The sequence below is a fragment of the Bos indicus genome, chromosome 16 (assembly GCF_029378745.1).
Source record: "Bos indicus isolate NIAB-ARS_2022 breed Sahiwal x Tharparkar chromosome 16, NIAB-ARS_B.indTharparkar_mat_pri_1.0, whole genome shotgun sequence".
NCBI lineage: Eukaryota > Metazoa > Chordata > Mammalia > Artiodactyla > Bovidae > Bos > Bos indicus.
This window is the reverse complement of record NC_091775.1, coordinates 79,130,264-79,274,442: the sequence shown is the minus strand read 5'-3', so window position 1 is coordinate 79,274,442 and position 144,179 is coordinate 79,130,264. Positions and strand designations below refer to the sequence as shown.

At 43.2% G+C, this 144,179-nt stretch overlaps 2 long non-coding RNA genes across 2 annotated transcripts; one reads left to right on the top strand and one right to left on the bottom strand.

Moving 5' to 3' along the window:
- Nucleotides 1-47,987: 47,987 nt before the first annotated feature.
- LOC109570776 (uncharacterized) lies at nt 47,988-136,446 on the bottom strand. Its single transcript, XR_011560970.1, has 5 exons — nt 135,950-136,446; nt 66,201-66,326; nt 60,381-60,533; nt 53,342-53,565; nt 47,988-49,908 (listed from the first exon to the last, which is right to left on the bottom strand). It is a non-coding gene; the product is annotated as an uncharacterized lncRNA (long non-coding RNA).
- On the top strand, nt 87,340-94,098 carry LOC139176459 (uncharacterized). The gene is made up of 3 exons (XR_011560969.1): nt 87,340-90,219; nt 90,393-90,520; nt 90,622-94,098. It is a non-coding gene; the product is annotated as an uncharacterized lncRNA (long non-coding RNA).
- Nucleotides 136,447-144,179: the final 7,733 nt, after the last annotated feature.

The window sequence follows — 144,179 nt, the reverse complement described above, 5'->3', positions numbered from 1 at the left end:
TCCACCCTTCTTGACATGTCCATGAACACATCTAAACAATGAAAATGCTTCAGCATCAAGATGAAGAGGGCAGTCACCCTGAGTCTTACCGACTAGATGACAGACATCTGGCCCTAGGCTGAACCCTCAGAGAAATTATAAAATGAATGAAGTTTGTCTTCTGCATCTCCTGCCTTGTTCCGTGTTTCTTTTCCTGACACAGGCAGATCTCGGCTCTGGGCAAATGCAGGGCTTTCGCTGGGCCCCTGATTGCCTAGAGTTCTCCCTGCAGAGGAGGGGGGCCTCCCCCAGGCAGCTTGCTTTGCACTGAGTGACTTTCTCTCCTACTCAGTCAGTGTAGAGGGCAAACTTTTCTCTCCTTAATCCCCTCTTGGCGCATGGCCCGTTGCAGTGAACTCTCTAAGGGGATGTTCATCTTGGATAGAGATCCAGAGATGATGTCTTAACACAAAGACATACACCAGTCCTGGTAGAACTGCAGATGCAGTGGTCAGTAGGACTCAGTCCGCAGATCCTGGCAGGTGGGCGGCTGTAAGTGCAGCCACTAGGCGGAGCCCTTCCTGGAAGGCGCGGCACCGAGAAAACAGCAGCATGGGGGGTCAGGGCTCAGTACCGTATAGACGGATATTATATGCCTGTTATCATTTCTACCTGAATAATAAGCTCCTAAGATACACTCTGTCCACCTCACAGCTCACTGTCATTGGCAAACAAGGGTTGGAAAGGTGCTTTGGAAGGTGCTCATGAGATGTGTTGAAATACTGAGTCTTTCTAGTCAGGAAGGTTAAGTTGCCGAATTTAGAGACAAAAATGCATTTACATTGGGACTTTTCTGGTGGTCAAGTGGTTAAGACTCTACTCTTCCACTGCAGAGTCCGTGGGTTCAATCCCTGGTTGAGGAACTAAGATCCTGCATGCTGTGAGCTGCCCCTCCTCCGCCAAATGTTTTTCCACTGATAGTCCCTTCTCAGAATAAAATAAAAAAATATTTTACATTGCTTAAATTTATCAGTCTATCCTAAAGGAGATCAGTCCTGGGTGTTCATTGGACAGACTGATGTTGAAGCTGAAACTCCAATACTTTGGCCACCTGATGCAAAGAGCTGACTCATTGGAAAAGACCCTGATGCTGGGAAAGATTGAAGGTGGGAGAAGGGGACGACAGAGGATGAGATGGTTGGATGGCATCACCAACTCAATGGTCATGAGTTGGGTAAACTCTGGGAGTTGGTGATGGACAGAGAGGCCTGGCGTGCTGCGATTCATGGGGTCGCAAAAAGTCGGACACGACTGAGCAACTGAACTGAACTGAAATTAAGTGAGGGAACACACAGACCTCCTGGTCCAAATTCTCTCACCTGATCAAGGAGGAGACTAACGCAGGAAGCTGCCAGGTCCCTTGCAGGGGAGACCCGGCCATGGGACAGGAGCCGGGCACCCCTGCTCCTTATTCAGACCTCCTGCCCATCATCAACCGCGACCGTGGCTGTGATGAGGGACAGACCACCTCCCCCAGGCCTGCTCGCTACGCCCTGGCGCTAGATGGTCCAAACCCACCGTAAGCTCTCGTCTGCACCACCTCTGCGCTCTCTTCTTGAGCCACTGCAGTTCAGTTTCCTTCCTTCTGCTCTTTGCGTGCAGTTTGGTCTGAAGTTGGTGTCCTGTGTACCCCCACCTTCTCATCCTAAAGGTAAAACAGAGCCCTTTGCACATAGAGGAGCTTAATGAACACTTTTATATAAATGTTTAAATCTAGCCTTTAGATATCCCTGGGTCAGAGACCATACTTTATGCTGCTGCTACTGCCCGATATTTTATCCTTGCTGTTATTTAGTTGGTAAATTGTGTCCAACTCTTTGTGATCCCATGGACTGTAGCCCAGCAGGCTCCTCTGTCCATGGGACTTTCCAGTCAAGAATATTGGAGTGGGCTGTCATTTCCTTCTTCAGGGTATCTTCCTGACCCAGGGATTGAACCCCGTCTCCCACTTGGCAGGTTTACCCCTGAGCCACCAGGGAAGCTATGTTATCCTTAGGTCCTAGTGTTTAATAAACTATTTGTGGGATGAATGAATAAATAAGTAGATGAATAAAACAAGATATACAGGTATATACACACACACACTCTTTACTTACACTGTGTATCAAATAGATAACTGATGAGAACCTGTTGTACAGCACAGGGAGCTCTACTCAGCGCTCCGCGGTGACCTAAATGGGAAGGAAATCCAAAAAAAGAATATATGTGTATGTATGGCTGATTCACTTTACTGTACAGCAGAGACTAACACAACATTGTAAAGCAACTACACTCCGATAAAAATTTAAAATTTTTTAAAAGGCAAAAAAAAAAAAAACCCACAAGAGATGTAAACTATCCCCAATGTCCTAATAATTTGGAACCCCTCCAAAGTGACATTTACAAAATATTGTTCATCCTTCATCAAGTGGTGTTTGGTAGAAACTAATTTTGTATTGATTAAAAATACCTAATTTTATATTGAAAACAAGTATTTTACATGCACTGAAGGTCATGTCACAGCTGATTTCATTTCAAATTGCCTTTTATGTCTTTCTTTCCCTGTTCACATAATTAGGCAGCAGAAGTCACTCGCATTCACTAAAGAGAGATGCAATTTACTTGGACAGAATTGAAAGTTATTTTTCAAAATAGATTTAAATGTTCTTCTCTCTGGTTTTCATGTCAACACGACATTTCAGACTTTTCTTTTGTTATTGCTCTTTTTCTGGTTTTTGTTTCTACCTCGGCAACTTCTGGGAGGCATGTTAACGGGCTTAAAAGAGACGGCAGTATAAATCTCCCATTCTGGGGAAAGCTCTATTCGATCGTGCATCATTACTGTTCGGGACCTGGCTGACTGCTGCCGCCAGCTTTAGAGGTCTGTCATCCGACTGACCGCAGGCTGACTTAACAGTTTTCACTACTCTAGGTGGGTGCAGGGTCGGGGACAGGCCTCTTGCCACGAGGCTTCGGACAAGCATCTTCACCCACAAAGTTTGGAGAACATGACCAGTCGTGATGTGCTGTTACAAGGAAGGGTTTGGGAGAGTAACTCAGCGTTTGATCCTAAATTCTCAATATACCGTCGTCCTCATGGTCATTGCTGTAGTTGGAGGGAAGAAGGCTCATGATCTGTTTAGCAGTAACTTCTGGAGTCTGATGAACTGGTTGGTCTTCCTGGTTCAGGGGCCACTGTGGCATGTGCTTCTGTGGACTGGCCTGTCTCAGGGACAATTCCTTATGGCAGCATTTCATTTTTGCAGTGTTTATAGGAGGGCGGCCAACCAGGAAGCCAGATCAGGGCAGATTCCAGGCCCAGGCTGTATAGGAAACATGCATAAAATTATTACCACAAGCTGCCTTCAAAGAACTGTTCTGATTGTCTAAAAATACACAAATAGAATTGACTCTAATGATTTCATTCTTTTGAGGATTTCCTCCCTGTTTCTGTCTGTGTTTAAAAAATCACCGACAATGAAGTGAAAACTGTTGCCAAACTCTTTATGTATATTTAACTGGTCAAATGTGGTGGAAAATTACATCTAGGATTTTGAGAATTGGCCCATCAATCTTGTGGAGAGTGCTAGCATGGCCACAGTTTACATAGAGCAAAACCCACTGCTTTTTGTTTCTTTGATCAACATACATAGATTTTATTTTACTTTTTAAATTAATTTTTATTGGAGTAGAGTTGCTTTACAATGTTGTGTGAGCTTCTGCTGTGCAGCAAAGTGAATCAGCCACATATATATGTGTACATATATACACACACTGCCTCCCTTTCTGGATTTCCGTCCCATTCAGGTCACCACAGGGCACTGAGTGGAGTTCCTTGTGGGATACAGTAGGTTCTCATTAGTTATTTTGTACATGGTATCAATAGTGTAAAATTTTAAAATACAGAAGGTTATATGAACATTCTGGAAAACCTCTTTTGGTTTGGGCTCACACGAAAGCTCATTTTCAACAGCAGGCACCGAAGGCTGGTGCTCAAGTGACTTCTGTCCTGCTTTTCTTGGCTGCTATTACTTGGGAGTTATCTGTCACCTCCAGACCAATTACTTCTCACCTGCTATTGCGGTGGGTCATCTCAGGATAGAGGCAGAGCTGACAGAGTGCTCCAGGGAGGTGTTTGGCCTGGTGGCACATATCCTGTGACTTGTCCTTTCAGACAACCGACTTCATTAAATGTCTCCGTGGTAGGTACTGCAATGACAGCGGTGGGATGTCCGATGGGACTTCTCACTGAGTGGGAGGATGAGTTATGTGCAGTGGCCGCGTTCCCCCTCACCTCGAAGAGTCTCGTCAGAACGTTAGATGAAATGAGTGGCCCCAAGATCCTTCCTTAACATTCATCTCACTGCTTTGAAGAAAACGCTATTAGCAACATTCACAAATTCTACCTCCACAGATCTTCTGCTTTAAGGAAAACAATTACGCACTAGTATATACACAACAGATAAAGAGCAAGGACCTGCTCTATAGCACAGGGAATTATACTCGATATTTTGTAATAACCTAATTGGGAAAAGAATCTGAAAAAGATTCTTTTACTCTCTTCTCTCTATCCAACTGGATCTCTGTGCTGTGTGCCTGAAACTAAGACAATGCTGTGAGCCAGCTGGACTCAGGAGAAAAAGAAACAGCTGGGACTTCCTGGCGCTCCAGTGGCTAGGACTTGAGGCTCTTAATGCAGGGCTCCCAGGTTCAATCCCTGGTCGGAGAACTATTGATAGATCCACTGTGCTGCAGCGAAAACTCAGAGCAGCCAAATAAATAATAATAATAAAGAAAGGCACTAATAGAATAGATGGATGAGGGTTTGGGCGCTTTTTTCATGATGAGTATAGCCTCACATTAAGAAGTCAGGAGGGATGAAAGAAAATGTAGTGTAGGAGCTTGAAAATGAAAGCCTAGAGACTAAGTTATGGTTTTCTCAGTATAGTTCAGTCGCTCAGGCATGTCCACTCTTTGTGACCCCATGGACTGCAGCACGCCAGGCCTCCCTGTCTGTTACCAACTCCTGGAGCTTGCTCAAACTCACGCCATGATAAGCTTTGCTGCTGCTGCTAAGTCACTTCAGTCGTGTCCGACTCTGTGCGACCCCATAGACGACAGCCCATCAGGCTCCAGTCCCTGGGATTCTCCAGGCAAGAACACTGGAGTGGGTTGCCATTTCCTTCTCCAATGCATGAAAGTGAAAAGGGAAAGTGAAGTTGCTCAGTCGTGTCCGACTCTGTGTGACCCCATAGACGGCAGCCCACCAGGCTCCCCCGTCCCTGGGATTCTCCAGGCAAAAGTACTGGAGTGGGGTGCCATTGCCTTCTCCGATAAGCTTTGCTACCACTCATCTAATAGCCTAAAGCAGCATGCAGCTTTGTGATTTTTTTTTCTAGTCCATTTGCAGAAGTCTGTCCATCTCATGAGGCATGGTATAAAGAAATAATCTCTAAGAAACAGGGAGATAAACTCTCATCTCTATGGAGATAAACTAGACTGCTAGTAGGACCTCAAACAAGCACCTCTCCTTCTTTGAATATCAACTTCCTTCATAAAACTTACATGACACCAATTCTTACACTGTCTTTAGGAAAAATAATCAGCTTTTGTTTAAGAATACAAGCTGACATGATCAGTAGGCATAAAAGCATGAGATTATTACACAGAAAATTACTTGTTTTTTAGGCTGTTTCCTATTTGGGAACATAGGTTAGAACTTCTCTACGGAAGTTTTACTCTCATCCCTACATTGGAAGCAGGTAAAGAACACTCACTTTATTGCCATCATGCTTTTTCGAATTTGAGGTATTATATTTGTTGCTTTCTGGATTTGTAAGAAATTTTAACTTTGAGATTAAAATGAAAGTTCAAATTTAGACAGTACAGGAAATGCAGGTGATTTTAAATATGTTGTTTATATAATGTTGGCTTCAACTTAGTGTTTCAAAAACAGTTTGCAATGAAATTGTTTGATTCATTTTTTAAATTTGGAGTTGGCTTTAACCTATTAGTTACTTATATGATTTTCTCATTCAACAAATATTAATTGGGAACTACTGTTAAATATTTTCTGTGCCTAGTCACTCAGTCCTGTCTGACTCTTTGTGACCCCATGGACTGAAGCCTGCCAGGCTCCTCTGTCCATGGGATTCTCCAGGTTAGAATACTGCCATTCCTTCTCCAGGGGATCTTCTGGACTCAGGGATCAAACCCGGGTCTCCTGCATTGTAGGCAGATTCTTTACCATCTGAGCCACCAGAGAAGGAGCTTCTATTCTATTTTATATTTTCTCCTGTTTACTTCTCTGTTTTTCCACATAAAAACAAAATCATCTGATGACTTCTGTGTACATTTGATCTCTTTAACCTACAAAACAGCAATTTCACATTGTTCAAAAATGAGGTGGATGAAACTGGAGCCTATTATACAGAGTGAAGTAAGCCAGAAGGAAAAACACCAATACAGTATACTAACACATATATATGGAATTTAGAAAGATGGGAACAATAACCCTGTGTATGAGACAGCAAAAGAGACACTGATGTATAGAACAGTCTTATGGACTCTGTGGGAGAGGGAGAGGGTGGGAAGACTTGGGAGAATGGCATTGAAACATGTAAAATATCATGTATGAAACGAGATGCCAGTCCAGGTTCGAGGCACGATACTGGATGCTTGGGGCTAGTGCACTGGGACGACCCAGAGGGATGGTATGGGGAGGGAGGAGGGAGGAGGGTTCAGGATGGGGAACACATGTATACCTGTGGCGGATTCATTTTGATATTTGGCAAAACTAATACAATTATGTAAAGTTTAAAAATAAAATAAAACTTAAAAAAATACATATTAGGTATACTTATTCACGACTGTCACAGAATAGATGTATAGAAAAAAGCAACAGATAAAAGGGGGCCGCTGATAAGAGTTTCTTTCTCAAACATGATTCATCCTTAGGTATAAACAAGAGCCTAAAAAATGACAACTACTTGAATTAACATAAGCATAAATAGAACAGAATACATCTGTAGTGATGAGAGACATATTGAATCTAAATCCCTTGATCTTATTTTTTTCCAAAAGGCATATATAACCTTCTGCTCTCTAAAGGTTTTTATTAGAGCAGCTATCAAGTAGCAAAATAGCCCACCTTTCCCCTACTCTTTTTTTAGGATAACATCTCCTGACATACCAAAACAAGGAGAGGAAGGGGAAAATGAGGCTAGGAATCCACCACTGTCTGACAGTTAGGCTGGGAACAACTTAGAACAGACACGGCAGTTTCCCTTCTGTAAGGGAAATATATTCCCGTTTATTTTTCCATATGATTTATCACAATTAAAAAAGTGTCCCAGGAATAGCTTAAGCTGTTTATTTCTTCTCAAAGTGAAAAGCAACGTATGTCTATTCTAACCTGTTACCGTCACAAAGGACTATATATTTTCCACATACACTGCTAGTTATATAAATCACTTAATTTCCCCCTTATTACATGAATGGCATGGAGAGCTAAATATTGAAGTCTTTGACTATTAGCAATATGCTTAACAAAAAAATTATTCTTTAAGCAGAAGAGAGAGAGGTTATTTTAAGAGTTCTGAAAGGCTGCTGCTGCTGCTTTGGGAATGAAAGCTTACTATTGAAAGAGCATGTGGATATTAAATGATTTAACACATTTTGCTTTATGTTTTTCTGATATATGTGTAAAATGTAAGCAAACTGGCTTGACAGCATAGCATACACTAAGTAGAAACATTCAGAAAAAGTAATGTGTGGGGAGACTTTTAATTTTCTTTTTTTTTAAATTTATTTTATTTAACTTTTTATTTTGTCTTGGAGTATAGCTGATTAACAATGTGATAGGTTCAGGTTGACAGCAAAGGGACTCAGCCACACACATACATGTATAATCTTAATTCCTTCCTCTCATCCCTCCTATCATTGATGCTCTTTATTCCACTTACATACAAGTTTAGAAATACACACACACATGTATTGTATAACGCACGCTTACACATAAGTAGGGCTTCCCGGTTAGCTCAAATCGTAAAGAATCTGTCTGCAATGTGGGAGATCTGGTTCAGTCCCTGGGTCAGGAAGATTCCCTGGAGAATGGCATGGCAATCCACTCCAGTATTCCTGGCTGGAGAATCCCGTGAACAGAAGAGCCTGGTGGGCTACAGTCCATGGGGTCGAAAAGAGTGGGACACGACCGAGCGACTAAGACTTTGACTTTTCATGCAAAAGTGTACACAACATGCACAGACACGTACATAGGCATATACAACCGAACACACTGTTGCTATTGTTATTCTGTACAGATTGTTCTGTTGGATAAACTAAGAATAAGAAAAATGTTTTTGTTCTACCTTCACTTCTTCCTTGATGTTCTTCTTTTATTTATGAAGATCCAACTTTCTGATCTATATTATTTTTCTCTCTCTCTTCAAAATTTCTTTTAACATTTCCTAAGGGCAGTTCTTGGAGAAGGCAATGGCACCCCACTCCAGTACTTTGCCTGGAAAATCCCATGGATGGAGGAGCCTGGTAGGCTGCAGTCCGTGGGGTCGCTAAGAGTCGGACACGACTGAGCGACTTCCCTTTCACTTTTCACTTTCATGCATCGGAGAAAGAAATGGCAACCCACTCCAGTGTTCTTGCCTGGAGAATCCCAGGGATGGGGGAGCCTGGTGGCTGCCGTCTGTGGGATCACATGGAGTCGGACACGACTGAAGTGACTTAGCAGCAGTAGCAGCAAGGGCAGTTCTACTTGTAATAATTGCCCAGTTTTTGCCTGAGAAAGTATTTATTTCTCCTTTACTTTTGATGGATAGTTTCACAGAGTGCTGAGTTCCAGGTCAGTGCTTGTTTTCGTTTCTTTTCCTCAACACTAAATGTTTCACTCTGCTTTCTTCTAGCTTGCATGGTTTCTGAGAAGTCAGATATAATTTTTATCTTTGTTCCTCTATAGGTAGGGTTTTTCTCTGCTTTCAGAGTTTTTTTATCTTGGATTCCCTGTAGTTTCAAGATGATATTCTTAGGTGCATTTTTGTCTTTTTTAGTTTTCATGCTTCTTGGTATTTTCTGAGCAGCCTGGATCCATGGCTTGGTGTCTGACATTAACTTGGAGAAATTCTGTCTCTGTCGTTTGGAATATTTATTCTGTTCCTTTCACTCTTTTCCTTTTGAAGTTGTTCTGCAGCCCTGGATATTCTTTATTTTTTTTAGGCTTTATTTTCTTTGCTTCTCAGTTTTTAAGGATTCTTTTGCTATATCCTCTGGGCTTCCCCTCTGGTTCAGATGGTGAAGAATCTGCCTGCAATGCAGGAGACCTGGGTTCGGATCCTGGGTTGGGAAGATCCCCTGGTGAAGGGAAAAGCTACCCACTCCAGTGTTCGGTCTGGAGAATCCCATAGATTGTATAGTCCATGGGGTCGCAAGGAGTGGGACACGACTGAGCAACTTTCACTTTCACTATATCCTCTAGCTCAAAGATTCTTTCCTCAGCCATGTCTAGTCTACTTAACAAGCCATCAGAGGCAGTCTTCGTTTCTTTTTCAGTGTTTTTACGTCCAGCACTTCTTTTGTTTCTTTCGGTAGCCCTCCAGGCGCCTGTGTCCGTGGGGGTTGGGGTGGGGCTTCAGCCGGTTTTCCCTTCTCCCACCGCAAGGGTAGAGCTTGCTGGAGCTGGTGTTTCGCTTCCCTCAGCAGTCAGGCTCGGGTTAATTGGTTTCTCCTGCAGGCAGCCTTGTTAACCGCAGAGCACTCTGGGAAGTTTCAAAATGGCTCCTTCCCCCTCCCCGGCCAGAGCCAGAGGAGCTTTGTCTTTGAGGCTGTGAGTCAGGTCGCCTCCTAGAGGTAAACCTCACAGTCTCTCAGGGACCCCTCCACCCACCTACGACTGGGTCCCCCTGGAGTTTCTAACTCTCAGGCTTGTCCTCCTGAGCCCCCCGCATCTCCTCGGTTACATCTCGGCTGTTCCGCCCAGGCCCTGGACCCCACAGAATTACCCACGCCGGAGCCTCTGCTCAGGTAAGCTGTTGGCCTTGTTTTTGCGTTTCTACCTCTCCTGAGTTTCTCTGTCTTCACCTCACCTCTAGATCCAAGAGTTGTTGATTTTCAGTCTGTTTAGCTTTCTGTTGCGTTAAGGATGGAATGGTGTCTTCTAAGCTCCTTACCTGTTGAACCAGAAAGCCTGTTTCCCCTACGTTTTTGTTTTGTTTTCTTGATTTATGGTATTATATATTTCATGTGTGCAATATTGTTTTGACTTCTGTATGCACTCCAGTGTACCCACCACCAAAGGTTTAGTTTCTATCCGTCCATATCGTTAAGCACCTTTACCGCCCTGCCTTTTAACACGTTGTTTTCTCAGTTTTGAGAAGTACTTTATGTATGGAGGATATAAACCCTTTGTGATAAAATTACAGTTTCTCTTCCAGTTTATCATAGGTAATTTAACTTTTGCCTTTATTTAATGGCATTTGTTTTATATGGCCAAATTAACTATCTCTTCAATGGTTGTTGGATTTTAAAGCATGGTTAGAAAATGTTTTTCCAATCAATTTTAAATTGTTTTCTTCTACAATTTGTGTGGGTGATATTATTTTGCATTCATACCTGCGGTCCAGTTGGAGTTTATTCTGTTGTAGTGTATGAAGATCAGATCCAGTTGTGAGTTGGTTGGTAGTTTGTGACTTCTGATATTTTTAATGGTTTCTACTTTACTAATCTCTTGTTTTGAAAATTTGTCCCTTTGGCCCTTTCTGGTTTATTTTGTTTTGTTTTTTTTTTTTTACCATTGTTTTGAGCTGTTTTTTCTTAATAATTATTATAAATATAAGTATTTCATTCTTTTTTCTGAGCACTGCTTTAGCAGTGTTCCACTGGATTCAGAAAACTGTTTCATTGTCATTATTTTCGAGAAACTGTCTTCATTTTGTGTTTTTCCCTTTGATTCAAGAGTTCTTTAATATCACATAAAAAATTGTAAGTAGATGAGACTTTAAAATTTTGTTATTCGTTTATGGTTTATTGTATATGGTCAAAGTATGTTGTTTGTACATTTATTTTAACATTTTAAAACTAACTATGGATTTATTAATTTTTGTGTGTGGGATTCTATGTAGTCAATTTTTATGAGTGCTACATGTTCACATGAAAAAACATATTCTCCACTGTCAAAGTCCTAGGTTGCAGTATTTATGTTTAATATATGCCCTGTTGAGTTTGATTTTTAGTCTTCTGTGTTTTTACTGACTTTTCCTCTAAATCTGTCTTGGACTGAGAGAGGTATTAATATTAAAACCACTTATAACTAGCACTGGACTCCATTTCTCCCTTCCCTGCAATTGCTTCTGTGCCTCAGTCGCTGTTACGTTTGCAGTATTTGCATATTGACTCATTTATTCTTTATTGTGAGTTGTAGTCTTCAGTCTTATAATGTGTTATTTAAAACCTTTGCGTGTGTTCTTTCCATCTAATAATAGAACCATCCCTGCATTTTTATAAAGTGCATTTCCATGTTACGTCTTTGTCCTCCTGAGATGGCAGATCCATTACACTGAAAGGAAACTCAGGCTGCCTTGAGACAAGACGAAGTCAGGCTCCAGAGCAGACCATGAGGAGAGAGGTGTGGCGAACCCGTGCCTTGTACCCGTTTGGGGTGTACAGAGCAGACCATGAGAAGTGAGGTGTGGCGAACCCATGCCTTGTGCCCGTTTGGGGTGTACATATGAGAGGCCCCCCCGATGTGGCATTTGTTCTGGTTCAGCCAGTGTAGGTACGGGTTGCATTATTTTCACCTCTAATGATAATGTTTGATTTCATGTTCTAACCAGACTACACAATTTCAGGACAGAAAGCCTCATTTTCTCACAGAAGAGAAAAACATTGGAAAGGTGAAGGGGAGAGAAAAATACTAGAACTGAAACTAGCAGTCAGTTTTTTTAAATTTAATACATAAGGTCTTTGGAGGACACTGTTTGATTATTTTCTCTGCATTTGGAAGGGAGATATAAATGAACTGTTGTAAATAGTAGTGATGCATTTGCCCACTAGTCAGCAAGAGAGTCTGTTTTTGCCCCTGGAGTTTCTCTTTGCAGTGATGAATCTAGGATTATTTTCATTAAAAAATATTTCTGCCTGTTCTTGTCCTTCAGCATTTTGAATGAGCATCATAATGAAAGCAAGTGTCCAGTGGTTTGTTGATTACTTGATTTTAATGGACCTTTACTTAGAATATAATATGTTGGCACCTCTAAGGAGCAACTGATAAATGAGAATTTCGTGTTTATGTTTCATGAAAAACTCTGACCAAGTTCTTACTCTGAATCTTGTGGGGAGGGGGGGACAAGGGAGGGATTTAGTATTTTTGCAAAAATATTTGAAAACATCTGTCAGATTTTATGTTAATCAGTTATAGTAAACTTATTTTTAAAGTAAAAAATCTTTTTATCCACCAGTTTTATATATTTGCTTGCAACCAGTTAGATTGAGACCAAATATACTATCATGGTGGTTAGCGTAGACAAATTATTCAAAAATATATATTTTTCTCTTTTTAGTGGAAGTGAAGTACAATGACGAAAATCATAGATTGGGCAATATTGATGAAGCGCATGGAAGGACTTCTCTCTTTCACTGTGAGGGACCTTGGGAACTGGATTGGGTCAAAAGAGCAGAAGGCATATCCCTCATTGACTTGATTATTTTTATTTTTTAATTTTAATATATATATTTTTTGTGATGTAATCAACTAGCATTTTCATTAGTTTGCTAGGGCTGCCATAATATCACAGACTGTGTTGCTTAAACAGTAGCTACTTTCTCCAAGTTCTGGGAGCTGAAACTCCAAGGTCAGGGTATTTATTGGCAGGTCTGGTCTCTCTTGAGCCCCTGTCACTGGTCTGCAGAGGGTGTAGGCTTGCTGCGTCCTCAAATGCTGTTTCCTTTGTGTGCAGTTGGCCTGGTATCTCCCCCTTTCTTCTTAACAGGACACTCCTTAAACTGGGTTTTGACTTGCTTGTCTCTGGAAGGTGTACTTACTCATTTCTGTGGAAAATTCAGTGCAGTAAGAGACTCTAAGCTGCCTCTCAGTGCAGAGCTGAGGCACCCCTGGAGCAGCACGTTGATTTACGGAAGCAGAGGAAAGTTGTTAAAAACCTCCAAGGTTCTATGAATAGCTCATTTACCTACTTTGCTTAAACACTGGTCTAGAATTAGTTCTTGACTAGAGAGCTGCTTATTTTGCAATTAGCAAAGAGGTCAGATTTTTCTGGTAATTTTGCTAATGCATTCATCCATTAACTCAATGTCAGTAGTCTACTTAAATGTGGTGTGATGTCTGGTACCCACAACAACTAATTTTTCCCCATGACACAACTGACAAGGTGTTAAAGGCACCAGAAGCTTTATGGAAACACGTGCGTACCCTCTTGAGAAAACTCTGAATGCGCTACAGTATACACATGACTCCATAATAATGAGGCTCAAGAGACAACTCCCCAGGGATGAAATACATCCCCCACTTACTGAGTGATTTCTCTATCTGGCATTATGCTAAGTGCTTCTCGTATGTTAACAATAGCGCACTAATTCTCACATAACTCTGCAAGTCAGATATTATTGTAACTGTATTTATATCAGGTCATGAGGCTCAGACAAGTTGATTAACTGGTTCAAAGTAATATGGTAATGATGAGGCTAGAATTCACACATTGATTCTAGATTATGTGCTGTTTTTTAATTGAAGTTTAGTTGATTTGCAATGTTGTATTTAGGTGTACGGCAAAGTGATTCAGATGTGATTCAGATACACACACATACACACATGTTCTTTTTATTTTTGTTTTTAATGAAAAATTTAGGTATGAAAGATGACAAAATTAACGCTTGTGTAATCGCAAAGTAGCTTAAGACACCATTGGAGCTCTCTTTGTCCTTGTTCCATTGCTAATCACATTGTTCCTTTTTTTGTCTAGAGGTAGCCACTGTCTGAATTTTTTGATAACTTTTCCCATATATTTATTTTCTTAAATGCATACTGATATGTTTCTAAACAATATATCCTGTTGCTTTAAAGTAAATATGTAAGAGCATTATTTCAGTTAGAAATATAAATATAAACGCTGTATCTGTGCCAAGTTGCTTTGGTCATGTCTAACTCTCCTCTGTCCATGGCATTCTCCAGGCAAGAATACTGGAGTGGGTTGTCATAGCCTCCTCCAGGGGATCTTCCCGACCCAGGGATTGTACTCACATCTCTGAGTCTCCTGCATGGGCAGGTGGGTTCTTTATCACTAGTCTTTACCACTAGTCCCACCTAGGAAGCCCAAATACTGTATCTGTCCATCTGGAGCTTGCTCCATTATTTTTGTGAGGTTTCTCCCTGTTCATACAGGAATTGCTTTTCATTATTTAAAATTATATATTACGGTCTGCTGCCAGATTGTGGTATAAACTATCTTCTGTTGCGTAGGCATTGTTACTGAGCCCATTTGTGAGATCTTATTGGAAGCATCTATGTGCTAGTTTTCTTTGTACATATCTTAAAGTTTCCCAGGAGTAGAATGATAAGTGGTAAGGTGTGCGTCTTCACGTTCAAGAGACAGTCACCCCTCAGTGTTGAAGAGGATTAGTTCTGGAACCCCCTGTGGATACCAAAGTCTGTGGATGCTCAAGTCCAGTGTTGAAAACGGCACAGTACAGTCAGCCCTCTGTATCTGCGGGTTCCCCGTCTGTGGACAGGAAGGGCGGTTAGGTCCAGATGAACTTTCAAAGCATTTCGGTTGATGTGTATTCACACGAGTTAGTATTCCTATTGTTCTGTAATGTACCTTTGTGTGGTCAAACTTCTCTTTACATTGCTTTTTGTAAATCTGACTGTGTGAAGTGATTCCTCAGTGCGATATTTCTTCACGCTTCTCCTGGTCGCCGGTTGGGCGTGTTTTCACATGTATTTGCCCTTTGTCTCCTTCCTCTGTGAACTGCCCAGTCATACGCTCTGTTCATGTTCTGAATGAGAGCTTATTTTAAGTTATTTATCCTTTTTTCCTATTGATTTGTAGAAGTTTTTACTTGTCCTGACTATTAATTATATGTATTCAAAATGTGGTTTTCAAGATGGGCTTATTTCTTCAATTGGAGTTTGATGTTTTTTGATAATCAGACTTTTAAAATATCAATGCCTGCCAAATTAATCTTTTTCTCTATGAATCATTTTTGTTTTTTAAAAATAATTTCCTTTCTTTAGAATCAAAAGGTAATTTTTTAACTTTACTTTTAAAAAATTAACTTTCCTTTTCACATCTAGTTCTTTTAATATTTTTGAAATTTATCTGTACGTAAGGTAAGACACGGAGGTCTAATTTTTTATGCAACAGCAGTTGTCCTGGCACTACTTATTGATTATTTCATCCTTTTCTACATCGATTTGCAGTGTCAGAGCTATTGAGCGTCAACATGCATATGTACATGAATATATTTCTGAACTTTTCTTCTGTTTATTTCATCATTCATGAGCCATTACCACTGTAATAGCATCTTAATTGTTCTAGTTTTATAATGAAATGTGTTACCTGCAAGGGCTAAACCCCTAACATTTTCTTTTTCAGGAATATCTTGACTGTTGACGCTCATTCTTACGTGTATATTTTATTTTTAAAAAGCCACTGGAGTGTAACTGATTTGCAGTGTGGTTTGTTTAGGTGTACAGCAAAGTGATTCAGGTGTACACATACCTGTGTTCATTCTTTTCAGAGTCTCTTATGATAAAGGTTGTTGCAGAGATTGAGTGGCGTTCCTTGTGCTGTAGGTCGGTCCTTGTTGATTACTTTGTATATGGTAGCACGTGTGTGTTATTCCCAAGCTCCTAATTTGTCCCTCCCCTTCCTTTCCTCTTTGGTAACCGTAAGCTTGTTTTTGAAGTCTGTGAGTCTGTTTCTGTTCTCTGTTTTCTGTTTCTGTAAATATGTTCATTTACATTATTTTTAAAACTAGATTCCATACATGAGTGATATCGTAATGATATTTGTCTTTCTCTGTTGGACTGACTTAGTATGAGAATCTCTAGGCCCATCCCTGTTGCTGCAAATGGCATTATTTCATTCTTTTTTTTTATGGCTGAGAAATATTGCAAAATACCACATTTTCTTTATCCGGTCCTCTGTCACTGGACGCTGAGGTTGGCGACTGTAAGTAGTGCTGCTGTGAGTTGGTGTATCTCTTCTGAACCTTTTCATTTTGTATTGGAGCATAGCCGGTCAGTTCACAGTGTTGTAATGGTTTCAGGGGGACAGTGAAGGCACTCAGTCGTCCATACACATGGGCTGTGTGTCTCTTTTTGAAGTACGGTTTTCCCTGGGTACGTGCCCAGGAGTGGGAGTACTGAGCCCCGTGGTTGTTCTAGTTTTTAAGGAAACTCCATACTGTTCTCTGTGGTGGGGGTGTCACTTTACTTCCCTCCAACAGCGTAGGAGTCTTCCCTTTTCTCCACACCGTTCCCAGCAGGTATCATTTGCGGACTTTTTGATGAATGCCACTCTGGCTGGTGTGGGTGACACCTCACTGTAGTTTTGACTTCATTTCTCAGATGATGTTGGGCAACTTTTCACGTGTTTTTTTTTTTTTTTGCTGTCTGTTTGTCTTTGGGGAAATGTCTAGGCCTTTTGCTCATTTTTTGATTTTTTTTTTTTTTTTTGGTATTGAGCTGCATGAGCTCTTTGTATATTTTGGGGATTAATTCCTTGTCAGTTGCTTCATTTGCAAGTATTTTCTCCCTTTCTGAGGGCTGTTTTTTCGTTTTGTTTATGATTTCGTTTTATTGCCGTGTGGTTGATTTATAATGTCTTAGTTTCAGGCATACAGCAAAGTGATTCGGTTTTACACACACCCACATATATACACATATTCATTCTTTTTCAGATTCTTTTCCAACACATGTTGTTACAGAATACTGAGTAGAGTTTTCTGTGCTCTACAGCAGGTCCTTGTTGGTTATCTTCTACGTGAAAGTGAAAGTCGCTCAGTCATGTCTAAGTCTTCGTGTCCAGTTCCTTGTGACCCTGTGGACGGTAGCCTGCCAGGTTCCTCTTTCTTTGAATTCTCCAGGCAAGAATACTGGAGTGGGTAGCCATTCCCTTCTTCAACGGATCTTCCTGACCCAGGGATCGAACCTTGGTCTCCTGCATTGGAGGCAGATTCTTTACCATCTGAGCCACCAGGGAAGCTTTGTGTTTTTTTTTTTTTTAAGACTTTTTTCTTTTCTGACTTATCTTGTTTTTACTGAGTATTGTATGTGATTCCATTTTATCTCCTTATACAATATCAATTACACTTCTTTTAAAATTACTTAGGGGTTGTGTCCAGAAGTTTACAATATACATTCTTAAGAGGTCTGTGTCCACCTTCAAGCAGCACTCTATCACTTCATGTTTAGTTCAGCTAACTTGAAATATCCCCAGTTGCTCCTTCTATCTCTTGTGCTATTGCTCTTTTATTTCATTACCTAATACTATAATGACGCATTATATTATCACTATCAAACACATATAGATCAATCTAGAATAGAAACTTATTAGAATCAGCTTTACCTATATTTATTCCTCCTCTGAAGCTCTTCCTTTCTTTATGTAGATGGAAGTTTCTAACCTATATTATTCTTTTGATTTGCATTTCTGTGATAATTAGTGATGTCGAGCATCTTTTCATGTTCTTTTTGGCCATCTGTTTGTCGTCTTTGGAGAAATGTCTATTTAGCTCTTCTGCCCATTTTTTGATTAGATGTTTTGTTTTTTTTGACAGTATGCTGCATGAGCTGTTTGTATATTTTGGAGATTAATCCCTTGTTTGTGGCTTCATTTGCAAATTATATATTTTAAAGTCAACTTGCAGAATTTCACAAAACCTCATTGAGATTCTGTTTTATAATTTTAACTAATTTTGAGGTAAATTATATTTAAATATATTGCATTTTCCTATCTATTAATATGAACATACTATATCACTCATTTTACTTGTGTTCTTTAATGAAGTGTTTAAATGAAGATTTATAGTTACTCTTTAAGCTGTAACACATCATAGATGTTTCCTACATTCCATATAATTGTATATTGTATTAGTATTGAATTTATTTGAATTATAGATAGCTTGTGAGCAATTTAACAATATTGTATATTCCAGTCCATGAACATGATATATCTTGCCACTTGTTTAGGGTATATTAAAAGAAAGTTTTGTTGTATAGGAATGTAACTTATTTTTATATAAAATAAATTTTATTGTATAATTTGCATATGAACAAAGCTTCTGTAAACATTTGCATGCAGATTATTGTGTGAACCTAAGGTTTCGAATTAGTTGGGTAAATTGTTTGGTGTGAGAGCTGGATTGTGTAAGACCATGATTAGTTATATTTAATAGTGCATATTTCCCCCTAACCACTGATTCACTGCTTTCAATACAAATTTAATTTAGCTTGTATTTTCATTTAGTTCAAATGTCTTTAAGTTCTTTTGCATTTTTCTTAGTGTTATTTAAAAATGTATTGTATAATCTGTAAATATTTGGGAATTTTAGAGTATCTTCCTGTTCTTGATTATTAGTTTAATTTTATTCTGATCTGAGAACATATTTTGTATGATTTTTATTCTTTTAAATCTGTTATGCTTTATTGACAAAGATTATGGTCTATCATGGAATGTTCTATGTAAGCTTGAAAAATGTATACTCTGCTGTTCTTGGGCTGAAGATTCTGTAAAGGAAATTTAGATCAACTTGATTAATAGTACTGATCAGGTTTTTGTGTATCTGCACTGATCTCTGACTGCCTGAGCTGTCAGTACTGGTAGGTGTTGAAGTTGCCAGCTATGTCAGTGGATTAGTTTATTTTTCTCCTTTCAGGTTTCTCTAATGTATTTGGACACTGTGTTTTTAGGGATGTGTTTAGCATTTTGATTTCTTGAAGGATTAACTCCTGTATCACGATGTAATGACCCTCTTTGTTATAAATAATGTTCCCTGTTCTAAATCTTGTCTTAGGTAGAGTGGCTCCTGGTTTCTTTGATTAGTATTGGTTCAGAGGATCTTTCTCCATCCCTTTAACTTGCTGCAGTTATATTTAAATGGTTTTTTGTAGACAAAACTTAGTTGTCTTTTAAAGTTTATTTTTAATTAAAGGATAATTGCTCTACAGTATTACTGGTTTCTGCCATATATCAACGTGCCATACGTCATAGAAGCATGCATATGTCCCCTCCCTGAGTCATATAGAAAACTGCCACTGGGTCTTCTTCTAAATCCATTCTGAAAGTCTGTCTTTGATTATTCACATTTAAGGTAATTATTGACATAGTTGAGTTAATACCCACCATGCTTGTAACTGTTTCTGTTCATTGCCCTTATTCTTTGTTTTGGACAGTCATGTCCGACTCCCTGTGACCCCATGGACTGTAGCCTGCCAGGTTCCTCTGTCCTTGGAATTCTCCAGGCAAGAATACTGGAGTGGGTAGCCATTCCCTTCTTCAAGGGATCTTCCTGACCCAGGATTGAACCTTGGTCTCCCACATTGCAGGCAGATTCTTTACCATCTGAGCCACCAGGGAAGCTTTGTGTGTGTGTTTTTTTTTAAAGACTATTTTCTTTTCTGACTTCTCTTGTTTTATACTGAAAATTTTATATGATTCTATTTTATATCTTTATACAATATCAATTACACTTCTTTTAAAATTATTTAGGGGTTGTCCAAAAGTTTACAGTATTCTTAAGTAGTCTATGTCCACCTTCAAACAGCATTCTATCACTTCATGTATAGTTCAGCTAACAGAATATTCCCAATTTCTCTTTTTATTTCTTGTGCTATTGCTCTTTTATTTCATTGCCTAATACTATAATGACCCATTATATTATCACTATTAGTTTAAACAAATATCTATCAGATCAATTAGAATAGAAACTTATTAGAATCAATTTTACCTTTCTTTATTGCTCTTCTGAAGCTCTTCCTTTATGTATATGGAAGTTTCTAATCTATATTATTCTTGGACCTAATGAGCTTCTTGTAATATTTCTTGAAGAGAATATCTGATGGCAGTGAATTCACCTAGATTTTGTTTGTCTGAGAAAGTCTCTGTTTCTCCTTCATACTTGAAGACAGTTTATAGGTTGAGGAAATTTAGAAGTAATTTATAGATATAGAATTCTAGACTTATGTTTGTTCTCTTTCAACTTTTAAAAATTTATTTTGCTTTATTCTTGCTTGAGTGGTTCTAGCAAGAAATCTGCTGTAATTCTTATCCGTGCTCTACTACAGATTGATTTTTTTTTCTCTCCTTTGTTTTCTTTAGAACATTCTTTTTTTTTTTTTTTTTGACTTTCTGAACATTTAATATGATATATCTAGGTGTAATGTTTTTGGTATTTATCCTGCTCATTGTTCTCTAAACTTCTTAGATCTGTGGCTTTTGTATCTATTATTAATTTTAGAAGCTTCTTGATCACTATTATGTCAAGTATTTCTTCTACCGCTTTCTCTCATTTTCTTCCATTTTCTTTATTTTCAATTTGTTGTTCAGTTGCCAAGTCATGTCTGATTCTTTGTGACCCCATGGGCTGCAGCCTGCCAGACTCCTCTGTCCTCCACCATCTCCCAGAATTTGCTCAAATTCATGTCTATTGCGGAGAAGGCAATGGCAACCCACTCCAGTACTCTTGCCTGGAAAATCCCATGGACAGAGGAGCCTGGTAGGCTGCAGTCCGTGGGGTCTCGAAGAGTCAGACAGGACTGAGCGACTTCCCTTTCACTTTTCACTTTCACACATTGGAGAAGGAAATGGCAACCCACTCAGTGTTCTTGCCTGGAGAATCCCAGGGATGGGGGAGCCTGGTGGGCTGCCGTCTCTGAGGTCACACAGAGTTGGACATGACTGAAGCGACTTAGCAGCAGTAGCAACAGCATGTCTATTGAGTCGGTGATGCCATACAACCATCTCATCCTCTTCCGCCCCCTTCTCCTTTTGGTTTCAGACTTTCCCAGCATCAGGATCTTTTCCAATGAGTGGGCTCTTCACATCAGGTGGCCAAAGTATTGGAGTTTCAGTATCAGTCCTTCCATTGAATATTTAGGGTTAATTTCCTTTAGGATTGACTGGTTTAATCTCCTTGCAGTCCAAGCAACTCTCAAACGTCATCTCCAGCACCAGAGTTCAAAAGCATCAATTCTTTAGCGCTTAGCTTTCTGTGTGTTCCAACTGTCACATCTGTACATGACTACTAGAAAAACCATAGCTTTCAATTACATGCACATTTGTAACTTTTGATATTATTTTACATTAATATATTTTGAAAAATCCCTTCTTTATATTAGTTTGGGATTCTCTCTCTCTCTTTTTTTTTTTTTTTTGATGGTTGCATCAGCTAGCTTTTACTGCATAACAAACTATCCTAAATCTTAGTGAATTAAAACAACACAGATTTATTATTTTTCATGATTCTACAAGTCAGCTGAGTAGTTTGCTGACTTGAGCTAGTCTCAACTAAGCCTGGCTTGCTCACACTGCTACAGTCAGCTGGTAAGTTGCTTGGATGGGAGGAGAGAGGCTGGCTGATCTGGGATAGTTGTATCTGGCGTGAATTGATTTTTTTCCTTGAAGTTCTTAACTTCTCTCCAGCGGGCTGCTGCTGCTGTTAAGGCACTTCAGTCATGTCCAACTCTGTGTGACCCCATAGATGGCAGCCTACCAGGCTCCCCCGTCCCTGGGATTCTCCAGGCAAGAACACTGGAGTGGATTGCCATTTCCTTCTCCAACTCCAGCGGGCTAGTGTGAGCATATTTTCATGTTAGCTCACGCATGTACTTAAGGCAACTGCAGAGGAGTTGGAGAGGGAGAGGGCAGTAGGGGCCAGGACATGAGGAGGAGAGCAACAACAAGTGGAAACACTTGCGTCCTTTTAAAGGCTCTGCTTTCAGCACATTTATTATTGTCTCACGACCTAAGAAAGTTACAGGCAAATCCAAAATAGGTGTGGGAGGGCACTACTAAACTATGCATTTAGGGAGGTGTGAAAAGTTAGAGGCCATCAGTCAGTCTGCCATCCAATCAATCTACCAAAGTGCTCATCCTTAAATTTTATTACTTGTGACACATGTATGTATATGTTGACAGTGAAGCTAATAAATTTCCCTGCTATCCTAATGAACAAGGTTAAGATTTTTAATCTCTTCCCGTTTCTTGTGTGCATTTTTGTTTCACGTTTTAGTATCTTTATTTAGATCCCATATTAGTTGTTATTTTATATAGTCAACATTTTCTTCATTTTAGCTACTTTTATTTGTTCTTTTGTTCCATTTCTCCTTATTTCTTATTTATTTTTTCTTGAATTTTCAATTTTCTGAAGCACTTCTTTACAACTTATTGTAGGGGAGCTCCGTTGGAGGCAGATCTTCAGAAATGTTAGTTGAATAAGTGGTGTTTATTTTGTTTGTTCCTGAAGATGTTCTGATGGTCCTCTAGATTATATTTTATTTTTAAAATTGTGCTGTTGATTTAATTATCATGCCTTTCTAGTGATACGTCTTTTCTCTCTGACTGCTGTAAAAATCTTTTTTTTTTTTTGTTTTCTTTGGAATTCTGCAGTGTCACTCTGATCGTCTTGAGGTGGATTTTTTCTTTTTCCTGCTTGTGTTTTATAGTGATTTCTTGAATCTGAATTCTCAGCTGTGTGCTTTTTTAATATAGTCTGTCTCCCAGTTTATTCTACTCTATACCTCTGTTATTGCAGTTAGACATAACAATTTTTCCTCTATGTTTTTAGTTTCTTATTTATATTTTACACATTTTTGTCTCTGCAGTTTCTGGGTTAGATTGACTGGCATTCATTACTTCTCAGCTGTATGCAATCTGCTGTGTAATCTCTCACTAAATTTTTGATTTCAGTGATTATATTCTTTTTCCTTTAGGGTTTTCCCCCCTGAACCTGGATGGGGTTCTAAATAGTAGCTTAAGGCTTTTGTGTTTTTGAATTGATCTTTGTTTTAAAAAAATGCTTAAAATATATCTATTTTATTTTTTGCAGCTGATTATCCATGATCTAAAATCTTTGGAAGTAAAAATCTGTGGTTTTCTTCTTATGTTGATTTAAAGTTTTATTTTTCATAAGACTTCAATTTATTGCTTTTGCAATTTCATAAACATTAAATATAATTTTATACAGTATTTCAAGTTATCTTAATAAATTTTCCCTTAAATATATCTTTTTGTTAATGGATAATTTTATCAATCTTGTTTTACAGATATTTGAGCCAGACATGTGAGCTTTGGCTTTTTCTAGTTAGAAAAATTTCTTTTTCAAATCCAGTTGAGTATTTTCTGACCTTTTCACCATTTTGTGGCAAACAGTGTTGAAAGATAAAGACTCCTTTGGGCCAGACATCATGTGGTTGGAAAGTTCTATCTGGCGTAGATACCATTTACATCGCACCCTGCTCAGTGTGATGATACTGATTGTATTTTGAGTTTTAATCATTAGAGGCAGAAAAACAGCAAGAAAGCACCAAAATGAATTAATTATAACGCAAATGAATCTATTTATGGAGCACATACCCGTGAGCACAAATGCATTTATAACCGGATACGTATACATCGTGTGTGTGCAGAGCAGACATACCTGCATAGACGTCTTGTTTAACCAAGTACAGGAAAATCCTGTAATTCTAATTTTTGAAAGTTGTAGGTTAAAATGCCAGGAAGTAATCTTATCTCTTTGTACACCAAACCCACCTCTTCATATCTCCAAAACGAAATGCGTTACCTGTGGACTTTTCCTTCAATTACACTTGCTGTACAATATTCAAGAATCCATAGTACTTCATTACTGGTATATGTATATATCTGTGTATATGAAATATCTCATATGCTGAATTGCTAACAGAGTGTAGAATAAACTCTGTTGGGTCGTTTCAACTAGGGAGAACATGGATTAAATTTTGAGGTAAATATTGGGTTGGCCAGAAATTTTATTTGTTTTCCTTACGATGTTACGGAGAAACCCTAATGAACTTTTTGGCCAACACAATATAATGCGAGACAGGCTGTGGAATTAAGGAATGAGATATCCTTTAAAAAATTGCTCCAAGGAAATGACAGTAAGGAAGATAAGGAACATAACAAATTCCTGTGCTTTTCATGCGGACCCGTATTTTCAGTATGTGATAAACATTCGTTACAGTTTTCTTTGGGCTATTGCTCAGGCTATATTCTATTTAAATCATTTGTCTAGAGTAAGTTTTCAGGAAATTTGATGTTGATTACTGGTTTTCTTTTTCTTTGCTGCACAAACAATAATAAATCAGGAATAATAGAAATCTAAAAATAAGAAGGTAAACACAATTTTTCTCCTCTTGTTCGTATGCATGTACAATTTTGCATAATTACAGTGCTTTCTGATTTTTCCTTTTGAATTTCTGTGTCTCTGCATTTCTCTTATTGTTCAATGATGTCCTCATTTTTAGTGGCTTCATCATATTTTACCTTTGTGATGTGGACTCGTTTGCTTTGTCAGTGGTGAACATTTACGTTGCTAGGCTTCATTTGTAAGAAGCACTTCTGTTTGTCTACAGGGCATCTGTTCCCCTCTTTTTCCTAACAGGACTCAGTTTTGTAATGATTCTCACACATCTCCTGTGGGACTCACGGGAGGTCGTGTCCTTCCCTAAGCTCAGGGTGAGACAGGTTTAACGAAGCTAGTTGGCACCTGGCATTCCTTTGGTGAATGCTGCTGCTGCTAAGTCACTTCAGTCGTGTCCGACTCTGTGCAACCCCATAGATGGCAGCCCACCAGGCTCCACTGTCCCTGGGATTCTCCAGGCAAGAACACTGGAGTGGAGTGCCATTGCCTTCTCCGTTGGTGAATGCTAAGGGAGACCAAATGTCACTGGTCTCGGGTGGCCCAGGGCAGTGCCACCAGACAGAGGGACTTGCATCCCCCGTGTCTCTTATGGATTGTGTGACTCGAGGAGTGATATTTCATCACTCCAGGTCTCATTTCCCTCATCTGTAAGTTAATAATTATGATAGCACCGACAGCAATGGTTATTTGAAGTATAAATGAGTGAGTATGCCTTAAGCTCTAAATGTATTTGTAAATGCTTAGCATAGCATGGGCACATAGCAAGTATTCTGTGTCACTTATATTTTTCAGAGTTCTATCACTTGTAAAGTCTATCGCTATCAGAAAGTGGCTCAAGATAGGATTCCTTCTATACCGAGCACACGTGTGTGTGTGTGTGTGTGTGTGTGTGTGTGTGTGTGTGCACGCTTGTGTATGTGTTTAGGTGCAGAAATTGGAGACCTTCATCTGTTACAGTTTTATAACTAGGGTCCTTATTTAGTCCATATGACGAATAAGATCCAAAGAAGTGAAGAAAATGTTCTCAAGTCTGGCTTTGAATGAATGCTTTTCGTCTACTCCCCCAGTCAGATGCTCTCTTAACATTCGCACAGATAACGTCACGTACTTTCTTGTCTGTCCATCTAACCATCAAAACCTCATTTTGCGAACTCCGACTCTGGGCCAGGAATAGTTCTAGCTTCTGGGGAATTCAGGGGAAAAAAGCAGACTGAAATTTGCTCTAAATACGATGAGAAGCCATCAGCTAGCTTTGTTCAGGGGAAGGCAGGATGCAAGTCGTATTTAAGAAGGATCAGTGTCTGCTCTGTAAGCCTGGACTCAGAGAGTGAGTGGAGGGAGACGAAGCTCCCAGGGAGGGCAGGTGGGCGATCCGATGAGCGGTGGTGGTAGCCTGGCACAGAACGGTGGATGCGGAGGAGGTGAGAGGGCAGGGGTCCAGGGTCCAGTCTGTTTGTTAACATTTTGAACGGCATCTCTAGTAAGGGAGGAGCGAAAATACCCCCACCACACGCTTGTCTCCAGTACCAGTCTTGTCAGAGACAATCACTGTCACCAGTTCAGTGGGTGTGCATCACCAAACCGTTTTCTACAGATCTACAAATTTTAATGTACATATAAAATTTGTCATTTACACGTAATTATTTGTCATTGACAAAGTAATTTGCAAATTATTGTCCTTTACCAAAAACTTGTCTTTTATAAATAATTATTTGTCCTTTACAAATGATTTCTGTATACATAAAACAAAGATTTTTTTGGAACTTATTTTCATTTTTTTCCTTATTTTATGCTGCTGACGTCTTTCCTGGAACTGAATTATGAATTAATAATGATTTAAAACTCCTCAGAAACAACCTGCCTGGTAATCAGTCTGTGGTATAAATAGTTTATTGAGACGACAAACCAGTGAACTGATAACCTCGGCACAGGTGAGTCTTCTTTTCTCCCCTTCGTGTTGGGAGAGTGCAGGTTCCCAGGGTTTGATGCCCGTTCCATTCTTCTCATTTCATTCCCTTCCCTTCTTTTCCTCAGTTTTAAACTTGGGGCTGGAAACCAGTAGAGGGCAGTGATAACCCTGTAGATGCAAGAAGTCTCATGCTGCTGCTGCTGCTGCTGCTGCTGCTAAGTCACTTCAGTCGTGTCCGACTCTGTGCAACCCCATAGACGGCAGCCCACCAGGCTCCCCCGTCCCTGGGATTCTCCAGGCAAGAACACTGGAGTGGGTTGCCATTTCCTTCTCCAATGCATGAAAATGAAAAGTGAAAGTGAAGTCGCTCAGTCGTGTCCGACTCTAGTGACCCCATGGACTTCAGCCTACCAGGCTCCTCTGTCCATGGGATTTTCCAGGCAAGAGTACTGGAGTGGGGTGCCATTGCCTTCTCCGAGGCTTGGTTGAGAGTTATTATATTTTTACTTGATTTATTCTTTCAGGTTGTGTGTATATGTGTATTCAGTGTTTTAAAAAGTATTCATAAGGCTATATCTGTACTTGTCGTGGGTGTGTAAAATGTCTGTGAATAGCAAATATAATTTGCAGTCATTATTTGTTCCTGTTGGGAAGAACCCAAACTGATGCAAGTTTTGAATTTGCGTTTCTAACAAAATGTAAACAAGCAGAAATATTCTAGAATTAGTGCGTACATTTATTCATTTATTGACAGAGGGAATTCAGCCTATCAAACAACTGCGGAAACCAACCCTGAAACAGTCAAACAGGAATGTCGAATGATCTGGTCCTGGGGGAACAGCACACAGCTTTCTCTGAGTCAGAGCCTGTGTAGTAAGGAACTCAGTGTAATCTCAGCACTTTTCAGCTGTGCAGAGTCTTTGAGGATTTTACTCGTTAACTGTGCTAAAATTATTTACCATCTACATGGCAAGTATTTTTGGAAGCTCATATTCAAAGGCTGAGCACCGGTCTGTGTGATGGATATCCGCGTGTGTCTGTTTCATGGCCAGGACACAGTCTGTTCTGCCCCGGAAGGATGAGGGCTGCCTTCAGAAGCGTCAGTCTCAGGGTCTCCACTGAAGTATCGTGTGGCTTCAAGACAAGAAAAATAGAGGTTTTCGAAGAAATGTAAAAGAGTTCATTTTCAGGATATTTTATGCTTTTGCACATCGAGGAGTCTGCCGAAATGGTTGGCCTTATATCACAGAGAGCTGTGTCCCCTTTCCCTGTGAGTAGCTTTGAGGAATCCAGGTTACGTTTTCCCGTCCACGACGACAGTGGGACCTCAGGTCCCATGACGCCTGATTCTGGGTCTCAGTTTCCCATTCTCTGATGATTTAATGAGCCAGACTGCAACAATGCACTCGTTTTTCTTGGCTTCTTTTATAGTAAAATTGGAATAGGCTATGGCAGCTCGTGGCTTCCCGCCTCTGGATGGCAGTAACTCCTGCCTGAATGTTCCCAACCCTTAACTGCAATATCCTGAAGTCAGGATTTCCCGTCCTTTGTTGGTTTTCTATCCAAAGAAAACACTCATTTTACTTAGTCTGAAATTATATATGTACATGCATGCATATATATCTTTTAAATTTGTATGTATTTGAAAACTGAGTATAAGGTAGAATCTGTTTAGTGTTAATAGTTGATAGCATAAACCCCAGGTTAGAAGGAAAATGAGGACACAACAAGCTAACCTAAAAAAAAAAAATTGGCATCTGGACATTTCCATATGTTTCTATGTGATTCATTTTCCTTCTTACATAAATTAACAAATGCTGCTGAGCCAACTGTATTTCTTACCTCGAGACCACGGGGCACGGCTAAGGCTCTCGGGATGCAGCCGAGCCCTGGGAGTGGGCACAGCTACCACTAAAATGATGTGCTCTGATTAATATTGTCCATTGGGTTTTCTGTGACTTTTCATAGACACAAAGGATTCGAGGGCTTAAACATTAAATACAGTGAAATGCACACGTGTTAAATGTAAGCTCCCTGAACTCTCCACGCAGCGGCCACTGCAGGGCTGGGTGCTGACATCTGGGCTGTGCTGTGGGCTGTCCTTTTCCGCCTGTATTATTTTTCTGGCCCCCCTCTTGTGCTTCTAGACGTACCGTTCCTTTCCTTTGAGTACCTAGTTCTCCTCAGCCCTGGACACGCTGGCAGGAGCGCCCTCTGGGATCTCTGTGCTCGAAAGCCCGCCCAGGCCTGTGAGGTGCCGCCCTCCCTGCTGAGGAGCCACGGCTGGGCTTGAGGGGAGCGGCTGCTGTCTGCCCAGCGCTGCCAGTCCTGTGGCCGCTGCGGCACCTGCACGGGAGGTTCTCCGTGCTGGAAAAGGAGGCCGGAGCGCTATGGAAGGATGCTGTTAGGAGATTTCCTACACCAGGCATGCCTCTTTCTTCTTCTTTTTTAAATCCCTCTGAGAATTTAAGGTGTTTTGAAAGGGACACATTAAAACCAAAGTGTACTGCATTGGTTACAGTCTTGGGTCTGTCAACTTTTGACATCTAATTCAAGTGACCTCAACTGCTGAGGACTTCACGTAACTACCTTCAAACCATTGTGGATTTAGTAGACCTTCCTGTATACCCGTACACGTAATTCTTTTTCACTCAGAAAAGTGAATGTAATTTTTATGGCTTCTAGATGATAAAATTTTCAAGTAAATATTGTTACTATGATAATTTTCTTTGTCTCAAAGGAAATAGTCTATTTGTGAGGACAAGGGCTGGGTTTCCTTTGGGAAAGAATGGAGAATCTTCTTGCAGAAATAGCGAGAACAGAAAAAGCCCCACACCAAGGAGAGCATGAACCTTGGTAGAAAAGTCAATTTTCAAAGGAAGGAATTCAGAGTCATGGAATCCAATAGTGTTGGAAGCAGGTATGGAATCTGGGATCAAGCTAACAGGGATAAGAGTGGGAGTCCAGCAAATCAGAAGGTGAAACGAGAGAAGATCCTGAGGCTCAGCTTCGGGGGTGCTTCCTTCTTTTTCTTTTCGAAGTTTCAAGTGTAAATCCCTGCTGCCATCACCTGCTTATGCACAGAGTGACTCTCATACTGGTCAAAAGAGAGCAGTGACCCTTGGCACTTCTTGTACATGGTCACCATCTGGCTGGGGTCATTTCCAGCGTGTAAAGACTGCACCAGTCCCCAGCTCAGTAAGAACTGATCGATCGTGTTGCCACGTTGTCATGGATGGAATCCAACATTCTGAAGATTTGTGTTGAGCTAGGTCAGGGCCCTTGACCAGACCACCTGACCTGCCTCTTGAGAAACCTGTATGCAGGTCAGTAAGCAACAGTTAGAACTGGACATGGAACCACAGACTGGTTCCAAACAGGAAAAGAAGTATGTCAAGGCTGTATATTGTCACCCTGCTTATTTAACTTATATGCAGAGTACATCGTGAGAAACGCTGGACTGGATGAAGCACAAGCTGGAATCAAGATTGCTGGGAGAAATATCAATAACCTCAGATATGCAGATGACACCACCCTTATGGCAGAAAGTGAAGAGGAACTAAAAAGCCTCCTGATGAAAGTGAAAGAGGAGAGTGAAAAAGTTGGCTTAAAGCTCAGCATTTAGAAAACAATGATCATGGCATCCAGTCCCATCACTTCATGGCAAGTAGATGGGGAAACAGTGGAAACAGTGGCTGACTTTATTTTGAGGGGCTCCAAAATCACTACAGATGGTGATTGCAGCCATGAAATTAAAAGACGCTTACTCCTTGGAAAGAAAGTTGTGACCAACCTAGATAGCATATTCAAAAGCAGAGATATTACTTTGCCAACAAAGGTCCGTCTAGTCAAGGCTATGGTTTTTCCAGTGGTCATGTATGGATGTGAGAGTTGGAGTGTGAGGAAAGCTGAGCACTGAAGAATTGATGCTTTGAAGTGTGGTGTTGGAGAAGACTCTTGAGAGTCCCTTAGACTGCAAGGAGATCCAACCAGTCCATCCTAAAGGAGATCAGTCCTGAGTGTTCATTGGAAGGACTGATGTTGAAGCTGAAACTCCAATCCTTTGGCCACCTCATGTGGAGAGCTGACTCATTGGAAAAGACTCTGATGCTGGGAGGGATTGGGGGCAGGAGGAGAAGGGGACGACAGAGGATGAGATGGTTGGATGGCATCACCAACTCAATGGACATGGGTTTGGGTGGACTCTGGGGGTTGGTGATGGACAGGGAGGTGCTGCAGTTCATGGGGTTGCAGGGAGTTGGACACGATGGAGTGACTGAACTGAACTGAGGTCAGGGCCCTTAGTTTCTGCCCACTCTGCCCACTTCTGAAATTACAGGATACCTTTCTTTTCTCTTGTCCTGTTTTAGTGAGATATAGTTGTTGTACAGCATTTTAAAAGATGTATAGCATAATGACTTGACTTACGTACATCATGAAGTGATTATCACAGTAAGTTTAGTGACCATCCATCTCATAAAGATACAAAATGAAAAAAAACATTTTCTTATGATGAGGATCCTTAGATTTACTCTCTTAACAACTTTCGTATATAACATACCACAGTATTAACTGTATTTATCATATTGTATATTATATCCCCTGGAGGAGGAAATGGCAACCCACTCAGGTATTCTTGCCTGGAAAATTCCATGGACATAGGAGCCTGGCAGGCTGCAGTCCATGGGGTCGCAGAGAGTCGGACATGACTGAGTGAGTGAGTGCATGCACACACGTTTATTTATCTTTTAACTGGATTTGTAGCTTTTGGTTGTCTTTATCCAATCCCCCAATTATGATCTCTTTTCCTGTGAATTTGTTTTTGAAGTAGAACTGACCTATAGCACTAGGTCACTTCCTGGTACGTGACAGTGATTTGATGTTTCTCAGCGTTATAGAATGATCACCTTGATAAGTCCAGTTACCCCACGTCACCAGTACCTCGCATTACAATACAGAGACCTGACATATTAGTGACTGTATTCCGCACACTGTACATTTCGTACCCGTGACTTCCACTTTTGTAACTGGAAGTTTATACCTCTTCATATCCCACCCGTTTCTTTCCTTTCCACTCCCCCTGACAACCGCGTATTTGCTCCTGGTATCTATGAGTCTCAGCTTTGTTCATTCGTTTGTTTTGTCTTTTAGATTCCGCGTGAAATGAACTTACACAGCACTTGTTTCTCTGACCTAGTCCACTTAGCACAATACCCTCTAGGTCCATCCACCTTGTTACATTTGGCAAGATTTCATTCTTTTTTATGGCTGAGCAACGTTTCACTGGGTATATGTCCCATGTCTTCTTTACCCGTCTGCTCATGGACACTGAGGTTGCTCCCGTGTCTTGGCTGCGCTGCGGTGAGCGTGGGGGCGCATGTGTCTGTTTGAATTAGTGTTTCTGTTTTCATCTACTGTATCCACTGGCAGTGGAATTGCTGGTTCATATGTAGTTCTGTTCTTTAGTTTTTGAGGAACCTCTACTGTTTTCCGAAGCAGCTGTACCAGTTTACAGTGCCACCCACAGTGACCTTTTAATCTCTGTGTGTCTTTAGCTCTGAAATGAGTCTCTGTAGGCAGCATATATACAGGTCGTATTTTTGTATCCATTCAGCCATTCTGTGTCTTTTGATTGGAGCATTTAGTCCATTTACATTTGATGTAATTATTAATAGGAATGTACTTACTGCCACTTTGTAAGCTGTTTTCAGTGTGTTTTTGTAATTCTTTTTTTGTCCCTTCTTTTTTTCTCTTCCCTTGTGATTTGGTGCCTATCTTTAGTGTTATGTTTGGATTTCTTTCTCGTGTGTGTGTGTGTGTGTGTGTGTGTGTGTATCTATTATATATTTTTGGCTTGTAGTTAACATGAAGTTTACGTATAGCAATATGTGTGGGTGTGTGTACTTTCTACTCTCCCCACATTTAACGTTTTGCCACCGTATTTTACATGTTTTTGGTTTTGTGTACCCCTTAGCTGATTATTGTGGGTGCAGATGATTTTGCTGCTGTGTTATCTGACCTTCCTACCAGCTTTGCAGATGGTTGACCTATCACTTTTATTGCCTTTACCAGAGGTTTTTTTTTGTAATTTTTATATTTCTAGTTGTGTTTTTTCTTTTCCACCTAAAGAAGTTTCTTTAACGTTTCTTGTAGTGTTGGGTTAGTAGCGATGAACTCCTTTGCTTGTCTGTAAAAGTCTTTATCTCTCCATCAAGTCTGAACAATAGTTTTACCAGGTGGAATAGGTTTTTTCCTTTCATCACTTTAAATTTATCATGCCACTTCCTTTCCTGTAGAGTTTCCACTCAGTTTACAGTCTCATGGGAGTTCGTTTGTACATAACTGACAGTTTTTCCCTTGCTGCTTTGAATATTCTCTGTTCTCTATCTATTCTTCCCTCCCCAGTTTGCTGAGCATCTTTGTGATCATTACCTCAAACTCTTTATCAGGTAAATTGCTTATCTCCACTTCACTTAGCTCTTCTTCTGGTGTTTTTTCTTGTTCCTTCGCTTCAAAAATACCACTGCATTGTCTCATTTTGCCTGTTTTCTCTGTTTTTGTATCTGTATTGGGTAGGTCAGTTACATTTCTTGATTTTGGAGAAGTGACCTTATAGGAGGTGTTTTATCCAGCACTGCAGCAGCGCACTGCCCTCGGTGACCAGAGCTGACTTCTCTAGGCGTGCCCGCGCTGTGGGCTGCATGGGCACCTGTGGTGGTGGGCTGACTCTGTGGGCCCACCAGTAGGCATGGCTGGCTCCTGGCCTGGTTGCCTACCAGCGTCCATCTAGTGCAGAGACTGTTAACCGTTGATATTGCCAGCAAAATTGGGTCCTGGGATGGCTGGCTGTGGGCCAGAGTCCCAGAGCTGGTGTTAGCCTGCTGGTTGATGGGCCCGGGTCAGGAGGGGTCTTAGGCTTGTGCTGGCCTGCTGCAGGGTAGGGTGGTTGCCTGTGGGCGCAGGATCCTGGGGCTGGTGCTGGCTGGCTGGTGAATACAGCCAGCTCCCAGGGCTGCTGGCTGAGGGGCCCACAGAGTCTTAGAGCTGATGTCCCTGCTCTGGTGTGCAGGGCAGGGGGTCTGCTCCCTGGTGGTTGCGGTCTGTCTTGGGGCTGGTGCTGGCCTGCTGGTGGGCAGGGCCAGGTCCCAGTGACTCTAATGGATCGGGCTGGGTCCCAGGGGGCTGAGGGGTGTGAGGGGCTCGTGGAGGTGTGTGACTGCTGCCAGCCCCCGGTGGGAGGAGCTGTGTCCCCAGGTGGCTGGCTGCTTGTCGTGGGGGCCCAAGACTGGTGCTGGCTGGCTGGTGAGCCGGGTTGTGTCCTGGTGCTGGTAAGCTGGAGGAGGGACTCCACAATGTCACTGGCCAGCCCCAGTGTCCTCATGGTAGGATGTACTCCCAGAGAGTTGCCACGAGCATCCATGTCCCCAGAGGGAGTCCCAGGGGCCTCCTGCTCTCCAGGAGGCCCTCCGAGACCAGCTGGTAGCTCTGACATGGCTGCTTTCAGACTGCTGCTTCTGCCTGAGTCTCAAAAGGCGTGAGATTTTGTGTGTGCCCTTTAAGAATGGAGTCTGTTTCTTGCAGCCCTCTGGGACTCCTTAACGGAAGCCTGGCTGGCCTTCGAAGCCAAAATGTTCTGGGGGCTCATCTTCCTGGTGCTGGATCCCCTGGCCGGGGGTGTCTGATGTGAGGTGTGATCTCCTTGCTCCCTGGGGAGACCCTCTGCAGTTGTGATTATCCTTCCATTTCTGGGTCACCCCCTGAAAGTGTGACCAAGACATGCTGGACATGTCGACTGTACTACGTCTCTGTCCTTCCTACCCATCTCACTGTCGTTCCTTCTTTACATCTTTAGCTGTGGAAGATCCTTTCTGCTTGTCTTCATGTCATTCTCATCAATAATGGCTCTAAGTAGTAATAGTTTTGGTCTTCCATGGGAGGAGGCAAGCCCAGGTCTCTGTATTCTGCCACGTTTTACATGGTACCTTTTAAAAATGTCTGAAGTGTGTTTTAATTCAGTGGAATTCTAGTAAGTCCTGTCCGGGCCCTTCCTCCCTGGATCATGCCTTGGCCGGTTTCTGTGGTTTTCACTCTCTCGCTTTGTGTCTGGATGTCATGTACAAATACTTATGGCGTCCCTGTGTACTGCAAAGTGCTGTGACGGATGCCGGGTGCTGAGTGGTGGAGGGCTAGACACACACCCTGTCATCATGACACTTAGAGTTTGAGGAGGGATGTAGACACACACGCACGCACACACACACACACACACACACACACTTCCAATCAGAGGGATGAGGGCTGGATGGGAGTGTACATAGTGCTGTGGGACCCCAGCAGTGGTGGAGAGCCCAGGGAAAGTTTACTGAAGGAAGTGATACCTACTCAGATATCTGTTGTCTGTAGTCAGAGTGGTCAGAGTCAAAGCCAGCCAGAAAAGATTACCCCCCAAAAGTAAAAGCCTTCCGGAAAAAAATCCACCCCTCCAAAACAAAAGCCAAAGCCAGCCAGGTCAGGGGAGGATAGCTATTTGGGCGGGAAAACAGCACACTGGAAGACCCAGAAGAGAAAAGCAGATGAAAGGGACTGTGCTTGTTGAGCCCTCCAGAAGGCAGATGCCAACATGGGAAGGAGTAGGCACACAAGGGGTTTATTGAGAGAAACTCTTGTGAAGGAGCAAGAGGAGGGGAAGCAGGAGTCACGAGGAAGAGTCTCGGAGCTGGATGCAAGCCTGATGCTTGTGAGAGCAGGAAAGGACCGAGAGGAGGCGGGAGGCGGAGAAGCTCCCACTGCAGGGCAGCCTGGGGACCTCCTTGGCCAGGTCTGTGGGGCTTCAGGGCACGAGGGCGGTTGGAAGGGTCCCAGGAGGGGCAGGCATGGTCGGGATCTGGCACCCTCTGTGCTCGGTTGTCGGCTGGGAGCGGCCCTGGAGAGCAGGCTTTAGTGGAGGCTGGGTGGACTCCTCAGGGCAGCCCTGCAGCTGTGACCTCACTGCGGCTCTCCTCGGAGAAAAGCCCCCTTGAGGCGAGGGCTAGCTGCCTGCCCCAGGCTGCCTCGGTCCACCCTGCCTGTGGCAGCATGTCCACAGCCGTGTTCAGGAGAAGCACCTCCATGGTGCCCCTGGGCCTCTCCTCTGGAGGGGTCCTGGAGAGGCAGGTTAGCGTGAGGAAACGCAGCCTGCACTGCACGCTTGGTCTCAGGGCTGTGACGGGGGTTCATCGTCTCCCCTGCATCAGCCGTCCCAAATTCTCCCCGAATCAGCCATCACCTCCACAGGTCCTGGTGCTTTAGTTTATGCTGTAATCCTCACCTTCATTCTCGAGGGGCAGAACCCCTGGTCATCATAACCTCTCATAACCTGCTTCAGTTCAGTTCAGTTCAGTCACTCAGTTGTGTCTGACTCTTTGCGACCCCATGAATTGCAGCATGCCAGGCCTCCCTGTCCATCACCAACTCCCGGCGTTCACCCAAACTCACGTCCATCGAGTTGGTGATGCCATCCAGCCATCTCATCCTCTGTCGTCCCCTTCTCCTCCTGCCCCCAATCCCTCCCAGCATCAGAGTCTTTTCCAGTGAGTCAACTCCAGGTGGCCAAAGTACTAGAGTTTCAGCTTTAGCGTCAGTCCTTCCAGTGAACACCCAGGACTGATTTCCTTTAGAATGGATTGGTTGGATCTCCTTGCAGTCCAAGGGACTCTCAAAGGTCTTCTCCAACAGGTCGGCGCTGTTGATGTTCAAGTTCTGACTTGGCAAAGAGTGGATCATCCGAAGTGAATCAGGTGGGCCACCTGGGCGCCTCTGTGCTCTTCCCTTCGCGCACTGTGCGAAAGAAGCAGTATTCTGATGCAGATCAAAAGCAAATGTCGCCCCACAGTGGTGACTCCCCTCCTTGCCTGCTGGTCTCTGCAGGCAAGTCCGGAGCACACAAGGGGCAGCCGTGACTCGTAGGTCAGGGGACCCACGGCAAGGGTGTGTTCCTCTGGGAACCAGGGCTTCTGTCCTGGAGCTCTGGTTGTGAGGAGCATGAAGTCCCTCAGTGGGTCATTAGGAGTGGTGATGACTGAGGCCACTCCTGTTCTTCTCCTTGGTCCCCTGACTCACGTGTCCTTCCTGTTAGAGACAGTACCATAGTGAGGTTCTCTAATGTAGTGTGTATTCCTGCAGAGCATTGCTTCTAATGGAGGAGGAAATGGCAACCACTCCAGTGTTCTTGCCTGGGAAATCCCGTGGACAGAGGAGCCTGGCGGGCTGCAGTGTGTGGGGCTGCAGAATTAGACGTGACTTATTGACTAGACCGTCATCACCACCGTGGCTTCTAAGTCATCGCTTCTGTCCCATTTTCAAGGCAGTCCCAGTTCCTCTGTGAGGGTGGCTGCTTCTGGATAGTGCAGGAAGTGATCTGGGAAGTCGACTTCCTGCTCTTGAGTCGTCTTGTGCGTTTTCTTCACTGTGCAGTGAATTCCCTGTTAGGTGCTGTGTTGTACGGGATCTCGTGACTGGGGATCAGGGACTCTGTAAACATTCACATAATGGTGCTGGTGGAGGTTCTCTGAGCAGAAAGGGCAAAACCATACCCAGAAGAGGTATCTGTCCCTATGAGGACTAACCAGTAGCCCTTTCAGGATGGAAGGGACCCAGTGTGGTCAGCCGGCCACCAACAGAAGAGCTGGTCATGTTAGGTACGCCTGTCTTATTGGGGCTGCGTTCTGGTATCATCTGATCAGCAGTTAGGTCATCTTAGGAGCTGGAAGTCCCTGCTGTTGGGCCCAGGCACGGCCCACACCCCTCCCAGCATGGCTGTACCAGTCTCCTGCCCTTGTTAGTTCTGGGGTTGCCAGTGATGATGACAGACTGGTATCAATGGGGTGAACTGTATTCTTGGTTCTTCAGCGCCTCTCCTTGGTGTGTGATTTCTGGTGGACGTTGGTGTAACGCAAAAACCCTCACACTGCGTTTGCATGTGTCAGTGCCACGCCTTCCTTCTGTGTCCCTGATCGGACAGCCAGACCAGTGGCCACTGCCCAGAATCTGCATATGTACTAACACTAGCCCATTTTCCTTCCACACAGCGTGGATGACCAGATACAATGCCTTCTATTCCACCCACTAAGAAGATTTCCCCTCTCCACTCTCCTTTAAGACCACTCACGAGTGTGGCTAGAAGGAAGTCATCATCTGGTTTTGGTTTTTACTCACACATTGGGTTGGCCAAAAAGTTCATTCGAGTGTTTCCATCAGACGCTGTGGGAAAACCCTAGCAAACCTTTAGGCCCAGCACCATGTGAACAAGGACTGTTTTTTCTCCTCCTCCTTGGCTCATCCTCTGCGGCCCCCACGTGGTCTTTGGTGTGAGCTGGGGGAGGGGCACTGCTGCAACTCCGGGGTGTGACTTGGTGATCGGACTGAGTGCCCTCCGGCCCTAGTTGGCCTCGATTTCAGATGCCTCATTTCCGTCTCACAATGCACTGATTCTGGCTCCCCCAGAGTTTAAGACTAGTTGTGCCCAACAGCTTCAGGCCAGCATGACTGGGCTTTTATGCCCTGCCCAGCCCGGGCTTCCCAGGTGGTGCTAGTGTGAAGAACCTGCTTAGCCACTGCAGGCAGACATAAGCGGCGTGGGTTCAGTCCCTGGGCTGGGAAGATCCTCTGGAGGAGGAAATGGCACTCCACCCCAGTATTCTTGCCTGGAGAATCCCTTGGACAGAGGAGCCTGGTGGGCTGCAGTCCCTGGGGTCGCACGGAGTCGGACACAACTGAGCACACACGCATGAGAGGTGGTTGATGCGCTGGGAGTAATGTTCCCAGAGATAAAAAGCAGTGGCGACCCTCTCCAGTGCTCGTGCCTGGAAAATCCCATGGGCGGCGGAGCCTGGTGGGCTGCAGTCCATGGGGTCGCTAAGAGATGGACACGACTGAGCGACTTCACTTTCACTTTTCACTTTCATGCATTGGAGAAGGAAATGGCACCCCACTCCAGTGTTCTTGCCTGGAGAATCCCAGGGACGGGGGAGCCTGGTGGGCTGCCGTCTATGGGGTCGCACAGAGTCGGACACGACTGAAGCGATTTAGCAGCAGCAGCAGTACCATCCTGAGCCTGGGCACGGGAGGTCAGTTACTTAAGGGAAGTTGTGACCTCAGGTGAGATGACTCTTTGCTGACTGCTCTCCCAGGAAGAAAGGCCATCACGAGCTAAGCTATTAGAACAGGCAAAGCTGTTGTGGGACAGCATGGCATTTTCCGGTGGCACAGATGTTTATACGTTTTTAGAGCACAGACCGCAGGGCTGAGAGAAGCTGCAGGACTTCTGCATGCAGAGTTAGAGAGCTCGAGATAGTGACTGTGACTGAGATTTCTATGGAGTGCGTTTATTGAGTGATTGTTACATGCCTTGTGTTTTATTTATAGTATTCTCATTTATTCCTGAGGTTGCCAAGAGATTGTTATTGACAGTTTACTCATCAGGAGTAAGGCTCAAAGAGAATAACTAATGCCCAAGATCACACATTTAATGCATAGAGAATCTAGGATTTCTTTGTGCCACTAAACCTCATTTATATCAAAAAGACATTTGTTGACTGAAAGCGTGAGAATTACATGGTCAGATTTTCAACTTAGGTAAATTCATGGGGAAAAGTGTGGGAATGGGTCGTATGTTAGAGATAGGAAGGTCAGATGAGAGGCTGTTCGAAAAGTCCAGGTGAGAGATGACCCTGGCTTGAAGGGTGGTGAGCATGCGGATGGAGAGGAGAAGTTGGACCTGAGAACATTCATGAAGTAAAACATGTTGACTTGAGAGTGACTGAAAGCAGAGGCTTCAGAGGGCAAGGAGTCACTCCAGTTTCTGCTTTGGGGCCATCGTGAATGGAGGTGATGTCAACAGAAGCCGTGCTCGCGCTGTAACCCTCTGTGTGGGTGTGTGTCTCCTCCACGAGAATGTGCTCAGAGACTCTAATGGCTTGCGTAGTCCAGCACTTAGCGTAGCAGCCGACTCCGTCCGCAGGCACTGTGTGGACAGGCATGGCCTTTGCTGATAGCAGTTTAATCACTACCATCACAGCATGAAGTTTTTAATTCAAGGACAGTGAGCTGATTGAGGAACACAAAAAACATTTATAATACGTTGTCACAATTTTTATTTTGTGGAAGTGTAATTTCTCTAGTCTGGATTTCTGTAGCTAACTGTTTCTAGCATATCCAGTTGCTTCTTAATGTTTTATTTTGTCCTGGGGTACAGCCGATCAACAACGTTGTGATAGTTTCGGGTGAGCACTGGGGAAGCTCAGCCGTGCATATACATGAATCTGTTCGCCCCCAGACTCCCTCCTGTCCAGGCTGCCACGTAACATTGAACGGAGTTCCACTGCTGTACAGGAGGTCCTTGTTACCCATTTTAAATACAGCAGTGTGTCCATGTCCGTCCCCAGTTCCCTAACTCTCCCTCCCCCCACCCTTCCCCCGTGGCAACCAAACGTTCATTCTCTAAGTCTGTGTTTCTTTCTGTTTTGTAAGTTCCTTTGTAACATTCCTTTTTAGGTTCAACATACAAGGGGTGTCATATGATATTTCTCCTCCTCTGACTTACTTCACTCGGTACGACAATCTCTCGGTCTATCCATGTTTGTGTATCTACTTTTAACATCATTTTAAGAGAAAGGTTTATTTCTAGAAAATAATTATTTACAAAATTAGAAGACACGATTCAAACTTGATGAGAGTTTTTTATTTAGAACTCGACCAGACAGTGGATAAAGCTCACGTAGCAAGATTATGGCACCTTTGTACACCAGGCTCTTGGTGTAACGGGCCTTTCTCTGCTTTTACTGCCGGTTGCCTTCCAAATAAAGCCACCTTTAACTAGGTTCTTTCACAATTTCAGTAACTAAACCATTAAGTTTCATCTGTCATACAATAAATTCTGCTCTTTATAGAGATATTAGTACATTTTTTTTTACCACTCAGAGATCTAGGTTTGAAAGAGATTTAAGCAGCACACGAACCAGGCACTTGTAACAGGAGAATTTAAAAGCGATCAGTAAACATTGTCAACTCCTGTTATCCAGACAACCTTGTGAAGAAGCCTAAGTGTGGAGTCAGGTCCAATGTGAACCTCACCTTGGTTGGTTACAGTTGAGGTAACAAAGTCAGTCACATAACCTCTCCAGGCCTGAGTTTCTTGTCTATAAAATGAAGATAGTACCACCTTGCAGGATTGTTACCAAGATGATCGCTGCTGCAGGTAACGTGGCTGGCGTGTAACAGGTGCTCCCTAACAGGAGCTGCTGCTGCTCTGATTAGTTACTTGTGGCCCAGGTGTGGGTTACAGGCTCTAGGACCTGCAGCCGGGAGCCCTCTGAGCTCCTCCCGTTCATTCCGCAGTCTGCTCAAGGGTGTAAATTACATTTTAATTCCAGTATAAGCACAGTTGTGATGTTCAGTCCAGTGGGTCCTAGAAACATGTCCGTATTACTTCCAGACAAGCCAAAAGTCAACCCCTCACTTGATTGGGAATTTTCTCGAAGAACTGTGTGAGAAAAACTTTGAAGGACAATGTCTGTTGGGTTTTTACTTCCTGCAACCTCATGGAAGACTTGGCATTTGGTGATTGCCTGCATCAGCGCGTGCTTCCATCAGCAAGGAGAGGTGAAAGTTGATGGTAATTAGCTGTAATTAGCTACTGATCTTTTTGGACAACCAGAAAGTCTGGTTTCTCCTCCAGACATGAAAGGGGCGCTCAGGGAGGAGAGGACTTCTGCAGTGGGTAATTCTGAAGCAGAGGATACTGAATCTTTCAAAAGCAGCACTCTTTACCATTGTTGGTTCTGTATCTATTTTTAGGGTATTTATTAAGATGTGTCATAGTCTATGGGGGAAAAAAAAGAATCAAACTCGAAAGAATTTTCCAAGTGGACGCAGGGCGCCATATGTAAGACACTGAGGCTAATTGAACTGAATGGTTCTGAGCCCCTGGAAGTCACAAAGTGACAAGGTTTGCTTGACAGCCAGTGAGCTATTTTTTTCCCATCCCACTGATTAATTTGGTCAATTAATGGCGAGTAGGAATGTCACAAGTGGGAAGGGTAATGAGAGTCACTGTCGATGTAGAAGTAAAGTCGAGAGCAGCCTTGTCACAAAAGGGATCTGCATTGGCTGGCTCAGGCGCTGATGGGACTCCTTCCTGGGAGACTGACTGTTACTCCAACTAGAGCTTCCAGAAAATGAAATGGACCCACAGAAGCATTGTCTTCTGATGTACGTGGAGAAAACTGTTTTTCAGAGGTGATGTTTAAAAAGTTTGCCTGTTCTTTTAACCTTTCAGTGATGTCTTCACGTTAAAATCCGCAGTTGCAGTTGAGGTTAAGTCAGGTAGAACCGAGTCTAAACAATGTTGAGCAGAACTGTGGCTTATCAGTTGGGGAGCGCCAGCAGAACAAGCCTGCTGTGTTCATCTTCTGTGGATACTGTAAAAAAAAAAAAAGTGCTCTAAAGGGGGTGACTTAACAGAAACGTGTTCTTTCTCAGTTCTGGAGAAGCCCAAGTCAAGGTGTCTGCAGGGGTGGTCCCTTGCCGAGGCTCCGAGGAAGAGTGTGTTCCCTGTCTGCCTCTCAGCTTCTGTGCCTTTGCAGAGCTCGGTGTTCCCAGGCTTGCAGATGGGGCCTTCCATCTCTGCGTCCATCTTGACAGAGTCTCCCTGTGTCTCCTTTCCTTCTCTTCCACGGTCAGCTGTCTGTGGATTTAGTGCCCACCTTAATCCAGGGTGAGCTTATCCTGAGGTCCTCCATTCCATCTGCAGAGACCCTTTCTCCAAGTAAGGCCCACATTTAAAGGGTGCAGGGAGACATATCTTTGAGGGACCACCCTTCACCCTGCCACATGCATCTCTACAGTGACCGCCTTCCAGTCTGATCACACCCAGGAGTGAAAGAGAAAGGCTCTGGAAAGCAGGCACATGCTGTGTGTGTGAAGGGAGGAATTCATACTGTGACTTCAGCTGCTTGTGGCTCTGGGGCTGCCCATGCCATCCAGACCCAGGACATCAGCTCTGCTTCTGTTGGCTGCTCCTTCATCCCCTGTTTGCGTGGTCTTTCCTGCTTTGACCCACTAGCCTGATCGTCATTAACCGCCTCTGGTCACGGGGTACACGTCTGATGTTTTTCCTCCTCCTCGTTTGTTGTCTGAGGTCTGCTCTGATCTTGCCGTGACCCCTCTGATCTTGCTGTGACCCCAGGAGACTACGTCCTCGAGCTCAGCCTCAAGGAGCCCTCAGCATGAGAGCCTTGCTGTGCACCCGTGTCCCCAGATTGGTCACTAAGCATTTTGGAAACAGGGCATGTTATCAGAGCCCCCTCCCTGGTTTTCCCACGTTGCTGTGGGGTGTCTGATGTGCACAGCACATCCCATCACTCCATCAGCTTGACACTCTCACCTAGAATCTCCTCACATTCCATTTCTCTAATGAGCCTCTCTTCCCCAGTCTGCTCCAGCCAGGTGCTACGCTGTCACAGAGTCTTCATTTGGAAGAATGAAGTCACGTTTTTGGGAAAGGAGCTTCTCTCCCGTCTGAGTCCGGCTCTTGTGTTCAGGGCCTGCACTGAGTGTGTCTGGCCAGGGCAGCTCTTGTGCTTGTCTCCCTGTGTGCATGGCTTCCTGCTGTTACCGTGTGATGCTTCCACTTTGGACTGTCTGCTGCTGCCAGCTGCTTTCCCCCAAACCACAGGGCACACTCGCTTAAACTCTTAAGCTTTCTGGTGGTCTTGTGATGACCATAAGATAAACCATATTTCGCATGGAATAAGGTCTGACTCTGGCCTGGCCCTGGGCTCTGTTTCCTCTGTGGTTGGAGCAGAGACAGAGAGGTGCCCCCACGGGCCCCCAGAATGTCACCCCCGCAGGTGTCGGTGTCCTTCTCAGGCTGGCCGCCTGCGTGTGAAGCGTGTTCCGTGCATCTCCTCCCGTCGGCGCGTTATTATTCCTTCCAGCCCCATCGCGTGGCTCACCCCTGCTCGCTCTCTCGGGCCGGGCTCCTCCCGCCTCAGCACCGTATTTGTGCCTATTATTATAGCAGGCATGCAGCTGCAGTAGTGAACTTCGGGTGGGCATTCATTGAAAGACACACTTGAGTGCGTTCACCACAGCAAAGTGTGCCGAGACTTCCTGCACATTCACATGCCCTTCACCAGTCAGTGGCCCCCTGGCGAAGATGACAGCGGCTGACCCTGGGGTCGCGGGCAGGGGTTGTGGATTCTGTCTGAGTAAATGCTTGGTGAAGAGGTGAGCGAATAAACGCCTAGACGGAGGGGAGAGTGACTGTTGCTAAAGGCGATGATGCTGATTGATTCAGACACATTCTTAAGCAGTAGGTTTCCAGGTCAACTTTCATAGGACTCTTTACATTCAGCCCTTATCATTTGCTTAATATTGTAAAATAAACTAAGCTGGTATTCCAAGGGAAACTACCTATTTCAAGCGTAATTGACTACTTGAGGAAAAAAGGGAGCCGTGTTGGCTTTTCTTCAGAAGTGGTATCAGTTCTTCTGCCTTCAGACCATTTGGAGAGCCATCTCTTTCTGCACATAAATCCCTTCTAAAAAGCCCTCTGTAGTAGAAGCAGCGTCGGCGCGGCCCTGCAGCGTCTCCCGGGGTGTGCGTGTGACACGCGCACGTTCCATCCGCCCGCGCGGGGCAGCCTGGGCTTTGTCTGCTCTGTCCTTGTGCTTCGGCGCGGCGGAGACGCAGCAGCGTCTGCGAGTGCGTTCATGGCGTCTGCTGACGCCGCGAGGGCGTCGCCGACGCCCTGGGTGACTCAGAACACCTGGTGCAGAGTTGCAGTAGCGTCGGCGCCGGCGTGGAGGCGAGGGGCGGGGAGGGGAAGGTAAGTCACAGCCCGGGGCGCGTCGGGCTTTCGCGGTCTCCGTGTGTGCCTCGGCCAGCGCGCCTCCCTGCGACACTCCTGATGGGACCCCACGCCCTGACGGGGGTGTGGCGAGAGCCATCAGCGCGCTGTTCCTCTTCCGTCCGTGTGGCTGCAACAAACAGCAAGTTGTCCATTTTCCTGTCTCACACTTTATTAAGTGTACCTCTGCTGATGTCCATCTGCAGAGCAAATTAGCTGAAATGAATAAGAAAAGAATAGGACTTTCCTCATGCAAAGGCATGAAATGCTTGTGCGTTATTCTCGAGAGTCCTTCAGTTATGTATCTGGAGCTAATTACTACCTGCTGCTGCTGCTGCGAAGTCACTTCAGTCGTGTCCGACTCTGTGCGACCCCATAGACGGCAGCCCACCAGGCTCCCCGTTCCTGGGGTTCTCCAGGCAAGAATTACTACCTAGACTGTGGTATATGTTCAGGTGGACAGAGTTGGTTCTCATATAGTGTGCAGTTTAAAAAAAATTTTGTTAAATATTTACCTTTAATGAATGGAAACCATTTTATGTGTTAAAAGACAGGCTATAAAAGGAAAGATGATGCATTTGTGGAAATAGTTGGGTTAGGGGTTGGCAGATGTTTACACACTAGATTTATGATGTCGGGCAAGTAACGTAACCTCTTTTTGCCAAGTGTCCTCATCTGTAAAATGAAAGGCTTGGATAAAATCAGAACACACCCCCACCCCCTGCCCCCGCCCGTATGTAGCCTTTAATCTTATCCTGGCACTGTTCTAAGTGCTTTTCGTGTAGCTTGTTGAATGCTCACAGCACTCCTATGGAGTAGGATCTACGATCATTTCTCCTTTTTCATAGCTGGAGAGAGGGAGAGGGACAAGGGGTTTGCTCAGAGTCACACAGTTCAGAAGGACAGAATTGAAGTTTTCATGGAGGGATCCTGGCCTTGGGACCCATGTTCTTGACCCCTATCTTATGTTGCTTCGAGCACTTTAGTGACTCTGTTTTTACTGTTGTGTAGGAAGGGAAAGGGTTATCTGAAAACTAGTACCTAATTTTGTATAGAATTAACATTCTTGCCCAGAATTAGTAGGAGGTATGAATTCATACCAGAGAAGGCAATGGCACCCCACTCCAGTACTCTTGCCTGGAAAATCCCTTGGGCGGAGGAGCCTGGTAGGCTGCAGTCCATGGGGTTGCTAAGAGTCGGACACGACTGAGCGACTTCACTTTCACTTTTCACTTTTATGCATTGGAGAAGGAAATGGCAACCCACTCCAGTGTTCTTGCCTGGAGAATCCCAGGGATGGCAGAGTCTGCTGGGCTGCCATCTCTGGGGTCGCACAGAGTCGGACACGACTAAAGTGACTTAGCAGCATGCATTCATACACTGAGCCAGAATGAATCTGTGTTTAAGTCTCTCACAGAGCACTTTCTTGAAACTACGATGAATCATGGCGACACAGAGGATGAAAATAGGATGTTGTGGCCAAACAGCGTCATCTCCAGTGACTCTGGAAAAGAATTCCCATTTCTTAATGATGTTGGGCTGGTTCAGTCACAGGAGATGAAAGTCTAGATGCTCATTGCGAAGATGGAAGGGAAAGCACAGCACGGCGCTGCATTTCTCGCATGCTGGTGTCTCCTGGATGGATTCTGTGGAAGAAATAAAAGCACGTATCTGGCTATGTTAACAAGAGCTGGACTCGGTCTGGTGTGGAGAGGATTCCAGCCTTACATACTCATGATGATGGTTGCTGCATAAGAACGTGGCCACCGTGAAAACTTTAAAGTGAGAAAAAAATGTCATTTGCTAGAAAAATTTTTCTGAGCAGGCTGTGCTGCATACAGTAAGAAGTTTGTAACACATGAACTCAAGAGGCCAGATACTTCTAACTATTTTTATTTGGCTACGCCAGCTCTTAGTTGTGGCGTGCAGGATCTTTCCTCGTGGGGGTGGCCTTCTCTAGCTGGGGTGCTTGGGCTGGACAGCACACGCAGGAGCTGCAGCACGTGGGTTTAGTTGCCTCACAGAGGTGGGATCTTAGGTCCCCCACCGGGGACTGAACCCATGTCCCCTGCATTGGAAGGCAGATTCTTAACCACTAGACCCCCAGAGATATCCTCAAAGGACCTGTCTTGAATCCAGGACCCATCATTTCATTGTTTCATGGTCCTGGGACAAGAAACATTGTCTCCCTAGATTGGTCGTCCATAAAAATGTGGTGAATAGTAACTTACCTTGTGAGTCTTTGCAGTCAGCAGGCACAGTACTCTGTGCACAGTAAGCCGCTGTTGTGGTTGTCAGGTGCCGCCTGTGAACCTGTGAGGCCTCTTCTCTAGTGTTGGGCTTCACACCTTTTTCCTACATCTTAAGGTTCATGTGATATGTTCCAGGTTTTTAATATTCTGATTTTTAGAAACATGGTTTTCACAAACAACCATATGCCCGACTAGAAGAGGGAACAAAATGAAATTAGGAAAAGGCTAATAGAAAAGAAAAAGTTCAGAGGAATGGGACAGTGGAGTGGCCATTTGATATGCCAGCCCATTTGACCCCGTGACGTTCTGTTGCATGTAGGTGATAACGCTTGGTCTGCATCTGGTTCCTGTGAAGCTGTCAGTCACAGGTCCTCACCCCCAGGAGGGTGGCCTTGTGACCACACATGGCCATTGTTTTGTCCACTGACCAAATGAATCAGAGTCCCTGGAATGCTATCGATTCCTAAAGAAAAAAGCTCTCCACTTTGGGATCAATAGATGGGACAAGATAAACATGGAGCTCTCTGTGGCTATGTCCCCACTCCAGCCCCTCACCATGCCGCAAAAGAAATTTACCTGCGGTAGGAGGGGACGAGGGGAAGGCACAAAAGACACTGGATGCCGAAAGCCTTCACAGACAGCAGGCTTCTGCTGTGGGACCCCGCTGTCCACCTCCAATCTCCCCCTTCATCCCCCAGTAGGTCAAGTGCCAAGACTGTTCAGGCTTTTGGGATTCAAAACAGTTAAAAGCACTCGCCTTGTGGGATTTATATTCTAGTTGGGAGAGGCCGTCAATAAACATAATTTGCTAAGTTACTTCATATGTTAGAGGGTGATAAATCCTGTGGGATGGGGAGACGAGAGAATGGTAAAGAAGTAAGTAGCAAGACTGGGAGAGGGAAGTTGGAGCTTTCAGTTTAAACGAGAGTCAAGGTAGGTATCTGAGCAAATGCTTGAACGGGGGGATGGGCTGAACCATGCAGGCGTCCGGGGAAGGCTGGTCCCAGTGCTGAGACGGTGCGGCGGCCCCCAGTGAGCGCGCCTGGTGGGGACCGCGCCCAGGCAGCCGGTGTGGCTGGAGATGAGGGGAGGACTTAGAGCTCAGAGAGGAAAGGGGCCCAGCTGACGTGGGACCGGGTAGCCTTTGGAGAGTTTTGCTTTTATCTTTGTGAGATTTGAAGCCACTGCGAAGTTTTGAGTGGCAGAGTGAAATGGTCTGGCTTAGTTAGACACTTAAAGGATTTCCTGAGGAGGACTCTGATGGTGAACCACAGTGGAAGTATCTATTAAAAAAAAAAAACAACTAATAAGGAGACTATTGCAGTAATACCGATGACCTGGACATGGTTGCGGGAAATGCAGGATTTGAAGACAGGGCCAGGAGGGTTTCCTGAGGGGTTGGATGGACAAGGAAGGAAGGAAAGGGAAGGACCGATGTTGGCCTTGTTTTTCCCTCTAAGCAGCCGGCAAAAGGTACTGCTGTCTGCTGAGGTGGGGACGGCGGTGGGCGGAGCGGGAGTTTGGTTTGGACTTGCGTCTGCTGGACAGTGGAGTGGCTAGGACAGGGGACTGGACATCCGAGTCTGCAGTTAGGAGGATGAGCCTGCGACAGGTATGAATGTGCATCTGATGACATGGAAGTGAACGAGACTGCCAGAGCAACGTGTGCAGGGAGAGAGGGCGGGGGAGCAGAGGCCTGAGGTCTGGCAGCTGCAGGTCTCCTCTGAGAAGGAGGGCTCTGTGAGGTAGGCGGCCATCGAGCAGAATGTGTCGGCGAGGTAGGAGCCGTCAGCTGTGCAGCGGGGGCCAACACAGAAGCCATCGATGACCTTGACCGGAGGCTCTTCCTGGAAACAGTTTCGATACCTTACCTGGAGCAAAAGTTTGACTACAGCGCGCCCAGAGACGATGGGACGAGAAAGGGTGGCAGAGAGTGAGGAAAGACCCTTTTGTTGAAGACTTTTGCTGCAAATAAGTCATCATTCAGCTGGAATGAGCCATTTTTAAAAATTATTTTTTAAGGCAAATCATAGAATATTTTTAGATCCATTGGGGATGATCTCGAAGAAAGAGAAACATCGGTGATGCACAAGAAAGAGGGAAGCATGGCTGGATTCGGTTCCTTACGGAGGCGGGGATGCGGGGATGAAGGCCCAGGCACAGAAGGGCTTTGAGAGAAACTGGTTCGTCTCCAGTGCCAGCAGGGAGTGGTCCTCGGGGGCAGGCGCTGTCGTGGGGCAGAGGTAGCGGGCTGTGCCCGCCGTGGGCAAGTCTTCTCCCGTTTCTTGAGCCAACGAATGCAAGCAACGCCAGTTCTGCTTAGTTTCCGATATAACGGAGTCTCTTTAAAAACAGTTTTATTTTATCGGCGTTCAGTTGCTTTACAGTGTTGTTAGTTCCTGCTGTACAGCAAAGTGAATCCGCTCAGGGTGAACGTGCGTCCTCTCCCGTTTGGATTTCTTCCCACTTAAGGGCACCACGCAGCACGGAGTCGGGCTCTCTGTGCTCTACTGTGCGTCTCGTCAGCCACCTCTTTTGTGCATAGCGGTGTGTACACGTCAGGCCCAGCCGCGCAGTCCAGCCCGCCCCTCCTCCCCCTTGGGTGTCCATGTTTGACCTTTATGTCTGTGTGTCTTTCTGTCTAATGTCCATCAACAGAGGAATGGATAAAGAGGTGTGGTACATATATACAATGGACTATATCACTCAGCCATAAAAGGGGCTGGGTTGGGTCATTAGTAGAGATGGGGATGGCCCCAGAGACTCATACAGAGTGAAGTAAGTCAGAAAAACAGTTATTGTATATTAACACATACATGTGGAGTCAAGAAAAATGGTATAGATGACTTCATTTGTAAAGCAGAAACCAAGCATCTCTTTGAGAGAACAAGCAAGACAAGTTAAATAGTTTCTCCAGGGCCGCAGGGCTCGCAAGACAGCACGCTGTTAATAATCGAGCAACGCTGGATTTAGCGGAAGCTGCTTTGCAACCCCTGTCTAACCTGACTCAAGCCTGCAAAGAGCTTCCTACTCATCGTCTTTACATTGTTCAGTGAGTGTCTAACAGGCACCTCGAGACAGCATCCGTGAAGGGGAGCTGCGCGGTGCACTGCTGGGCTACAGGAGGAGTCCTCCAGGTCAGAGGTGTCCGGGGAGGCATCTGCAGAGTGGTGCCTAAGCTGAGGGCGGGAGAATGGGAGGGCCAGAGGGAGGGGGAGAGCGTTAGAGGCACCGGGACCAAGGCACAGTGCTGGCCCGCGTGAGGGGGAGCGGAGGCCAGAGAGTCCAGGAGGAGCGCGATGCGTGCTGAGCGTGGAGCTCTCACGGAGCCGGTCACGGGCTTCCGATGCGGTGTTTAAATACAGGCAGTTCCCAGGACCTGCTGTATGGCACGGGGAGCTATTCTCGATAGTCTGTAGTAACCTAGAAGGGCAAAGAACCTGAAAAATATTTGTAACAATCACTTTGCTGTACACATGGAACTAACACAGCCTTGTGCATCAACTACTTCAGTCAGTCAGTCAGTCAGTCAATGCAAGTGGTTGGCGTCATGAAGCATGAATCCTGGGTGGGATGAGTGCATATTTAAAACAGCGGTGGCAGTGAAAACACACGTCAGTTAAAATGCTTCCACATAGGCAAGCTCATTTAGTTCTCAGACACTAGATGATTTTTATTGCTTCAAAGGTGACTGTTTCTCATGGCAATAAATATTTTAATTTTTGTTTCATTTTTATGCTGCCAGTTTTCAAGTTTATTTCCTTTTTTAAATACAAAGCTAAACCACAGGCACAGTCAGGATGGTTTAGCTCACATTTTCACACTCCCATTGGATGCTCCTCCAATTCGCTAACCAATGACTGGGCAATTGCACCTCCCTCCCTGCCCCGGCGTGCGTGGGGGGGCTTCTTTAGGTAGGTTGCATTGTCTTGAATGGCTGGAGGGCATTTAAATTGAGGCCAGGCTCTCATACCTATCTCCGTTCATCCTATCTCATACCTATCTCCACTCATACCTATCTTTCTGTTAACTGCAGGTTAACTGAAGGTTGACAGAAATTGGGAATCATAAAAGGTGACATTTTAATTTATGTTACAGATTAGGAAACAATTCAAAGGCATTTGCATGCCAAGGTGGTACACCCAGTAAGTGGAAGAGCTGCAGTGTAAACCCCAGCGTGTTTGCAAAACCCCTCTTCTTTCCACCAGGGTTTAGGACACACCTTCTCAAGTGTGCAAACGTGACAAATGAATCTGATCTTTACACTGTGACATAGAAAAGTATAATAATATGAAGATTAACGATAAATGGTAAAGGAAAAGACAGTCATAGTTTAAAATATTAGACACATACTTTGGGCAATTTTTATGACAAATATAATTTTATCCTTTTTTACTGTTTCCAAGATTTTTCCAACATATGGGACCTCGAAGGTAATCATAGTTTGAGATAAATGTGTATGTACTTTTGAAAATCAGCGGAAAGACCTACAGTTGAAAAGATAAAGCTGAAAGATAATTTGGATTAGTTAGTAAACGCCTTACCCCAAATTAAAAACTTCCCTTCTTAAGTTATATATATTTTGAAAGATGGAACTGGCTTGCTTTGTACAGTACGTTTTACCTATTCAAGTGTGCTTCTGAGAAAGCATTCTAGACCCAGCTGTATCGATCATTTCCTGCAGTTCCTGGTTGGAGACGGAGTCCTGGGGGCCACTGCGCCTGCCCCCGGGTGTGCGCCCTTCCTGTGCCTCACGTGGCTGCTGATGTGACCCATGTAAACTGGGAGGATTTCTCAAGTATTCCTTAACTGCCTAGTCTTTATTTTGTGGGTTTAATTGGAGACTTGCTCTTAACCAACTTTTTGCATGGTGCTGTAGGGAATAGGATAATTCCCATCCTCACTGGGATTATAATTGAGTAACATAGATATAAAAATCAAATATAACAATGGGAGGCAGAATATGACAGTGAGAAGAGCTATTAATTGAGTAACCATAGTGTTCTATAGATATGTCCAATTTCCATGTGCTGTCTCTAAAGCTCTAGGCCAGTAGGTAACTAGGCTATGTTTATGTGGCAAAAAATGGCAAAGTCAGGGTTAAACTGTCAGTCTGGGAAGTAGATATATATATATACACACACACACACACAAAGTATTAATAATTCTTCACTGATGCCCTTGTGTTCTATCTAGCCAGCTAGCTGTTTCCCTGGTTGGAAACAGGCACAGATAAGGTCACAGCGCACATTATTATTATTTTGTTTTAGCTCTTCATTGTAGTTTGTTATTTTGAATGTTTCCTTTTTATTTATAAAACTATAGAAAATTAGGAAATATATAAAAATGAAAGAGAAGCAGATACAAATTATCCAAGATCTTGTTGGAGATAGTCATATTCATATTTTAGAATAATTTATTTCTATGCATATGTTTGTATGCATATAATTATGTTTTATATGCATGTAAGTTTTGTGGTATAAAATTATGTTCAGGTTATCTATACAACCGGCATTATATATATTAATATATGTACACGCAATGGCACCCCACTCCAGTACTCCTGCCTGGAAAATCCTATGGACGGAGGAGCCTGGAAGGCTGCAGTCCATGGGGTCGCTGAGGGTCGGACACGACTGAGCGACTTCACTTTCACTTTTCACTTTCCTGCATTGGAGAAGGAAATGGCATCCACTCCAGTGTTCTTGCCTGGAGAGTCCCGGGGACGGGGAACCTGGTGGCCGCTGTCTGTGGGGTCGCAGAGAGTCAGACGCGACTGAAGCGACTTAGCACGCAGACACACAGGTGCTGTTTCACTCGCTAGTTTTTCATAACTATTTTTCAGTTATCAAACACACTTGGAAAACATTATTAAAATGTTGACAGTATCCCACACTAAGTGCATGTGTGCTGAGTCACTTCAGTCGTGTCCGACTCTCTGCGTCCTCGTGGACTGCAGCCTGCTAGGCTCCTCTGTCCACGGGATGTTCAGGCAAGAATACTGGAGTGGGTTACCATGCCCTCCTCCAGGGAATCTTCCCACCCAGGGATCGAAGCCATGTGTCTTACGTCTCCTGAGTTGGCAGGCGGGTTCTTTACCATTAGTGGCGCCTGGGAATCCCCCTACATTAAGGTTCTCCCACAATTTAGGTAGCTCTTTTCCTTTTGTTGCATTTTATGTTTTCAGTTTTATGCTGTTAAGTAATTCTGCATGAAATAGAAATCTGTGCAAATTTGGTTCACACCTGATTCTGAGTGTGTCCGGGCAGAGACATTGTTCCGGTAAATAATAACACGTAATAGAAGACTAGAGTCTCACTGCAGATCGCCCACTGTATGTGTGTAGGCGTGTTTCGCCCCATCCGGGCGATGCAGGGAAGTGCTCCTTCCAGGAGTGTGAACAGGACGCATAGCCCTGTTACCGTAGCCCGTAGTAGGTACCAAGGGCTCTCTTTGGCTCTGGGGAGTTTGTTCCAATCACGTGTGCTCAGGAGAGGTGCTGATTCTGCTCACTGCAAGGTGACCACTCATACTCAGGGTCCTTCAGCTCCCAACCCAACCCCCAGTATGATATGTCTTTCCCAAGGAGGTATTGCTCCATTTTGGTTATTCCTTCTGCTTCTGGAGTCACCAGACATGGGTTGGATCTTAATTCTTTCCTGCGTATTCGTGAATAGGCTCACATTTAAAGCTTTTGCCTCTGTAACACAAGGATGATAATATCACTGACATCACATGGGTTTTGTTAGGATTAAGCGACGTAGCACATGTAAAGCAGTATCGCATCTTATGCATAACAGGCTTGCAATAAATGTCAACTGTCATTACCCTGGTTCTGGGTGATGCGGATTGAAGTGTCAGCCCAATACTTACTCAGGCCTGGAGCAGCTCTGGACCTTAATCCTCCATGACGGCTGAAGATCCAGAGCAACGGCGGTGAGGAAAGGGGCATCAGGCTGGCTGTGTCACGGCTGGGCGGGATGGAGAGGAACAGTGCTCCTGAAGCGCCTCCTGTTTAGTTCTTTGGGGACTGGCCATTGTTTCAGCTGCTTTGCATGGATCAATTTTACCTTGCAAGCCACGTGCTGATATTGTTCCTATTTTGCAGATGAGAAAATCGGACAAAGAGAAAGTAATCTGGTTAATGATTGTCCAAGAGGAGTTGAATAATGGCAGTTCTCTGCTTGACAGTTACAAACGAGATCTTTGTCAATTCCTTGAGCACTTCAGAGGAGTTACTGAAGTAAATATCCTCATCCTCACTCCACAGATGGGGAAAGTAGGACTCGGGTATCAGGAAAGCGCCCCTGGCCCCACAGCTAGAAGGGCAGCTGCCACTGGACTTGTGTGGGTCTTACTTTCAGCAGTAAACACGGAATCGTCTCAAGAGTTACTTGTACGTCGGTTTGTAACAGTTACCATGAGTGCATATATGTATGTTGGGGTACAGCTGATTTACAAAGTTGTTAGTTCCAGGTGTGCAGCAGAGGGATTTAGGTGTCTAGTGGTAGTGCTAGTCGCTCAGTTGTGTCCCACTCGTTGCAACCCTGTGGACTGTAGCCAGCCAGGCTCCTCTGCCCATGAGATTTCCCAAGCGAGAATACTGGAGTGGGTAGCCATTCCCTCACATATTCATGTATATCCAGGTGGTGCTAGTGGTAAAGAATCTGCCTGCCAGTGCTGGAGATCGAGAGATGTGGGTTCGATCCCTAGGGTGGGGAGATCCCCTGGGGTAGAAAATGGCAACTGACTCCAGGTTTCTTACCTGGAAAACTGCATGGGCAGAGGAGCCCGCAGGCTACAGTCCACGGGCTGCTAAAAGTCAGACAGGAGCACACACACACCTCTGTTCTTTTCAGATTCATTCCCACACACGTTACTGCAGTGTGTTGAGTAGAGTTCCCTGTGCTACACAGTAGGTCCTTGTTGGTTGGCTGTTTTATATCAAGAGTGAATATCTGTCATTCCCATCCCAATTTATCCCTCCCCCTTCCCTTTTGTGGTTTTTGTTTGTTTTCTACCACTCACCCAGTAGGTTTCAATCTAAATAAGGACAAGAATTTCATAAAGTAAACAAGGGTTTTTTTCTCAATGACCTTTAAGGAACACGTCACACAATTTGAAGATTTAATCTTATTCCAAGTTTGCATTTTCTTTAGACTAGAAGCATGCAGAGATACAAGCATTTTGATTTTGACAGTTGTGAGAGATACTCCTCGCTTTCCCCTCTCCTCAAAGCCAGCATTGAAGAGAGGACAGCAAGGTCTGGTTTAGAAGTCTTCTCCTTCCCCAGAGAATCCTGATTGCAGCCACCTTCCCTGCCAACTAGAGGAGCTTTCCCACTGGAGCCGTGTGTTTCTTCTGCAGTACGGAGCCTGACCCAGAAAGCACGGTCGAGGCCGAGCACCGCTGTGTTGTGACTGGCATGTAGAAGCCCCATGGGCCACAGGAGAAGGCACAGCGGGCACCCCCATCTGTGGACCCCTCAGTAATGAGCGTGAACAAGTCAAGGTCATCGCTGGTTCACTCCCCCAGCAGTAGGAAAGTTGACCACTGTGATCTGGAGTGCAGGACAGGTGGTGGCTGGAATGGGCCTTTTCTTGCAGGTGTTGATGTTCACTGTGAGGTTTGAGGGAGTCAGGTGTACTTCGAGGCTTTAAGTGCTAAACCACCTTCTCTGTCTCTGAAGTTTGCCAAGCAGTTTACCAAACCCCACCACATAAGGTCGGTCTGTGGGAAGTCGTCACTAAGTCTGGAAACCCCAGGCCAGCTCTGTGAAACCCCAGTTCTTAGCAGCAGAATTCCTCTCTGCTGCAGAGTATACTTAACTTCTTCCATCAGAGACAAGGATTGTCAGGAAAATAAGTATTTAATACAGATCCAGAGTCCTTTGCCTGCAGTTCCAAACGCTGAAATCAGAGTTTAAAAAACTCATAGGGTCTGTGTTCAGTTAGCATACACCTTGTGTAACTTCCCACGCTTCCAAAACAAGATATAAACCATGGCCCGTGAAGTTTCCTCACCCTGCAAGCTGTTCCCTCTCCCTCACAAACCTCCCAGCAGCCGTCTTCCGACTTCTGTCAGCACAGGTTAGTTCTGCCTGTTCTCGGACTTAACACGATAGAGCATGTTCTCTTCTGCGTGTGAATGTTGTCACTCAAAGTTCTGAGATCCATCCTTATTGTATCACAAATGCGTCCCTTTATCCCTGGGTTGTGCTCCATCCTGTGCATACAGCAGGCTTTGTAGGGCCTTGCTGGTGGGCATCTGTGCTGTTTCCATTGTTGCCTGTTGTGAATAATGTTGATACGACCATCTTCATACAAGACTCTTTTGTGGAGATGTGTTTTTATTTTTCTTGGATCAGTGGGTAGAAATGGAATTGCTGGGTCTAAGGTGGTTTTGTAACTTAATAAGAAAGTGCAGAATCTTCCTCTAAAGTAGTTTACCTGCTCTGTCCTCCCACCAGCAGAGTGGGAGGGTCCCGGCTGCTCCTCGTGTCTGATCCTTGCCTTGCCTGGTCTTGGGCTTCTGCACTTTGGGGAGCCTAGTGGATGTGGAATGGTGTCACACTGTATGTTTAATTTCTATTTCCTGATGATTAATATTGAGCACTTTTATAGGCCCTTACTTGACCTTTGTTTACCCTATTTCTGAAGTGGCTTATGTTATTTTTGCCCATTTTTTATAAAATTTCAAAGTTAAGCATTAAAGATATATAAAGATACATATTTTAGAAATTTTAGTTGTTAAGAATTCTTTATATATTTTAAGCTCTCTGCCAGATACATGTATAGCAAATACTGCTTTCCCACAGTTTGTGGCTTGCTTGTTAATTGAAAACTAAACGTTTTAAAGTAATGTGAATCAAGTTGTGTGTGTGTGAGAAGTTGCTTCAGTTGTGTTTGACTCTTTTGTGACCCCTGGACTGTAGCCCACCAGGCTCCTCTGTCCATGGGGTACTCCAGGCAAGAGTACTAGAGCGGGTTGCCATGCCCTCCTCCAGGGGATCTTCCACATCCCTTATGTCTCCTGCATTGCCAGGCAGATTTAAATCCTGATCTGAAATAACATGGCTATTTAGTCATTACAGATGCCACTTAACATCAGTATTCATGTTTCACTGCAAAAATGTTGGTTTGCTTAATTACAAGACATTGAACCCACTGAATGTTTTAAATCATACATGGTATATATGCTGTTTTCCTTTTCTGCAGTCAGGAATATTTTAAACTTCAGAAGCATTTGGTCTTAAGAGTTAGGGGTTCCAAACACTCATCTCAGCAGGAACCCAGATGGAGGTGTGGTTCCTGGAGCGCTGAGTGGACGCTCGGGATGAGCATTGGTGCTTTATGTTAAGCAGCTTCGTTAGTTGTTATAATAAAACATCTTTATGGGTTGTAGGTATTTTAATCACAAGCTTTTAGAGTTGTCAACCATGCTCTTTCTATACTTTGGAAGGCACATCAAGACGAGAGAATTATAATACATTAAATTATAGAAATTACACTAATAAAGTCTAATAAAGTTGGTTTTTTGTTTTGGATTATTCAGAGTTGATTATGAAGGCTTTCCAGGTGGTGCTATTGGTAAAGAACCCACCTGCCAATACAGGAGATGTAAGAGTTGCAGGTTTGATCTCTGGGTCAGGAAGATCCCCTGGAGGAGGGCATGGCAACCCACTCCAGTATTCTTGCCTGAAGAATCCCATGGACAGAGGAGCCTGGTGGGCTACAGTCCATGGGGTCACAAAGGGTCAGACATGACTGAAGCGACTTCACGCATGCACCCTTTCGTCATGACTTAATAGTTCTTCGTAACCACTTCTTTCCCTTATTTTTCTTGGATCAGTGGGTAGAAATGGAAGTGCTGGGTCCTAAGGTGGAAGGTGCAGAATCTTTCTCTAAGGTAGTTTACCTGCTCTGTCCTCGCACCGGCAGAGTGGGAGGGCCCGGCTGCTCCTCGTCTTTTCCTTGCTCGCCCGGTCTTGGGCTTCTGGCCTTTGGGGAGCCTAGTGGATGTGGAATGGTGTCACGCTGTATTTTGCCTTAGAAGTCTGTTCCTCAAAAGAACAGTGTAAACCAAAGTTTCAACTGTAATAACTGCAAGAATATAAGTGACTTCCAATTTTAGATTAGTGTTTGAATGCTGATGACATGGAGAGCTATGCAAAACCAAGAGCAATAGTTAGAAAAATGTGTCCCTGACTTAACTAGATGAGTGCTCAGGACAGGGGACTGGGCCACGTTGAGAACTCCCAGCTCTGCTCTGCTGATGTGTGCAAATGCTGCTGGTTACGTTGATTATCAGAAGTGGTTTCAGTAGAAAGGTTATGAACGTAATTTAACCTGAAATTGTAAAAGAAAAAATATAGAAACCATTTTCTCAGTCAAAAGACCTCTATTGTGACAGCAGTTTCTTGTGGGTCATCTGTTTTAAATATAGCAGTGTGTACATGTGAGTCTTGAATTCTCAATCTGCCCTGCCTTCCGGAAACCATAAGTTCATGCTCTACGTGAGTCTGTTTCTGTTTGGCAAGTAAGTTCATTTGTATCAGTTTTTTTTATATATATGTATTCTACATATAAGCAATAGCATATGCTATTTCTTTGTCTGACTTAATTCGCTTAGTAAGATCATCTCTGGGTTTATCCAAATTATCACAAATGGCATTATTTCATTCTTTTATAGCTGAGTAATAATCCATTGTGTGTATATATGTGTATATTCCATATAGGATATTCTGATATATATACCCTACATCATTTTCAATGTTTAATATGGTTAAAAGTCACCTAATATAAAACGTACTGTTTTAACCATATTTAGCTGTACAGTTCCGGAGAAGGCAATGGCACCCCACTCCAGTACTCTTGGCTGGAAAATCCCATGGATGGAGGAGCCTGTTGGGCTGCAGTCCATGGGGTTGCTAAGAGTTGGACACGACTGAGTGACTTCACTTTCACTTTTCTCTTTCATGCATTGGAGAAGGAAGTGGCAACCCATTCCAGTATTCTTGCCTGGAGAATCCCAGGGACAAAGAAGCATAGTGGGCTGCCGTCTATGGGGTCGTACAGAGTCGGACATGACTGAAGTGACTTAGCAGCAGCAGCAGCTGTACAGTTCAGTGGCACCAAGTACATCTGTACTGTCGTGTGCCCATCACCGCCGTCCATCTCTAGAATGGGTCACCTTCCTAAACTGACACTGCCCCAGTGAGCCCTGACGCCCCATCCCCACCCCCGGCCTCTACCAGTGCACCTGCTGACTGGGATTTTCACTGTTCTGGGAACTTGATATAAGTGGAATCGAACAGTATTTGTCTGCACCTACTCTGTACTGGAGTACATTTTTAAGGTTAATACATGTTCTAGGAAAAGTTGTACCCTTTTCTCTCCCCCTGTGCTATACACTAGGTTCATACGTCATTTATCTCCCCCTTCCTGTCCATACATTTGTTCTCTACATCTGTGTCTCTCTCTGCTTTGCGACTTTGCAGGCAGGATCATCTGTACTATTTTTATATATGTTTATTTTTTACCTTATGTGACTTTTACCACAATTAAAAACATTAAAAAAAAGATGTAGGGTGTATATATATATACACACACACACATATCTTAGGATATATACATGTATACACACACATATCTTAGGATATATATGTGTATACACAATAGGATACTTTTTGTTGTTGTTCAGTTGCTAAGTCATGTCGGATTCTTTGTGACCTCATACACTGCAGCACGCTAGGCTTCACCATTTCCCGGAGTTCGCTCAAACTCATGTCCATTGGGCTTCCCAGGTGGCTCAGATGGTAAAGTGTCTGCCTGCAACGTGGGAGACCTGGGTTTGATCCCTGGGTTGGGAAGATCCCCTGGAGAAGGAAATGGCAACCCACGCCAGTATTCTTGCCTGGGAAATTCCATGGACAGAGCAGCCTGGTGGGCTATAGTCCATGGGGTTGCAAAGAGTTAGACACGACTGAGCAACTTCACTTTCACTTTCTTTCTTTTCAGCCATAAAAAAGAATGGCATCTGTGGCAATATGGATGAACCTACGGATTATCATATCGAGTGAACTAAGTCAGACAGGGATGTATCATGATATCACTTACTTGCAGAATTTAAAAGAAAAGGATAGAAATGAACTTATTTACAAAGTAGAAACAGACTCACAGGCTTAGAGAAGGAACTTGCAGTTACCAGGGGAGAGGGCAGAGGGGAGGGGAGAGGTAAATTAGTCGTCTGGGATGAACAGATACACACCACTACTGTAACATACAACAAGGGCCTCCTGTGCATAATACAGAGAACTATATTCAATATCTTACAATAACTTATAATGGAAAAGAATCTGAAAAAGAAATATGTACATACACACACGTGTATGTTTGTGTAAATCCTTGTAAATCAAGTATACTTCGATAAAAAAATTAGATAATTCTCATCTGCCTGTGGGCCGTTATAATTCACAGAGAATGCAGATAGTTCCTGTACTCTGCTGGTAAGGGGCGGTGCTGGATGTCAGTAATCCTGTCTTGCCAGCGCACCATAAACTCCTTTGCTCTCTGCTGCAGTTTTGAGGGCGGTAGCAGTGCCTCGCCGGTGAAGTCAAGTTTGGGCCGGCAGGATGGGCTGGAGCTCCCCCAGGCTCTTTGTGACAGGGTTCCCAGTGTTGAAGCCTCTCCCAGTGCGAGGCTGCCCGTCGAGCCCGCCCGTCGAGCCCTCTCACTGCTCACCGGCGGAGTGATGACGGCCACGTGGATTTTTCTGTTGCCCACGTTACCTCATCAGGCAGGGATCTGCCCGCACTCAGATGAGTCAAGCTGGAAAGCATAGACTTGTGTAAAGCCTTGTTTTCCCCTGAAATACACTTCTTTGATAGGGTTAAAACCAAAGTCAGAAGTACCTGCGCTTCATCTGAGATGTTGGAGTTGCCCTGGAGAAACAAGAAGGGACCGTTTCCTCTCAGTGTCAGTTGAAACCCCCTCCACCGCGCACTCCTGTTCCGGCGCACAGCGAGGCACAATCGCAGGAGCAGAGAACAGCTGTACTGATGAGTCTAAAAGCGGATGGAACGGACGGCGGTGTTACGTCATCACGTCTCCCAGCCCTAGGAGCAAGTGATAAGACGTGCTCTTTTCCCCATTTGCAGGTGCACTCATTTACAGCTCAATAGCAGGAATGTCTCTCACACAAGCAGTTAATGCGGACTAGAATTTTCCCAGTAACCAGATGGCGTGCGTTTCATACCACTCTTGTTGAATTAAGAACTAAAATCTGCCAATAAGTTGCATGGAAGTTTTCCACAGTCTCCTTAGGTGACCTCATTTAAGATTTTGAATTTTTTTGAGGTCAGAAAGCTTATAAATATTCAGTCTTTGGTGACTCATTTTCAGGGCTATGGTGGAGTAATTATAGAATAACTCTAGTTAGCCATCATTGAAAGTGTTCTTTTGCTTATGTTGGGTTATGCTTTTTTTTTTTTTTTCTTATTACCTTCTGCTTGTCTATTGACTGGTTCAATACGATCTTTCTTCAAAGAGCCACCTTAAAAAAGATGAGTCTAAAAAGCCATCGACAGTGTTATTCCCTTTGATTAGCAACATCACCATAAGTCTGAAATTTTGCAGAACAGATAAAAGTATTGAGATTATTTATACTTAAAATTTTTTTCAGTGTAGTAAAGCATTATTTTGACTTTACACAGCATCTGCTACTTCATTGTCTACTACTGACACTCTGATTTTCCTTAGGACCACATCCCTGCCCTCTGCTCACCCCAAACTGGAGGCGGGGCATGCTATCTGGACCTTCCTAAGAAGGCTGCATCACAGGCTGCACCCAGACGGGCTTGTGTCCCGAGTCAGCCAGTCAGAGCCAGCGGAGCACAACTGTGGCACCTCTGTTGACGTCGTTAGGAGGAAATGTCTTTAAGGTTACAGCTGGTGGACATCTTGATACCATGTAAGGGAGCTTGTTTGAGAATGAAGCCCAAAGAGTAGAAGGCTTCAGAGGTGAAGAAAGAGGCAGAGAGAGAGAGAAGAGGAGGAACCCCTATTTGCAGCGGGAGCTTTGTTCTACCCTCAGGATATGTGTGTATATATATATATATATATTTTTTTTTTTTTTTTTTTAAGACACAAAACATTCTCTGCCGAAGTCAGTGTAAACCCGGTTTTCTGCTACTTGGAACTAGGTCTTGAATAGTATATATAGCAAATCATATTTATGCTTTGACTCTGGAAAAACAACAGTATGTTCCCAGGCATAGATTAAACTATTCAGTGGGAATTATCTGCTCAAATTTAAAACAGAATGGGAATTTGACTCATATTTCTAAGAGGAATTCTGTCTAAGTAAACCAGCATACAGAATGCTTGCTTGTCCAGTCCTACGTGAAGAGATGGCCCAGAGGAGTAGTCTGGTACACGTGAGGTGGTCTCCTTTGGAACATTTATACACACGGATAGAATATCATGAGTTGCAGGGTTGTGGCTGTTTCCATATGAAGGAAACCATATAACTTTAAAATGCCTTTCTTCCTAAGGCTTCTTCCTAAGCCCTAAAGGGCTTCTCTGATAGCTTAGCTGGTTAAAGAATCTGCCTGTAAAGCAGGAGACCTGGGTTCGCTCCCTGGGTTGGGAAGATCCCCTGGAGAAGGGAAAGGCTACCCACTCCAGTGTTCTTGCCTGGAGAATCCCATGGACAGAGAAGCCTGGTGGGCCACAGTCCATGGGTTGCAAAAAGTCAGACACGACTGAGCGCCTTTCACTTCCATTTGCTCACCAGCAGCATCGCGGTAAGGATTAGCACTGTAATGAGTATACAACGCCTAGCTCACAGTCAGAACTAAATAATGACAGTTTTTATGCATTCAGATGCCCCTAGTCACTTCAGTCTCCAGAGGGTAGTATTTTTCTTTACACGGTGTGGGGCTGGCATTATGCGTCCCAGAGGGCACCACTCGCATTGCACTCTGAATACTCGCTCTTTCTGAAGCACCAGGCTTGTCTGAACTCGGCCTCTAGAGCTGTACTGTCGTGGCCAACCATTTTAGAAGTCTAAAATGGCAGGAGACCCAGGCCTCTCTTACTTTCCTTTCTCACACAACGTGTGAGAATTCTTGCTGTCTCAGTGTTTATAGTGTTACACAACTTTAGGACGGCTCGTGCTTTTATGGCCTAAACAGTTTCAGCCAGAGTCCTGCAGAGCCTTCTGCACCGTCTCAGCTGGTTACTCCGGCTGATGTGGCCTGGCTACACCTGTATACCCCCCAGGGAGAGGCGGGACCCGCTGCAGGGTTTAACCTGCTCCTTCAGGAGGGAGAGGGGATGACTGAGTGCAGAGTAGCCATAGATATGGCTACGAAAAGGCCAGTCCTGGGGACACTGCTCTGAGCCAGGCACTCGGGCTTTCAGGCAGCTCAGAGTCTGTACCAGGAAAGCCTCAGCTTGACCCCTGAGTCCTGGATCTCTTAGGACTCAGAAAAGTCTGTCCGTCCCTACTCTAGGCCATGGCCCCTCTGCTGGGGAAGAACGGTTAACAGAGCACGATGAAACACTGAGCTGCAGCCGGGTTTGAATCCCAGGCCCACAGTGTGTGTGTGCTAAGTCGCCTCAGTCGGGTTGGACTCTGTGACCCCGTGGGCTGTAGCCCACCAGGCTCCTCTGTCCGTGGGATTCTCCAGACAAGAATACTGTTGTGAGTTGCCCTTTCCTTCTGGAGGGGATCTTCCCCACCCAGGGATCAAACTCATCTCTTAGGTCTCCTGCATTGGCAGGCAGGTTCTTGACCACTAGCGCCACCTATATGATCATTTCTATTACTAGAGAGAGGAAGCTAAGTGCTTTTGGCAAGATCAGAGTTGAGGCTGGAAAACAAAGCCCTCTCTCTGTTTAGACCCTTCCTCCTTGTCCGGAGAATGCAATCACAAAATCCAGGAGTCCATCTCAAAGTTCAGTATAGTTTTTCACAACCAGTGTATTTGGGGCACAAGCAAACTCCCCAGGTGAATACTCCGTGCTGGTCCAGCCTCTTGCTATCAGAATAAGGAGCAAGTCCATTCTCCATTCTTTCCAGCGGGACTATAAGCCCAATTTCCTACAGCCTCCTGCTCAGAAAACACCCTCCCTCCACCACCTCTTCCTAAACTTCACTTTTCAGACACAGAAATACAAGTTCATATTTAAGAAGAAAAGTGTCTCCAACATATGTTACCAAGCGGCGGACTTGAATTGCTAAGTTTGAAGGAAACCTTCCAAACCACTATGTACTTAACTTACAGTCATCTGAGTGAAACGACTCTAGAGGGACCTCTCCCAGAAAAGGAAAAAACACCAACTTGTGTCCTAAACTGTGGAAACCTCCTGCAACCCCTAAAAAGGCAGTGCTTAAGATATTTTCAGATCCAGTGTCCACTGACCTGTTTCTCCCACTTACTTGAAAGTACAGTCTGCACTTTCAGCATCAAGCATCACCACTGTGTTGCTGACACTAAAGAGGAAAATCCCATCCAAGCCCTTCAGCAGATACTCCGCTTCTCCCAGGATGCCTCTGTCTGGATGCTCAGCCATCACCCGAGAACCGCGCGTGTGGGGAAGACAGTGTCAGACACAGACTCAGTGCGGTTCGAGAGCCAGCAAGCCTATTTTGAATCCCAGGCTTACCCTGTATAGCTCTGTGACCTTGGGCAACTTACAGAGTTGGCCAAAAGGTTCATTCAGGGTTTTCTGTAACATCTAATGGAAAACCCTGAACGAAGGTCTTGGCCAACCCAGTAGATAGCCTCCAACACTCCGTTTCCTCAAGGGAAGAATGGGACCAGTCAGTCCATCTCAGCAGACCGTGAGAAGGCGATAACGTCACAGAGAGTGACGGGTCCATTGCACGTGTCTGATAAAAGTGTTTCTATCTTCTTACATTATTACTCTGCACAAATTAAATTTCTCTGTCTTCATTCACATGTAAACTTCTGTTCAGCACAGTGGTACTTTTTTTCCCCAGAATCAAAACCTTGAGGCTTTAACTTATTTTATGTTATTCTTATGCCACATTGTTTATTGAATGATATGGCATATTAATAAATACATTGGACAGTTAGGAGGAAATGGATGAAATCACCAAGTGCTATTTCATTTGAAAATTTCTCTTACTCCCTTTGTTCCTGCTCAGGATCCTGGTTTGAACTTCACCTTCTAGTGCTTTATCACCTCCCCGAAGCCCCTAAACCGAACACTCGCCCTCTGCGCCTTCGTCCCTATGATTCACTGTCTAATCAAGTTTTCTCAGATACTTTTTCAGTTTGTCGCTATACAATGGCTTTTAATTTCCATAGGCGATTTTCCTCTAAACTGCTCACTTTGGCATCGAAAGAGCAGCATTGACAGGAACCATGCCCCCGCACCCCCCCCCGGATCCCTGTCTGCTCCGCGCCCCGGTCCTCTGTTCCTGAGCCTGGGTCCTCCCCCCAGCACACAGCAGGGGCGCTGGACGAGCCCCTCAAGCTTTGTGACACTGAATCCAATGGTGCTGCTCCTCTGTGCTCTATAAGAAGAAGACAGTGTCTTCATCAGTGTGGTTATAGAGCCAGCCACGGTTCCTGTGCTGTGCTGGGCAGAGGGGCTCCCAGACCTACAGCAAGCGTCCTGTGAGCTTGGCCCTGCCTGCCTCTGGCTCATCTGCAGCTCTGCCTGAAGCCTGGTCTTCAGCCTTGTTTGTGACTGCGGCTCTCCAGCTGCTCCCTCACCTTCGTGGGGAGACTTCCCAATGCCCCAGCCCCTGCCTGGCTTGGGGGTTCCCATTCTGTGTCCCCTCGGCATCCATCATGGCTTCTTCCCCAGCATCACCAGGCTGTGTGGGGGCCTCCCCATCCACATGGCCGGCAGGAACTGGGCCAGTTATGCACCATGAAATGATGGCATGCCACTCTGTTCTGATTGCTGGGATTGATGCAATGACAGTCTGATTCTCTCCTTCGGGAAGAAAGCAGTGCATGTGTTTGAGAGCTGGTCTGAGGCTCTCCTCTGTTGGGGGTTCACCTTCCCCAGAGCTGTGCGCCCACCCCTGCTGGTCTTCACTGCTCTCCTTTGCTCCTCCTTCCTAGTCGTTTATGCATCTCCCCCATTTAGGATTTTTCAGCCTGGATCAAGTTTTCTGGGCACAATAATTAGATGACAATTACACTAGCTCAGGGGTCAGACAAATGTAGTTTCAAATTCTTACTCTGCCATGGTGAAGCGTGGAAGGCTATGAACCCTTCTCAGCCTCGGAGTTTTCGTCTATAAACTGGGTAGCAAAAGACGGTGTTACAGAATTGTTGTGAGTATTAAAAATACTCCTTGGAAAACACTGCAGGAGCCAGGACTTGTCAGGGAATCTAAACCCACTTATCTGTCATCTATCTACCCATCCATCCAATAATACGTTGTGACTCAACTCCCAGTTTTTATCACAGTCACTGTTATAAAGATCACAGAGCTTTAAAAAAAAATTCCTTACTCTTGGAGACAGACGGCACCAACAGAACTGGCCACCACAAGACTCGTGCTCAGAGACTTTCCAATCACTGAGCACATGAATAAATTATCAGAGCGTTCAGCGTCCTCCTTTGCTCCCAGCACCAACCTCGCCTCCTGCTTCCCTGAGGAAACGTCACCGTGAGACAGGCGCCCGCTCAGCCCCGCTCCGCAACCCCCAGGCTGGCCGAGAGGTGGCGCCTCCGACTTACCCTCCTTGGCCTCCTCTGAAACGTCCGCTTCCATCGGCCTGCAGACCTCGACTTTAACCATCACTCTCCTCGGTCCGCCGTCAGTAGGCCCCACCATTTCCTCTGTGCTGAGTCCTCATCCTGTGGCTGGTAGAAACCAAAAGCGCCTGGGTAGGTGGTGCAGTCATCACATCGTGTCCAACTCTGCGACCCCACGGACTGTAGGCTTCCAGGCTCCTCTGTCCATGGGATTCTCCAGGCAAGAATACTGGAGTGGGTTGCCATTTCCTTCTCCAGGGGATCCTTCCGACCAAGGGACGAACCAAGGTCTCCTGCAATGCAGGCAGATTCTTTACCAACTGAGCCACCAGGGAAGGCCTGGGTAGGTGGTAAGAAGAAATAAATCTGAATCCCCCTTCACTGGAGATTGATCTCCACAAAGATGGTCAGCTTCTGCTGACTTCCTGTGTCTGTGAGGTTCTGCTACATCTGTGTGACCACATCATCCTGAACTGTGGCTAAGTCATTCAGTCGTGTCCAACTCTTTGCAACCCTACGGACCACATCCCACCAGGCTCCCCTGTCCATGGGATTCTCCAGGCAAGAATACTGGCGTGGGTTGCCATTTCCTTCTCCAGTGCATCTTCCTGACCCAGGGATTGAACCGGTGTCTCTTATGTCTCCTGCATCGGCAAGTGGGTTCTTGACCACTGGCGCCACCTGGGAAGCCCCAACCTCAACCAGCATTTCCCAGAAGCCCCCTGTTTCTTTCAGAGTAAACACCAACACCCTCACGGTGGCCTAGGAAGCCGTCCAAAGATGCTCCCACCTCAGAGTGCCTGTGCTTGCTTCTCCTCCTTCCTGGGACGATCTATCCCCACACACCTGCTCAGGTGCGCCCTCCGCTCCTGTCCATTCTTGCTCTGCTGTGACGTCATCATCGCAGTGAGGTCCGCCACACGAGCAGCAGCCTCATCCTTTTCCTGCTTTATTTTCATCATCGTGTTTACTGATCACCAGTAGATCTTTTATTGATTTACTGATTTACTGTCTGTCACACAAATGCACAAGCATAAGGTTTATAGATAGTTCTTTTTGCCCATTTTATTCCTCACTTTATCTCCAGCATTTAGGATAGTGCCTGACACACAGTTGGTGCTCAGTATACATTTGTGAAAGGTACAGCCTTGCCATTGACGGTCTTACCTTATTGACTCATTTCACAAATATTTATTGAGAACTTGTGTGTGCAAAGCCCACTTCTAGGAATCAAGGAAAGTAAGGAACACAAAGGGCGACGGCTCTGACTTTAAAGCTTACCTAATTTTTAGTTATTATGTATCATTTTTCTCTTTGTACAAATTCTAAGGTTTCTGACAGAAACCATGACTCCACTTTCTTTTGTATGGCCACAAAGCACCTTCATGAAAGCAAGACGCTCAGAATTGTCACACTAATTGCACATCAGTTTGTATGTCTGGAAGAAAGTCAGAAATTTCGTGACTATGCAAGATCTTTTGGTCCTAAAATCCTCGACTGTAGAACGTGAGCATATCAGTGAACAGATTTGGGGGCTGGAGGAGAACATGGAGATTGGCTGGGAGGCTACCGCATTGCTCCGCTTGGAAAGACTATTGTTTGAACTAAAAGAGGCCACTGAGAGCAGATCTCATGACAGGATTAAACAAGCAAGGACTTCATGAGGGGCATGCTATGTATGACATGTAAGAGAAGACGGGGGAGTCTGCACTGCAAGTCTGACCCCAGCGGAAGGAGAGATTGGTGATGGTGCCCTAGATAGCCACGCAGTTCAGCCAAAGCCGTCGCAGAGTTCTCAAGCTTAAAGTCAGCCCTCAGAGGAGTTTCACTCTCGGGAATGGACCTCAGTGTATACGCAGCCCTTATCCTTTGCTGGGAGCAGTGTGCAGAAAGCATGGACTCAGAGAACCCTGCAGAGACATTGAAGATTTATGAGTACACTTACGCCTCTCTTTGGAGATAATTGTTTTGCCTTTTTAAAGATCCAGTTTCAGACTTGCTACTGGGTCCTACTGACGACTGAACACTTAATCCCAGGCCACTGAGCAGTCATGCCATGTGAGCTGCCCATCATAAATGCCACGATGGCGGGCCTGCATCACCGAGCTTCGTACGAAGAAGTGGCACCTATGAAATCACGTATGAGCAGATCCTGAAGGCACAGGCAAGTTACTGGAAGGTAGCCCGCATTTTCACATCTTGGACTCTTGTTAGATTTTCTCTTTCTCAGCTGACACCTATGACCTCCAGGGGAATTTGCTCTAACCAGCTGACCGAGAATAAAAGTGTCAGATTTTGTTTATAGATAGTTCGCATGGCTGACTCTACCCAAAGTGAACGGCTGGGGCACTGCAGCTCCATCCATGAGTAACCCTTGCAAACGATTGTGAAGAGCCATCCTCTCATTGGGCAGGACTTCAGACACTGCAGATATTTGTTCACTTTCATGTAAGCAGAGGTGGCCAGAGGTTCAGATCTCTGCTGAGTTGTGGCCAGTGGCTAAAGTTTTGTCTGCATGGTCAAGAATTTGGAAACAGCATGAATGGAAAATAGGTTGCAGTGATGTCAGACATCTCCATGCAATTGAATGCTTCCCAGAAACACAGAAAGGACCAGACTGACCCATGCTTCAGCATGAATGATTCCCAGAATCATCATGCTGAGGAATCATGCAGAATCAAGAAGAGATATCCTGTAAGATTCCAGGTGTGGGACATTATGGAAAAGGCAAATTCTAGGGACAGAAACTGGCCAGTTGTCGCAGGAGCTGTTGGAAGGAAAGAAGTGGCTATAAAGGCCCTGGAGACATTTTGGCAGGTGAGGGAACTATTCTAGACTCTGATTATGATGGAAATGACCTAGCTATTTGTGCTTGTCAGAAATTATGGAGCTGTACAAGAAAATGTGTGAATTTTACTGTAGAATGAATTTTAATGAATGGGAGAAAAGACAATGGAGTGACAAAGTCTATTTTGAAAAGATTAAAGGGGGATATTTTATAAGAGAAGTATCAATTCATCAAGAAGATATAGCTATCTTTATGTAGATGAAGCTAGTAACAGAGCTTCAACACACATGAAAACTGGTAAAACTAAGAAAGAAAATTTAAAACCCACAATTATAGTAGAACTTCGGTATTCCTCTATAGTGATAGTTATGAGAAGTTGGCAAACAGAAAATCTATTAAGTATATGTAAAAGAATTGACAAAGCACTATCAACCAAACTTATCAAGATTTACATGTTCTACCACCCAAACAAGATACAGATCCTTTTGAAATATATATGGAATAGTCACAAAATAGATCAAATTCTGGACCATCAATTTTTTCCAGTAAGTTAAAAAATTGAAAGCAGGCAGAGTTTACCCTGAGACCACAATGAAACTAAACTAGACATTAATGATAAAATGTTACTTAGAAAATCTCTATATAATTGAAAATTAAGGAACTGTTATCTAAGTAAATGACAGATCACAATGAAAATTAGAAAATATTTTGGACTTAGTGAAATAAACAACACAAAGAGGAAACTTTGTAAGCTTGAATGCCTAAAATCAATGATATAAGTTTCTACCTCTTTAGAAAAGTAGGATCCAATAAACTCAACAGAAGAAGAAAAGAAAAGAGAAAAAATTAAAGAAATAGGAAAAAGAAAAAAAATAACTGAAAATCAATGAAAACAAAAACTGGTTCTTTCAGATCAGTAATGATAACGAACCTCTCGTCAGACTGGTCAGGTGAAAAAGAGGAGACACAATTAACTGCTATCAGTATTCAATGAGGTGGCATCACCACAGACGCCCCAAGTGTGAGGAGATAATAAGGGAGTTGTAAATAATTTTATACCAATAAATTCGACAACTTAAATAACTGGCACATTTCTTTAACAAAACACAAACTACCAAAGTTCAGTCAGGAAGAACTGTATCATCTGAATAGCTGTGTATCTGTTAGGAAATTCGAAGTCATAGTTAAAACTCTTCCAACAAAGAAAACTCTAAGCTTTATCAGTAAACTTATGATGTTTCTAAAAGATGAAATGATGCCATTTTTACACAGATGCTACCATAAAATCAAAGAAGGCCAGGACATCATGCGAAATGCCAGGCTGAATGAAGCACAAGCTGGAATCAAAATTGCTGGGAGAAATATCAATAACCTCAGATATGCAGGTTATTACCACCCTAATGGCAGAAAGAGAAGAGGAACTAAAGAGACTCTTGATGAGAGCAAAAGAGAAGAATGAAAATGCTGGCTTAACATCCAAGAAACTGAGATCATGGCATCCGGTCGCATCACTTCCTAGCAAACAGATGGGGAAACAATGGAAACTGTGAGAGACTTTATTTTTTTGGGTTCCAAAATCACTGGAGATGGTGACTGCAGCCATGAAATTAAAAGAGACTTGCTCCTTGGAAGAAGAGTTATGACCAACCTAGACAGCATGTTAAAAAGCAGAGACATTACTTTGCTGACAAAGGTCTGTCTGGTCAAAGCTATGGTTTTCCAGTAGTCATATATGGATGTGAGAGTTGGACCATAAAGAAGGTTGAGCACGGAAAAATGAATGCTTTCGAACTGTGGTGTTGGAGGAGACTCTTGAGAGTCCCTTGGACTGAAAGGATATCTAACCAGTCAATTCTAAAGGAAATCAGTCCTTAATATCCATTGGAAGGACTGATGCTGAAGCTGAAGCTCCAGTCCTTTGGCCACCCGATGTGAAGGGCCAGCTCATTGGGAAAGACTGAAGGCAGGAGGAGAAGGGCATGTCAGACGATGACTGGATGGCATCATTGACTCAATGGACATGAATTTTAACAGACTTAGGGAGATAGTGAAGGACAGGGAAGCCTGGAGTGCTGCAGTCCATGGGGGTCACAAAGAGTCAGAAATGACTGAGCAACTGAACAACAACAACAATTATCTTACTATAAAATCTAGACATTACAGGAAAGGAAATGACAACTAATTTCTCAGGAATGCAAATATCTTAACTGAAATTTTACCAATCACATCCAACAATGTCTAAAATACCTAAAATTATAATACTTAATGACGTGATGCTTACTGCGATGTGTCAGGTGGGCCAGGAGGTGCTCATGTTTCAGGTTAACTATTATTTCTGGGTGTACTTACTAGGTGTTTTCAGAAGAGATTAGCGTTTGAACTTCACTGAGCAGAGCGACCCCCCGCCCCGGTCTGCGGGAACGTCACCCATGCACTAAGAGCGCAGTCAGAACAAAGATGTTGAGGAGACGTGGAGGGATGGATTCTCTCTCTGGCTGAGCTGAAACATCGTCTGCTCCTGCCCTTGACTGAACCTTCCTCATCAGCCCTCGGATTCTCAGAACAACTACCACCAGCTCTCCTGGGTCTCTGGAAGGTAGATCATGAGATTTCTCAGACTACAGAACTGTGTAGCTAATTTCTTATGTGTATACGTATAATATATAAATAATATGTTATATAATATATATTATATGTTATATATCATAAGTATATATTATATATAAATACATAATTTCATATATATGTGTGAAAGTGAAAGTCGCTCAGTTGTGTCTGATTCTCTGCGACCCCATGGACTAAACAGTCCGTGGAGTTCTCCAGGCCAGAATACTGGAGTGGGTAACCGTTCCCTTCTCCAGGGGATCTTCCCAACCCAGGAATCAAACCAGGGTCTCCTTCATTGCGGGTGGATTCTTTACTAGCTGAGCTACCAGGGAAGCCCTATATATACATTTTATATTTTTATGTACATATATGTGCTGTGCTGTGCTTAGTGGCTCAGTCATGTCCTACTCTTTGCTCCCCATGGACTGCAGCCCACCAGGGCCCCCGTCCATGGGATTCTCCAGGCAAGAATACTGGAGTGGGTTGCCATGCCCTCCTCTGGGGGATCCTCCCAATCCAGGGAATAAACCCAGGTCTGTTGCATTGCAGGTGGATTCCTTACCAGCTGAGCTAGAAGCCCATATTTATATACATATATATAACTATATGCATACATGTCTATATACATTTATATGTCTTTATTATCCCGTTCTGTTTCTATGGAGAATCCTAATAAAATTGGTAAATTTCAGTCCAGCAATGTGGGTTTAACATTTAAAAATGTATGCAATCATCATATTAAAAGTATTTTTAAAATTAAATATGATAAGCTAGAAGATGAGCAAAATTTACATACATTCATGATTTATATACACTCACACACGAGATTAGGGACAGAATTAAACTTTCTAAAATGGCCATCTATGAAAAACCTACAGCTAATACCACATGTAATGTTGAAATGCTGATTGCTTTCTCTCTCATATCAGGAGCAAAACAATATGTTCTCATCACTTCTATTCAACAGTGTGTTGGAAAAGCCAGCTAGTGTTTTTTGAGGCAAAACATAAAGTAAAATGGACTTTATTCATAGACTTAGGGAATCTTGATAATTCTGTAGAAAGCTAGTGTATCTAATAAGTGCATTTAGCAAGGTCTCAGAACACAAGACCAATATTCAAAAATCGTGTTTTTAGGTAGTAACAATGGGTAAATGGAAATGAAACTTAAAAACTAATAACACAATTACCTCAAAATATCAAATACTTTAAGTATAACACAGATTTATAAGAACTCTACCTTGGAAATAATTAAACATTATAAGAAAATGAAAAACCTCAATAAATGGTAGTTTATTACTGTGTGTGTGAATTAGAAGACAAAACCGTTAAGATGGTTCTCTTCACATTGCTCTGTGCAGTACAATCTGTGAAAGTCACAAGTGGTTTTCTGTGGTTTATTTGTGTGTGTGTGTGTAAATTTACAAGCTATTTCTAAAACTTTATAGAAAGGCAGAGAACCCAGAGCAGCAAAATTAGCATGAAAGTAGGTAAGAGCAGGAGAATTTACATGAGAACACAGCAAGACTCACATCTGCACTGATGAAAATAGCAGGGATTGTTCCAAGTGTAGACTAATGGAGCAGTGGGCAGGGTGGGGAGAAACACACACCTGCACACAGTTACCTGAATTGCAACAAAGACTCCACTGAAGTTCACCGGGGGAGAGCCTGCTGCTGCTAAGTCACGGCAGTCGTGTCCGACTCTGTGCGACCCCATAGACGGCAGCCCACCAGGCTCCTCCATCCATGGGATTTTCCAGGCAAGAGTACTGGAGTGGGGTGCCATCGCCTTCTCCCTCTTTTTAGCCTGCTGCTGCTGCTAAGTCACTTCGGTCGTGTCTGACTCTTAGCGACCCCACCGACTGTAGCCCACCAGGCTCCTCCGTCCATGGGAGTTTGAGCCTGCTAGTTATAGTCAACAGTGCTGTGCCGATTATACATCATGTGGAAAATAATGCGCCTTGGTCACTAGCTGCACCAACTCCCCTCTGCAAACAGACCGTATCTGACAGCTTTTAAAATAAAACACGGGACAATATTTTTATAACCTTGGAATGTGCAAAGATTTTTTAAACAGGACAAGGAAAGAATCAAGATGGCAGAGTAAGAGGACACAGAAATCACGTCCCTCATGAACATATCAGAATTACATCTACAAGAAGAAAAGCATATCTATCTGTGGAACAGTTCTCATCGTAAACTAACTGGTGCCTGGCAGGAAGACTCCTGTACCATCAAAGCTGCAAGAGAGACGTGCATGGCCAGCGCGGAAGGGAAGAGAAGTGACCAGCTGGAGACCCGTGACCCTGAGAGAGGAATCGGGGGGACGTGGGGATCCTCCCTAGGGAGCCAGCAGTCAAGTCACAGATCGGTCCCCACAGCCCTGGGGTCCAGCAAGGGAAAGACGAGTCCCCTGGGCTGGTTGCGGGGCTGCTGGGACTAACAGGAGGGCTTCCACATGGGGAGCAGAGATTCCACTTCAGAAGAGTTTGCCCCTGAGGCAGAGCAGAGAGGGCAGAAAGGGTGGATTTAAGCCACGTGGCTGGCTGACGGGTTTCCCACAACCACCCCACTCATACCCCAGCCTGAGCCGCGTAATCCTCCAGCAGCGTTGGCCTCTCATTTCAGCTCCACACTGGAGCCAGGAGGATTGCCGACAATGAGGAAAAAGCCTAGCCGTGAGATGCTGTGGAAGCTCAAACCCTCAGCAGCACCTGAGCAGGGAGCGGGCCGCCACTACCGGAATGCATCAGAGGTAGCACCAGATTGCTAACGGCAGATAGATCACCACACCCAGTGCCCCGGCTCTTGCTGAATCCACAGCAGACCCTCCTGCTGCAGCCCTGCTCCTCTCTGGAGCTGAGGGTGCTGCTGAAATGGGAAGGGCACACACTTAAAGGGAACAGAGTTAGCTAGACCAGACCTTCAGCGTTTCTTCTGCTCTAGGAACTTAAGACTTGCCACTCAGCAGAGGAGGAGCCCTAGCTCAAATCTGGCTCCAGCCCTCATCTCTCCTGCTCCAGCCTCACCTTCTCACCAAGCTGCCAGCACTCCCTGAGCAAAGATGTGACTTGTGTTCATGTCAAATCCAGCTTTCCCACCAAAGGCACTGGGCATAAAGAGTCTGTATAGGGATGCTCCCACATAATAACATCCTCAAAGACCACTGTAGGTAACAGTTGCACCTAATTTTATAGAGACAGAGAGAGAAAAGCAAAATGAGAAAACAGAGGAATTTGTCTCTATTGAAAGAGAAAGAGAAAACACCTTAAATAATAGAAAAATAGAAACATACAGTCTACTGGAGACTTCAAAGCATTATTAATAGGGATGCTGACTGACTTAGGAAAAGAATAGATGAACACAGAATTTTAACATGGAACTAGAAAATATAAAACAGAGTCAGTCATACCTGAAAAATAAAATGTTTGTGTGTGGGTGTGTTCAGTCGTGTCCAATTCCTTGGGACCCCAGGGACTGTAGCCCTCCAGGCTCCTCTGTCCATGGAATTTTCCAGGCAAGAATACTGGAGTGGGTTGCCATTTTCTACTCCAGGGGATCTTCCTGACCCAGGGCTTCCTAGGTGGTGCAGTATTACAGAATTCGCCTGCCAGTGAAGAATACGATAACCAAAAATAAAAACACAGTAGAAGGAATTAGCAGACTAGATCACACAGAAGAACAACGAAGTGACCTGAAAGAATGACAGAAAACAATGAGAAAAGCAAAAAGAAAAACCAATTAAAAAAAACGAAAACGGTTTAAGGGATCTTTGGTATAACTTTAAGTGTACAAACATTTACATTACAGGGGTCCCAGAAGGAAAAGGGAGAGAATGTGGGTGAAAATATATTTAATAACATTCAGGCTGAAACTATCTGTGCATGAAGAAGGAAACAGATATCTAAGAAAGCAGAGGACTATATTCAATACTCTGTAATAAACCATAATGGAAAAGATTATGGAAATATATCCACACACACACATACTTTAATAAATGCTATCTTGTGTCTCGCATTGGGAGGCAGATTCTTTACCAGTGTGCCACTTGGGAAGCCCTATAGATGATAGATATGTATACTATATAAACTGACTCATTTTGCTGTAGATAACATTGTAAATCAACCATACTTAAATAAGAAAAAAGTGTGAAGGGAGTAGAGAAAATGTAGATCTTTTAGAATATTTGAACTTAAAGGTCTACCTGTTTAAAACAAATGATTATATGTCAAATATGAAATATTTTAAATATATGAAAATACCTTTAGACAATGAAAATGGAAATGTAACTTTCCAAAATCTGTGGGATATAGCAAAAGCAGTTCTAAGAGCTAAGTTTATAGTGTTGCAGGCAGACCTCAGGAATCAAGGCAAATATTAAATAAGCAACCTAATTTTCCATCATAAAGAATTTAAAAAAGAACTAACAAAGCCCAGTTAGCATTAGGAAGGAAATAATAAAGATCAGAGAGGAAATAGATGCAAAAATAGAAAATATCAGTAAAACAAGAGCTAGGTCTTTAAAAAGACAATAAAGTTGATAAACCTTTAGCCAGGCTCATCAAGAAGAGAGAGAACTCAACAAAATAAGAAATGAAAGAAGAAAAACAGCAACCAATTCCACAGAGATGCAAAGAATTTTAAGACAATATTGTGAACAGTTATATGCCAACAAATTGGACAACCTAGAAGAAATGGACAAATTTACAGAAATATACACCCTTCTGAGACTGAATCAGAAATAGACAACCTATTTCCCGAATAGTGAAATTGAATATGTAATTTTAAAAGTTCACAGCAAACAGAAGTCCAGGACCAGACAGTTTTACAGGAAAAATTCTATCAAGCATGTAAAGAAAAGCTCTCCTTCCCACGAGGTTCCAAAAAGTTGAAGAGAATGTAACAATCTCAAACTTACAAGTCCGCCATTACTGTGATACCAAAATCAGAGAAAGACATTACAAAGAAAGAAAATCGTAGGCTAATATCTCTGATGAAAATAGATACAAATATCCTTAACAAAGCCAAATTTGACAATAGATAAAAAGGATCATACATCCATTCATGATAAAAAGCTCTCAACAAAGCAGGTCTAAAGGGAAGACACTTCAACATAGCAAAGGCCATACATGACAAACCCACAGCTAACATCATACTCAGTGGTGAAAGCTTGAAAGCATTTCCTCTAAGATCAGAAACAACAGAAAAGATGTCCGCTCGTACCACTTCTATGTAACGTAGTACTGGGAGTTTTAACCACAGCAACCAGATAATGAAAGGAAATAAAAGGAATCTAAATTGAAGGGGAAGAAGGAAAACTGCCACTGTTTGCAGACTGCATGATCGCTACACAGAACACACTAAAGCTCCACCAAAAAAACCAAAACCCTACTGGAATAAATGAATTTAGTAAAGTTGCAGGACACAAGATTCGTATCTGTTGCTTTTCTGTGCATTTATAATAAGCTACCAGCAAGAGAAATTAAGGAAACAGTTCCTTTACAATTTCATCAAAAAGAATAAAATATCTAGAAATAAACTTAACCAATGAGGTGAAAGAACTATACTCTGAAACTTATAAAACGTTGCTGAAGAAATTTGAAAATCGTACAGAGAAATGGAAAGATATCTTGTGTTTTTGGATCAGAAGAATTAATATTGTTATAAGGTCTTACTATCCAAAACAATCTATAGATTTAATGCAGTCTCTATCAAAATACCCATGAAATTCTTCACAGGAGTAGAACAAAAAACCCCAATTTATATAGAACCACAAAACTCCAAACAGCTAAACCAATGCTGAGAAAACAGAACAAAGTTGGAGGTATCATGCTCTCTGATATCAGACTATACTGTAAATGAACAGTAATTAAAACAGCACAGTACTGGTACAAAAACAGATCAGTGGAACAGACTAGAGAGTCCAGAAATAAGCCCGTACATGGTCAATTAATCTATGAGAAATGAGGGAACAAAATGCAATGGAGAAAAGACAGCCTCTTCTAATAAGTGATGCTGGGGAAACTGGACAGCTACAAGGAAAAAATGAGAATATTTTCTCACATCATATGCAACAATAAATTTAAAATGTATTAAAGTCCTAAATGTGAGATCTGAAACCATAACACTCAAAAAAAAAAATAGGCAGAACACCCTATGACATAAGTTGTAGCAATATTTTTTGGATCCTTCTCCAAAGACAAGAGAAATAAAGGGAAAAATAAACAAATGGGACCTAAAGTCAAAAGCGTTTGCACAGCAGAATAAAGCAACCAACTGAAAAAGCCACCAACTGAATGGAAAAAATATTTGCAAATGATATGACTGGTAAGTCATCAATATCCAAAATTTATAGACAGCTCACATAACTCAATATTGAAAAAAAGAACCCAATTAAAAAGTGGGCAAAAGAGCCAAATAGACATTTTTCCAAAGAAGATACAAAGATGGCCAACAGACACATTTTAAAAATGCTCAACATTGCTAAATTTTACAGAAATGCAAATGAAAACCACAATGAAATATCACCTCACACCTGTCAAAGTGGCTATCATCCAAAGTTTACAAATAACAAATGTTGGTGCTAACATGCAGAGGAGGGGGCCGTCATACGCCATTGGTGGGACTGTAGACTGGCGCAGCCACTGTGGAAAACAGTGTGAAGTTCCCTTTAAAAGCTAAAAATAGAAATATTATAAGATCCGGTAATTTTCTTGTTAGGTATATAACCAAGTAAAATGAAAACGTGTTCAGAAATGTACATGCACCTCACTGTTCATGCTGCTGCTAAGTCGATTCAGTCGTGTCCGACTCTGTGCCACCCCATAGATGGCAGCCCACCAGGCCCCGCCGTCCCTGGGATTCTCCAGGCAAGAACACTGGAGTGGGTTGCCATTTCCTTCTCCAGTGCATGAAAGTGAAAAGTGAAAGTGAAGTTTCTCAGTCGTGTCTGACTCTCAGCGACCCCATGGACTGCAGCCTACCAGGCTCCTCCATCCGTGGGATTTTCCAGGCAAGAGTACTGGAGTCGGGTGCCATTGCCTTCTCCATCACTGTTCATAGGAGCATCATTTATAATTGCCAAGATATGGAAGCAATGTAAGTGCCCATTAACAAATGAATAAAGAAAGAGCATGTGGTGTGTATATATATATATATATAATGGAATATTATTCAATTGTAAAAAAGAATAAAATTCTGGCATTTGCAAGAGTATGGATGGACCTAGAATTATTATCAGTGAAATAAGTCAGAGAAAGGCAAATATTCTGGGCTGTCATTTACATGTGAAATCTAAGAAATAAAGCAAATGTATATGACAAAACAGAAACAGACTGACCAATATAGACAGCAAACTAGTGATTACCGGTAGGGAGGAGATGGGTGGGTAGGGAAGCAAGAAGGGTATGGGAGTAAGAGGCACAAACTATTGATACTGTGTATGAAATAAACACCAAGAATACACTGTACAGCACGGGAAAATACACCTGTTATTTTATAATAACTTTAAATGGATAATAATTATAAAATATTGAATTGCTATATTGTACTTTTTGAAACTAATATTACTAATCAACTATACTTCAATTAAGAAACCCAAAATAAGAAAATGGTAATAAAAATATACATATCAATAACTATCTTAGGTGTAACAGAATGAAATACTCAACCAAAAGACACAGAGTAGTTGAAGGGATACACAAATAAGACCCATAGATCTGCTGTCTACAAGAGATCCACTTCAGATCTAGGGACACTTTCAGCCTGTATAACTGAAAGTGAGGAGATGGAAAAATATGTTCCATGCAAATGGAAATCAAAAGTGGGGTAGCAATACTCATATCAAGTAAAACAGACCTTAAAATAAAGTCAATACATAATAAGGGATCAATTCAAGAAGATAAAACAACTATACTTGTTTATGTGCCCAGCACAGGAGCATCTCAAAACACAAGGCAAATGCTAACAGCCGTAAAAGGGGAAATCGACAGTAACACCCTGCTTACATCAATGGACAGATCATCCATATTGAAAATGAATAAGGACCCACAAGCTTTAAATGACACACTAGACCACATAGACTTAATTGATATGTATAGGACATTCCACCTTAAAGCTGCTGAATACACTTTCTTCTCAAATGCACATGGAACATTCTCTAGGAAAGATCACATTTTGGATCACAAATCAAACCTTGGTAAATTTTAGAAAACTGTAATTATATAAAGCATCTTTTCTAACCACAATGCTATTATGAGAACAGAAATCAACTATTGGGAAAAAACTATAAAAAAAACACACACACAAGGAAGCTAAATAATACATTACTAAATAACCAAGATATCACCGAAGAAACCAAGGAAGAAACTAAAAAATACATATGAAACAAATGACAGTGAGAATAAGATGACGCAAATCCTATGGGATGCTGCAAAAGCAATTTTAAGAGGGAAATTTATAGCAATTCAGTCTTTCCTCAAGAAAGAAGGAAATCTCAAACAATCTAATCTTACAGCTAAAGCAACTAGAGAAAGAACAAAAAAATCCCCAAAGTTAGTAGAAGGAACACAATCATAAAGATCAGAGCAGGAATAAATGAAATAGAAATGAATTTTAAAAATTGCTATTTTTTATTAATAAAACTAGAAGTTTTATAAAGATCAATAAAACTAAAAGTTGGTTCTTTGAGAAGATAAAATTGATAAACCTTTAGCCAGACTCATCAAAAAAGAGGATTCAAATCAATAAAGTTAGAAATGAAAAAGGAGAATTACAACCGACCCTGCAGAAATACAAAGGATCATAAGAGACAACTACATGCAACTATATGTCAATAAAAAGGACAGCCTGGAAGCAATGGACACATTCTTAGGTAAAACCTTTCAAGAATGAATCATGAAGAAATGAAAAATATAACAATCACACGTAATGACAAAAAACTAATTCAAAAGGCTTCCCAGGTGGCACTTGTGGTGAAGAATCTGCCTGCCGGCGCAGGAGACGCAAGAGATGCACGTTCAGTCCCTGGGTTGGGAAGATCTCCTGGAGAAGGAAATGGAAACCCATTCCAGTATTCTTGAAAATTCTATGTACAGAGAAGCCTGGCAGGCTACAGTCAATGGGTCCCAAAGAGTCAGACACAACTGAGTGTCTGCTAGTTTAGTGGTTAAAATCTTTCAACAAATGAAAGTCCGATAGCATATGACTTTACAGGTGAATTCTGTCAAATACTTAGAGAAAGGCTGCCACCATTCTTACTGAAACTTCAAAAAAATGCAGAGGGTGGAACACTCCCAAATTCATTCTATGAAGCCACCATCATCCTGATACCAAAACCAGTAAAAGATATCACAAAAAAGATAATAAGAGCAATACCATTGACGAACATAAACACAAAAATCTTCAACTAAATATTAGCAAATAGAATCCAACAATACAAGGCTCAGACACCATGATCAAATGAGATTTATCTGAGGGATGCAAGGATTCTTCAATATATGCAAATCTATGTGATATACCATAAAGTGAAAAGTGAAGTTGCTCAGTCGTGTCCGACTTTGTGGCCCCATGGACTGTAGCCCACCAGGCTCCTTCATCCATGGAATTTTCCAGGCAAGAATACTGGAGTGGGTTGCCATTTTCTTCTCCAGGAGATCTAACAAAGAATAAACACCATACAATCATCTCAATAGATGCAGAAAAAGCTTTTGACAAAATTCAACACTGATTTATGATAAAAACTCTCCAGGAAGTGGGCATAGAGGGAACCTACTTCAACATAATAAAGGCCATATATGACAAACCCATGGCAAGCATCATTCTCAATAGTGAGAAACTGAAAGCATTTTATCAAAGATCAGGAACAAGATAAGGACGTCCATTCTCACCACTCAATCAACACAGATTTGGAGGTCCTAGCCATGACAATCAGGGAAGAAAAAGAAAAAGAATGCAACCTGGAAAAGAAGTAAAACTGTCACACTTTTCAGATCACATGATACCACACATAGAAAATTCTAAAAATGCCACCAGAAAACTGCTGGAGCTCATCAATGAATTTGGTAAAGTTGCAGGATAGAAAGTTAGTGCACAGAAATCTCTTGCATTCCTCTACACTAACAATGAAAGATCAGAAAGAGAAATTAATGAAACAGTCCCATTTACCACTGCAACAAAAATAAAATACCTAGGAATAAACCTACCTAAGGAGGCAAAAGACCTGTAGTAGGAAAACTATAAAATACTGATGGAAGAGGTCAAAGATGACAGAAAGATGTACCATGTTCTTGGATGGGAAGAATTGATATTGTGAAAATGTCTATACTAACCAAAGCAATTTCCAGATTCAATGGAATCCCTATCAAACAGCCAATAGAATTTTTCACAGAAATAGAACAAAAATTTTGTCCAACAGTTTTTTTGGAAACACAAAAGACCCCAAACAGCCAAGACAATCATGAGAAAGAAAATTGGAGATGGAGGAATTAGGCTCTCTCTCTGACTTCAGACTATGTTACAGAGTTACAGTCGTCAGGACAGTATGGTACTGGCATGAAAGCAGAAAGATAGCTCAACTTCTGTACAGGACAGAAAGCCCAGGGGTAAACTCATGCACCCATGGCCACCTAATCAAATATACAAGGATGTTTGTATATACAAATATACAAATAAACAAAGGAGGCAAGAATATATAATGGAGAAAGGACAGTCTCTTAGATAAGTGGTGCTGGGAAGAAACAGCTACATGTAAAAGAATGAAATGAAATGTTCTCTAACACTATATGTGTGTACACACACACACACACACACACACACACACACACACACACACACCCCCCATCAGGAAGCTTCCATACGCCTCTTACCCTTCTCTATCAGAGGGAAGACAGACTGAAAACCACAATCACAGGAAACTAACCAATCTGATCTCATGGGCCACAGCCTTGTCTAACTCAATCAAACTATGAGCCATGCTGTGTAGGGCCACCCAAGATGGATGGGTCATGGTGGAGAGTTCTGACAAAACATGGTCTGCGGAGAACGGAATGGCAAGCTGGAGTCAAGATTGCCAGGAGAAATACCAGTAACCTCAGATATGCAGATGACACCACCCTTATGGCAGAACATGAAGAAGAACTGGAGAGCCTCTTGATGAAAGTGAAAGAGGAGAGTGAAAAAGTTGGCTTAAAGCTCAACATTCATAAAAAGAAGATCATGGCATCTGGTCCCATCACTTCATGGAAAATAGATGGGGAAACAGTGGAAACAGTGACAAACTTTATTTTTTGGGGCTCCAAAGTCACTGCAGATGGTGACTGCAGCCATGAAATTAAAAGACACCTGCTCCTTGGAAGAAAGATTATGACCAACCTAGACAGCATATTAAAAATCAGAGACATTATTTTGCCAACAAAGGTCTGTCTAGTCAAGGCTATGGTTTTTCCAATAGTCATGTATGGATGTGAGAGTTGGACTATAAAGCTGAGCACCGAAGAATTGATGCTTTTGAGCTGAGATGTTGGAGAAGACTTTTGAGAGTCCCTTGGACAGCAAGGAGATCCAACCAGTCCATTCTAAAGGAGATCAGTCCTGAATATTCATTGGAAGGACTGATGGTGAAGCTGAAACTCTAATACTTTGGCCACCTCATGCAAAGAGTTGACTCATTGGAAAAGACCCTGATGCTGGGAAAGTTTGAAGGCAGGAGGAGAAGGGGATGACAGAGGATGAGATGGTTGGATGGTATCACCAACTCAATGGACATGAGTTGAAGTAAATTCCAGGAGTTGGCAATGGACAGGGAAGCCTGGTGTGCTGCAGTCCATGGGGTTGCAAAGAGTTGGGCACGACTGAGTGACTGGACTGAACTGAACACTATACACAAAAATAAACTAAAAATGGATTAAAGACCTAAATGTAAGACTGGGTACTATAAAACTCTTAGAGGAAAACACAGAGCACTCTTTTATATAAGTCACAGCAAGATATTTTTTGACCCACCTCCTACAGTAATTAAAATAAAATCCAAACAAATGGGACCTACTTAAACTTCAAAGCTTCTGCACAGCAAAGGGAACTATAAACAAGATGAAAAAATAAAAATGGGAGAAAATATTTGCAAATGAATCAACTGAGAAGAGTTAATGTCCAAAATATACAAATAGCTCAATATCAAACAAACAACCCAATAAAAAAAATAGGTGGAAAACCTAAATATACATTTCCCCAAAGAGCACATACGATGACTAACAGGCACATGAAAGGATGCTCAGCATCACTAATTATTTTGTGGTGGTTGTTCGATTGCTGAGGTGTGTCCAACTCTTTGTGACCTCATGGACTGCAGCATACCACTAATTATTAGATAAATGCAAATCAGAACTGGAATGAGGTATCACCTCACAGAGGTCAGAATGGCCATCATCAAAAATCTACAAAGAGTAAATGTTGAAGATGTGGAGAAAAGGGGACGCTCTTACACTGTTGATGGGAATTTAAATGGATACAACCACTGTGGAGAACAGTATGGAGGTTCCTTAAAAAACTAAAAATAGGACTACCATATGACCCAGGAGCAATCCCCCTCCTGGGCATTTACCATGAGAAAACCGTAATGCAAAAAACAGGTACCACAATGATCACTGCAGCACTATTTACAGTAATCAGGAAGCCGTCCAAATGTCCAACGGCAGAGGACTGGATAAAGAAGCTGTGGTACGTGTATACAGTGGGGTGTTGCTTAGCCATAAAAGGAACAAAATTAGGTCATTTATAGAGGTGTGGATGGGCCTAGAATGTGTCACAGAGAGTGAGGTAACTCAGAAAGGCAGAAACAAACACCGTACATTAACATGTATACGTGGGATCTAGAGAGATGGTACAGATGAAGCTCCTTGCAGGGCAGGAATGGGAATATAGGTGTGGAGAATGGACGTGAGCATGGGCGGAGGGGAGGGGGGATGCATTGAGAGAATACCATTGACACATATACACTGCCATGTGTAAAATATACAGCTAGTGGAAACGTGCTTCTTAGCACATGGAGATCAGCTTGGAGCTCTGTGACGACCTAGATGGGTGGGCTGCAGTGTGGGAGGGAGGTCCGGGGAGGCGGGGGGATATATGTATACATGTAGCTGATCTGCATTATTGTAGAGCAGACACTTGACAACATCATAAAGCAATTATACTCCAATAAAAATTTAAAAAATAAAACAGGATAACAAATCACTAATGATAAAAGAAATCAACAGTACATTGGACTTCTTTAAACTTAAAATTTCTACTCATCAAAACCACTATTAAAAAAGTAAAAGGTAAGCAAAGCACAGACCAGTGAAAGATTCTAAATGCAGAAAATGCATAAAGCCATTTAGTGTTTCTAAAAAGTAATTTTCAAATTGATAATACACAGATCATTCAAGAGAAATATAAGCAAAGACTTCAAAAGACACTTCATGAAGGAAGATATAAAAATAGACACTAAAATATATGAAAAGATTCTCAGTATCATTCAGCATTAGGAAAAAAATACAAAGTAAAATCATGAGCTACCATTATATACCCACTATAGCTAAAATAGTGTTTTAAACTGTGGTGTTGGAGAAGACTCTTGAGAGTCCTTTGGACTGCAAGGAGATCCAACCAGTCCATTCTGAAGGAGATCAGCCCTGGGATTTCTTTGGAGGGAATGATGCTGAAGCTGAAACTCCAGTCCTTTGGCCACCTCATGCGAAGAGTTGACTCATTGGAAAAGACTCTGATGCTGGGAGGGATTGGGGGCAGGAGGAGAAGGGGACGACAGAGGATGAGATGGCTGGATGGCATCACTGACTCGATGGACGTGAGTCTCAGTGAACTCCGGGAGTTGGTGATGGACAGGGAGGCCTGGCGTGCTGCGATTCATGGGGTCGCAAAGAGTCGGACACGGCTGAGCGACTGATCTGATCTGATAGCTAAAATTAACAGTTGGTATCAAGCTTGGTGTAAATTTGAATTAAATGGAGCTCTCTTACATTGACTATAGGTCTGTAACTTGATATAAATGTTTTATGAAACTCTTTGGTAGTACTAACTAACATAAATATGCTTATACCTGTATCCTGATCCTGGGAAAGACTGAGGGCAGGAGGAGAATGGGGCAACAGAGGATGAGATGGTTGGATAGCATCATCAACTTAATGGTATGTGCTATGCTGTGCTTATTCGCTCAGTCATGTCCGACACTTTGTGACTCCGTGGACTGTAGCCTGCCTCGCTCCTTTGTCCATGGGGATTCTTTAGGCAAGAACACGAGTGGGTTGCCATGCCCTCCTCCAGGGGATCCTCCCAACCCAGGGATCAAACCTAGGTGTCCTACGTTGCAGGTGGATCCTTTACTGTCTGAGCTGCCCGGGAAGCATTGGAGCAAACTCTGGGAAACAGTGAAGGACAGGGAGGCCTGGCACGCTGCACTCCACGGGGTTGCAAAGAGCTAGACACAACTCAGTGACTGAACAGCAACAACGACAGCAAATACCTATATCTAAGAATGGAATTGGGCATTTCCTTCCTTGAACACATTCCCAGCCAAAACAAGTGCTTGCTGCTGCTGCTGCTGCTAAGTCGCTTCAGTCGTGTCCGACTCTGTGCGACCCCATAGACAGCAGCCCACCAGGCTCCCCTGTCCCTGGGATTCTCCAGGCAAGAACACTGGAACGGGTTGCCATGTCCTTCTCCAATGCATGAAAGTGAAAAGTGAAAGTGAAGTCGCTCAGTCATGTCCAGCTCTTCACAACCCCATGGACTGCAGCCCACCAGGCTCCTCCATCCATGGGATTTTCCAGGCAAGAGTACTGGAGTGGGGTGCCATCGCCTTATGTCCAATCAAACATATGCTCATGAGTGTTTATAGCATCTTGACTCATAATATCCCCACATAATAAACAACCCATAGTTGATAGAGGAAATAAATGTGGAATATTCATACAATGGAATGCTGTGTGACAGTGTAAAAGAACGAACTGCTGATGATGCAGCAGAAGCAACAGTGACTCCCAGCACTGTGATGACAAGTCAGAGAAAGCGAGCAAATCTAGTCCTAAGGTTCGGGTGACAGCTGTCAGAATAGGAGTGTCCTTAGGTGGGAGGGATAAAAGGAAGGACACGGTTGAATAAAACCACCTGTGAAGCCAGAGTAGATACAGAAAAGCTCCCCTAAAAGCATATTGACATGAAGTGTTTGGTGAAGTCAGAGTACTTGCTTATGCAGGACGTGTGCTGGCAGGCTTGTCATAAAGGAGTGATCCACTCCAGCAGATGCTGCTTAGGGCATATAATGATGGCAGCAGAGAGTTAGACATTCAGTTGGAGGACATGGATATTGTTGGTGACCTTGCGCTCCACAGAACGGTTTTAGTGCTGCTGTGACTGGTGGGTTAAAGAGGCTGTGCATGAAGAGAGCTGGACTGGGGGAACAGGGCCAGTATTTGCTATGAGTTTCATAAAGGGGGGCAGAGAAATTGGGCAGAAGTTGGATGGGGGATGGCAGGTCAAGGGCCTTTCTCATGATTTGAAAGTATTGTAAGGTTATATGCTGATTCAGCTAAAATGGAAATTTAAAGGTCCATGCAGGTGGGGGATGGGGGCACGGTCGCGTGCAAAGTCCCCGGTGAAACTTGGTTACGGTTAGAAATACATATGATTCCTGTTGCAGTGACTTGGTGTAGAAATGTCAGTCACACCGATTCTGTGTCTTGGTTTATGTTTCTTAGCTTTCTAAGCAGTGTGTTAACTGCTGGGCTTTTGCAAGCATTGGTCCAAAGGTTCACGTTGTTGTTGTTTGACACGTAAGTCTTGTCCGACTGTTTGCGACCCCATGGACTGCAGCACGCCAGGCCTCCTGTCCACCACCAACTCCCGGAGTTTACTCAACTCATGTCCGTGGAGTCGGGGATGCCATCCAGCCATCTCCTCCTCTGTCGCCCCTGTCCTCTTGCCCTCCGTCTTTTAGAAGGTGCACGCCTGTCTTACAAGCAGGAGTGGCGAGCACTGTGTCTGCTCCATGAAGGATGGAGGCGCAGGAGTGCCCTCTCACGGATCCCAGGGAGCCTGGAAACTTGTTGAATTACCAAGTGGGGAAAATACATCGTTCCTTTGGAAATGGAAATTTCTCATAGGAAAATGCAGTGAGTTTTCTCTCTTGTTTTATGCAGAATAAATAAATGTAACTGTTTATAATGTTTTTATAATCCAAAATTTAGCATCATAGATTTATTAACTTTAAAAAATTCCTGGGTATTTTTAGATCTATGGGGAAACATGAACTCTGAACATTACTATTAAAATGCAAAACAGGTACAATTTTTGCTCACTTTTCTCTGTAAGGATAAAGTAAATAATGGATCCCTTATGGCTGTTCTTTCTCTACTGGGTTTTCTTTTCTTGTTAGTGGAGTGTTAATTTTTATCACACCCCACTTACACAGTGTGCTGTCATAATTTTTATACTATTAAACAATCCCGTGAAAAGGCAGTGAGCAGCATTCTCAGTTTAACGTCACTAAGAACCACCTTAACATTGATATCTCCTGAATATGGTATTTGAACGTACAATCTGTACTTTGTTTAAAACATTTCTGCTCATATTTTCCATGATTTTATTCACACGTGTATGGAAAGATGAAAAGCCATCACTCAGGTCGGTGTACTAACAACGGGGATCACTGGACCATTAGCCCCAAGGCTCCTTCTCAGAGGTGATTAGACTTCAAGCGGCCGCCTCTGTGTGAATGTCCATTGAGGCCTCTGTGTGAATGTCATTTCTCTACTTAGTATCCAGTTTGCTGAAAACCAGAATGCACTCCTGATTGTAGTGTGGCAAATATATTCAGACTTAATTTGAAAATAGATATAATTCATTAAATTGTATTCAACACCCATATTTTTTGTTAACCACGCATACAGGTGACAGAATTTGCATGAAGGGATCTGCCAGGATTCTTATCTTTCTCATTTTTTTTAACCTCAAAATAGAGAACTTGAATCCCAAGAGATGGTGTTACTCGGAATTAAATTTTAAATGGTATATAGTTAGGTTTGTATTTGTCTCGTAAATTAAAGTTATATTCTTGGCAACAGGAACCAGAGACTTGGCTGGTGGAAAGAAATAAACAAATTCTTCCTTCCCTTGTTTTGTCCGAATTCCTTCCTTCCTCTGTCAGAAATCACAATGCACTCTTCAAAAAGAGCACGCCGTGAGTCAGAGAGCTCCTGACCCTCTTGCTCTTGTTCTGAGTAAACCAGCATCGCCTGTGACACAGCTCAACACCGGGGCCCCCTGCCTGTTACCCTAATTGACAGCGCCCTTGACACGTGTAGCCATGCCTCCTCTCTGAGCGGCTCGCAGATTTGAGCAAATTGGGGGGGGGTGGGGGGAAGAAACCAGTCACTCCTGCTCCTTCATCTCCAGGAGAATAAAGCGCCAGCTTGACTGTTTGGGATCAAGTCAGAAACTCAGGACGACATTATTTGCAAGAAACATACATGCAAGGAGAGGCACTTCCCGAGACGGACAATAAGAATTGTGAGAGCAGGAGTCCTAGGGCCTCCGACGTGGCCCCTGGACCAGGATACAGCTGTGTGACTGATCCACAAAGGGAGTTTCAAAGGGTTCCTGGACAGGGATGAATAAAATTACTCATCTAAAGGCAGGTGCAGTAGAAAGGAGGAACGCTCTTAACTCCTAACGTGGAGAATACTTGGAAGGGTCCAAGATGAGGAGAGCAAGAAAATTACAGAAGGCAGCTCAGATGTGCATGGTGACACTGATAAATTAGTAATACAGCCTTAGGCTTTTGGCCAAGGAAGCTGCCAACACCATGGCTCAAACTGTCATGAGACATGTTTAGTGCTAAGTCAAGAAAAGTCGAATTTCACTCTCCTTATCTAGTGGAGAGCAAGAAATATATATATTTAAAGGGCCCAGGAGGCTCAGGAGGGAGGGGATGTACGTATAGCTGATTCACATTGTCGTACGGCATTGTAAAGAAATGGTTGTTCCGTTGCTAGGTCATGTCCAACTCTTTGCAACCCCCTGGACTGCATGCAGCACGCCAGGTGTCTCTGTCCTCCACTGTGGTTGGAGCATGGTTAAATTCATGTCCCCTGAGTCGGTGATGCCATCCAATCATCTCATTCTGTCATCCCCTTCTCCCGCCTTCAATCTTCCCCAGCATCAGGGTCTTTTCCAAAGAGTCAGTTCTTTGCATCAGGTGGCCCAAGTATTGGAGCTTCAGCATAAGTCCTTCCCATGAATATTCAGGACTGATTTCCTTTAGGATTACAATTTATGTAATTATAAAGCAATTACTCTCCAAGTAAAAATAAAATGTCCCATTACAATTCAGTTTACTACTAAGCTTTTCTTTGCTTATCAAGACGGAGGATTTCACTAAGAAAAAAAAAATCTGCTAATCAGTCCTTCTTTGACAGGGATCACGGAATGTTCCCAAATTCAAGAGAGAGGACTCCAGCTAAGCCGGTGGTCACTTGTGGATCGTTTCCCACAAATTTTCAGACAGCAAGACCAACTTTGCCACACACGAGGCAGTCTAGCCAGGAGTTCTGGTGAGAAAGACTGTCAGGAACACTGCAGATATGAGTGGCTCCTGTCCGCGTAAGCTCTGCAAAACCGGTGCCTGTTCCTTAGCGATAAGGGTTGGATTCCTCTGCTTGTTGACAAAACTGTTCAATCGTTAACTTATCCAACTAATAGTTACTGAGTGTTTATTATGTTCCAGAGCCTCGAAGAGAGCTAACTTACTACGTGGTAGCAGTTTCGGAAGAATGTGCACTACATGTGAACCTAAGCTTTTGCAGTTTTTTGAATATGTTGAATTGATACCACCATCAAGATAAAACTCCTAAGGTGATTATTGTTTTCTTTTTTAAAATGTGTTTCTTCTGTTTTAAATTATAAGCCTCTGGGAGCAAGGACTGAATCCAGGCTGTTTTCATTTTTCCTCATAGACACTGTCGAAGGCCCTCAATATTTTCTGCAGATACTAACTGAGATACAAATATGTAAGTGTACAAATATAATAGTCATTTATTAGCACGGAAGGCAAAATGTTGATTGAACAAGTGTAATTAAGCAGAAAATTCCTATTGTTTATAATCAGTTATTCCATACATCCAGGCTTCTCTGATGGCTCAGTGGTAAAGAATCCACCTGAGAGGCAGGAGATGAGCGTTCAATCCCTGGATCAGGAAGATCCCCTGCGGGAGGAAACGGCAACCCATCCCAGTATTCTTGCCTGGAAAATTCCGTGGACAGAGGAGCCTGGTGTGCTACAGTCGAAAGGGTTGCAAAGAGTCGGACATGACTGAAGGACGGAATATGCACACCTTCCATCCATCCATCCATCCTCTGTCCACCCCTCCATTCATTCACCCATTGATTTATTTATTCACCATGTTTTTGTTGATACCCTATCATTTGTCAAGAATAATGCAGACGATAAGGATAAAAAGGTAAATATGTCAGACATTGGGCTTCCCAGGTGGCACAGTGGTAAAGAATCTGCCTGTCAGTGCAGTAGATGCAAGAGACACAGGTTTGACCCCTGGGTTGGGAAGATCTCCGAAGAAGGAAATGGCAACCCATTCCAGTTTTGTTGCCTGGAGAATCCCAGGGACAGAGGAGCCTGGCGGCTACAGTCCACGGGGTCGCAAAGAGTGGATGCAACTAAACAGTTAACAGCAGTGGGCTCTGCAGTTTCAGGGAGATTGTGCTTTTCTGAGGGAGAATGTAAACCAACAGTTACATGTTCTGATAAATGAGAAGAAAGAAGCTGAACAGATACACCCTAGAGAACAATGAGAAGACGTTACCTTAGATTATACTCCTCCTGAAGGAGGTGACATTTAATAGGCATTGACAGAGAATTTTGTTATTTGCAGGAGCAAAGGCTCCAGCAGAGGAAGAGCTTGGTGACACCTTCTGTCCTGGGTTGACGATGTCCCCACCAAAATCCACACCTGCCCAGACACCTCAGGATGTGACCTGATGTGGGTCTCTACAGATATTATCATGTTAGAATGAGGTCATCCTGGCCTGGGGCCCTCATCCAAAGACTAGTATCCTTGTAAGGGGAGAGGGCCCTGGACACAGACACGGGAAAGAAGGCCATCCCACACGAGAGGCAGAGGTGCCAGGCGTGCTGCCATGAGCAGAACAGCAGGGGTCACCAGCAGCCAGCAGAGGCCAGGGGGGGTCATTCCTGCACCCTGCAGGGGGGGCCTGGCCCTGCCAACACCTTGACCTTGGACTTCTAGCCTCCTAAGCTATGGGAAAAAAGTTCTCTTGCTTAAAGCCATTCAGCTTGTGATAATTTGTTACAACTGCCATAGAGAAATGATGTGCCTAGGAACTGTCAGAAGACCTCTTCTGAGCCCACTTTTCTAGTTCATTATTTGTTATAAAGTTATTTCTCTCCCATTTATAGTCCCTCTCATTTAGGTGGGACCTGCCTCATCAGATGGAGAAGGAAATGGCAACCCACTCCAGTGTTCTTGCCTGGAGAATCCCAGGGACCGGGGAGCCTGGTGGGCTGCCGTCTATGGGGTCACACAGAGTCGGACACGACTGAAGTGACTTAGCCTCATCAGAGGGACCGAACAACCATCAGCACATAAGTCTGACTCAGGCCTGGAGAACACTGTGACCATTCAAAGATAGCCTGAGACTCTAGGGGAACCACTGCAGTCTGATGCGCCTGAGCACCGAGGTTGCTGTAACGTTCTCCTGGCTTAGTGATCCCCTGTGTGGTTTTAGTGTCCTGGAAAACTCCTAAGTTTTCAAAATCAAATTTAAGTGTTCCATTGTCTGTAAAACCTTCTCTGCTGCTTTCTCACTGTGTGATCAATACCTTTTGCTTAATTTCCGTACCTGCCACCCTCATTTATTCTGGTGTATTGGACACCCACCCACAGTGTTTGAGGCCCTGTGCTCCACAGTAGAGATTTAGGGAAAAAGTGATGGCGGCCGCTCTCGGAGAATTTATAAACAATCCGGCAAGAATGAAAATATAAGCCAGCACTAGCGATATGGCATAAACATCATATGACAGAGATGCATTCAAAACACGTCATTCGACTGATTCAAACTGGTAATTGACAGCAGGAACTTAATTTTTGATGAAAGGGTGTTTCATATGATGAATAGATGTGTCATGAGAAAGAGGTCATACTTGCATGAACCAGTGAGTCAGAAAGGCTGAGTGGAGAAACGTCTTTGGAGATGAGCCATCGGAAACCAGGAGAAAAACGGGGATCGGACACGTGAAGGCCACGTCAATGTTAGCACAAAGGAGAAAAGAAGAGATACTGCCCCAAGCCAGGGAGACGTGAGAGATTTTAAAAAGAAGAGGAAATGAACAAGAAATTTAAAAGGAATGGAGAAAATAAGGTGAAAAATATATAGAGGTGATTCAATGTATGTAAAATTGATATTCCTAAGAAAGAAAAGTACTGAGACAGAAAACAAAACTAAAATCAAATACTGAATTATGGACACAGATAGATGTCTAATACATTGATTAGATGCCAAAGACATAGGAGGGAAAACAGAGAAGGGGTGAGAGAGCCAATTACTGTAATGACTAAGGATAAATTGGAATATTCTTTACCATCTGATTCTTGTTTGTGTCCATTCTAATTGTTCCTCAATAGTGGAGACAGTGAAGGGGGTCACTGAAGCAGTTATGGTGGAGCATTTTGCAAACGCCAGCCACATGGTGGGGCTGCCTGATGAAAACCGCTCGCTCCCACCACCCCTGGGAGAAATGCTGTCCCCAGGAATTCTTCCTGCAGGAAGCTCCAGGGCCTCTGTCATGGGCAGAAAGAGACACCAGCCTTGTGACCCCGTGAAGACTGCTCAGCAGGGCTCTGGGCAGGCTCAGAGGCAGTGAAGAATAACACGGACAAGCAGAGAGTTTTGCTTAAGAGCCGTAGAAGTAGGACGTTATTGAAGCAAAAACAATAATAAGCAAAACAAAACAGTTCATTTCTCCCCTTCTAGATCCGTCTTCCAATCTCAAAAAATAAAATCTAGCAAAACTCAGATTCATCCAAAATACTTTTACTCTGAGGAGATGTAAATATAAGTTCATTTAAGCAAGTGGTCCTTATGATTTCTGTCCTGTGGGTCACTGGAGAAAATAATTAATTGTGAGCAATAAAAGCCAAGTTCTGACTTTTAAAACTAAATTCCCAGGGAAGGCAGCACTGCATTCCTACTGGACTATTTACTGAATGAATGTGGCTGGCTAATATTTTCACGAGTACGGAGAAATTCAGCACGGAAAAGGCTCCCTGGGGTCTTTCATTGGCACGAAGTAGGCAGAGAAGATGAAAATCCATGGGAACATAGAGGAGGCTTTCCACGTCAGCTTAAGACTTTCAGAAAGTGTTCAGAACGAGAACACTGATGAACCGAGTTCTTTAAGACAGAGTAACACAATATTGGGTGGCGGGTGGGGCGGGGAGGAGAAACTATTTCAAATAAAAAAAGATAAAAAATAGCAAGGAATGGTTGCATAAATAACCCAGCATTTTTGCAAAACCACAAGTTATTTGGACTCATGATACCCACAGGATGAGTAAGACTTAGCTGGGGAAGACGTGAAGGGACGGGTATTTTCAGCAGAGAAAACTGTGTGGGAAGACCCTGGGGAGAGGGGCAGGCGCCTCTGCAGAGCTGAAGGGGAGCATTGTGGAGGGCCCCCGGGGGGGTCTGGGGGTGGGAGGCTGGGCGGGCCCGCCTCCATTGGTGACTGGCAGGCAAGTTAAAGGTGGTATTTTGTCCTTAGCTCACAGAGAAGCTATTAAGGGCTTTACAGAGGGATGGACACCCTGCGGAGGACGGATTAGGAGGAGGCAAGCGTAAGCACAGGGAAAGCAAAGCAAGGCTGTACTTAGCCAGGCAAGATACGACAGAGGTGTGGGCCGGGCTTGTGGTCCTAGGGTTGAAGAAAGACAGGTCAACGAATAGGAATGACAAAACCTAAGAGAATTTGGGTGGCAAGGTCCATTTATTTTACAGCTGTGGGGACGTGTGGAATTTTCAGATTTTTAAGTTGGGATGTGACTTGACCTGACCATTGTATGATGGATCAAAAGAGCAAAGGCAACCTGGGTTTTCTGAACAAGTCAGCGAGAAAGAGAAAAAGGGGACATAGTGACAGAAAACACATTAAGAAGACAGAGTACCCAGCTCCTGATGAGTGACGAGTAGGAATGATGGAGGATGGAACGTCAGATGAGCGGATCTGTGGTGGAGGTACCAAGTGCAGGGCTGTGACTGAGGGGAAAACTGTAGGAGACAGGAGATTTGGATGTGCTCAGCTTGTGGGACATCTCAGAGTGTGTCTTCCCTGGATCGGGAAGACCCCTGGTAGAAGGGCACGGCAACCCACTCCAGTATTCCTGCCTGGAGCATCCCATGGACAGAGGAGCCTGGAGAGCTGCAGTCCATGGGGTTGCAAAGGAGTGTGACGTGACTGAGCAACTAACACAGTAACTTTCCACTTTGAGAGTGTGTAGGAACAGGTAAGAGGCTTGGGAGGAAGGCCTGGACGCATCAGAGAGAATCAGTCATCAAGGCAGAGGTGACGTTTGAAGGCACAACTTCGCATGATTGTTCTAGAAGGATATTTGAGACAATTAGGATGCTAAACCTCTCGTTGCTGTTTTACCCAGCGACTGGATGCTTAAGGCACATGCCCCTCACACCCAGCCCTTTCCTCATGCAGAGGTTTTGAGCACGGCCGCAAGTTCACCCCAAGGTGAGAGGGCCACAACCACCACCAAAACAAAACAGACCCATTTTCAGAGTTTCCGTGTCACGTCTAAGTGGCTGAAAGCCACTGATACAGACTCATCAGCACAGGCGTCGCTGAGGAGCAGCAGAAGTGCCTGAGATAGTGGCCCGCACACAGTGGGCTCTCAGAACACACGCTGAATGTTGGCCACAGCGAGAGAACACTGAGCTTGAGATAGTGGCCCGCACACAGTGGGCTCTCAGAACACGCGCTGAATGTTGACCACAGCGAGAGAACACTGAGCCTGAGATAGTGGCCCTCACACAGTGGGCTCTCAGAACACGCGCTGAATGTTGGCCACAGCGAGAGAACACTGAGCAAGACGAAAGCAGAAAGCAGTTGAAGAGGACACAGGAAAACTAGGAAAGATGGTGCCAAAGAAGTGATAAAACCCAGATAAAAACTGTCAAAAGTACGTGGGTGGGTTTATCACACTCTATTTTTAGGGGATTTCAAGTTTTTTTAAATCCTGAAGTATATCTGATTTAGTGTTGTGTTAATTTCAGGTGTACAGCAAAGAAATTCAGTTATATGTGTGTGTGTGTGTAATAAATATTCTTTTTCACATTCTTTTCCCTTAGGAGTTCTTAGAAAATATTGAGTATGGTTCCCTGTGCTATACCATAGATCCTGTTGTTTACCTATTATATATATACACACACACACACACACACATTTTACATATATATATATATAAAAATAATAGTGTGTGTGTCCGGGGCTTCCCCGGTGACAGTAGTGAGGAAGAATCCACCTGGCAGTGCAGGAGACCCAAGAGACCCAGGTTTGACCCCTGGGTTAGGAAGATCCCTGGAGTAGTGAATGGCCACTCACTCCAGTATTCCTGCCTGGAAAATGCCATGGAAGAGGAGCCTGGTGGGCTACAGCCCATAGGGCCTCAAAGCGTCGGCCATGACTGAGCCGCTGAGCACGCGCAGCCCACGCTCATCTCAGACTCCCAGCTTGGCCCTCTCCCACCCTTTCCTCTCTAGTAACCGTAAGTTTACTCTGTCTGTGAGTCTGCTTCTCTTTTGTAAATAACTTCATCTGTGTCGTTTTAGGTTTCACAGACGAGTGGCGTATGATAAAGTGTGTCTCTTCTGGCTCCCTTCACTTCGTATGATGACCCAGGTCCATCCGTGTCACTGCAAGTGGTGGTGCCTCATTCTTTCCTGCGGCCGAGCAGTACTCCATTTTATACATGCACCACGTCTTCATCCGTTCCTCTGTCCATCAGTGGACATTTAGGTTGCTTCCATGTCTTGGCTGTTGGAAACAGTGCTGTTACGAAGCCTGGGGTGCATGTACCTTTTTGAATTCTGGTTTTCTTGGAGATGCATACACATATCTCTCTCTCCGGGAGTGGGACTGCTGGATCATGTGGTGACTCTGTTATTTGCTTTTCAAGGTACCTCTGTACTGTTCTCCACAGTGGCTGCGCCAGTCGACATCCCCACCAGCAGTGCAGGAAGGCTCCTTTTGCTTCACACCCTCTCCAGCATTTATTGTTTGTAGACTTTATGGTGGCTATTCTGATGGGTGTGAAGTGATACCTCGATGTAGTTTTAACTCGCATCTCTCTAATAATTAGCAACGTTGAGCATTTTCTCGTGTGCCTGTGGGCTGTCTGTCATCTCTGGAGAAATGTCTGCTTAGATCTTCTGTCCACGCTCCATTTTAATTAAGTTTTCATGGATGTACAGTTGATTTCCAGTGTTGCGTTAGTTTCGGATGTATAGCAAAGCGATTCAGTTATGTATATTCTTTTTCAGGTTTTTTACAGGATATTGGGTGTTGTTTCCTGTGCTGTATAGTAGTCCATCCTGTTTATCTCTTTTGTATGTAGTAGTTTATATCTGTTAACTGCAAATGCCTGATTTTTCTCTCCCCTTCTCCACCGCCTTTGGTAACCATAAGCTTCGTTTCTATGTCTGTGAGTCTGTTTCAGGTTTATCACACTATTTTAATTGTTTCTTTCCTCTGATTTAAATAGATTTCAGGCTTCTGTCCACCAAAGCTAATAATAGCCACGTGGGCAACCATCTCTGAGCTGCATCCTAAACAAGGCGAATTCGGGACAAACGACGTTTCACTCAGTAAGACAGCCTTCCTTGAACATCACCCCTTTACCTGCCTCTCAAAGCAAACATCAGAAAGCTGGGGATAACTGACTATAGCAGCAAAACCACTAACAAACATTTTTAAGGATGAAGTATTGGTAACAAATTGTGTAAGACAGCCCCCACGAACAATCACAACACATATGCAAGCATGGGGAGGTGTTGAGACTGGGGGTTCTTGACTGGGAGCTCCTTTGAACTTGTGTCTTCTGAGCCTGTGGCATTTGGTAGGCACTCCATAGGATGTCTGATGAAGTCGAGCAAACGGAATTTCCAAACTGGGAACCGGGATTTTCTTTAGCTTCTACCTTCCGGAATGCTTCTGATCCACCAACTCTTGCCTCTGGCTGGCTGCCACCTACTCATCCTCAAAACCTCTGCCTAGATGTCACCTCCACCAGCCTTCCTGCAGCCTCCCGGCCCCTCTCACCCCTGGATTGCCTCTCCCCTCCATCATCTCAGGGCTGAGTTAGAGGCCCCTTGTACTAGCTGCTAAGGAGTGGGGGTTCTCAAGGAAGGGCAGTGTCACACCCCTCCTTTCTGACATTTGACCATATCTGGAGACATTTTTGGTGACGAGATGGTGCATTGGCATCTACTGAGCAGAGGCCAAGGATGGTGCCAAACATCCTCAAACACACAGGACAGCTCCCCGCATCTCAAAATCACCCGCCTTAAGTGCCCGTGAAACTCAGAGAAGCCCTGTGCGAAAGCCTTCCTGTGTATCTCCCGTGTATCTATCATGCTGGGTGGTAGTTCCTTTTATCTACACTTTATACCCTTTACAGACAGAAACTTTTATCTGCTTTATTCAAATTATATGGCATCACAGGCCACAGTGTTGCACTTACAGACCAAGGGCCATGAATTAATTTGTTGCTGGAGCCTTTCATTTCTAGTGTCTGGTCTCAAACCCCGAACAGGAATGAGCGAGTACACGTTACCTTCTTCTTGCCTGCTGCAGACTCATCTCTCGACTCCTGGCCCATTCACGTGATCTTGGCGAATCTGCCAGCGTCTTTGTTATCTCAGTATTTCCAGTTAGACTCTGTTGCTGTGTATGATGTGGAGTTTTATTCTTTTTGTTGTTCTTGTTCAGTCATTAAGTCGTGTCCAACTCTCTGCGACCCCATGGACTGCAGCCTGCCAGGCTCCTCTGTCCTCTACTGTCTCCTGGAGTCTGCTCAAATTCGTGTCCGTTGAGTCAATGGTGCTGGCTAACCATCTCATCCTTTGTCGCCCCCTTCTCCTTTTGCCTTTATTCTTTAAGATTGTGTATATACAATTTTAAAGATAAACTTTTCCCAAGCATTAACCCTTGGGGTGCCAGACCACTCACATTTCTCCATGATGTAAAGTGTGTCTTTCTTTCCTCCACTGGCTTCCATCTTTGCTGTGCCTCTGCAGGCATGGAAAGAGGCCACAGACTTACCGTCATTCTGTTGCCCAAGAGTCTTCACTGGGGACAGATATTTGAATGGATTCATTTCCTATTACAGCACCTTGTTCTCCCTCATCTACATTTTACTTACCTACTTTAAGAACTGACAGAGGTTGGTTCAGTGTAATTTCCTTCAACCGACAGCCCCGGTGCCTGTTTTTCTGTTAGTTTTGTGTTTAAACGTTCAATGGATTTGTTTTCTGTTCCTTTTTCAGCCAGTAACTTGTGAGACCCCCTCAAGGGATAATATTATCTTCTCTGAACAATCTGGACAATGATGTCAGCCCACCAGGAAGGGGATGCTGGCAGCGTGGCTCCTGGGAGATGAGCATCTGTCTGGTTTCCCACGGAGCTCATCTGATTGCACACCAAGGTGTGCATTTCCACTGGACCTCGGAGACCCCACTGAGAGAGCCAGCACGGTATTTACTACTGCTCTGTCTTTAGGAAAAGGGGGAGCAGAGTAGTAGCACGAGCAAGGACTTCGGAGTCCGAGAGACTTGCCTTTGAGACTTGGCATTGTTATTCTTTTTAGTTCTGTGACTAGGAGCATTCTTAACTCCATCTTCCTTATCTGTAAAGGCGTGCTAAGTCACTTCAGTCATGTCCAACTCTCTGTGACCCCATGGACTGTAGCCCGTCAGGCTCCTCTCTCCGTGGGATTCTCCAGGCAAGAATACTGGATTCTCCAGGCAAGAATACTGGAGTGGGTTGCTGTGCCCTCCTGTAGGGGGGTTGAACCTGAGTCTCTTATGTCTAGTGCATTGGCAGGCGGGTTCTTTACCACTAGCACCACCTGGGGGGCCCCTCCTTATCTGTAAGCAGGAGGTAATACCTACTTCAGATGCTTAAAGAATCAACACATGCAAATATTTAGCAAGTGATCAGACCAGTACTCGGTATTCAGTAAACTCAAGCCCCTTAATTTTCCAAATGGGGCTTCCCTGGTGGCTCAGCTAGCAAAGAATCCGCCTGCAATGCAGGAGACCTGAGTTTGATCCCTGGGTTGGAAAGATGCCCTGGAGAAGGGAATCGCGATCCACTCCAGTATTCTTGCCTGGAGAATCCCATGGACAGGGGAGCCTGGTGGGCTACAGTCCATGGAGTCATAACTTTTTTTTTTTTTTTTACAGGTAATCGCCTGATAGTGAATTAAAGAGTTCAAGTATAAGATTCACTCTGAAATCCTTTTTCTAATGAAAGCGCGATGGGTGCACTGAATCAAAGCAACAGATTTGATCCTCTGCATGAAGAATACAAAGTGCAGCAGAAGGCACAGCGTGCTTTTCCCTGGGGGATTTCATCTGAGGTCGCAGAGCTCTGTGGACCCTCTGATCAAGTGTCCCCAGGCAGCTCTCATCAGACAGGCAACACGCGAGGCTTCTATTCTTCTCCGTTTTCACGTGGCTGCCTTTCTCCTCTCAATCTCAAGGCCCAGAGATTCCAGCTGGTTAATATGTTGCATACTGTGCGGTAGATGCTATTTTAAATTAAGACACTGTATGAGCACATGCAAGAAGCGTAAAAAAAGCCATTTGACTTTTTTTTTTTTTGACATTTCCATACTTTTCTGCATAAATACTCAGAGGACACCTTCTAAATCTCGCCAGTGGTCTGTCACAGCTAAACTCCAGGGAAATACAGGTCACAGCAGCTGAGTCCTGGGAAATACGAGAAAAGCAAGTGACTCAAAACCTCGGGCGGCCCCGCCCTGCCTCTCTTCTTCCGCAAGGATTTTGGGCCTGGGTGATCACTCTTCCTCCTCGGGAGGTAACCTGGGTCTCTGATGCCGCTCTTGCATATTTGGGATGCCGCAGACCTTGGATTCCCAAGACGTGGTATGTAGCATGCAGAGCGAGCTTTTTTTTTTCTTTTTTTAAAGTTTTCTAGATCTGGCTTTACTTTTTATTTCCCTTTTTAAAATTAATTTATTTTAATTGGAGGATAATTACGTTACAATATTGTGATGTCTCTGCCATACATACATCAACCTGAATTGGCCTCAGGTTACATGTGTCCCCTCACCCTGAAACCCCCTCCTCAGCCTGTCCCTCTGGGTTGTCCCAGAGCACCGGCTTTGGGTGCCCTGCTCCATGCACAGGACTTGCACCAGTCAGCTAGTTCACATATGGCCATGTACATGCTTCCGTGCTACTCTCTCAGGTCACCCCACTGACAGCCCCACATGCAGGGCAGCAAAGGGGATGCAGACGTAAGGAACAGACTCTTGGACTCAGAGACGCTTTAACAACGTGTTCTCGGGAAATGAATCTCCCATGTCAGGGCCTGACATTGATCCAAGCTGCTCTGGGAGTGGGAGGCCCTGACATGTTTGCCAAGTGGATGGCTTCTCTGAGATCAGCATTCAGATGCCACATTATCAGTAATAATAATCTGCTCCTGCTGCTGCTAAGTCACTTCAGTCGTGCCTGACCCTGTGTGACCCTGACAGCAGCCCACCAGGCTCCGCTGTCCCTGGGATTCTCCAGGCAAGAACACTGGACTGGGTTGCCATTTCCTTCTCCAATGCATGAAAGTGAAAGTGAAGTCACCCAGTCGTGTCCGACTCTTCGAGACCCCGTGGACTGCAGCCTACCAGCCGCCTCCATCCGTGGGAATTTCCAGGCAAGAGTACCGGAGTGGGTTTCCATTGCCTTCTCCAAATAATATGCTAAAGCTCCTCAAACACTCAGATATTTACCCCCTAAAGCCTGACAAAAGCTTTCAATCTTCCCTGGTCTGTATTTTAAGTAGGATCTTAGCTCTGCTAAGTTAAATTTTTTTTTTCATGATGGCAAGCTAAACCTGTCTTCTCAGTAGGTCTCATGCCATTTTTATGTAAATTAAATGCCTAAAACTTCCTGGGTTTGATCCCTGGGTTGGGAAGCTCCCTTGGAGAAGGAAATTGCTACCCAATCCAGTATGCTTGCCTGGAAAATTCTATGGACAGAGGAATTTGGTGAGCTGTAGTCCATGGGGTCTCAAAGAGCTGGACGTGACTCATTTAAGAGGAAAACGTATCAGGTGGAGGCCCTTTGCCGACCTGTATTGTCTTGTGTGTTTCTCTGTCAGAAACACTATCTCTCAAATACCTCTAAGAACAGTGGATATTAAAAAAGATAAAGAATGAGCCCAGTTGAAGAACTCGATACTATCCTTTGTTTTCAGTCCCACAAAGTGAAAGAGGATTGTACCTTTAGATTTGTAACAAATAGGCGCATATAAGGGTTTAGACATTTGCTTAAGGCTGTTTGGGTGATAACAAATGTAGCAAGTCGAATTCTTAGCCTATGACTCAAAGGTGTAAGAACTTTCTTTGCCTCTCTGTCACTGAATTCTGTTTTTAACTTCAGTTGCCCTCCGTTGGCCCTCAGGTGGCGCTAGTGGTAAAGAGCCCACCTGCCAAGGAGGGGACATACAAGGTGTGTGCTTGATCCTTGGTTCAGGAAGATCCCCTAGAGGAGAGCACGGCAACCCACTCCACTATTCTTGCCTGGAGAATCCCGTGGACAGAGGAGCCTGGTGGGCTACAGTCCATAGGGTCGCAAAGAGTCGGACAAGACTGAAGCGACTTAGTACACACGCAGAGGTTGAGGGAGAGGTCCCATTTGGTCTCTCTTGTTTAAGAATATCCACGGTCAGATCCTAATTCCTCTGGTCCTCCATCTGCCTTGTGAGACTGAGTGCACTGTCCCTCACCTCTAACCTCAAGGCCTGGCGGGGTGTGGCGCTTGTCACTTTGGTGCCTCTCCTGGGTGCACGAGCATCATTTTCTTGCCTCCAGATAACACTCACCCTGGAAATTCTGTGGGATGAAAACCCTGTTGGCGTGTAGGTCACCCCTGAGCATGACTGAATGCCCTGTTCCATCTGGCGTGGCAGACTGCAGGGGCACAGTCTCTGCTCTCTGTGCCTCTGCACAACTACCTAGGGTTCTGCACGTCTGCATTGGGTGATGGGCCCGCATCCCAAGGAGACAGCAGTTTCTCAAAACCTCAGCAGTTTAAACTCTCCTGTCTTCTGCTAAGGAGCTTCCCACTGCATTCTGGGAAGACTAAAACTTGTGTCTAGACAGGAGCCGTGCTCTGAGTTCATGTGGGCTTTTAATCTGTTGTTTGGACCTCCACAGAGATTGAACCAGACCTGCCTTTGAGTGTTTGAGTGTCTCCTGTGAAGGCACAGGTCAGCAGTGGCCTGCCACAAGGGCAGGGGCTCTGGGTGCAGCAGACCTGGTTCACACAGTGTGGGGCATAAGCCCTCTTGGGAGAGGTTGCCATTAACCCCACCACAGAACCGCCAAGCAGACAATCCACAGACTGCAGAACCATTGTACCAAATAAATTCTTGCACCGTTAAGAAAGTTCTAGGACCTACAACAGATTTCCCAACCTGGGAATCTGGCAAAGGGACTGAGAACCCCTAGGAAATTTGACCTTGGAGGGTAGTAGGAGTTGATTACAGAACTCACACAGGACCGGGGAAACAGACTCTTGGAGGGCACAAACAAAACCTTGTGCTCACCAGGACCCAGGAGAAAAGAGCAATGACCCCACAAGAGACTGACCCAAAGTTGCCTGAGAGCGTCCAGGAGTCTCTGGCAGAGGCGTGGGTCAACAATGATCTGCTGCAGGGCCAGGGGCACTGAATACATCAGTGCGTGCACAAGGCCTTTTGAAGGAGGTCACCATTATCTTCATTACCTCCACCATAGTTTGGTCTCAGGTCAAACAACAGGGAGGGAACACAGCCCCACTCATCAATAGAAAATTGGATTAAAGATTTACTGAGCGTGGCTCTGCCCATCAGAACAAGACCCATTTCCCGCCACAGTCCATCTCTCCAGTCAGAAAGTTTCCATAAGCCTCTTATCGTTCTCCATCAGAGGGCAGACAGAATGAAAACCACAATTACAGAAAACTAACCAATCTGATCACATGGACCACAACCTTGTCTAACTCAATGAAACTATGAGCCATGCCGTGTAGGGCCACCCAAGATGAATGGGTCATGGTGGAGAGTTCTAACAAAACGTGGTCCACTGGAGAAGGGAATGTTAGGCCACTTCAGTATTCTTGCCTTGAGAACCCCATGAACAGTATGAAAAGGCAAAAAGACATGACGTTGAAAAATGAACCCCCTAGGTTTGTAGGTGCCCAATATGCTACTGGAGAAGAGTAGAGAAATAACTCCAGAAAGCAAAAGGAGATGGAGCCAAAGCAAAAACTGCCCAGCTGTGGATGTGACTGGTGATGGAAGTAAAGTCTGATGCTGTAAAGAGTGATGCTGCATAGGAACCTGGAATGCTAGGACCATTAATGAAGGCAAATTGGAAGTGGTCAAACAGGAGATGTCAAGCATGAACATCAACATTTTAGGAATCAGTGAACTAAATTGGACTGGAATGGGTGAATTTAACTCAGATGACCATTATATCTACAACTGTGGGAAAGAATCCCTTAGAAGAAATGGAATAGCCCTCATAGTCAACAAAAGAGTCCAAAATGCAGTACTTGGGTACAATCTCAAAAATTACAGAACGATCTCTGTTCATTTCCAAGGCAAACAATTCAATATCACAGTAATCCAAGTCTATGCCCCAAACACTAATGCTGAAGAAGCTGAAGTTGATCGGTTCTATGAAGCACCTACAAGACCTTCTAGAACTGACACCCAAAAAAGATGTTCTTTTCATTATAGGGGAGTGGAATGCAAAAGTAGGTAGTTAAGAGATACGTGGAATAACAGGCAAGTTTGGTCTTGAAGTACAAAATGAAAAAGGGCAAAGGCTAATAGAATTCTGCCAAGAGAACTCACTGGTCATTGCAAACATCCTCTTCCAATAACACAAGAGAAGATTCTACACATGGACATCACCAGATGGTCAATACTGAAATCAGATTGATTATATTCTTTGCAGCCAAAGATGGAGAAGCTCTATACAGTCAGCAAAAACAAGACTGGGAGCTGACTGTGGCTCAGATCATGAACCCCTTATTGCAAAATTTAGATTTAAATTGAAGAAAGTAGGGGAAACCACTAGACTGTTCATATATGACCTAAATCAAATCCCTTATGATTATACAGTGGACGTGAGAAATAGATTCAAGGGATTAGATCTGATAGACAGAGTGCCTGAAGAACTATGGACCAGAGGTTCGTGACATCATACAGGAGGCAGGGATCAAAACTATCCTCAAGAAAAAGAAATGCAAAAATGCAAAATGGTTGTCTGAGGAGGCCTTACAAATAGCTGAGAAAAGAAGAGAAGTGAAAGGCAAAGAAGAAAAGGAAAGATACACCCCTTTGAATACAGAGTTCCAAAGAATAGCAAGGAGAGATAAGAAAGCCTTCCTCAGTGATCAATGCAAAGAAATAGAGGAAAACAATAGAATGAGAAAGACTAGAGATCTTCTCAAGAAAATTAGAGATACCAAGGGAATATTTCGTGCAAAGATGGGCTTGATAAAGGACAGAAATGGTATGGACCTAACAGAAGCAGAAGATATTAAGAGGAGGTGGCAAGAATACACAGAAGAACTGTACAAAAAAGATCTTCATGACCCAGATAATCACGATGGTGTGATCACTCACCCAGAGCCCCACATCCTAGAGTATGAAGTCAAGTGGGCCTTAGGAAGCATCACTACAAACAAAGCTAGTGGAGGTGATGGAATTCCAGTTGAGCTTTTTCAAATCCTAAAAGATGATGCTGTGAAAGTGCTGCAGTCAATTTGCCAGCAAATTTGGAAAACTCAGCAGTGGCCACAGGACTGGAAAAGGTCAATTTTCATTCCAATCCCAAAGAAGGGCAATGCCAAGGAATATTCAAACTACCCCATAACTGCTTGCATCTCACACACTAGCAAAGTAATGCTCAAAATTCTCCAATCCAGGCTTCAACAGTACATGAACCGAGAACTTCCAGATGTTCAAGCTGGATTTAGAAAAGGCAGAGGAAGCAGAGATCAAATTGCCAACAACTGTTGGATCGTGGAAAAGCAAGAGAACTACAGAAAAACATCTACTTCTGCTTTATTGACTATGCCAAAGCCTTTGACTGTGTGGATCACAACAAACTGTGGAAAATTCTTAAACAGATGGGAATACCAAACCATCTTACCTGCCTCCTGCAAAACCTGTATGCTGGCCAAGAAACAACAGTTAGAACCTGACATGGAATGATGGACTACTTCCAAATTGGGGAAAGAGTCCATCATGGCTGTATACTGTACCCTGCTTATATAACTTATATGCAGAGTACATCCTGTAAAATGCTGGGCTAGATGAAGCACAAGCTGGAATCAAGATTGCAGGGAGAAATATCAATAACCTCAGATACACAGATGACACCACCCTTTTGGCAGAAAGCAAAGAGGAACTAAATAGCCTCTTGATGAAAGTTAAAGAGGAGAGTGAAAAAGTTGGCTTAAAACTCAACATTCAGAAAACTAAGATCATGGCATCTGGTCCCATCACTTCATGGCAAATAAATGGGGCAACAATGGGAACAGTGGCAGACTTTATTCCCTGGGGCTCCAAATTCACTGAAGATGGTGACTGCAACCATGAAATTAAAAGACACTTGTTCCTTGAAAGAAAAGCTATGCCCAACCTAGACAGCATATTAAAAAGCAGAGACAGTACTTTGGCACCAAAGGTCCGTCAAGTCAAAGCTATGGTTTTTCCAGTAGTCATGTATAGAGTTAGAGTTGGACTATGAAGAAAGCTGAGCTTCGGAGAACTGATGCTTTTGAACTGTGGTGTTGAAGAAGACTCTTGAGAGTCCCTTGGACTGCAAGGAGATCAAACCAGTCAAACTTATAGGAAATCAGTTCTGAATATTCATTGAAGGACTGATGTTGAAGCTCCAATACATTGACCACCTGATGTGAAGAACTGACTCATTGGAAAAGACCCTGATGCTGGGAAAGATTGAAGGCAGGAGGAGAAGAGCATGACAGAGGATGAGACGGTTGGATGGCATCACTGACTTGATGGACATGAGTTTGAGTAAGCTCCGGGAGTTGGTGATGGACAGGGAAGCCTGGTGTGCTGCAGGCTATGGGGTCGCAAAGAGTTGGACATGACTTAGTGGTCCAACTTGGGCCCCCTTCTCTTTGAGGCTTTTGCTTTTGTCAAGCAGAAGTCAGAAATGGCCCTTCCCTTCACTTTATATTATGTAAGACCTCTTTCTTAATACATCTCAATATTAATGGCCTGAGTACTCAAATTGCAGGAAGGTTAAGAAGTATAAGGAAAAACAGGTATAAAACCCTGGTTCTTATTTTCATACTTCACTAAATATGACTGAGTTTTAACTATGGGTCATGCTAAGTCTTAACAACATTTTAAAAGAGCTTTATATTTTATAGAATACCTTATTTTCAGCATATATATGATCCTGCAATTCCTGCTACATATATATGCAAAAATAAAAGTAAAAATATGAATTCCAAAAGATACATGCACCCCCATGTTCACTGTAGCATTATTTATAATAGCCTAAATATAGAAACTACCCAAGTGTCCATGGACAGATGAATGGATAAAGAAGATGTGATGTACACAGACACACGCAGTGGAATGCTAGCCATAAAAAAGAGTGAAATTTTGTCATTTGCAACAATGTTGCAAATGTTGACGGACCCAGAAAGTATGTTTCTTAATGAAATAATTCAGATAGGTAAAGATAAATATGGTTTCATCTTTTATATGTGGAAACTAAAAACAAAAGAAGCAAATGTGTATAACAAACTAATATATATATATATATATATATATAGGAAACGAACCAGTAGATATCAGTGAGGAGAGGAAATAGGGGAGGGGCAAAATATAAGCGTAACATTAAGAGATAGAAACTACTGTGCGTAAAATAAACAATCAGACTATATTGTATAGAACAGGGAAATAGTCATTATTTTGTAATAACTTTAAATGGAACATAATCTATAAAAATATTGAATCATTATGCTGTATACCTGAAAATGACATAATGTAAATCAACTATACTTCAGTTGAACTCCGGGAGTTGGTGATGAACAGGGAGGCCTGGTGTGCTGCAGCTCATGGGGTCGCAAAGAGTCGGACACGACTGACTGACTGAACTGAACTGAAATGAAGGTAAAGAAAATCTTAAACAATTATGTCTCTTAGGGCTTTTCTCCAAATGACCTTGAACTTTTCTGACTCTGAAAATCAATTTTTTCCAAGTCAGGTCTCTCAACAGCTAGACTCTGCAACTAACAGGTAGAAGGGTGAAGATAAGAAGAGCGGGGGAAGAATAATAAACGGGCCAAAGACCAAATCCTATTTGGCTGCTTTGGTTTCAGCACGGATTTTACTTTATTTTTCTGACTATCGTAAGTGTGATGAGACCCTAGTGACCCTTATGAGCAGGAAGAATGCCTTTATATCTTATTTCCTCTGTGTGCAATATACATCTTCATCAACTCACTTTGTCTGCCAAATATTTGTTCCTCTCAGGATCCTTCCTTCCTCAGGCTGAGTTAGTGGTCTCTTTCCATAGGCTTTCCAAATGCCTTGTCTCATTGTTAGAATGAATCACGAGTTGCATTTATTTCAATAGACGTCTAGTTTTGTCTTTTTGTCTACTGTTGTCTGTTTACAGTTTTTTTGTTTTTTCTTACCATTTTTTTACCTTTGTATTTCTGATGTCTAGCGCAGCACCTGGATGTTCATTAAAGGTTCACTGTGGGGCGGGGGGAAGGGCAGGTAAAGAGTAAACTGTGTTCTGTAGAGCTGGGCCGTAAAGTTCATTCATTCATTTTTTAATGTCTGAGTAATACTCCATTGTGTATATGTACCACAGCTTTCTTATCCATTCATCTGCTGATGGACATTTAGGTTGCTTCCATGTCCTGGCTGTTATAAACAGTGCTGCGATGAACATTGGGGTACACGTGTCTCTTTCAATTCTGGTTTCCTTGGTGTGTATGCCCAGGTTCAGAATGGGGAACACGTGTACACCCATGGCAGATTCATGTTGATGTATGGCAAAACCAATACAATATTGTAAAGTAACTAGCCTCTAATTAAAATAAAAAAATTTAAATTTTAAAAAAAGTTCATTCATTCAACGAGCCAGTCAGTCATCTAAAACTACTCCTTGAGCACCTACTATATGCTAATTAAGCACGGTCTAGGCATTAGCTTTAGTACCATGAACAAAAGAGAAAAAAATCCCCATTGAGATTACTTTCTAATAAAGGATGAAGATGATAACAAACAGAGAAAATATCAGGTTGTGATCAGTGGTCTGAAGGAAATTAAGCAAAGTGGAGAAACGGGTTAAGGGGGGAGGCAGATAGGAGGGTACTGTCTTTTACAGAGGCCAATTCCAAAAGGCCTGACCACCTCACATAAGACTGTATGTGGGCAGAGACCTGAAGGACTCGTGGAAACAGATGATGTGGGTATCGGGGGGGCCGGGGGGCATTCCACGCAGAGGAAACAACAAATGCAAAGGTTCTGAGGCAAAATGGTACCCACTGTGCTTAAGGGACAGTGGTGAAGCCGTGTCAGCAGAGAAGGGGAGGGCAGCTAGTTACGTCTGGAAAGCCTTTCATGCAGGTATTTAAGTCTTTGACAAAGGTTTTGGATTTTAAGTGTGATAGAAGCTTGTCAGAAGGTTCTGGAACATCAGATTGACATGACATAAAGTCACAATTGACATGGCTTTAGTTTTTAATGCCCTGGAATAGGGCTTCCCTGGTAGCTCAGTTGGTAAAGAATCTGCCTGCAATGCAGGAAACCTGGTTCGATTATTAGGTCAGGAAGATCCGCTGGAGAAGGGACAGGCTACCCACTTCAGGATTCTTGGCCTTCCCTGATAGCTCAGTTGGTAAAGAATCCACCTGCAATGCAGGAGACCTGGCTTCTATCCCTGGGTTGGGAAGCTCCCCTGGAGAAGGGAAAGGCTACCCACTCCAGTATTCTGGCCTGGAGAGTTCCACGGACTGCATAGTCACAGAGTCGGACACGTCTGAGCGACTTTCACTTTCAGTGTTTAGAGTATCACTCTGAATGCTGTGGTGGAGAAGCCTGTATGGAGCCGTGGTGGATGCAGGAACCCTGGTTAACCACTGAGACAGTGCAGGAGAGCTGCTGGGGGCTTAGACCTGGGCTTGCCTTGGAAGGAAAATTATGACCAACCTAGGCAGCGTATTCAAAAGCAGAGACATTACTTTGCCAACAAAGGTCCGTCTAGTCAAAGCTATGGTTTTTCCAGTAGTCATGTATGGGTGAGTTAGACCATAAAGAAAGCTGAGCGCCCAAGAATTGATGCTTTTGAATTGTGGTGTTGGAAAAGACTCTTTAGAGTCCCTTGGACTGCAAGAAGATCTAACCAGTCCATCCTAAAGGAGATCAGTCCTGGGTGTTCATTGGAAGCTGAAACTCCAATACTTTGGCCACCTCATGTGAAGAGCTGACTCATTTGAAAAGACCCCGATGGTGAGAAAGATTGAGGGCAGGAGGAGAAGGGGACGACAGAGGATGAGATGGCATCACCGACTTGATGGACATGGGTTTGGGTGAACTCCGGGAGGTGGTAATGGATAGGGAGGCCTGGTGTGCTGCGGTTCATGGGGTCGCAGAGTCGGACATGACTGAGTGACTGAACTGAACTGAATTGAGAAGTGGACTGATTCTGGAAGCGTCTGGAAGGCAAAGCCCACAGCATTTCCTAACAGAATGGGGTGGATGTTGAGATGCACGTCCAGATTAGGGGTGCCTTCAGAATCTGGGGCTTGACTAATTTGGTCAGTGGTCCTGCTCCATCCTGAGAAGAGGATGCAGAGGGCAGAGCTATTTTGTGGGTGTGGGTGAAAGAGGAGCCCTGCTCTGGACAGTGCTCAGGAGGGAAGCTCTCCTTGACCCTCTGAGGGGCCCTGGCTGGGTCCAAAAGTTAAACTGACAGAGACAGATTAACAGGAGAAAAGTAGATACATTTTAGTAAAATCTTACCTATATGGGAATCTTCACAAGAGAATGAAGACATGAAGAAGTGGCCATAGAAGGAAGCTTTTATACCTTCCAGACAAGGAAATAAGCCATTGTGAAGAATTGACAAGACAAAGGCGTTTGCGTGAAGTGGCAGCTAAGGAGATGAAGGTTAGTTTAACAAGGTCTGCTTGTACAAATTTTTTGGTCAGGAATTCCCAGTCCCTGGTGATAAGGTGTCCCTCCTCCTGGTACAGCGATGGGAGCTTTCACACGGGCGTTTGATGACCAGAGGTGCCCGTCTACTTCTGAAGTCCAGAGAAGGGGGGAGGCTGGTCAGAGTGCCCTTCCTGCTTCTGCCATGTGAGGAAATTCTTTCTGTTTAAGGCAGTTGACCAAGGTGCCTCATTCGGGATGCATGAACCCCGTCACCGTGTTTATTCACAGGTGTCTCTGACATAGAGGTGGGGTGTGGACAGGTGACTCCAGGAGTCAGCTGTGGATGGGAGAATGAGAGACTGGAGACGCAGGTCTCGAAGTCATGGGTGGGGTGAGGTTACACAGTGAATCTACACACAGAGATCAAGGGATGTGGCCTGGGCACATCAGTGTTTTGTCAGACCAAGTGGAAGAGTTGAATGTGTGCTCTCTCAGTCGTGTCTGATTCTTTGTGACCCCATGGACTGCAGCCCATCAGGATCCTCTGTCCTTGGGGTTCTCCAGGCAAGAATACTGGAGTAGGTTGCCGTTCCCTTCTCCAGGGGATCTTCCCGAGCCAAGGACTGAACCCATGTCTCCTGCACTGCCGGCATATTCTTTACCCACTGAGCCATCGGGGAAGCCCCAAGTTGAAGAGGATGGAGAAAAAGGAAAAAGTGTTGCTCCTCTACTGCTGAAGTCCAGGTAGCCAAAGTAGATAGGAGTTTTCAGATGGTGGTCAGTTCCATCAAAAGATGCTGAAAGGCAGGTTAGGATGAAGATGGAGAATTATGGATTGACTTTGGTGATGAAGTGGTCATTGACATAATCAATGTCAATAGAGAAGTGGGGACTAAAGTCACTGGAGTGTGTTCCAAAGATTTGAAGGAATAGTGGAAATACTAAGTGTATACAGTTCTTTATAGGAGATTTCCTATAAAAGGAGCAGATAAATAAGGTGCAGCCAGACACAGATTTGGGTAAAGAGAAAGACTATTTTTGAACTTTTGATCTTGAAATGACAGTAGATGCACAAAGTGCTGCAAAATTTGCAGAGATCCCATGTTCCCCTCACCCAGCCTCGTGGTAATACAAAGGGTTTTTAGCAATAGCTTAACATGTCTCCGTGTCTCGTTTAGTCTAAGGTGTCTGCTTCCAACTTCTTTTTTCCCATGAGTTTTAATTGGTGAAAACTGTGTTGTTTGTCTTATATACCTTCCCATATTCTGGATTTTGATTATTGCATCCTCATGAAAGATTTCGGAGAAGGCAATGGCACTCCACTCCAGTACTCTTGCCTGGAAAATCCCATGGATGGAGGAGCCTGGTGGGCTGCAATCCATGGGGTCGCTAAGAGTTGGACACAACTGAGCAACTTCACTTTCACTTTTCACTTTCATGCATTGGAGAAGGAAATGGCAATCCACTCCAGTGTTCTTGCCTGGAGAATCCCAGGGACGGGGGAGCCTGGTGGGCTGCCGTCTATGGGGTCACACAGAGTCGGACACGACTGAAGTGACTTAGCAGCAGTAGCAGTAGCAGCATGAAAGATTTTAACTCATTATTTTGTATGCCTTGTTCTGATGTGTATTTTCCTATAATTTTATGTAGAACGTTTATATGGACAGTCTTATGTCCTAGAGTTGGTACTTTTAAACGTGATATATCTGAGTTTTATAGTCTAGCCTAATTATTATAGTAATACTATTTTGATCTTATTTTCATCATTTTATTTTTGGTTTTCTATTAGTTCCACTTTTTCTCTTTGATATTCCATGCTCTCTTTTGAACTGATGGTAATTTAAAAAATTCCTTCAATTAAAAAAAGTCCTTTGACAGATGGATAAAGAGGCTGTGGTACATATACACAGTGGAATATTACTCATCCATAAAAGGAACACATTTGAGTCGGTTGAACTGAGGTGGATGAACCTAGAGCCTCTTATGCAGAGAGAAGAAAATCAGAAAAAGAAATATTGTGTACTAAGCATATGTATGGAATCCAGAAAATGGAACTGGTGAACCTATTTGCAGGGCAGGATGCACAGACAGAGAGAACAGACTTCTGGACACGGTGGGGGAAGGAGAAAAGCCGCCAGTGGGAAGCTGCTGTAGAGCGCAGGGGACTCAGCCTGGTGCTCTGTGACGGTCTAGAGGGGTTCGGGGAGGGAAGCTCGAGAGGGAGGGAACGTATGTATGCATGTAACTCACTCACATTGTTGTTCAGCAGGAACCAGCATATTTACACCACAAAGCAGTTCTCATCCAATAAGAATTTTTTTTAAACCTGTAGCTTTATGTGCTTCCTCCCCCACAATCATCTATCCTAGAAACCTGTTTATTTCCAGTGTAGCACTTACCACAAGCATTGTTTTTAGCTTACTTAAAAATAGTAACACATTTACTGAGTACAAAAATAAGATGTATCGCATTTTTGCATTCTTGGGGAAATTATCCCGTGTATTGGGGAACATAGATTACATAGGTCATTGCTCCTGTAAAGCCCTTAGCAGGTGAGGGGATAAGACCTTCTCCACAGCACACAAGTGGAACGGCTGGACTCACATCTGAGCGGGGCATTGCAGCTTGTGGAAAGACGCCCTGTGTGTGGTTTACATGTTTATCGGTGGGAACTTGTGTGAATTTTCATCTGATGGCTCCTGTCTTCCCCTGAAATAAGAAGTTGAACATATGAAGGTGTGATGAGGAGCTGCTGGGTTGGGGATTACGGGAAAGAGTCACCTAGCAGAGGGCCGATCTCTGGACTAAGAAAGTGCAGTAGGAGCACAGTTAACCCTTAGACTCTGTAAAGTTTGTGGTCTTCATCTTAAAGCAGGGTCAAGCAGAGTTTGTTTCTCTTCAGTTACATTCAGTTGTTTGGGTGAAAGGGTGGAATAAGTGGAGAGTTGAATTTTAGCCAGGGTTGGGGTCTCAAACAGAAAGCAGGACAAAAAAGAGACAGTGGTAAGATAACTGGAGAGCCACATTAAGGAGTGATTTCTATGATGGGTCATGGAATCTAAACTCAGTAAGGAGGGAAGAGAGGGCATGAGGTAAAGAACAGTTGATGGACTGGAAACCCCAGTGGAGTCGCACATTTTTGGAGTTTAGATTCTGGAGTGAGCAAGCTTGAAAAGCAGGCAGCCGGAGTCAGAGAAGGGGAATGTATGAAGGGAGATTGTGGAACCACTGCACTGATTCGTTGGTAATAAATACACCTGGATAAAAACTATAGGAGGGAAAAACTGAACTGAAGAATCACCGAGATTATGATGATGGCAGTTTTGGAGCGAGTAGCCGTAAACCAGATAGGAAATGATTTGAGGAATGACGGGGAGGGACCCAGACATCTGTGCATGACAAGCCAAGACCACCACCCCGTAGGATGCCTATACGCAGATGAGAAAAACACACACCCCAGCAAGCCCTCCACACAGACACTGCTGTGCAGAAGGTCAGCTTGGAAGTGAAGGGTGTTTTGAACCCCTAAGAAAGAAGAACCTCACTCACACATGGTTCCACCTCTGAGCAAGGGCTCCTGGCTTAGGAAGAGGTCCAGTGTGCCCTCAGGTTGGAAGTTACCCTGCAGGCACTCTGTGCCCCTGCATCATCTGGCTGGAGTAGGTGACGGAGATTCAGGCTGTGGGCATTTTATGGAAAAGAAAGCAGCAGCTAGGAATAAGAGCACTGACTGCCTGTCCCTGCCTCACCTGGATGTGAGTGTGAAAGGAGAGAGGCATTTTCTGTGCAATCAGTATCCTCAGGGAGCATCCCCACTTAAGTAACAGAAGGTAACGATACTTTCGCAGAAGAGGATGGGCATACTGGGATTTTACGTCTGAAAAGTAACATGTCTCAAAGGCACAGTGGAGGGGTTTGGGGATGTGGGAGGTTTTGAGACTGAATCTTGGGAAACAGTGGCAGATTTCATTTTCTTGGGCTCCAAAATCACTGTGGACAGTGACTGCAGTCACTAAATTAAAGGGCACTTGCTCCTTGGAAGGAAAGCTATGATAAACCTAGACAGCATATTAAGTAGAAGAGGTATCACTTTGCCAATAAAGGTCCATATAGTCAAAGCTATGGTGTTTCCAGTAGTCATGTATGGATGTGAGAGTTGGACCATAAAGAAGACTGACTGCTGAGGAATGGACACTTTTCAAACTGTGGTTCTGGATAAGACTCATGAGACTCCCCTGACTGCAAGGAGATAAAATCAGTCAATCCTAAAGGAAATCAACCCTGAATGTTCTTTGCCAGGACTGATGCTGAAGCTGAAGCTCCAGTACTTTGGCCATTTGATGCGAAGGGCTGACTTGAAAAGACTGTGATCCTGGGAAAGATTGAGGGCAAGAGGAGAAGGGGGCAGCAGAGGACGAGAGGGTTAGACGGCATCACTGACTCAATGGACCTGAGTTTGAGCAAACTCCGGTAGAAAGTGAAGGACAGGAAAGTAGCCTGCTGCAGTCCATGGGGTCACAAAGAGTCAGACATGACTTAGCAACTGAACACCAACTTGGGCTTCTTATGAAGATTAAAGTAACTTTGGATGAAGAGAATAATTGCATTTTGAGATGAGATGAACAATCAATTCTAATTGCCGCCTTGTCAATCTTTGCCCGACTTTGTCGAGGTTAGTGTAAAAGCCACAAGAGGAACATACAAAGAGAATTAAGTGTATCCCAGAATATGAATCATGACTGTCCTTAATAAAACCTCATTTATTCTGAACAAATTAATAGAGAAGTTGTCTTTTTTTGATCTGAGCTGAACTAAAGCTTACTGTTTTATGGTATATGAAGGTAAGGTTTGCTTAACAAATTATTAATATAAATGATATTGCAGATGTTTAACTTACTTAGAAGTACTCTTTCCATGACATTTTCACATAAATGAGTTAAATTGATCCTGTTAATTACCAATGGGTCATTTAATGTGTAATGACCCATTGGTAATTAACAGGATCAATTGAGAAGGCAATGGCACCCCACTCCAGTACTCTTGCCTGGAAAATCCCAGGGACAGAGGAGCCTGGTAGGCTGCAGTCCATGGGGTCGCTAAGAGTTGGGCACGACTGAGCGACTTCACTTTCACTTTTCACTTTCATGCATTGGAGAAGGAAATGGCAACCCACTCCAGTGTTCTTGCCTGGAGAATCCCAGGGATGGGGGAGCCTTGTGGGCTGCCGTCTATGGGGTCACACAGAGTCGGACACGACTGAGCGACTTCACTTTCACTTTTCACTTTCATGCATTGGAGAAGGAAATGGCAACCCACTCCAATGTTCTTGCCTGGAGAATCCCAGGGACGGGGGAGTCTTGTGGGCTGCCGTCTATGGGGTCGCACAGAGTCGGACATGACTGAAGTGACTTAGCAGCAGCAAATATATATATGAGTGCATTTTCACACAGTAAAATCCTATTTATGATAAATAAATGTGTGCCCCTATAAATATAAAAATGCATCCTTATTCTAGCTGGAAGTATATTCCAATTTTGTCTCAACAGAAAACTTAATTTTCTACCCAGTTTTACAGTCTTAGATTAATAGTATCATCTAAGTCCTGCTTTCTTTCTTAATTCTAATGAACACCTAAATCTTTAATTTAGAAATGACCTGTTAACGTATGTTACCTCCAGACCTCTTCAAAGAAGGATGCAGCTTGGACTAGTTTCAGAAAACCCCTATAATGGAAATTAGTTCTGATTCTGTTATTAATTAACTATCAAACCTCTACAAAATCACTTTGTAAAATATCAGATACTTACAGAGACTGAACCAGACAAGCTTTTGAAGTTCCTGTCAACTCTAAGGTTCATGGCCATTATTAAGTCTTAAATTAATAATGACCCAACTTTTCAAATGTGGTGTGTAGAGAAAGTCTCCCTAAATTTAATAATTGGAATTCATAAGCATGCATTTATTTAATGTCATGTTAATACGGCTTATGAAAAAGTATATGGGATAGAAAGACCATACCATTTTCTATATCATACAACATTCTAAACAGAACTTTTACAATAACATTTTTCCTAGAGATTATTATACTAAGTAAAGTCAGACAGAGAAAGACAAATATATGATACCACTTATATGTGGGCTTCCCTGGTGGCTCAGACGGTAAAGAATTAGCCTGAAATGCAGGAGACCTGGGTTCAATCCCTGGGTTGGGAAGATCTCCTGGAGGAGGGCATGACAACCCACTCCAGTATTCTTACCTGAAGAATCCCCATGAACAGAGGTGCCTGGGGGGTTACAGTCCATTGGGTTGCAAAGAATTGGACATGACTGAGTGGCTAAGCACAGCATAGCACATCACTTATATGAGGAATCTCAAATAATACAGATGAACTTATTTAAAAAAACAGACTGACAGATACAGAAAATAATCTTAAGGTTACCAAAGGGGAAAGGGATAAATTTGGAATTTGGGTTTAACAGATACAAACTGCAGTATATATAATAGATAAACAAGGACCTACTATACAGCATGGGGAAATATAGTCAATATCTTGTAATAACCTATAAAGGAAAAGAATCTGAAAAAATTTATATAATTGAATTACTTCGCTGTATACCTTGAAACATTGTAAATCGACTACACTTCAATAAAAAATAACATCTTTCTAATTTAAAAATAAATGCATATTGGCTATTGAAAATTTGTAAAATAAAGTTACAGGCAAGGATTTCACTACCAATCCCCACAGCCATGTTTAAATCTACACACTTGTCTCCTTTCTAGGAGTATATATTAATAAACTGTTACACAAATGAAAATAGTTTTATGAGCTGTTTTGTTTTCCTCCTAATAGCATCATTAAAAGTATATATTTTTAAAAGATAACCTTAACTTTCACCTCTGGTCATGATGGAGTAACTGTCACCAGATTTGCCTGACAGGAAATGATTAGAAAACAGGACTAAATACTCTAAAAAATTAATAAAAACCTCAATTAAATAGAATTGGGAGACCAGCAGGGGAAGCTCTCATGCCCTGGTACAAGAACAGAGCCAATGGGAAGAAGAAGGCGTCCTAACTGGCAAGGACTCAGCCAATGAAAAGCCATGGACTCTGTTTGCACAGCCCTCCTGACTTCTGACTTCCTGTGTTCTATTAAAAGCATTCTCCTTCCCTGGCCATGCGGGGACTTGCAGGTGGCTCACCATGTTTTCAGATCCCAAATTGCAGTTCTTTGCTGATCCCAAATAAATCCATCTTTGCTGGAGGAATTTCTGACAGTCTATTTGTTTCAGTCGACAATATGAAACAATTGTTTACAGCCACGAACGACAAGCAGCACAAAGTGTGTGATTGCTGAGATGGGAGGAAAAACAAGCCCTAATATTACTCTGGCTTTCTGGCCAGAGGCACCTTCCAGACTAAGTGCAAGGAAGCATGATCTAAGCAGAGTGCATCTCACACAGCAGAGAAATGAGTATGTGGGGAAGCCAACGTGGCTGGAATTTATAAGGCAGAGCCACCAGAAAGGAAAGCAATACTTTAAAAAAAAATCCAAAATCACACAGAGGAGACTTGAAATTTTGGCAGGATACTAAATAGAGAATCTAAAAAGATAAACCTAATAGAGCTAAACTATTTTTAAAGACTGTTATAGCACCTTCCTAATACAGCTTAAAAATAAGCCTCAAAAATTAGGGTGATCCACAAATAAGTTAGGGCTTCCCTGGTGGCTCAGATGGTAAAGAATCCAACCATAATGTGAGAGACCTGGGTTCAGTCTCTATGTTGGGAAGATCCTCTGGAGAAGAGCATGGCAACTCACTCCAGTATTTTTGCCTACAGAATCCTCATGGATAGAGGAGCCTGGCGGGCTGCAGTCCAAGGGGTCACAAAGAGTCAGACATGACTGAGCAATTAAGCACAAGTAAGTTGAAGGGTGAGCACCAAAGAATTGATGCATTTGAACTGTGGGGCTGGAGAAGACTCTTGAGAGTCCCTTGGACAGCAAGGCCATCAAGCCAGTCAATCCTAAAGGAAATCAACCCTGAATATTCATTGCAAGGACTGATGCTGGAGCTGAAGCTCTAATATTTGTCTACCTGATGCAAAGAGCTGACTCATTGGAAAAGACCCTGATACTGGGAAGGATTGAAGGCAAAAGGAGAAGGGGGCAGCAGAGGATGAGATGGTTACATAGCATCACAGACTCATTGGATATGAATTTGAGCAAACTTTGGGAGATAGTAAAGGACAGGGAAGCCTAGCATGCTGCAGTCCACACAAAGAGTCGGACATGACTTAGTGACTGAACAGAACAGAACAGGACAGACCAAGAAGTTATAATACATAGCTATCAAACAAAAACCGTCTAGATCTTTAAAAGGGAACAACAAACAGATCAAAACATTCACATGTCAACCATCTAATCCAAAAACTGCTAGATATGTGACGTGCATGCGACTCATTTTAGCTTGAAGAAAAATCAGTCACTAGACACAGAAAGAATGAAAGGAACAACTTCTATAAATTTCTATGATTTAAAAGGAAAAGATTAACAATTTGGAGGAAAATGAAATATTCAAAATAACCAAATGAAACTTCTAGAGTTGAAAAAATGCAGGCTTAAATCAAATACATGCTGGATGGGATTAATAGGAGATTAGATGTTTCAAAATAAAAGATCGGTTAAAGATTTTATAATAGCCATTAACCAAGCTGGAGCACAAAGAAGGGAAAAAAGAAAACTGGAAAAAATAATGAATAGAGCATTGGTAAGTTCTAGAACAATACCAAGTCTTCTAACATGTTACTTCTCATATCAGGAATAAGAGACGGGACATCACTACAGACCCTATGGACATGTAAAGGATAAGAGGTTTTATTAAGTTTATCCCAATAAATTTGACAACTTAGATAAATAGATTTCTTAAAAAATATAAATTACACAAACTGGAAGATAAAATATTGAAATTCTCACTAGCTACATACCTAAGAAAAAAATGAATTCATAGTATGAACTTTCTTTCAAAATATCTTCTGGTCCAGGTAGATTCACTTGTAAACTTACCAAACATTTAAATAATAAATTATAAAGATCTTTCATCAGCTCTTTCAGAGAATAGAGGAGAAGGAAACATTTCTCAACTCTGTATATCCCAGTACTGCAAGGACATCCAACCAGTCCATCCTAAAGGGAATCAGTCCTGAATGTTCATTGGAAGGACTTATGTTGAAGCTGAAACTGAAAGGTTGTTGTTGAATCATGTGAATACACTGGGATTCTTGGCCCCCGGAGGAGAAGAATTCAATCCCGGGCCAGAGACAAGGCTTGATCGCTCAGAGCTTTTGTGTAATAAAGTTGTATTAAAGTATAAAGGAGATAGAGAAAGCTTCTGACATAGACATCAGAAGGGGGCAGAAAGAGTACCCTCCTGCTAGTCTTCAGCTGGATGTTATATAGTCACTAGCAGTCTGTTAATGAAAGAAAGGAATGTCTTAAAATTTAGAATGGCACCAGACCCCTCACCCATAAGATGCATTTTGGGATAATCTTGGCACCAAATGGTTTATCCTGGTCCATAAAATGATTAACTTGAGTCTTGAAGAAGGGCAGACCACCATACAAATAGTTTCACTTACATAGATTAGGGGAACAATATCTGAGTATAACATACTGGTTTGTCAAGTAGGTTCTGGGCCAAGAGGCGGAACCGACTTGGAGACAGAGTTTGGGGTAAAGGCATAGCACATTAGCATAGCTTAAGACAAACATTTCCATAAGAAAAAGGCATTGGTTATCTCTAGGCTCAAGAATAGCTAACTTCAGGTGAAACCAGGTGTCATTATGGCCACATAGTATTTTAAGAGAAACCTCCCTTTAAATTTGTATAGAGAAGGAAAAAAATATTGCTAGTTTGTTTCCTCCTGCCGCTTGAGAGAGAGAAAAGTGTCTGACACTTGCAGGCTATTTCCTCCCTTTGGAGACCCCTGGCCTTCCTGCCTGTTACCCTCTCATTTTCATTGACTCCAGTCCCCAGGTCCTGGTCTACAAAGACTGTGAAAAGTTTGTCCTTTCTTCCTCCTTGAGAATTCCAGACCCCTCTCTCCTTGGGGACCCCTAGATTTCCTATCAACCTGCCTAGGAAATGACTCTCTCAAAACTCCAATACTTTGGCCACCTGTTTTGAAGAGCTGACTTACTTTAATACACCCTGATGCTGGGAAAGATTGAAGGCGGGAGGAGAAGGGGATGACAGAAGATGAGATGGTTGGATGACATCACTGATTCAATGGACATGAGTTTGAGTAGACTCTGGGAGTTGGTGATGGACAGGGAGGCCTGGTGTGCTGCAGTCCATGGGGTCAGAAAGAGTCGGACATGACTGAGCAACTGAACCAAACTGAAAACCAGAGAAAGATATTAAAAGAAAAGAAAATATTAACAATACAATTTATGGTTTCAAGACCAGATGGAATTTATCCCATTGATCCAATATTAACATTCAAAACAGCCACACATCAATAATTAATGTATTTAACCACATTATCAGAATAAAGAGAAAATATAAATCAATAAATAAAAACAAAAATAAAAAATTAATGTAGTTCTTTACATTAAATAGAATAAACAGGAAACATAATCATTTAGATGGCTATAGGGGCATTTGACAAAATCTAACATATGCTTCCAACCTAGATAGCATATTCAAAAGTAGAGACATTACTTTGCCAACAAAGGTCCATCTAGTCAAGGCTATGGTTTTCCCAGTGGTCATGTATGGATGTGAGAGTTGGACTGTGAAGAAAGCTGAGTGCCGAAAAATTGATGCTTTTGAACTGTGGTGTTGGAGAAGACTCTTGAGAGTCCCTTGGACTGCAAGGAGATCCAACCAGTCCATTCTAAAGGAGATCAGCCCTGGGTGTTCATTGGAAGGACTGATGCTAAAGCTGAAACTCCAGTACTTTGGCCACCTCATGGGAAGAGTTGACTCATTGGAAAAGACTCTGATGCTGGGAGGGATTGGGGGCAGGAGGAGAAGGGGACGACAGAGGATGAGATAGCTGGATGGCATCACCGACTCGATGGACGTGAGTCTGAGTGAACTCCGGGAGCTGGTGATGGACAGGGAGGCCTGGCGTGCTGCGATTCATGGGGTCGCAAAGAGTCGGACATGACTGAGCGACTGAACTGAACTGAACTGAACATACACTTAAGATGAAATCTCTTGGTAAACTAAATAAAGGAGTTACATCAACCTGATAAGAAGTACCTATTAAAACCAAAAGATAACATGCATTTAAATACGAATCTCTAATATTAAGAAAAACAGGAATGTTGTCCTTCATAGCTGCTATATAACAAATTGCACTGGATGCCCTCCAAAAGTAAGACAATAAAATGAAAAGGCTTTCAGACTGGAAAGAGAAAAGTACAGCTCTCATTATTTCTATACAATGTGATCATATATGTAGAAGATCTCAAGAAATCTGCCTAAGAGCTCTTACGACTGTGCTTAGTTGCTCAGTCGTGTCTGACTCTTTGCGACCCCATGGACTGTAGCCCGCCAGGCTCCTCTGTCCATGGGATTCTCAAGGCAAGAGTACTGGAGTGGGTTGCCATTCCCTTCTCCAGGGTATCTTCTCAACCCAGGGGTCGAACCTGGGTCTCCTGCATTGCAGGTGGATTCTTTACCATCTGAGCCACCAGAAAATCTCATTATAACTAATAACTGAATTTAGGAAGGTCAAAGCACATGTGGTCAATAGACAAGAGCCATTTTTTTCTGTATCCTATCAACAAACAAATGAAAAATTAAATGTATACAATAATTCCATGTACAAAAGCATCAAAAACATAAACTTCTTAAGGATAAATTAGGAAAGATGTATAAGAACTCCATAAAGAAAACTATAAACGCTGCTGAGAGGAGTTAAAGAAATCTTAAAGAAGTGGTGAACTGCATCCTATTTAGACATTGGGAGATTATATTGGAGCTGGCCAAAAAGTCCATTTGGATTTTTGCATAAAATGCTGTGAAACAAACTTTTTGGCCAGCTTAGTGTTAAGATATAGTTTTTCCAAATTAATCCTCAGATTCTATAATTTCAGGGCTTTTTTGGCGGGTAGAATTGACTGGAAGGACCTTGAATAGCTAAAACAATTTTATAAAGGGAAAGAACAAATTTGGATGATTCACACTTTGATTTTTATGATTTATAATAAAGTTACAATAATAAAAATGGTGAGTATTAGTATAAGATAAAGTGTATAGATCAATAGATCAGAGCAGGGAGTCCTGAAATAAATTGACACATACTGATTTTCAATAAGTGACCAAGGTAATTTAATGAAGGGAAGAATAGGCCTTTTCAACAGATGAACTTTTATTAATTCGCATGGGAAAAAACATCTTTGACCCTTACCTCACACCTTCAGAAAACTAACTAGAAAAGACCAGAGACTCAATGTGAAAGCTGAAACCACGAAAATTTCAAAAAGAAACATAGGCTATAATCTTTATAATTCTAGAGTAGGCACAGATTTCTTGGGATACAAAATGATTACCATAAAATGAAAAATTGATAAATTGGTCATCATCACAATAAAAACCTCTTTTATAAAGAAAGACACTGTTAAGGACAATGCATAGATCAGGAAAACATTTGTAGTACATACAGCTCAAAGGGGACTTAAACTGAGGAGAGAGAGAGAGAGAGAGAGCTCTTACAACTCAATAATAAGGCAACCAAATTAATAAAAATTATCAAATGAGACAGTAATATATGTGTGAAAGTGAAGTTGCTCAGTTGTATCCAACTCTTTGCGACCCAGTGGACTGTAGCCTACCAGGTTCCACCCTCCATGGGATTTTCCAGGCAAGAATACTGGAGTGGGTTGCCATTTCCTTCTCCAGCAGATCTGCCTGACCCAGGGATTGAACCCGGGTCTCCCGCATTGTAGGCAGACATTTTACTGTCTGAGCCACTAGGGAAGTCCAATGTATGTGTAATGTTATTTAAAGAACTATCCTTTGTATGTAGAATGACCAGACACAATTTCTCTGGGATCTTTCAAGTTACTATTTGTTGTTTCTTTTTAAAGTATCCTGATTTTGATAAAATGGGAATCCTATTTATAACTTTTAAATCATTTTTTAAGAACATAGTCTATTGTTTCTCTTTAAAATAGTTCAGTATAAGCACTATGTCCAGATGTGTAGTTTTTCTTTAATCTGTATCTTAGGTGAGGATCTGTGCGAATTGTTAGCATATAAAGTACCCTCATCCAGAATCTGGGCCTTCCCAGGTGGCTCACTGGTGTAGAATCCGCCTGCCCATGCAGGAGTCACAGGTTTCCTCTCAGTGTCAAGAAGATACCCTGAAGAAGGGAATGTAAACCCACTCCAGTATTCTTGCCTGAAGAGTTCCGTGGTCAGAGGAGCCTGGCGGGATACAGTTTAGGAGGTCGCAAAGAGTAGGACACGACTTAGCGACTAACAACAGCAATCCGGAATCTACAAGGTGCTTAGTTTGCTCTTGACCATCAAGAATGTACAACACAGGGGAGTCTAGAGCAACTGTTTTAAGTGTGAATGATTGAATAAGAAGGCTTGTCAATTAGATAAAGGATATTATAAATAACTGGACAACTGAGCAGTATTCAAGACATGTCATTGGCTAGAAACACTATATAGTTATCTACATCTTTATAAGAAAAAAATAGAAGAATAGCAAGTTCAACGGTCTAGGACCTTTTGAGAAAAACTGGTTTTGACTCCTTCCACCTAGGAGAGGATGAACAAGAAGAGGCCTGCTGGTCCTGCCTAAAGAATCCTGTTGCTTCCACTTTGTGGTAATCTTTATTGCCAAGTGGTGATTGGAATGCCTGCAAAGCCAGAAAGCAAAGAACTTTCCCACTTCCAGGACCTGGGAAATAGATGTGGAAAGAGTGTCAGACTTTATTTTTTTGGGCTCCAAAATCACTGCAGATGGTGACTGCAGCCATGAAAATTAAAAGACGCTTACTCCTTGGAAGGAAAGTTATGACCAACCTAGATAGCATATTCAAAAGCAGAGACATTACTTTGCCAACAAAGGTCCGTCTAGTCAAGGCTATGGTTTTTCTGGTGGTCATGTATGGATGTGAGAGTTGGACTGTGAAGAAAGCTGAGTGCCAAAGAATTGATGCTTTTGAACTGTGGTGTTGGAGAAGACTCTTGAGAGTCCCTTGGACTGCAAGGAGATCCAACCAGTCCATTCTGAAGGAGATCAGCCCTGGGATTTCTTTGGAAGGAATGATGCTAAAGCTGAAACTCCAGTACTTTGGCCACCTCATGGGAAGAGTTGACTCATTGGAAAAGACTCTGATGCTGGGAGGGATTGGGGACAGGAGGAGAAGGGGACGACAGAGGATGAGATGGCTGGATGGCATCACTGACTCGATGGACGTGAGTCTGAGTGAACTCTGGGGGTTGGTGATGGACAGGGAGGCCTGGTGTGCTGCGATTCATGGGGTCACAAAGAGTTGGACACGACTGAGCGACTGAACTGAACTGAACAAAGGTAAATGATAGAGGTTTTTTTTTTTTTCTTTTTCTCTCGGGAAGATCCCCAGCAGAAGGCAATGACAACTCCCTCCAGTGTTCTTGCCTGGAGAATCCCATGGACAGAGGAGCCTGGCAGACTACAGTCTATGGGGCTGCAAAGAGTAGGACACAACTTAGAGATTAAACAGCAGCCATCCAGGATCTATATGACTTTAAAATATCAGCAAGATTTGGTGAGTGAAAGACTACTGATGAAGGTAAAGTTTCTGTGCCATGAATTAAATTGTTGTTTAGTTACTCCGTTGTGTCTGACTCTTTTGCAACCCCATGGATGGAGGCCTGCCAGGCTCCTCTGTCCATGGGATTTCCCAGCCAAGAATAGTGGAGTGAGTTGCCATTTCCTTTTCCAGGGGATCTTCCTTACTCTCCTCTCAAAAATAAGAAGGACTCTTATTAAGGAAATGTTGCTTACGTGTTCTCTTAGGTTCATAAAGAATCACAAAAGTTGATTTTAACTAAACCCAGGAAGGCTTCAAATGGTCATGACAATTAGCATAATAACATTTTCAAGGGTCCACAATAAAATTTGTGGAATGCAGACGTTGTTGCCTTTGAAATTCCCACAAAGAGAATAGAAAGTTGAGTTGTCCCACTGCTGCTGCTGCTGAGTCGCTTCAGTCGTGTCCGGCTCTGTGCGACCCCACAGACGGCAGCCCACCAGGCTCCCCCGTCCCTGGGACTCTCCAGGCAAGAACACTGGAGTGGGTTGCCATTTCCTTCTCCAATGCAGGAAAGTGAAAAGTGAAAATGAAGTTGCTCAGTCGTGTCCGACTCTTAGTGACCTCATGGACTGCAGCCTACCAGGCTCCTCTGTTCATGGGGTTTTCTGGACTGGGGTGCCATTGCCTTCTCCATGAGTTGTCCTAAAACATTCTAAAAAATGTCCTCTAAGACCCTGGATCATGTAACTCTCCAAAAGTCTTCCAAGCAATTTGACATGAATACAGAGAAGGAGAAGAAGTTAAGGAAGACTTGGCTTTGAGCCTTGAAACAGAGGATGACAGTCCATCCAGAGAAATGTACTCCGGCACAGCGGAGTGGCAGGCAAGGAACTGCAAGTGAGCAGGTGGGGAAGGGCACAGTGGAGGAGCAGGTGGGCCGTTCATACTGATTCCTGACAGTAATGCTTTCCTTTGATTATTTTCTAAGGTCACACAATTTTTTGCCAATTTTTTTCTTGTAATATTTCTGAAGACAGACAACCTATTCCTGCTTTGTCATTTTCTAAACCCATCTATTCCTTTTGTGAAGCCTGGGCAACACTGGCCCTTTTAAATGCTCTGGCAACATCCACGTTTCCTCAGATACAGAGTGGTTTTGCAATTCCATCTCTGCGTTTTTTCATTGTTCTGGTGTATCATCTGTGTAGACCTAGAGTTTTGAGTTCATTTAAAACAATTGTCTCTTTTAATCTTCTTGCTTATTTTGAGCTTTCATTCCCCTTTTAATGATGTTCATCTCTTTAAAAAGATTGCAAGTTCAGACGAATTCAGTTTGGCCTTTGCCCCTTGTCACTTAGTTCAAGTTGGTAATATGGTTGTGTTTCATTTTAGATGCTGTTTTCATTTGGCCCGACAGATTATTAGACAGGATTTTGTATGGTCTTGTTAGGGGAGTGTTTGCTGTATAAGACTTTCTTTGTAAATTGCAACTTCACGTCATTTAATCATTATTTTAACAGACAGCAGTGCGGTGTTTTCACAGCCACTGGTTAACCAACAAATAAGTCAACCTATGGCCTTTTCTGGGTGGGAGGGAGCCACAGAAATAGCATCATCCTTCTTTTCTGTAATTAAAAGAAGTGAGCTACCTTATTATAAGAAAACACAGGGAAGCTTTGTAACACCTAACTTCTAATGTTTCTGGAAATTCAATCCATTGAGATGCTTTCCTCCAAATTGAAGAAAAATAAAACTGCTCCTAGGCTGAGGTTTTGGTGTGTCAAGTTTCAGCTTACAATAGATGTTTTATGGCACACTTAGGAATCACTAAAAATAAGAAGGCACGTAGAACCGCTGACACAGCCTCTTGTAAGGGGCTGCTCCCTCCTGGCACCGATACAATTTTATCCAAGAGCTGGAGCTGGTGGGTCCAAGTTTCTCAGTCCCAGAGGGGCAGGATGAAAATGTGAGAAAAAAGTGCTTTTTATCGGTAAACACTCCCTCAATTTTTTAGAAAATTTGTTAGTGAGTACAACATCCAAAAAATATACTCTCAGTGTGCAAGGGATTCCTAAGTCAGTTTCGAGGTTCAAAACAGGATTGCTTAGGTAGTTGTGATATTTTGAAACCATGAATTAAAAGAAATAACTAAAGGAAATGTACCTTTGCTTGCTTTAAAAAAAAATGAAATGATAGTTCAGAAATAGAGTGAATACCTTAATTATAACATTTCAAAGTTCCCCTTGCTTAATTTTCTATTTTCTATTCCCGGGAAGTAGGTGAGTTAGTTCAAGAAAGAGCAACTAGAAATTGTTATTATCAAGGGAGAAATATATATGGACAATTTTTTTAATTTTACTACTAATAAAAGGATATAAGATTTGGAAGTTTAACTTTCACTGAACCAAAAGAAGAGTATTAAACTACAGAGTGCACAAAACTTTTTAGTCAAAGGTCTATACATGATAGTTTAATTGTAACTCACACAAAATAGGATTTAATCATGAGGAAACACTTTATTATTTAAAATATATACATCTTTATTCATGAGGGAACACTCCATTTGAACTTCTACTTAAAGTTATAATCAATGTCATTTTGAAGATCATGCATTATGTTAGTTTTCTATGGCTGCTGTAATTAGTAAGTACGAAGATAGTGGCTTAAAAGAACATGTTTACAGGCAACCAGTTTGCCTGGAGAAACCAGGCCTCACAGACAGTCACACTGGCCAGCCCCATCCACCGACACACCTACAGCAACCACGCACCACCACTAAAGTAGGGTGCTTGTAACCCACACAGGGACACCCTGGAGTACCTGGCTCTGGTGACCATGGGGGATTGCTCTCCTGAGCCCCACAGAGAACCTTCTACATAAACCCACCCCTTCAGAAATGGGAGATGTAGCTCAACTATTGAATACACAGAAATAAGCACACAGATTTGGCAGAGTGAGGGGACAAAGAAATATATTTCAAATGAAGGGGCAAGACAACCCCAGAGAAAAAGAACTAAACAAAATAGAGATACATAATCTGAAAAGATCTTCTGGAGAAGGAAATGGCAACCCACTCCAGTATTCTTGCCTGGGAAATCCCATGGACAGAGGAGCTTAGTGGGCTATAGTCTGTGGGGTCGCCAAGTCAGACACAATTTAGCGACTGAGCATGCATGCAATCTCCCAATAAAGGGGTCAGAATAATGGTCATAAGTATGCTCACTGAGCTTGGGTGAAGAATGGATAAACATGGTAAGATCTTATCCATTCATCTGCTGATGGACATCTAGGTTGCTTCCATGTCCTGGCTATTATAAACAGTGCTGTGATGAACATTGGGGTACACGTGTCTCTTTCCCTTCTGGTTTCCTCAGTGTGTATGCCCAGCAGTGGGATTGCTGGATCATAAGGCAGTTCTATTTCCAGTTTTTTAAGGAATCTCCACCCTGTTCTCCATAGTGGCTGTACTAGTTTGCATTCCCACCAACAGTGTAAGAGGGTTCCCTTTTCTCCACACCCTCTCCAGCATTTATTATTTGTAGACTTTTGGATCGCAGCCATTCTGACTGGTGTGAAATGGTACCTCATGGTGGTTTTGATTTGCATTTCTCTGATAATGAGTGATGTTGAGCATCTTTTCATGTGTTTGTTAGCCATCTGTATGTCTTCTTTGGAGAAATGTCTATTTAGTTCTTTGGCCCATTTTTTGATTGGGTTGTTTATTTTTCTGGAGTTGAGCTGTAGATCTTGAACCAAGAGTAAAAAAACAAAAAAGGAAACAATAAGAGTTGAAGAATACCATAACTGAAATGAAAAATACACCACATGGAATCAACAGCAGTTAGATAATGCAGAAGAGTGGATCAGTGATCTCGAAGAAAGGGTAGAGGAAATCACCATGCTGCAAAGCAAAACAGAAGAAAAGGGGGTCATTTAAAGCAATGATCCCCAACCTTTTAGACCCCAGGGATGGCTTTCATGAAAGACAGCTTTTTCCATGGATTGGGGAGATTGGGGAGGGGGTGGTTTCAGAATGATTCCAGCTCATTGCATTCAGTGTGCACTTTATTCTATTATTATTATCTCAGCTCCACCTCAGATCATCAGGACTTAGATCCTGGAGGCTGGGGACCTGGCTTAAAGGATCTCTGGAATAACATCAAGCATACTAACATTCTTATTATAGGGTTCCTTGAAGGAGAAGAGAGAGGGAAAAGGGCAGAAGACTTATTTCAAGAAATAATGGCTGAAAACTTCCCTAACTTGGTAAAGGAAGCAGGTATCCAAGTCCAGGAAACAGAGACATTATAATTAAAACTTCAAAGTTAAGCATGAAGAGAGATTCTTAAAACCAACAGGAGAAAAATAACTAGTTAAGTACAAGGAAACCTCCAAGAAACCATCAGCTGATTTTTAAGCAGAAACTTTACAGAGCAAAAGGGAGTAGCACAATATATTCTAAGTGCTGAAAAGAGAAAATGTACACACAAGAGTAGTCTACTCAGGTTATCATACAGAGCTTAAAAAATATAAAGGGTTTTAAATGTTTTATGGAGACACAAAGGACCCCAGATAGCCAAAGCAATACAGAGAAAGAAAAATGGAGCTGGAGGAATCAGGCTCCCTGATTTCAGACTATACTGCAAAGCTAATGTCATCAAAACAATATGGTACTGGCACAAAAAAACCAGAAATATACATCAATGGAACAGGATAGACAGCCCAGATGTAAACTTCCACACCTATGGTCAATTAATCTATGACAAAGAAAGCAAAACAATACAATGGAGAAAAGACAGTGTCTTCAATAAATGGTGCTGGGAGAACTGGACTTATACACATTAAAAAATTAAAGTAGAACATTCTTTAATACATACACAAAAATGAACTCAAAGTGGATTAAAGGGCTAAATCTAAGACCTGACACTCTATAACTCTTAGAGGAAAATATAGGCAGAACACACTTTGATGTAAATCACAGCAATATCTTTTTCAATCCTTCTCTTAGAGTAATGGAAATGAAAACATAAAATAAACAAATGGGACCTAGTTAAATTTAAAAGCTTTTGCACAGCAAAGGAAACCATAAAAAAATTAAAAGACAACCCACAGAATGGGAGAAAATATTTGCAAACAATGCAAAAGAAAATGGATTAATCTCCAGATTTTACATACAGCTCATGCAGGTCAAAAAAAAAAAAACAAACAAACAAACAAACACAAATAACCCAATCCAAAATTAGGCAGAAGACCTGAATAAATATTTAACAACAACAAACCACACAGATAGCCAACAGGCACACAAAAAGATGCTCAGCATCTCTAATTATTGGAGAAATGCAAATCAAAACTACAGTGAACTATCACCTCACACCAGTCAGACTGTCCATCATAAAAATGTCTACAAATAAATGCTGGAGAGGACATGGAGGGAAGGGAACCCTCCTACACTGTTGGTGGGAATGTAAATCAGCACATCTACTATGGAGAACAGTATGGAGTTTCTTTATAAACTGAAAATAAAGCTATCATATGATCCAGCAATCCCACTCCTGGGCATATATCTGGAGAGAATCATAATTTGAAAAGATACATGTACCCAGCTGTTCACCGCAGCACTATTATAATAACTAAGACATGGAAGCAACCTAGATGTCCATTAACAGAGGAATGGATTAAGATGTGGAATATTACTGGAATATTACTCAGCCATAAAAAAGAATGAAATAATGCCATTTGCAACGACATGGATAGATTTAGAAATTATCATATTTCCTGAAGTCAGATGGAGAAAGACAAACATTGTATGATTTTGCTTATATGTGGAATCTAAAAAAAATTATACAAATGAACTTATTATAAACAGGAATACAGATTTGAACACTGAGCAAATTCCGCAAAACAACTTCTGAATGCTGGCAGAGGACATCAGGCACCCAGAAAGGCAGCCCATTGTCTTCAAAAGGAGGTAGGACAAAATATAAAAGATAAAAAGAGAGACAAAAGAGGCAGGGATGGAGATCTGTCCAGGGAAGGGAGTCTTTAAAAAGGGAGAAGTTTCCAAACACCAGGAAACATTCTCACCGGCAGGTCTGGGGCGAGTCTTGGAATCTCAGAGGGCAACATAACGGGGAGGAAAAATAAGTAAATAAATAAATAATAAAACCCCACAGATTATGTGCCTAACAGCAACTCCCAGCTGAGAAGCAGCCCAGACGCTCGCATCCGCCACTAGCAAGTGGGGGCTGGACAGGGAGGTGCGGGCTGCATTGCAGAGGGTAAGGACCGGGCCTGAATGCCCCGGGGGCAATCTGAGTGAACTAACTAGAGGTAGCAACCCAGACTGTGGGATAGCTATCCCGCGAAAAGCCCTAACCTAAGACACTGCCAGGCCCGCTCACAGAACAAAGGACTGAGCAGAGCTAGCCAGCTGCCAACCGGCCAGTCAGGGCCGGAGACAGGCAGGCAGGGGCAGTCAGAGCTGGAAGCGGGCAATCGTGGCCCCAGAGAGGCATCCTTTACCAAACTGCAAGCAGGATTTGTTGCTAACCAAGACTTCTTGGGATTCTGGATGGTCGACATCTGCCGGGAGGGTTGCAGCCAGAGATCAGCTCCCCAGAAGACACACACAGCACACCTGAGAAGGTGAGCGGGTTTTACACCCAGAAAACCGAGCGGCAGGGACTGGGGAGGTGATAAGACACACCCCCGACTTGGGGGCGACTGCGCTCGCCAAGCACCTGGTCGCCTGAGCTGCTCGGACCTGGGACGGGCACAAAACGCAGGCCCAACCGAGTCTGCGCCTTTGAGGAGTACCTGAGAACCTGAAGCTGAGTGGCTTAGACCTGGGAAGTGCACGAAACCCAGAGCCCGCCTCAGACAGTTTCCAGCAGAGCAACCTAGAGCCTGAGCAGTGTAGACCATGAAAGCACACACGCGGTGAGCGGGGGCAAACCCGGTGCGGCTGAGACGCTGCGAGCACTCCCCACACACGCCGGTGATGCTTGTTTGCAGTGTTCCTCCCGCCCCACAGCACAACCGAACAAGTGAGCCTAAAAAAGTGACCACCACCGCCCCCTTGTGTCAGGGCGGAAATTAGACACTGAAGAGGCCAGCAAACAGTAGTTAAAACAAACAGAGGGAACCGCTTTGGAAGTGACAGGTGCAACAGATTAAAACTCTATAGTTAGCACCGGCTACATAGGAAGGGGCCTGCAGATCTTGAGAAGTATAAGCCGGATCAAGGAACTATCTGAAAATGAACTGACCCCACACTGTCCACAACAGCTCCAGAGAATGTAAGCAAAACACTCTCGGACATAAATCACAGAAGGATCCTCTATGACCCATCTTCCAATATTCCAGAATATTGGAAATAAAAGCAAAAATAAACAAATGGGACCTAGTTAAACTTAAAAGCTTCTGCACAACAAAGGAAACTATAAGCAAGGTGAAAAGACAGCTTTCAGAATGGGAGAAAATAGCAAACGAAGCAACTGACAAAGAATTAATCTCAAAAATATACAAGCAACTCCTTCAGCTCAATTCCACAAAAATAAACTACCCAATCAAAAAATGGGCCAAAGAACTAAACAGACATTTCTCCAAAGAAGACATACAGATGGCTAACAAACACATGAAAGGATGCTCAACATCACTCATTATCAGAGAAACGCAAATCAAAACCACAATGAGGTACCATTTCATGCCAGTCAGAGTGGCTGCGATCCAAAAGTCTACAAGCAATAAATGCTGGAGAGGGTGTGGAGAAAAGGGAACCCTCTTACACTGTTGGTGGGAATGCAAACTAGTACAGCCACTATGGAGAACAGTGTGGAGATTCCTTAAAAAACTGGAAATAGACCTGTCATATGACCCAGCAATCCCACTGCTGGGCATACACACCGAGGAAACCAGAACTGAAAGAGACACGTGTACCCCAATGTTCATTGCAGCACTGTTTATAATAGCCAAGACATGGAAGCAACTTAGATGTCCATCAGCAGACGAATGGATAAGAAAGCTGTGGTACATATACACAATGGAGTATTACTCAGACATTAAAAAGAATACACTTGAATAAGTTCCAATGAGGTGGATGAAACTGGAGCCTATTATACAGGGTGAAGTAAGCCAGAAATAAAAACACCAATACAGTATACTAACACATATATATGGAATGTAGAAAGATGGTAATGATAACCCTGTATGTGAGACAGCAAAAGAGACACAGATGTATAGAACAGTCTTTTGGACTCTGTGGGAGAGGGAGAGGGTGGGATGATTTGGGAGAATGGCATTGAAACATGTAAATTATCATATGTGAAATGAATCACCAGCCCAGGTTCAATACATGATACAGGATGCTTGGGGCTGGTGCACTGGGATGACCCAGAGGGATGGGATGGGGAGGGAGGTGGGAGGGGGGTTCAGGATGGGGAACACATATACACCCATGGCAGATTCATATCAATGCATGGCAAAACCACTACAATATTGTAATTAGCCTCCAATTAAAATAAATAAATTTCTATTTTAAAAAACATAATAAACAAGAATGAAAAAAAAATTTTAATAAAAATATAAAAAAAAAACACTTTCTAACACTAAATTTACAAGGAATAATCACTTCCAATACTTTGACCACCTGACGTGAAGAACTGACTCATCAGAAAAGACCCTGATGCTGGGAAAGATTGAAGGCGGGAGGAGAAGGGGACGACAGAGGATGAGATGGTTGGATGGCATCACCGACTAGATGGACATGAGTTTGGGTAAATTCCGGGGGTTGGTGATGGACAGGGAGGCCTTGCATGCTGCAGTCCATGGGGTCGCAAACAGTCAGACACGACTGAGCGACTGAACTGAACTGAACCATTTTCAATGATTGCAGTATTTTGAAAGCCATTAATGTGCTTTTTACTCTGACTTTTTGAGTAGGAGACCATCATATTGATTGACATCTGGCTGGGGGAGGAGGTAGAGAGAAGGATTTTTTCACTCAAAGATGCAAATAAGGGCTTCCCTGGAGGCTCAGTGGTAAGGACTCTACCTGCCAATGCAGGAGACACAGGTTTGATCCCTGATCCAGCAAGATCCCCCATGCTGCCGAGCAGCAAAGCCATGCGCCACAACTACTGAGCTTGTGCCCCAGAGCGACTGAAGCCTGTGCATCCGAGAGCTCATGCTCAACAAGAGAAGCCGCTGCAGTGAGAAGCCCGTCCACTGTATTAGACAGTAGCACCTGCTTGCCACAGCTAGAGGAGACACCCGAGCAGCAACAAAGACCCAGCACAGCCAAAAGAAACAAATACATTGTTTCTTTAAGGATGCAAAGAGGAAGAATGAAGTGATTTCCAGCTTCTAGTATGCAAAATAAGATTAGCAGCAAGAAATAACTTCGAATGTCAGGCATTCCTTTTGAGTGACTATAATCTCCAGGAGAATAGGTATTTTCTGTTTTGTTTATGGCCGCGTCCCCTGTGAATAAAGCCCAGTAACAGACTCTCAACAAAGAGCAGACATTCAACAAATATTTAGTGGACGAATGAACAAATGAACAAGGGAGTTTAATATCTTTATCTCCTCCTTTAATACATCAGAAACCAAGCCTGGAGCTGCCAGTTCAACCTGGAGTTGCCAAATTCATGGAATTCTCCCCTAGAGTAGAAAATAAAACTTTCTGTAATAATGAAGGCCTCTTCTATGAAAGAAAGAATGTGCTTCTGGGAGAGGAGGGGGCAGGAAGGAGGTTTCACCCTTATCTCCCCAAGGAGATTCTAGAGGAAGAGAAAAGAAGGAGAAAGACTACCAGAATGTGTGCCCTGATTTCTGTGCATTGAACAAGTAAAGATAACACTGAAGGCAGAGGAAAACCTGACCCCATTTTGTTTCAGACTTCTGAAAATGATGACCCTCGTGTGGCTCTCACCAACTCGAGGAGGGGTGATGTCAATCTGCCAGGGTGGTTTGGTCAGACAAAGAAAGGTACTAAAATTTAGCATTTCTGAGCAACTTTACCTGGTTCTTCTGCGGCACAGATGAGATCAAGAAGTAGCTGCAGAGTGACCAAGGAGCCTGGCAGAAGGAGCACCATGCTGGGAAGCAAAGTGAAGCTGAAGCAAGGCCTGCAGAACAAAGGTCAGGTCCCCACTGAATGAGGGTCAGAACTGACTTCCCAGCACGGAGCTGCTGCTGGGAGGGGCCGTCTTCCCAGGTGTGTTAGTTTTCTGTTGCTGTGTAACTAATGACCACAAGTGAGCAGCTTAACACAATACACATGTTTTATCTCATGGTTTCTGTGGTCAAAGGTCTAGGCGAGACTTAACTGGGTCCTCTGCTCAGGGGCTCACAGGCTACAATCAAGGTGTTGGTAGGCTGTGTCCTCATGCAAAGGCTCAACCTCACTCAAGTTGTTGGAAGAATTCATTTCATTTTGGCTATAAAATAAAGAGCCCTGAGTGAGTTATTCCTGAAAAAAACAAACAGGAATACACAGATTCAGAAAACAAGCTTATGGCTGCCAAAGGGGAAAACTGGGGGTGAGGAGGGATAAATTAGGAGTTTGGGACTGACGTATACAGACTACTATATTTAAAATAACCAACAAGGATCTACTGTACAGTATAGGGACTCTGCTCAATATTCTGCAATAAATTAAACAGGAAAGGAATCTGAAAAAATACAGGTATGTGAATGTGTATAATTGAATCATTTTGCTATACACCTGAAACTAATACAGCATTGGTAATCAACTATACTCCAATAGAAAATAAAAATAAAAAACTTAAAAAAACCAAGAGTGGTCTATCCAGAAAGGCTATTATACAGACTTAAAGGAAATATATGGAGTTTTCCAGCAGAGCGTCAGTTACATGATCTCATCACCACTAAATCGGTCATATAAGAAAGTTAAAGGGTTTTCTTTAAGCAGAAATAAAGAGGCCATAGTTAGAAATAATAAAATATATGAAAGGAAAAATCTCACCAGTAAAAGCAAACAGACAGTAAAGGTGGTGGATCAACTGCCTACAAAGCTAAAAGACAAAAGTAGTAAAATCAGCTGTAACTACAATAATTAGTTAAAGGGTACACAAAAATATAAAGATGTAAACTATAATATCAAAAATGCAAAATACAAGGAGGGAGACATAAAAATGCAATATGCAATGTTTTTAGGATGTGTTCATACTTCAGGTTGAAATAGACTAATATATACATCGATTATTATACATGAGCCTCATGCAAACAATAAACACAAAATCTGTAACAGATACACAAAAATAAAGAGAAATCCAAACACACTAAAGAAAGTCATTAATCAAAAAAGGAGAGGGCAAGAAAATAAAAAAGGAACAGACAAAATTACAAAAACAACCAGAAAATAGTTAAGAAAATGGAAATATGTACACATTTAAATGTAAATGGAATGTGTGCATGCATGCTCAGTCACTCAGTCATGTCTGACTTTGTGACCCCGTGGACTGTAGCCCATAAGGCTCCTCTGTTCATGAGATTTCCCAGGTAAGATCCTGGATCGGTTTGCCATTTCCTTCTCCAGGGGATCTTCCCAACCCAGGGATTGAATCCACGTCTCCTGCATTGGCAGGCAGACTCTTTACCACCAAGCCACCTGAGAAGCCCAGATAAATGGAATCAATGGTCCAATTAATAACCACAGGGTGGCTGACTGGGTTAAGAAAGAAAAGCATGACCATATATATGTTGCCTAAAAGATTCACTACAAATCCAAAGACACATACAGACTGAAAATAAAGGCAAGGGGAAAACATCCCATGCACATAGAAGCAAAAAGAAATTGGAGTAGTAATACTTGGACAAAACAGGCTCTAAGCGAAGACTGTACTAGGGACAAAAAAGGACATTACATAATGATAAATGGATTAATCCAACAATCAGACATGACAATTATAAATACTCAATCACTCAATATCGGAACATCTACACGTATAAAGGAAATATTAACAGACATAGAGAAATTGAAAACAATAATAGTAGGGAACTTTAATACCCCATTTACAGCAAAGGATAAGATTCTCCAGGCAGAAAATTAATAAGGAAGCACTGGCCGGCTACCCAGGTGGTTCAGTGGTAAAGAATCCGTCTGCAATGCAGGAGCCACGGGAGATGTGGGTTTGATCCCCAGGTCCAGAAGATCCCCTGGAGGAGGGCATGGCAACCTTCTCCAGTATTCTTGCCTGGAGAATCCTATGGACAGAGGAGCCTGGTTGGCTGCAGTCCATAGGGTCACAAAGAGTCAGACGGCACTGAAGCAACTTAACACGGCCTTAAATGACATATTACACCAAATGAACTTTATCTATATACACACACATATATGTGTGTGTGTATACATACAGAACAGTCCATCCCCAGACACCAGAATACACATTCAAGTACACATGAGACATTCACAAGTAAAGATCAAATATTAGGTTGCAATACAAGTCCCAAGAAATTGGAAAAGACTGAAATTATATCAAGCACCTTTTATGATGATAACAGTATAAAACTAGAAAGCAACTACAAGCAGAAAACTCAAAAAGGCACAAACCCATGGAGGCTAAGCGAAATACTGCTGAATAATCAACAAATCAACACATAAAGAGGAAATTTAAAAAGCCTCAAGAAAAATGAAAACACAACCTTCCAAAGTATGTAGGACACAGCAAAAGCAGTTCAAACAGGGAAGTTTATAGTGACATAAATCTACTTTAAAAAAGAAGAAGAATCTCTAATAAACTGTCTAACCTGATATTTAAAGGAACTAGAAAAAGAATGAAAAGACAAAGCCCAAAGGAAGGAAATAAAAAATATCAGAATGGAAATAAACAGAGACTAAAAAAGTGAAAAGACCAATGAAACTTAAGAGATGATTCTTTGAAAAGATAAAATTGGCAAACCCTTAAACAGATTGACCAAGAAAAAAAAAAAAAGAAAAGGACTAAAAACTAAAATCAGACATGAAACAGAAGTTACAACTAATACCACAGAAATACAGATATCACAGGACTGCTGCAAATCGTTATATGCCCCAAACTTGGAAAGCCTAGGGGGAAAAGTCTCCAAGAAACACACACTCTTCTAAGACTAAGAGAGAAAGAGAAAATCTGAATAGCGCTTTTACTAGTTATGAAATTAAATAGGTAATCAAAAAACTCTCAACAAACAAAAGTCCAGGTCAACAGAAGAGTTAATACCTATCCTCAAACTCTTCCAGAAAGTTGAAGAAAAAGAAAAGCTTCTAGACTAATGTTATGAGGTCAGCATTACCATGGTACCAAAAATAGGCCAAAATACTACAAAAATACAAAGAAAATTACAGGCCAATATCCTCGATGAACACAGATGGAAAAATCCTCTAACAAATATTAGCAAACTGAATTCAATAATATAAAAAATATCATTCAAGAATGCAAGGAGAGTTGAACACTTGAATATCAACAGGATATACAACATTAGCAAAAAAAATGATAAAAATCATGAGCATATCAATAGATGCAGAAAAAGCATTTCACAAAATTCAATACCATTTATGATAAAAACTCTGAAAGTTAGTATAGAGGAAACATATCTCATCATAATACAGGCCATTTATGACAAGCCCACAGCTACCATCATACTCAACAATGAAAAATTGAAAGCTTTTCTTTCAAAACCAGAAATAAGACAAGGATGCCCACTCCCATCACTTCTAACTTCTTATTGGAAGTCCAAGCCACAGAGTGATAAAATAAAAAGAAATAAAAGCACGCATACTGGAAGGAAGAAGTAAAACGGACACTGTTGGCAGATGACATATTATGTACAGAAAACCCTAAAGACACCACCAAGAAACCATTAGAGTAAGTGAATTCAGTAAAGTCAGAGTACAGCAGTAACACACAGAAAAGTGTTGCATTTTGATACACCAACAGCAAACTACCAGAGAGAGAAAGGAAAATCGCTCTGTTTACAATTGCATTCAGAAGAATAAAATGCCTCAGGATAAATTTAACTAAGGGGGTGAAAGACCTATATTTGGAAAACCGTAAGATTCTGAATGGATTGGAAGAATTTATATTGTTAAAATATGTATACTACACAAAGCAAATACAATGACGAGTTGATGCAGTCTCTGTCAATAGCATTTTCACAGAAGTGGAACAAATAATCCTAATATTTGTATAGAATCACAAAAGATCCAGGACAGCCAGACAATCCTGAGAAAGAAGTAGGAAACTGGAGATACCGCGTGCTCTGAATTCAAGCTATATTACATACAAAGCTACAGTAGTCAAACCAATATGGTACTGGCATGGAAACAGACACAGATCAACGGAACAGAATACAGAGCCCAGAAAAGAACCCTCCCTTATACGGACAATTAATTTATGACAAAGGAGGCAAGAACACACAATACGGAAGCACACCCTCTTCCACAAATGCATTGTGACAACTGCTGCTGCTGCTGCGTCGCTCAGTCGTGTCCGACTCTGTGCGGCCCCAGAGACGGCAGCCCACCAGGCTCCCCCGTCCCCGGGATTCTCCAGGCAAGAGCACTGGAGTGGGCTGCCATTTCCTTCTCCAGGGACAACTGGCAGCTACATGCAAAAGAATGAATCTGGACCATTATTTTATACCGTATACAAAAATGAACTCAAAATGGATTAGACTTGAATGTAGGACCTGAATCCATAAAACCAGAAGAAAGCATAGGTACAGTATGCTCCTTGACGTTAGTCTTAGGGATACTTTGTTGAATCTGACTCCACAATCAAGGGCAACAAGATCAAAAATAAGCAAATGGGATCACATCGAGGTAAAAAGCGTTGTGCATGGTGTTGCTTTTGCAACAAAACAAAGGCCACTTACTGAATGGGAGAAGATACTTGCAATCAATGTGTCTGATAAGAGGGTAATACCCAAAATATACAAAGAACTCATATAACTTAATACCCAAGATAAACAATATTAAAAATGAGCAGAGGACCAGAACATTTTCCCAAAGACAGAGAGATGGCCAACAGGCACAGGAAAAGATGTTCAACATCACTAATCAGGGAAATGCAAGTCAACCTGTGGTGAGATCCCATCTCATACCTGCCACTTGGAAAACAGTATGGAGGTTCCCCTTGCAAATGAAAGGAGCACTGCCATATGAGCAGACGCTCCACTCCTGGGGGTTCACCTAAGGAAACAAAGACGTGAACTTGAAAAGGATATATGCACCCCATGCTCACTGCAGCACTGTGTACAGCGGCCAGGACATGGAAACAACCTCAGGGCCCGCTGAGGGATGAATGCATAAAGAGGCGATGCCCACACACAGGCACACACCAAAGGGCACACACACCCAGCGGGGCATTACTCAGACATAGAGGAGAATGAATCTTCCCTTGTTTCAACATCATGCGTGGACCTAGAGGGCATTATGCCAGGAGAAATAAGACAAATAAAGACAAATACCATATGATACCACTTATATGAGCAATTTTAAAAAATAAAAAGCAATAGATTAATAGCTAAAGAGAACAAACTGGTGGTTGTCAGAGAGGGGGCAGATTTGGGCAAAACAGGTGAAGGGAATCCAGAGGCACAAACTTCTGGTTATAAGTATGTCATGGGAATGTAAAACACAGAACGTGGAATATAGTCGATAACATAGTAACGACTTTACATGGTGGCAGATGGTGCTAGACATCACGGTGATCACCTTGTTATGTCTAAATGTGGAACTACCATGCTGCACACGCGATACTAACATTACATGTCAATTGTAGTTCCATTAAAACACATACACATTTATTATCTTATTACAATTTTGAGGGCAGAAAACTGAAGCAGTCTCATTAGGCATACCGAGGTGACTAAGAGGGCTTCCCTGGCGGCTCGGATGGTAAAGAATCTGCCTGCAGTGCAGGAGACCCAGGTTCGACCCCTGGGTTGGGAAGATCCCCTGGAGAAGGGAAAGGGTACCCACTCCAGTATTCTTGCCTGGAGAATCCCAAGGATTGAGTAGCCTGGCAAGCTATGGTCCATGGGGTTGCAGAGTCAGACACGACTGAGTGACTGAACACACTCAAGGTGATACAGAACTGCTTTGCATCCTGGAGACCTAAGGGACTGTTCCTTTATCCTCCTCTTCTGCTTCAACAGGCTGCTCATAACCGTCTTTCTTCATCTTTAAAGTCAGCAACAGTAGGTTGAGTCCTTCCTACACCTCATCACTCGGACCTCTTCACCAGCCTCTCTTCCACAGGTAAAGACCCCTGTGATTACATTGGGCCCAGGCACATAATCCAGTATAATCTACCTATATGAAATTTAGCTAACTAGAAATCCATAATCTTGCCTGGAAAATCCCATGGACAGGGGAGCCTGGTGGCTACAGTCCACGGGGTCGCAAAGAGTGGGACAGACCTGAGCACACACGCACGCACAGCAGCCTTAATTCATCTGCTACCGAAATCCCCCTTTGCCATGTAACACACCACAGTCAAAACTTCTGAGGAGCAGGACATGGACATCTCTAGAGGGTCATCAGCTTAGCACATTTATACAGTTTTTAATTCACATAAACCAGAGAAAAACACACCCATAACAGTTTAGTGACCAAAACTGCCTTCCATCCTACAAAGTTTTGCTTTCATTAGAAATTCCTCATAAAAGAGAATTTTCAAAATCTTCCCCTAGAGGATCTTTTGGCAGAATTTCACAGGCTGAACTAAACCTGCTAAGTAAATATTGTGAAGGTATTTGTAATATTGACATCAGTGATTTAAGCATAAATCTAAAGGAGAAGACATGTATCTCTATTGATAGATTTTTCTCTACAGCATATGTTTCCTGCTTTCACAGACTGTCAAGTAGACCTGGATTCCATCTGTTTTCTTAAGGCATTAAGTGTCTGTAATTCAATAAACTGGATGTGTGAATAAAGCTAAAATATTAAAACGCAAAATGGCAACAAAATCTAATACTGAAAGAAATCAATAAAGGAAAGTCACTGTGCTGCTATGAACAAATATTAGAAGCTTGGTTCCACCACTTTAAGAAGCAATACGAAGCCAAATGAATCCTGAAGTTTCTACATGACTTCTGCCATGTAGCACTCAGGGTTGGTTAAGGATCCCAGGAGCTTAGGATGGCAAACAGCACCCCGGACGCTCACAGTGCTGCCTGAACGCTGCTGCACCCCCTCTGCACCGTCCACTCTTTCCTAGAGATGCTCTTCTCATTCTCCCACGGGCTGTCCCCCTAGAGCATTCTGTTTTCTCTGCCTCTGGGACAGTTCCCTTTAAATCTGGTATTTGCTGGCTCCATTATCTTGAATAGATTTTAAAGCAGACAAGGGAATGACCTATTTAAAGACCCATCTTAAGCCTCACTTTTAAAATTACAAATCATTATTTAATATTCTAGCTCTCTAATTGGTTGATATTAGGAGCTCGGGTGTTGCTTTAACAGCAGGACACAGGGTGAATTACTCATCATTTTGTTCTGTATGTCACAGCCCTCCCTTGCGGCAGGTCAGGTGTGCATTGCACATTTCTGTTTGACCTAAAGCAAGTCCTTTAAGTCCTCTGTTATTCAACTTCTTTGGCTACAAATAGAAATGTTATTTATGCATGGCTCCACATATACATTGTAAAGAATGTTGTAAAGAATTTTCACATGATTTTGACCATATTGTCCTTACTTTATATACTGACAAATACATCTTTTTGTAACATCTTTTTGCAGCATTATTTTGACAATAAGAAAATGGGAAATACTAAATTAAGCATGGCTTAAGTGCTTCAAAGAGCAGGAAAATTACATAAAAAGCAAATAAATTTCTCCGGTTTAAAGGAGATGGAGCTTCATCCTTGAAAAATAGAGGACTTCCTCTTTTAGACTAAATTAAAAACAGGAAAGAGGACGCATTAAGGAGATGGATGGAGAATGCCAATAGGGCATCCAGCATTGTGCTGTCTCCCATTTTAGACTTCATCTCTGTCTTTATCACTAATGTATTTACTCCAGAGAACCGTGAAGACAGAGTAAAAATAGCTGCCATCAGTTTGGGTTTGAAGACTGGAAAAGTGAGTGAACCAATTCTCAACTGATTTCGCACATGTGGAATTCCTCCTGATACTCATTGTCACATGCACTCAAAAGCCAACTGCCTCCCACAGCAACTGAAAAAGTCAAGTGAGGACTTTACAGCCATTCTTTGCTCAGTGGGGTATGCCAGTGCTTTGACTGG